General features: G+C 46.5%; 3 protein-coding genes and 2 long non-coding RNA genes across 10 annotated transcripts in view; 2 read left to right on the forward strand and 3 right to left on the reverse strand.

The window, feature by feature from the left end:
• FADS6 (fatty acid desaturase 6) overlaps positions 1-3,886 on the forward strand; it is a 125,670-nt gene extending 121,784 nt beyond the window's left edge. For all 5 annotated transcript variants that reach the window (XM_068113636.2, XM_068113622.2, XM_078773528.1 and 2 more), the window contains one exon: positions 2,556-3,886. In XM_068113636.2, the coding sequence (XP_067969737.1) occupies positions 2,556-2,705 (150 nt within the window). In that variant the 3' untranslated portion in view covers positions 2,706-3,886. The remainder of the gene's footprint in view (positions 1-2,555) is intronic.
• Positions 3,887-27,792: 23,906 nt separating this feature from the next.
• Positions 27,793-35,711, reverse strand: LOC144891200 (uncharacterized). Of its 2 annotated transcripts, XR_013622772.1 has the most exons (3): positions 35,697-35,711; positions 35,335-35,573; positions 27,793-28,245 (listed from the first exon to the last, which is right to left on the reverse strand). It is a non-coding gene; the product is annotated as an uncharacterized LOC144891200 (long non-coding RNA). The 2 variants fall into 2 exon arrangements; XR_013622771.1 differs by lacking the exon at positions 35,697-35,711 and having other exon boundaries at positions 35,335-35,632.
• Positions 35,712-44,455: 8,744 nt separating this feature from the next.
• Positions 44,456-52,548, reverse strand: LOC137425337 (uncharacterized). Its single transcript, XR_013622773.1, has 2 exons — positions 52,414-52,548; positions 44,456-44,908 (listed from the first exon to the last, which is right to left on the reverse strand). It is a non-coding gene; the product is annotated as an uncharacterized LOC137425337 (long non-coding RNA).
• On the forward strand, positions 52,482-90,197 carry CRYM (crystallin mu). The gene is made up of 8 exons (XM_068113647.2): positions 52,482-52,669; positions 61,688-61,847; positions 65,983-66,045; positions 66,210-66,311; positions 80,953-81,136; positions 85,976-86,097; positions 88,509-88,593; positions 88,719-90,197. Exons 1-8 carry the CDS (start codon positions 52,482-52,484, stop codon positions 88,778-88,780), a joined length of 966 nt encoding a protein of 321 aa, XP_067969748.2. The 3' UTR covers positions 88,781-90,197.
• A 13,371-nt stretch (positions 90,198-103,568) lies between these two features.
• The window catches only part of UQCRC2 (ubiquinol-cytochrome c reductase core protein 2), a 131,762-nt gene continuing 101,359 nt past the window's right edge, over positions 103,569-133,971 (reverse strand). The window contains exons 9-14 of the mRNA XM_068113783.2: positions 109,008-109,103; positions 108,598-108,797; positions 108,361-108,441; positions 108,005-108,081; positions 106,384-106,537; positions 103,569-103,797 (exon numbers count right to left, since the gene is read on the reverse strand). Of these exons, the coding sequence (XP_067969884.2) occupies positions 103,714-103,797; positions 106,384-106,537; positions 108,005-108,081; positions 108,361-108,441; positions 108,598-108,797; positions 109,008-109,103 (692 nt within the window). The 3' untranslated portion in view covers positions 103,569-103,713. The remainder of the gene's footprint in view (positions 103,798-106,383; positions 106,538-108,004; positions 108,082-108,360; positions 108,442-108,597; positions 108,798-109,007; positions 109,104-133,971) is intronic.

The raw sequence follows: 133,971 nt of genomic DNA on the forward strand, positions 1-133,971 counted from the left end.
TTAGAGATTGCAGACCCTTGCCAGAACTTAATTGTTTTGGGTGGTGTATTTTGTGTGGTGTTTGTGTGCTGTTGTGTTTGTGGTGTGCAGATGATGCATTGACGATGTAGGTTTATGTTCATACAGTGGACAAACAGACCTTTTCGGTTTTATGTCATATATTCACATTCCGGTCGTATGTATTTTATATATGCACGTGCTGTATTTTACTGACGTACAGGTATTTTTAGTGTACTGTACATATTTTATAGATGCACGTACATTCTTAATGCATGTCCTTTATAGATGTACTCCCATTATTAAAGTACATCCTTTATAGACATACAGTCACGTGAAAAAGTAAGTACACCCCATGTAAAGTTTTGACTTTTTCAACATATTTCAACATACAAGTTTGCCAATGAACACCTAGGCAAAGACCAGCACTTCTGGAACAATGTGCTCTGGACAGATGAGTCAAAGGTAGAGCTATTTGGCCACAGTACCAGAAGACATGTTTGGCGAAAACCAAAGACAGCATTTCACCACAAGAACCCGACACCAACTGTAAAGCATGGTGGTGGAAATATTATGGTTTGGGGCAGCTTTGCTGCATCAGAGCCTGGGAAGCTCACCATCATATAATCCACTATGAATTCTTCATTGTACCAGAGGGTGCTTGAGGATAATGTGAGGCCATCTGTCGGAAAGTTGAAGCTCAACCGAAGGTGGACCTTGCAACATGACAATGACCCTAAACATACCAGTAAATCCACCAAGGAATGGCTGAAAAGAAAGAAATGGAGGGTTCTGGAATGGCCAAGTCAAAGCCCGGATCTAAATCCCATCGAGATATTGTGGGGGGGTTTGAAACGAGCTGTGCATGCAAGAAACCCCTCAAACATCGCACAGCTGAAAGAATTCTGCATGGAGGAGTGGGCAAAAATTTCTCCCAGTCGATGTCAGAGACAGTTATAAGAAACGCCTACTTGAGGTTGTTTCTGCCAAAGGGGGCAACACCACCTATTAGAGCCAAGGGTGTACTTACTTTTTCCACATGCGAAATTTGCATTTATGTTTATTTAAATTATACAATGGACTACAAAATGTAAATGTTTCATGATATTTGTTATATTATATCACCTTTATCTGTCAATATTGTTGAAATGAAGATCAAATAGCTGTATGTTGAAATATGTTGAAAAGGTCAAAACTTTACATGGGGTGTACTTACTTTTTCATGTGACTGCAGGTACTTACATTCTAATGTTACGTGTTAGTGCTCACAATGTTACATTGTGTGCTCACATTGTAATAGTGCGTACTTTATAAACATACTCACATTATTAATCGTAAATCACTTATAGACGTACGTACCCACTTTCTAAGAGTACATACTTTATAGATGTACTTGCATTGCAATAGTATGTATTTTATAGATGTACTCATTCTCAGTGTACATACTTGAGAGCGGTATAGTGTTTGGTTGAAAAGAAGACCACGTGTAATGTTAGCTACCACCAGGTGGCGTTTGTGGCCGACACAAGCACATTGTGTACAGACAGACAGACAGACAAACAAACAAACAAATGAAAAATCACTCGTAGAGCGACACTTGGCAAAAAAGAACAAAGTAGAATGGCACCCAGGAGAGCATCCTTTTGACCTCACAAATAACTGGTGGTTGAGTTATGTGACCTGATATGCAAATCGCCTTCAAATTTTAAGTTAATCAGATGAAAATTGATAATTTTAGAAATTTCGCCTCTGTTGACCTTTTGGCCTATGTTTACATAAAAAATAGTTGGTGGTTGGTTTCATTAAGCCGGCATACAAATTCTATTCAGATTTCAAGTCAATCGGATGAAAATTGAGGATTTTAGAAATAAGAGGATAGTGGTTGACTTTAAGCCTATGTTGACCTTTTGGCCTATGTGGATCTCAAAAATAATTGGTGGTTGAATTCAGTTCGATGATATGTAAATCCTATTAAATTTTCAAGTCAATCGGATTAAAATTGAGGATTTTAGAAATTTGAAAAGGCTGTTGACCTTTTTGCATATGTTGACCTTTTGGCCTATGTTGATCTCCAAAATAGTTGGTGGTTGAATTCAGTTAGCTAATATGTAAATCCTATTCAATTTTCAAGTCAATCGGATGAAAATTGAGGATTTTAGACATTGGAAAAGTGGTTGACCTTTGGCCTATGTTGACCTGTTGACCTCACAATAGGATTTTTTCGGACCACAAACTCTACCATTTGGTGAAGTTTCGCGAAGATCGGTTTAAAATTTTGACCTGTAGGCAAGTATAAGTGAGCGGACAGACAAACAAACACACAAACACACAAACCGGAGTGATAAACATACTTGTCCAAATTTTTTTTGGGGCCAAGTAACAAGCGGAGCCAGATGCAATACCCTCTCCTCTGACGAGGGTAACGAACAAATCAAACGATCACCTGGAGCAAGCTTTATTCACACAAGTGGGCACTTGTTCTACATTCATGAGGATGTATCGAAAGCCATATAATCACTGTAATCGCATTCTCAATTTTTTCCCTTCCTCTCTTGTAGATCAAACCACTGGTTTCGAATTTTTTGAAGTCCAAAGGACTGCCTTACCAAGAAGCTTCGTATGGCTCGCGGCTGCGCCATTTCTATGACAACTACGATGAACTCATGATCCACGCACCTCCTATTACTGAACTGGTGGGGGTGCAATAGAATATGTGACACATTAAAATGCCTTCAAGTAGTTTCAGAAATGCTATAGGGTAACAAGGCCTCCATTAGTAAGGGTAGCCTTGGTAACAAGGCCTCCATTAGTAAGGGTAGCCTGAAGGCAATCCATCGTTTTTGATTCTATTAAAGCAGCTAACAGGGAAATATCATAATAATCGTGGGTAAAGTAAATGAAAAATTAAGATGCGACACAAATGCTTTTTTTCATTTTTTTTCATTTTCTTTGTTTACACCGAGTGGAGGACAACCGTGGAGGATCTTGTCCAGATATCACCTGCAGGACAAGGTTGTGATGAAATACCGGTGGACTCTTAATATCAACTAGATGGTATTCATGGAATGCTTACCATGCGCAGTCGACTTGGTGCGAGCCAACTCTTCTGTTTTTTTTTTTCTTCTTTGATCCAATATGGTTGCCAGACCACGTGACCGATGAAGTCATACATTTACATTGTCCAATATAATTGTTGCATAGATCACGCTGAATTTTTTTTAAACTGATCCGACTAAGCATTGTACTTGTCGAACTATGACGTCATAATGAAGGCAACAGTGACATCATTGTTAACAACACTTATTCTCCATGCGGAGTTCTTTACAATGAGCCACGTTTCAAGTTGTTTTTTTTCTATGGAGCGGTTTTGGGAATGTAGAAGTCCAAAGTTTTTGGTTTTTCCAAGATGGCATCTGTACCATGTGACCTATGACGTCATAATTATCACTGAAAAATTATACACGAGTAGACACATACTATTGTGAAAATTTCATGTCAATTGCATCAGCCGTTGCTGAGAAAATTACGAAACGAATATTTAAACAAGATGGCACCCATACCACGTGACCTATGACATCATAATTATCACTAAAATAAAACACGAGCAGTCGCATGCTATGGTGAACATTTCGTATCAGTTGCACCAACGGTTGCTGAAAAAATTAATAAACTAATTTAAAGGAAATGGCGATTATGAAACAAGATCTTCTTTTAGGTTTCATTAAAAATCGAGAAATGGGGAACAATGGACTGAAATAAAGGTTTAAATGCTAATAGGGCAGAGGTTAAAAAACAAATATTGGAATGGTCTAATCTGTAATTATATTGACTTGTTTGAGCTTTGTACTGATCACTGAGCTATGACCATTAAAGGTATATTTAAACATCATCAATTTTGCTTTTCCTGTTTATGCCTTCTTCCCTCTTGCCGCTATAAATTCATCTTTTAAAGGATTTGTTATTTACCTGTATCAACAAACCCTTGTTATATATTGTACAATCGGCTAGCAGGAGAGCGTATAGAGATGCACACTTCACTTGTGAGCTGTCTAGACTCCACCACCCCCATCCCCTCCTCCTCCTCCCTTCCCAGGCACCACCATTACAAATCCTGGATATTTTTTGAAAGATGATTTGAGGTTCATGGAAGAGATGAGGATAGAGGTGAATAGACTAACGTTTTCAGAGAGGAACATGTGCACAATAATGTACCAATGCACCACGTTAAACGAAGGGGAATAGTAGGCGGAAAAATGAAGCCGATGTCAATGAATGTTGTAGAAAATCTCAGGTGTGGACACCATGATGCGGTGATGGAGTTACAGGCTTGAAACAAGACATTACAGACTGTGAGAATTTTTAATAAATAGAGAACAGACGCATAAAATAATGGAGTTGGTCATTAATTAGAAGAATTTGGGAGGGTAACAGGTTTGGATTTAAAAGCGTATATGATCTGGAGGGGGCAGGTGATGACAAGGGAGAAAACAGGGCAAGAGGAACAATCCCATAAGGATTAGAGAGTTCATAGAACACCTTACCCTGCGTAGTCTTGAAAGAAAGGACACAGGAAGAGTCTTTTGAACTCTTAAGAAATAAGAAATAAAATATCTTTACTTGGTGATTGATCCACCATGGAGAAAATAGAAGGGAACGTTTCGGGCCATACCCTTCATCGGAGCAAAAGAGAAAGGAAATCGGGCAGGGGTTGGTGAAAAGAGACGGTTGGTCTTCTCTCCACGGCAGATGAATCACCATTAATTAAGGTATTGCATTTCATATTTATTATACTTTTAATATTTATTTATTTGACTTATTTTACCGCACACGCTGGTCGCGAATCTTGTGCTGACATTAGCGATTACATTCTTTATTTTCAAATCTTGCTTAGTGTTCCCGGCCACAAGCTATATTTCCTACGAGCTGCCATTTAGGCTGAATCTCGATATTCCCCAAAGCTGAAAGTGTGAGCGGCAAATTGTATTGGTCGAGATAGCGTAAAATGGCGTAATATTTAATCTAAGTACTTCTGCTAAACTGGAGGTTTTTGGAAGTGACAAGAAGGCAATTTGTGTTCTCCAGTGTTAAAGTATATATTGCAACTCAATTGAAATAAAACAAGCGTTACGTCGAGGTCCCCCGTCGGTGAAGTGATGTGAGTTGACAAAGTGGAAAATGCAAGGCGGCCATCTTGGATTTTGACGTGGCGACCCAATTTTCAATAGCGTTCTTCCTTATGCCTCGATACACCCACACACCGGATTAGACATTGGTACTTCACTTACTTTTCAAGATATTCCGCTCACAAGGTTCAGACATACATGGCGTCAGACATACATAGCGGCGGCCATCTTGGATTTTACTTCGCTTACTTTTCAAGATATTCTGCTCACAAGGTTCAGACATACATGGCGTCAGACATACATGGCGGCGGCCATCTTGGATTTTGACGTGGGTTGCACCCACACACCAAATTAGAATTCGGTTGTTCGCTTACGCACGCACGTACGTACGCACGCATGCACGCATGCACGCACGCAGACACGGACAGAGGGGAAAACCATAGTCCCCCTTTTGCTCCGCGGTGCGACGGGGGACAACAAAAGTTTTAAAGGCTGAAAAATATATGTACTTTTTTTCGGAAGTTTACCGCCGGTGATGTACCATCTTTTACACCGCCTTACTTACACATGTTAAATGACTTCATAACTGTTGTTTGTGTCCTTTATGACATCCTTAAAAACAGTAAGTTTCTTGTTTGGAATGAATTTTAATTTTGTTTTACTGCCAGGCAGACAGACTGAAGTAATTGCCTTACGCCTCTGTGTGCATTCGTGCTTGGGACGAGATTCCATGCAATTTTCCAAATTCAGAGCCAAAGTACTGCTAAACTGCAGGTTCTTGTTCCAATTAGTGTTCTACAGTGTTCAAATTCAATTGAAATCAAGTTGTTGCTCAATCATAGACTGACGTTTGTAGACAGAAGTGAACCACTCTGCTTCACCCCTGTCTTTGTGCTTTGCGTGTCGGGTAAAAATAAAATGTAAAGGATGGAAAGTCAGCCAACCTGCCTGTGATCAGTAAGAAGAAGACCCTGAGACACCACCTTCTGCTGAACGATGCCAATAGGTTTGAGGCATGAGATTCTATTGCTTCGAGAGTGGGCAAGAGAAGCAACCACACTAGGAGCTCCAGCCATTGCATTCTCACCCAGAAACCGACCACAGAAGTAGAATGGGAAGCTCACCAGCTGATTCTGTCACGTCCACAGTGAGAATGTGGGAATTTTTTGCATTCAGAAATATGGATCAGCGACTTATTTTAACCAGATGAACAGTCATTGAAGCCACCACAGTTTATGTTTAGGAGGTGTATGGTACCATCTGCACAAGGTTAAGTCATCTGCCTCTGTATGAAGTATCTTTCTTAGGTACTACAGTACTTTGATACTTTCTTCTGGTGTCCTGCTAACTACTAAGACTATTTATAATTGCAATTCACCTGTAATAACACATACCAAGTGAATGTTATCTTCTAAAAACTATCAGAGGGATTATATTGTTAAGCAGGGATGCATGGATTATATACATCCTGCACTCATGGAAGGAGGAATCGTAAAGAGAACCTCGCTTTATTCAAAGTCTCTTTGCAGAGAAATATGGACATCAAAATACACAGATGGACATGCACAAGAGAGAATGACGTTGGGAGCTCCTTTCTGTTGTTTAATTTCGAATTGAGATCAAACTGGATGGGTCTCTGGATCAGAATTAGTTCCAGAAGATTGAACATGTGCAAGGGAGGGGCAATGGTACACCAATCGAAAGGTGACAAGTTTCCCATGTCTGGTGCAGCTCATTAGACAGTGACAGACAGTGACTAGATAGTGACAGTGCATGTCTAGTGTCTCACAATCGCTTTTTGCGCAATATATATATATATATGGGAAATATATTTGTTTGTTTCTTCCTTATACGTTTCAAAACTCGTCAGTCAATTTCCTTTAAAAAAAATTGCTACACCACATTTTTTTCAAATGCAGAACGTCAACGTCGCAATCAGTGACGTTGTTAGGGGCTGTGGCGCCCGGGGCCAAACGTCAATACCAGCACCCCACAGGCACTGACAGGCAGGATTTTTTTATTGGAGAAGGGGGACATATAAAACAGCTCTTCGCTCCCCCATTGGGCTCAGCAGCAGAGCTAAGCTCCCTCTCCTACTCCTTCCGAAGAACATCGTGGGATCTTTAACGTCCACCAACTAATGCCGGCAGACGGGACACCAAGGTTAATGTCCATCCGAGGGATGGCACACATTGATGAATCACCCTGACTCTGGAGCAATGGGATGACAATTTGGATGCTGAGGCCTCTCACCACGTTTATCCTTCTGTCCAGAGTTCAGACCCCTTGAGTGCCAGGGCCTTCTTCGCTTTTTTCCCCTCACATGCCCACTCTCACTATACGTCATGTCATGAGTCATACGTCATGGCATATCTTGTGTGTACACGCGGGAAAGGATTAAGGAAACTACCGTGAAAGCGAAAAAAAAAAAAAAGATTACAATTATTCGCATGAAAAAAATAACATTTTAAAATTCACTACGAATTTACCCTTCAGTGTGTAGAATCAGAATTCAACAACAACAAAAAACCCTGAAAAAAACGTCAAAGTACTAAAACAATTGAATATTCAGCATATGTGTACATTGGGATTTACTTGGCTACCATGGCAACGGTTTGCAATGCTTCAAAACATTGGTATTTTGACACAATTTTGAGTAAAAAGTTCATGTTTCCCTCTCAATCTGAAGCTAATACCCCGACCTGCAATTGGAGAAATCCAACACTGACCTTTGCATTGTTTATCGCATGTACACAGGTCACAACAACAATGCATACACACCAGGATAGAGTACATGTGCTATGTGTATGAGGAAATTGTGTACAGTGCATAGCCAAATTGTGTACAGTGCGTCTCCAAATTGTGTACAGTGCGTCTCCAAATTGTGTACAGTGCGTCTCCAAATTGTGTACAGTGCATCTCCAAATTGTGTACAGTGCGTCACCAAATTGTGTACAGTGCATCCCCCAATTGTGTGCAGTGCATCACCAAATTGTGTACAGTGCATCGCCAAATTGTGTACAGTGCATCACCAAATTGTGTACAGCGTGTCACCAAATTGTGTACAGTGCATCGCCAAATTGTGTACAGTGCATCACCAAATTGTGTACAGTGCATCACCGACTTGTGTACAGCGCGTCACCAAATTGTGTACAGCGCGTCGCCAAATTGTGTACAGTGCATCGCCAAATTGTGTACAGTGCATCACCAAATTGTGTACAGCGTGTCACCAAATTGTGTACAGCGCGTCGCCAAATTGTGTACAGCGCGTCGCCAAATTGTGTACAGTGCGTCGCCAAATTGTGTACAGTGCATCACCAAATTGTGTACAGCGTGTCACCAAATTGTGTACAGTGCATCGCCAAATTGTGTACAGTGCGCCACCAAATTGTGTACAGTGCATCACCGACTTGTGTACAGCGCGTCACCAAATTGTGTACAGCACGTCACCAAATTGTGTACAGCGCGTCGCCAAATTGTGTACAGTGCGTCGCCAAATTGTGTACAGTGCATCACCAAATTGTGTACAGCGTGTCACCAAATTGTGTACAGCGCGTCGCCAAATTGTGTACAGCGCGTCGCCAAATTGTGTACAGCGCGTCGCCAAATTGTGTACAGCGCGTCGCCAAATTGTGTACAGTGCGCCACCAAATTGTGTACAGTGCATCACCGACTTGTGTACAGCGCGTCACCAAATTGTGTACAGCGCGTCACCAAATTGTGTACAGTGCGTCGCCAAATTGTGTACAGCACGTCACTAAATTGTGTACAGCACGTCACCAAATTGTTTGTGTACAGCGCGTCGCCAAATTGTGTACAGCGCATCACCAAATTGTGTACAGTACATCGCCAAATTGTGTACAGTGCGTCACCAAATTGTGTACATTGGGTCGCCAAATTGTGTACAGTGCATCGCCAAATTGTGTACAGTGCGTCGCCAAATTGTGTACAGTGCGTCACCAAATTGTGTACATTGGGTCGCCAAATTGTGTACAGTGCATCGCCAAATTGTGTACAGTGCATCGCCAAATTGTATACAGTGCATCACCAAATTGTGTACAGCGTGTCACAAAATTGTGTACAAGCAAAAGAATGAATAACATGGTACTTTTGGAAGCGCATATGATTCCGCACTCAGAAATTGTGAGCAAAACTTTAAACACGTTTATCTCAGAATCTATATTCTTGTGGATTTTTCATTATAAATTTTGAAGCAGAAGAGAAGTGTACTTCAAATTTGGCACAGTTCATTTTCATGTATCAAAGAGTATTAACAATTATTTTTTTATGATTGTGATTTTTTAAATTGACATACAATTTTAAAGATTTTTTCTGACGAGGTAATTTTTCTAAAATGTTGAATGTATTTTAAAATATGGAACCTTTATACATGTTGGTTAGTTCATTCATATAGCTCTAGTAAATGCATACATACTGCAAATCTGAACAAACTTGAATAATGCATTCAAAAGTTATGACGAAAACTCGGAAATTTAATGTATTTCTTTGAGTCGATGATTAATATGCAAATTCGATGAGCAACATCACAAAATTGAGTCATGTGATATGACAAAGTGTAATAAGATAGAAAAATAACGTTTTGAAAGGAAATAAGTAATTTTTCTTACATGAATGGAATTTTATTTTTCTCCTATATACTGTACTCGTATTTATGTAATTTGTCACTTGGAACCAGATCACCACTAATTACAACAATTATCCTCGGATGGCCTCACATGGTATAAAGAGGGCCTTCCGGTAATCGGACATCTGGATCTGATTGACACGTAATTAGTCATTACGACATATCTGTCCAACAATTTTGCGATGCACTCCTCCCTTACATCCCTTGGGCCTATGCAGAATGCGTATCCTCCTCTGTTCGAAGATTCACAAAATAATTTGATAAGAGATTTACACAGCCGGTAGCCCCATAATTACTAACACGGATTTATTTAATGTGCGGATCAGGTAATTAGTAATTACAAAAATGTTACACCGGATGGAAAGACTGTACATCAACACAACACATTGATACGTAGCACAGAGTTCAATATGTAAAAAGTGGTTCTGAAAGTTACATCTCGTGCTCTCATGACACACGTCCGTTGTATTGTAATTTTTGTACAATATAACCAGATGGAGCATGAAAACGTGTTTTTTCGGGTGTCATTTGGCACCTCATCCATGTTTGCACTCAGGGTGATCGCCCCATCCGCCCCATCCGCCCCCCACCCCCACCCTCCCCCCCCCCCGTTCCCCCATCACTATGCCTATGGTCGCAATACACATTTTCAATTCTTAATCAGATTGACATTAAAAAACAAGTTAAAAAATAAATATTGCAGACCCTCGCCAGGACGTGTTTTTAGTGGCTTTTAAGGCTTTTGTGTTGAAACAAATATGGCGGCCGAACCACGTGACCGATGACGTCATAATTTTTTTCTCCGCCAATTTATTAGATGACGCTCAAGAAATTTCATCTTGATCAGATTAAGTTCTGTACTTGTCGAATTATGACGTCATAATGGAGGCACCTATGACGTCATCATTAACATATTTTATTCCCCATGGAGAGTTCTTTACAATGAGCCATGTCTCAATTTTGTCTATGCAGTGCTTTCGGAGATATAGAGGTGCAAAGTTTTTCGGTTTTTCCAAGATGGCGCCCGTACCACGTGACCTATGATGTCACAATTATCAAAAATTCTACAGGAAGAGGTGCACCGATGTTGAAAATTTCCTGTCGATCAGACAAAGGGTTGCAGAGAAAATCATATTTATTCTGTGCGGACAAACAAACAGACAAACGGACTCAAATGCAATACCCTCTCCTCTGGCGTGGGTAATCTACTATATGAGAGCTGTTGGTCTGTCTGTCTGTCTGTCTGTGTATGTGTGTTGCCATTTTTCTCAGAGATGGCTGAGCAGATTTCGTCAAACTTTCAGAGGTTCATCAGTGAGTGCCTAAGATTGTTTTAGGCAAAAAAAAAAAAAAAAAAAAAAAAAAAAATCTGAAAAAGTTTGTTTTTTGTATTTAAAAAAAAAAAAAAAAAAAAAATCCCTCGATAGTGCCCAAGCCTTTTTAAAATTAATGACAGTTATATACAAGTACACATTCGCATAAATAAATACAAAACAATTGCCAGACATTTGAACATGAATAAATCAAACAATTCCGGAAGTGTACGAAGTTGGTTGTAAGGCTTCTTCTTCTTCCTGATCGGCATCACACTTAACTCAGAAACGTGATGAATGGCACATTCACCAGCATATATTCAACGGAAGGTGATGAACCCCCTTCCACTCCCCTACTCCCTTCCTCACCCCTCCCACTCCTGCCTCCTCCTTCCACCCCCCATCTACCCCCCCCCCCCCAACCCTCCTCCTCCCACCAACCCCCACCCGCAACGCCGGTTACTCCTGCTAGTAAGAAATAATTGGGAGGGAGATCGGTAAGAATGGATGAATATACACTCAGACCCTAGCTGATTGCTACCAGTGAGTGTATCAACCTTTTCCTGGCTGCCCAAAAGCGCGAAGTCCACGCTCACGATCTGACAAATTGCCCCATCCACCCCCATGGATGATTATTGTGTTTGGAACGTTTCTCGATGCTTCCTCTTTTCTTGATGTGCGGACGTGGACATTTTAACGATGGATCCTCGTCGCCTTTCTTGGCTGACAAATGATGACCATTTACCAAAGCGATTTTGGCAGCCACCTCTTGGGGAATATCCAGCAATTTCCTGAAAACCGTTGATGTAGCTTTGTATACGTTCTCATTGGGTAGGGAAGGAACTCCATACAGCAACATGTTTTGCTTCTGCAGACGTACTTTTTGTTGCTAGACCCTTGTCTGCGAGATTTACTCTAAGATCTGAAAAACCTTTAATCTTCTGCCATCCTCTTTCTCAACAACAGTGAGCCTTGTTGGGTACCGCAAAGTCCAATTCGGCGCCGATTCATTTCGTGGAAGCCAAATCAATCTTAATTTCAGCTATCTCAGAGATATAACATTGTCTAATTTACCATTGAGCTCCTTTAAAATACCGTTGCACATCTTCCACATTTCTTTCATTTAACGGTGTAAACATCTCATAGTTCACAGAGTGTAGATGCCCCACCAGATGCCCTGCCACGTGTGCTGGCAGCGGGAGCATCCTCAGCAATTTGCTTATCTATCTCCATATTAACTGATAATGTCCATTGATTATTAGGTTCATTGAAAGATACCTGTTTTCTACTGTTGTAGTCCCTTCTTCCTCTCTTCTGGTTAAGGCTCATAGTATGATTTAAGGGAGTATATTTTGCGCCTTGAATGTATTAAAAATGAAAAATAAACAGATCCCACCGTCCGCACTGTTCACAGTCCGCCATCTTACTATAATTCACCAAATGTCCGTCCGTCTGTCTGTCTGTCTGTCTGTCCGTCCGTCCGTTCCCAGGTACCGCAAAAACGGCTGCACCGATCACAAGGATACACCTCCATGCCAGTGGGATTCCCACGGGTGACACCACTAGTCTTAAAAAATGTATTGTTGCTTGTTGACAGTCTGATACAACAAGCAATCCTCCCGATCGGCGCAATTGCCAGAACAAAATACAGCGCAAAAATTCACAATTTGAACAAACTATGGGGCCCGTTAGTCCATTGTACCAAATTTTCATGGATCTTCTGTGCCTTGTATAGTGTGGCGGACACGAAAGCTCACTGGCGTGATGGCATCATTCCGCACACCAAGTGGGCGGCGGCCACACCCGAGGGGTAGGCGTGGCCACGGGATATACACTGGGCGCGCAGCCCGGAGCGCTCCAGTGCTACAGTGGAGCTCTTGTAATAAAGACTCTTTGAACTTACCGCGTGGTCCGCTTCCTCCTTGCTATACAAGTAGCGCGCATAGCACCGCGCTTCATTGGTGACCCTCCGACATTCTGGTCAGCCGTCGCTGACCACCCGAACCCGCCACAGCAATGGCAACCAACGCGGTCCAAATCAAACTCCCCGAGTTCTGGGAGGCTCAAGCCGAAGTTTGGTTCCTGCAGGCAGAAGCCCAGTTCCGACTTCGAGGCATCACGGTGGACGAGACCATGTACTGCCACGTGGTCGCCTCCCTCGGGCCCAGCACGGCCGCTCGCGTCATGTCGGTCCTGAGGAACCCAGCGGCCGATGGCAGGTACGAGGCGATCAAGCGTCTCCTCCTCGCCACGTTCGGCCTCACGGTGGACGCACGGGCCGACCGCCTCCTGGACCTCCCCGAGCTCGGTGACACGCGACCGTCGGTCCGCATGGACCATATGCTGTCGTTGATGGGCGACGAAACCCCGAACGCTCTATTCCGGGCGTTATTTCGACGCCAGCTGCCGGCACGAGTACGCCTCGCCTTGGCCGGTTCTGTGACGATGGAACCCCTAGCTCTCGCTGCCGAGGCCGACAGGTTCTTCGCGGCTTTGGACACGAAGGCGAGTTTTGGCGCAGCAGTCGCGAATCCCGAGGCTGATGCACACCTCGTGGCTGATGCTGATGCACACCTCGCGGCCGCCGCCACGCCCCACCCACCACCGCCGCCGCGGAGAAAACCGTGGCCTCCGCCGCCTCCGTCGCCAACCTGGTGTTTTTTCCACGCCCAGTTCGGCCACGAGGCTCGGCAATGTCGCCCGCCGTGCTCATTCGGCAGGTCGGGAAACGCCCGGGCCAGCCCTCGGTAGTGGCACTGAGTGCCGGCCGTTCAAACAGCCTACTGTTCATCACGGACACCTTATCCGGGCGCCGTTACCTGTGCGACACGGGAGCGCAGGTGAGTGTCGTTCCCGCTGGTACGTCCGACAAGCAGACCGTGGGCCGGGGCCCCGTGCTGCTTGCTGCCAACGGTACGTCCATTCGCACATACGGAAAACGCTGCCTTTCTCTGTGGTTCGGAGGGCAGGTTTTCCGGTGGCCGTTCGTCACTGCCGACGTGCCTATGGCACTGCTTGGCACGGACTTCCTCTGTGCCAATGGCCTGTTGGTGGACGTAAAGCACAGAAGGCTTGTCCAGGCTGAGACGTTCAGCTCGCTCGCTTGCGCGCTGCCCGCCTTGTTGAGCAGCTCCCGGAGCGGCTAATCGAGCGGCTCGCCGAGCGGCTTGCTGAGTGGTTCGGTTCCGGCCAGGTTCATCTGGACGCTTCCGGCAGCGAACGAATTCACCCGCCTCCTCGCCGGTTTCCCGGCCCTCACGCGGCCCAACTTCTCGGCGGGGGCCGTCAAGCACGGGGTGGAACACCACATCCCCACCGCCGGGCCACCGGTCTACGCCCAGGCACGCCGCCTCGAGCCGACGAAGCTCGCGGTAGCTAAAGCGGAGTTCGCTACGCTGGAGCGGCTCGGCATCGTGCGGCGCTCCGAGAGTGCTTGGGCGTCGCCGCTCCACATTGTGCCAAAGCCCGGCGAGGGATGGCAACCGTGCGGGGACTACCGGCGCCTCAACGACGCCACCACCCCCGACCGCTACCCCGTCCCCCACATTCAGGACTTCTCCGCCTGTTTGGCGGGCATGTCCTTCTTTTCAAAGGTGGACTTCATACGCGGCTACCATCAGGTCCCCGTCAGGCCGGAGGATGTCCCGAAGATGGCGGTCATCACGCCATTCGGGCTTTTCGAATTTCTTCGGATGCCCTTCGGATTGAAAAATGCGGCTCAGGCGTTCCAGCGACTAAGGGACGGCGTCTTGCGCGACTTGGATTTCGTCTACGTCTACCTGGACGACATCCTCGTCGCCAGCGCGTCCCGCGAGGAGCACCTACACCATCTCCGCACGCTCTTCGAACGTCTGGGCCAGCATGGCCTCATCGTGAACCCCGCCAAGTGCCGGTTCAGCGTCGCCGACATCGACTTTTTGGGGCACCGCGTCACCAGGCGCGGGGCCGTCCCCCTACCGGCCAAGGTGGAGGCGGTGAAGGGGTTTCCGCGCCCCCGCACGATCAAGGGGCTCCAGGAGTTCCTGGGCATGGGAAACTTTTACCATCGGTTCCTGCCCCACATCGCCCAGCTCCTGCGCCCCTTGCACGAGGCCCTCCGAGGGAAGCCGGGCAAAGGTGACGTTACCTGGGCCGAGCAGATGGACGCGGCGTTCGCGGGCGCGTAGCTTGCCTTGGCTAACGCCACCATGCTCGCGCACCCGGTGCCCGATGCACCGATCGCCCTCACCACCGACGCCTCGGACTACGCGGTGGGCACGGTGCACGAGCAATGGGTGCGTGGTGCCTGGCAACCGCTGGCGTTCTTCAGCCGGCAGCTTCGCCCGCCCGAACGCCGTTATAGTACTTTCGACCGCGAGTTGCTCAGGCTTCACCTGGCGGTCAGGCACTTCCGCCATCTGCTCGAGGGCCGTGCGTTCACGGCCTTCGTCGACCACAAGCCACTGGTCTTCGCGATGGGCAAAGTCGCCGAGCCATGGTCGGCACGGCAGCAGCGCCACCTCTCTGCCGTGTCCGAATATACAACGGACATCCGGCACGTCGTGGGGAAGGACAACCCGGTGGTGGATTGCCTTTCCCGGTCCGTCGCCCACGCAGTCCACCTTGGCATCGACTATGCCCGGATGGCGGCGGACCCAGGCCGCCGACCCCGGCGTCCAGGCCTTGCGGACCGCCATCACGGGCCTCCGCGTCACTGAGGTGCCGTTCGACAGCGCGGTCACGGCCCTCTTGTGCGATGTCTCCCTCGGGCCCGCGGGCTGGCAGCGCCAGGTTTTTGACGCCATCCACGGCCTGTCCCACCCGGGCACAAAGGCCTCCCAGAGGTTGGTCACCAACAAGTTTGTCTGGCATGGCCTCCGGAAGGCCGTCCGCGGCTGGACCAGGACGTGCCTCGCGTGCCAGCGCACGAAGGTGCACCGGCACACCCAGGCCCCATTGGCCCCGTTTACGGTGCCGGAACGTAGGTTCGACCACGTGCACGTGGACCTGGTGGGACCTCTGCCCCCCTCACGGGGTTTCACCCATGTCCTGACAATGGTGGACCGCACCACCCGGTGGGCGGAGGCCGTGCCTTTGGCGGCGATGACGGCGGCGGACATCGCGCAGGCGTTCATCGCCACCTGGGTCACCCGGTTCGGCGCCCCCTCAGACATCTCGTCCGACCGCGGCCCCCAGTTCACCTCGGAGCTCTGGGGGGCGGTCGCGCGGGGGCTCGGGGTCCAGCTGCACCGAACCACGGCCTACCACCCCCAGGCCAACGTCCTGTGCGAGCGGTTCCACCGCTCGTTGAAGGCCGCGCTCTGGGCCACCCTCCGCGACGGCGGCTGGGTCGACAGGCTCCCCTGGGTCCTGCTGGGTCTCCGGACGGCGCCCAAGGACGACCTGCGTGCATCCGCGGCGGAGTTGGTCTTCGGACAACCGCTGCGGGTGCCTGGCGAGTTCCTCCCCGACCCCACGGCACCATGGTCCGCGGCGCAGGAGCGGTCCGCGCTGCAGGAGACCGCCCGGAGGTTCGCCCCGGTGCCGACGGCGCACCACGGGCACCCGCCTACGCACGTTGCCCCGGAGCTTCGCACCGCGGACTACGTCTTCGTCCGGCACGACGCCCAGTGGACACCACTGCGGCCCCCGTACGACGGGCCTTTCCGCGTGCTGGAGACCGGGGTGAAACATTTCACCTTGGACATCGGCCGTACTCCCGACCGCGTCTCAGTGGATCGCCTCAAGCCGGCCCACCTCGACGTGGACCACCCACCGCCGGTGGCTCGGCCCCCGCGTCGGGGCCGCCCCCCTGCGGCCGGACCCCCGGCACCGCCCAGGCCCGCCGGCACGCCGCCCCCCGGTCCTGCACCCATCCCGGGTGCAGCCGGAGGCATCCCAGCTGGCATCCCTGCACCCCGGACGCCGCCAGTCGCCAGAGGGCGCTTCGGCCGGGTCATCCGTTTGCCCCACAAACTGGCCCTCCAGGTGCGCGGGAATTCTGGGGGGGCGCGTGTGGCGGACACGAAAGCTCACTGGCGTGATGGCATCATTCCGCGCACCAAGTGGGCGGCGGCCACGCCCGAGGGGTAGGCGTGGCCGCGGGATATACACCGGGCACGCAGCCCGGAGCGCTCCAGTGCTACAGTGGAGCTCTTGTAATAAAGACTCTTTGAACTTACCGCGTTGTCCGCTTCCTCCTTGCTATACAAGTAGCGCGCGTAGCACCGCGCTTCAATAGCATACCTGCATGCCGGATCCGGGGAGGGGGTCTTTTGGGTCCTCGGAGTCTTTTGGGTTGTCGGAGACTTTTTGGTCCTTTGGGTCTTTGGTGTGTTAAGGAGCTTAGGGGTCTTAAAGGGTCTTCAAAGGTCGAAGGGGTCTCAGCAGTCTAAAGAGTTAAAAGGTACATTTAAATCATACGTAAATAATTAATATACGTACGTAATTAATAGTCCCAAAGAGTATTCCTCACACACGCACACACAAAACTCATCCATTTATAGCAGATGTAATATATAGATTTGCGTGCTTGTACTCCAACATGGCGGATCGCAAATGTGTTGACGTCACACACACGCCCCTGTCGATTCCGATGCTTGCTAATTTCAGCAAAACAAGGACGAAAACCCGAAGTTTTAAGATATTCTTGCGCATGAAAGGTGAGATTGTGAGACAGGGACTTTTCGTGCGTCACACGGTCAGATCGTGAGTTTTGAAGGTTAATTTTACAAGCGACTGGGAAGCGTTTCGCCGTTTGACCCTCATAGAGCCCCTTATAAAGGGACTCTAGACCATCACGCCCCTCCCACGGTCCCACGCACCTCCCACGGTCCCACGCCCCTCCCACGGTCCCACGCTCCTCCCACGGCGCCAAGCCCCTTCCACGACCCCACGCCCCTCCCACGGTCCCACGCCCCTCCCACGGCCCCACGCCCCTCCCATGGTCCCACGGCCCCACGCCTCTCCCACGGCCCCACGCCCCTCCCACGGTCCCACGCCCCTCCCACGGCCACACGCCCCTCCCACGGCCTCACGCCCCTCCCACGGTCCCACGCCCCTCCCACGGCCCCACGCCCCTCCCACGGCCCCACGCCCCTCCCATGGCCACACGCCCCTCCCACGGTCCCACGCCCCTCCCACGGCCCCACGCCCCTCCCACGGCCCCACGCCCCTCCCACGGTCCCACGCCCCTCCCACGGCCCCACGCCCCTCCCACGGCGCCAAGCCCCTTCCACGACCCCACGGCCCTCCCACGGCCCCACGCCCCTCCCACGGTCCCACGCCCCTCCCACGGCCCCACGCCCCTCCCACGGCCCCACCCATGGTCCCACGCCTCTCCCACGGCCCCACGCCCCTCCCACGGCCCCACGCCCCTCCCACGGTCCCACGCCCCTCCCACGGCCACACGCCCCTCCCACGGCCACACGCCCCCCCCACGGTCCCACGCCCCTCCCACGGCCACACGCCCCTCCCACGGTCCCACGCCCCTCCGACGGCCCCACGCCCCTCCCACGGTCCCATGCCCCTCCCACGATCCCACGACCCCACGCCCCTCCCACGGCGCCAAGCCCCTTCCACGACCCCACGCCCCTCCCACGGCCCCACGCCCCTCCCACGGTCCCATGCCCCTCCCACGATCCCATGGCCCCACGCCCCTCCCACGGCCCCACGCCCCCACGCTCCTCCCACGGTCCCACGCCCCTCCCACGATCCCACGCCCCCACGCCCCTCCCACGGCCCCACGCCACTCCCACGATCCCACGCCCCTCCCACGGCCCCACGCCCCTCCGACACCCCCACGCTCCTCCCACGGTCCTACGCTCCTCCCACGGTCCCACGCTCTTCCCACGGCCCCACGCCCCTAAGCCCCTTCCACGACCCACACGCCCCTCCCACGGTCCCACGCTCCTCCCAGGGCCCCACGCCCCTCCCACGGTCCCACGCCCCTCCCACGGTCCCACACCCCTACGCCCCTCCCACGGCCCCACACCCCTTCCACGTCCCACGCCCCTCCCACGTCCCACCCACGGTCCCACGCCCCTCCCACGGCCCCACACCCCTACCACGGTCCAACACCCCTACGCGCCTCCCACGGCCCCACACCCCTTCCACCTCCCACGGTTCCACGCCCCTCCCACGATCCCACGGCCCCGCGCCCCTCCCACGGCCCCACACCCCGCCCACGGCCCCACGCTCCTCCCACGGTCCCACGGGAACCTTAGTTGTTGAAGTGTTCATTGCATAACCTTTCACTGCATCATCGTTTTTCCCTTTGTCAATCATCCACCCATTTTTATTCAAGCATGCGACACGCCCTGCCGAAGGGGATTCCCAAACCGACGCTTCTTCTTCACTAACTTTCCGTTCTCGCTTCAAATTTGCGAATTGGTCGCGAACGGCACCACTCGCTTCGACCTGCACCTCACCTTCGTCACCCGCAGCCGTAGCGGGTTGAACTCACTTCGCGTACGGGTTGCAGGTTCCGCGGCGCACCATGGACCCTCCGCCGGACCGCATGGCGCACTCCCCGCTCCGCGTCATCCTCGCCGACGAGGTGGCGCGCGCTGTCTCGTACGAAGCGCTCGTGCCGCGGCTCGAGGACGCGTTCAGGGCGTTCTCGGCTCGAGACGGCTCGGTGCAGCAACCGCTACGGAGTGTGCTGCACCTGGAGGAGCACGGAGGGTGAGAAAACGCACATCGCACCATTCACACCGCACACGTGTCTCCGCATCTTGGGGACACACACACGACTCGAGGCAGTAAACAAATGCTCCACGTTAAAGCTCACCTGGATTCCCCAAGAGATGAACTTTCAAAATGGCTCGTCCGTTAACTTTTGGATTTAATTTGTTGCCTAAAAACACTAAATTGATTCTGGCAGATGTCCAAATCGCTTTGCTTGTTCACGTCACACATATATTCTGTTTGCTCTTTTCAGGGAAGGACTCCAATCCTGTTAAGATAAAGAATTGATGCTTTTGTAGGATACAATGACCTGTAGTATCTACATGTAGGTCTACAGTCAACCTCATTCATACCTTGATTTTTATTAGTGCCCATTGGTAAGTCAAATGATTTAATACTTTCAAATGATAACTTGGATCGAACGTACTATGTAAATGATATTTTAATTCATCAATTTGTAAATAATATTTCATTTGGCGACGGATAGTATGTCCCAATTATCTCCGCTATTTCATCTTTTGCCTCATTAACAAAACGTTTTATCATTCATACACATTTAATAATGATTAATTAATGGAGACGGGATGTACTAGCCATTATATGTATAACCGGGATATATGTTTAATAGGGTATGCTAATTATGCATATTTTTGTCTCTAATTAGCTCATTTGCATATTGCAAAAAAACGAAAGGTCAAATGACGAAACAAATGTCATAACCAATGTTCCTTGTGAAATTTACCACATTTTGGTACCCAGGTTGATATACTTTGGATGAAGTATGCTCACTGTAACGACGTTTGAACATTGACCTTCAGTCAAGGTCACTAAAGGTCAACAGAAAAAAATGGCGACATCATTTTTCCGATTAGTAGGACCCAGTAGAATACATTTATAGTGGTTGCCCAAAATTAACATGAACTGCACACGAACTTGAAATTGAGTACATAGGCCCCCCCACTATAGCCATATTTGTGGCGACACATCATGTTGCAAGATACTTTCGAGGTATGCGCACTCGCCTTTGATCTGCCTGCTCTGGGTTCAAAAGTCCACCAATCTTGATCCAACGAAACTGCTTGAATCAATGTGATTGATGGTGCTTAGAACAAGTTCAAATCCCATAGTCTATGAATGAATGAATGATCGTTTTAAGGCCATTTTCCCGGCTGGAGCGGGGGTTAGCCTTGCGGGCCCCATGCCAATCATGGTTCCTGTTTGAGGCAATGTTTTTATGGCCGGATGCCCTTCCTGACGCCAACCCTTAGTCGCCTCTTACGATGCGCAAGGATACGGTGTACCTATTCTAAATCAGGGTACACACCGGGATCATTCATCCCAGCAAGCTGGTACTCAATTTGCCGACCTCGGAAGGATGACTAGCTGAGCCTGGTGTTAATTCAGCGATCGACCGGGATTCGAACTCTTGATTCCAGGATCCCAAGCCGGCACCCTAACCGCTAAGCCAACACCAGTACACCCTGGATTTATTTTTACTTTTGTATTCTAAATCAAAGCACGATGTGACAGAGGGCACAAAGACAATGCAGCGACATTGCACAAATGTTGACTAATTTCTTTGTCCTACTTGTGATATTTGTGAAGCTCTAATATGGCTATTGGGAGTCTTTTTATTGTGCGCCCAATCCCCCCTTGCGAATTTGGCTTGCGCCTCCATGAGGTAAATTCTCATGCGGCGTCCTCGTAGCAGTACGAATCCGTCATCCGTACGTGGCTGCATTTCTCCGAATTGGCACAGTCGACGTTTGATCCCTCCGGCCATGCCAAGATAAAAATCCCCCTTGTTAATTTTTTTTTTAAACCCCCACTCCTCTGGAAGGATATTTCTCAGGCTGTGTTCTCATAGGACAAATTGCATTCAGATCAATGTAAAAAAAAAAAATCCATTCATCTTACCATAATTCAACAAATGTCTGTCTGTCCGTCTGTTCCGAGGTACCGCAAAAACGGCTGAACCGATCGCAACGAAATTTTGGGTGGGTAATCCTGCACCCCCTGTAATAAAATAGGCTATATTGTTTTTCCAATTTCCAATTTTCCAATTTTTCCAAACACGATGGAATAATATTTACCAATATGAACAGTGATGTGGCTTTTATTGAAAGTCCACAAATACTGTTTATCTTACTATAATTCACCAAATGTCTGTCTGTCTGTCCGTCTGTTCCCAGGTACCGCAAAACGGCTGAACCGATCACAACAAAATTTTGGGTGGGTAATCCTGGGACCCGCTGGAGTAAAATAGGCTATATTGGTTTTTTTCAATTTTCCAATTTTTCCAGTTTTTCAAAATAGTCCATTGGCTGAGGGGGTCCCCGTGTGCATGAGATGTGCCCTAAGTTACTCTTCATAATATTGAAGTAGACCATGAGACATATCAAAAAAGTTTGGGTCGACCTTTGGTAACCCGGCAGTAACAGAGGAAATGACGTCATTAGCCACGCCCTTTGCCGCTCTATTGATACCAAAATTTAGGGGTAGGGGAAACATAAATCGCAATAACTTTGGAAGTATAAATAACAACTACAAAATACCCATTAAAATGTTTGTATTTAAGTACTCTATTCATTACAATAATCATTATGCAAATTAATATGTTAATGAGGTCACCAGAGGTCAAAAGGTCACAAAACCCGAGTACAAGTGAAAATTTCACACTGCTCCAAAAAAATACCCACAAGTTATGGATTTACTCACTTTTACATTTCTGATACATGAAACTTTTAGAATAGATGCTACTGATTACTTTGATATGCATTTGGGGCCTTTTAATGCCTAAGTTTATTACATAACATCAACTGAAAATTGCCGTAAATTTAAAAGGCAGATTTTTTTGCAGTCCATAAGTATAATAGAATGTTCTGCATACTAGTACCTTCTTTAGCAATTTGAGAATGTATTCTGAGTTATGTTTTGTGAAGAGTTCCCTTATGCTCTTCAGTCCATTGTATTAACCCTGTGTTTTGTCAAGTAGGCGGACACATCATAAGGTTAGATTTAATTGAAATCTTATTTGAAGCCAAGAAGCCTTTAAAAATACCCATGGCAATGATGACCATGGTTCCATAAAATGTTATCTATGCCTGATCTGCTAGTCAAATGAAAGAGACATATCTCAAGCAATGATAGACAAGTACATGTTTTAACACAATAGTTTATATTGTCCACAAGTTTAGTAATTTACCGTTACTTACTCGCATGTTTGTCAAAGGGATCCAGATGACCCAGCGATGCTTATACAGAGTAAATTACTGCTACATACCTAATACCATAAAGGAATTTCCTTTATGCTAATACTGAGTTGAACCAGAGGGGTTTTTGCATTGCACAATTTGTTCATCACCCTGGAGACTTTGACACTTGCAGAAACTAATGCAGGGAAGTCCATTTTTGCGACAGGTACATCTGTCATTGCTGCATTTTTTGCAATTGCACAAAACTGTGTATTCTTCAGGAATTGGTCTCATGCCTTTAGTTGGCATCAAAAGTTCATCTGCTTCCCTGAAGCCAAAGGCAGTTGGATCCAGTGATGTGGGCTTATGAGGGTGTAACAAAGTCACCATCTGATAGGTTGCATAAAACGCTCTATGGATGTGTCGCTGTATTGCATGGCTAGTTGGCGGAAGTTGCTCCAAGGATACACCTTTACTGTGATGGTACATGTGGTCTCTTAATTGATCCATTGTTGTGCACTTGGTGTTCTTTTTTATAACTTGTACCAGGTATGCCTCACAGGACGCCATGAAACTGTCGGTACAACTTGTTCCAGAATCAAAGTCTTTCAGACACTCAGATGGACGAGCATTATTCAAGGCTGCATGTTTTGTTCCCACCTTGCTTGTGTAGTCACACCCAGTCAGGGTATGAACAAGTGGTAGCACATAGCAAAGTTCTTCTCCACCCTTTGGTGCTAATGTGTGAACTGGAATGTATCTCGTTGAATCTCCAACACCAGCCCTTAGCCAAAGTTCGCTTAGGCCATTGTAATGAAGAATATTCCAGTAGTGCATAAGCAGTACAAACACATCTGTATCACCAGACAATACGATAATACGTTCAGTTCCACTTTTGACTGCATGCATCGCATGTGGAATGATACGAGCATCTGCCTCTTCTACATCGGGACTGAGGTCTGGCATTTCTGTTGAACAGCCATCTTTGACAGACTGGCATGTAAACTGCACCAGATACACCTGAAAAAGAACTTGCCACAACGTTGACTGTGGAAGGTCTTTCTTTTCCGCGCTTTATGGCTTGTGAGTGAAGAAGCATCTGGAGTTTAAATTTATTATTGCTTGATGCCCAAAATCTGTCCATTTCTACAGGTAATGGTGCGTCGTAATTGATAATGTTCATTTCAATTGCCGCTTTAACTGAACGGCGCCTTCTCTCGGAATCTTTTATGGACCCCTCGACATAGGAATCAAAGACCAAATCCAACCTCTCATCCCCCTGACCAACTGCAGCGACATAGTTCAGAAAATTATCACAGAAATCTCCAAATGTCTGCAGATCTTTTATTTTTATCTTTCTGATGTTGGCCATCACGTCAACTAAACATGTGGACTGTAATGCACTGTCCTTGACTGGAGTTCTCTCATCATCTTTGGTGAGTTTGGTCTCTAGTTCCTGGACAAGTGCACTTTTTAGTGGTTTGGTCATCTGTCCTTCCTTATCAAACAAATATGATGTAGGGGAGACATCATACTGCAATAACTCTTCCATTGTCCTTCCACGGGCACGGGTAACCTCAATTGATCGTTTCATTTGGGCTTCTTCCCTCTGTTTTCCAGCGGATTTTCCTTTGATATCTTTTTCTGGCTTATGTATGCTGAGAAATGTCTTCAAGTTTGTTCGATGAATAACTGAGGAGAACCTAACTGATTGTTCTACAAATCGCTCTGTTCTCAGTGTTTCATATGCTCTGGTCCCAATTTCCATTACTGAAAGTAACTGGCTTCTAATATCATGAGACATAACTTCCTGGGTGAGAATATTGTGAAGTTCTACTTGATCAGGAACCAGCTGAAATGGGTTTTCATTCCTTTCTATTGTCGCAAGGATTGCTTGGACTTTCTGTTCACCTGTAGCTATTTCAGCTTTGCTGATCATACCTTCCTCTGATAGACTGGTATTCACCCCACTTAATTCCCTGTGTAGGTTGGTTATGGCCAGCATTTCATGATAGATAAGCTCCCACATTGCCACAAATTTCTTCATTCTTGTGTTGCCGATGATACCAGAGGCACTCTTTTGTGATCTATTGATCGTCTGTTCCAATGCCATATCAGCGCCGACCGCATTGAATTTTCCAGGGGTTCGCTTCACCACAAATTTACCTGCCCGGAATGCCTCATAGACTTCTGGTGCCGTGTCAGGTAGCTTGTGCATGTCCTCCAAATACAATGAACACCATCTCAGGTAATTTGTGGTATCAAAAGCTGCAAAGACAGGGAGCAAGGCCTGGACTGCCTGGATATGCAACGCCCAATCCCCCTCACGGTCACTACGAATAAGGTTTTCCACTTTGAGCTGGCAACGGAATTCGATTAAAGTTGACCTTTGACCTTGGGCCTCCAACTTACAGAGCAATAAGGGTTAAAGCTAAAGAGCATAGGAGAATTCTTGATAACAAAAACTGTTCATATGCACCTTCATATTGCTAACAAATGGTCCCAGCATGACAGCATACTTTGTATGCCCAAGGACTTGAAAAAATTCCACCTTTTAAATTTATGACATTTTTCAATTGTTATTATGTAATAAACTTAGGCAATAAAAGGCCCCAAATGCATATCAAAATAATAGGTAGCATCTATTCTAAAAGTTTCATGCATCAGAAATGTAAAAGTGAGTAAATCCATAACTTGGTGGGTATTTTTTTGGAGCAGTGTGAAATTTTCACTTGTACCTGGGTTTTGTGACCTTTTGACCTCTGGTGACCTTATTAACATATTAATTTGCATAATGATTATTGTAATGAATAGAGTACTTAAATACAAACATTTTAATGGGTATTTTGTAGTTCTGTTATTTATACTTCCAAAGTTATTGCGATTTATGTTTCCCCTACCCCTAAATTTTGGTATCAATAGAGCGGCAAAGGCCGTGGCTAATGACGTCATTTCCTCGGTTACTGCCGGGTTACCAAAAGTCTACCCAAGCTTTTTTGATATGTCTCATGGTCTACTTCAATATTATGAAGAGTAACTTAGGGCACGTCTCATGCACATGGGGACCCCCTCAGCCAGTGGATTAAAACACGATGGAATAATATTTACCGATATGAACAGTGATGTGGCTTTTATTGAAATTCTACAAATACTGTTTAGATTTGGATGATTTGCGTTTGATATGATTTAACGGATGTTTATACAAATCGTTTAAAATAAAAAAGCCTTCAATTTCTGATATTTTACCTTTTCATTTGGGCCTCCCAATGTAAGCCCCGCCCGTAGGGCGAGTACCGTTGCTAGTAATTTAAATATGCTGGCGAGGGTGTTTCTTAGCTACAGACTTGGCATTTAATATGGAATATATATTTTTTCTTGACTTGAGTTTACTTTCTTAACTCAGTATATCAATCTGGTGAGGTTCTTTTACACTTTGGTGATTTATTTGTTAAAAGAACCATGTCACTGATTGTCTGTCGCAGCAAGAAGTCAACAACAGGATTATATCACAGGTGGCATGGCAAAATGTACGGACAGGTGCATTTGATGATTGGCTTCACAGTCGGGTATACAAGGGTTGTTGCGTTCTGTATTAGTGGAAAACAACTGCTGAACGTCTCCAAAAGTTATTGCCGCTTCCTCTGGAGATGGTCCGTCAACTCGACAATGCTGCTTGTCATGGAGTGGTGGCTTTACGAAATTACGGCATGAAACAGCGTGCTATTGCTCGGCAGTATGGCATCACTCAAGGTCAGGTGTCAAAGATCCTGAAACGAAATGCTCAGAGGGGTGTCCCTACTCCAATACCGAGGCCAGGACGTCCCCGCAGCACCACAAGGAGGGATGATCACCAGCTGCACCCGTTAGTCTGCAATGGCCATACCAATTCAGCTGAGTGGCAGAGTGGCAGCTGAGTGGCAGTGGCGGCTTAGGGCTGAGTGGCAGCAACTGACAAATGTGCCTGTATCCAGAAGGCTAGTCAACCAACGACTGGTTCAAGCAGGCTATCGTGCCAGGCGTCCCCTGAGAAAGCCACGCCTGACCAGACAACACCACCAGCGCCGATTGCAGTGGGCCAGAGAGCACCGTCAATGGTAGCCAGGACACTGGAATCACGTGATCTTCAGTGACGAGTCTAGATTTCTGGTCTATCGTCAAGATGGCCGCGTCCGAGTGCGCAGACAAGTGCATGAAGCCTACAACAAAGATTGTATAGTGCCAATAGTCCAAGCTGGAGGTGGTGGGGTGACCGTTTGGGCTACTTTTCATGCAGGGGGCAAAACTGACCTGGTTGTTCTGAATGGAAACCTGAACCAGTTCAAGTACAGGGCCATTCTGGAAGAAACATTGCTTCCATTTGCTCGTGCAGCCTTTCGAGGAAACTTTGTCTTCCAAGATGACAATGCACGGCCTCATTGTGCTCGCATGATCCAACACTTTCTTGCTGACCGTGGTGTCGAGCATATGGAGTGGCCTGCCATGTCCCCGGATATGAATCCGATAGAGAACTTGTGGGCAGAATTAACGCGTCAAATCGACCACTTGGACCAGCAGCCGACCTTTGTGCGTGAATTGCAGCAGGCTATTGTCACTGCATGGCAATCGATTCCTGTCCAAACCTTGGCAAATCTCGTGAACAGCATGCCTCAACGTGTACGTGGTCTCCTGAATGCTCGTGGGGGTTACACGAAGTACTGAACTGTAATTTTACTGTCCGTAATCCCAGTCGTAGTTTAACTTTTGTTTTTGTTAAAAAAATTTTGGCAAATGTGCAAAATAAAGAGATACTTCTGGAAAACGTACAGAAGTTTAACACAGTACTGTCCATGAATTGAGTTCGATATCAGTTTCCATCACTTTCAAGGATCAATTTATTTGTTTCAAAATGTCAAATGTGGTTTTTGTTTCTTTCAAAGTTCACATTAACAAAATCTAGAATAATTTCAACATAATTCCAATGAACTTTTGGTTCTAAGACATCTTGAAAAGTAAGTTCACCCCCACAAAAAAAATATTCCATATTAAATGCCAAGTCTGTAAATAAGGAAAAACATTTTTTTTATTGTATTACTCCTAACCTTTAATTTTTTTGCTATTGAGGTAAAACTTCTGCCTGTGAAATATTTTTTGAATACATCAAGATTTAGGGGTTGCACAGTGACTCATGGTTGCCAGCCACTCATTGTTGCCCGATAAGCGTTGATTTCCTGCAATCGGGAAACCTCTTGCGATGTTCTGTCACAACTTGAAGCAGATACTGGGTTTGCTGTTCATCCCTTGTCAGGAGACGATTGTACTCTTCAATTCTGTGTGGACAAACAAACAGACAAACGGACTCAAATGCAATACCCTCTCCTCTGGCGTGGGTAATCTACTATATGAGAGCTGTTGGTCTGTCTGTCTGTCTGTCTGTGTATGTGTGTTGCCATTTTTCTCAGAGATGGCTGAGCCCCCATGGATGATTATTGTGTCTGGAACGTTTCTCGATGCTTCCTCTTTTCTTGATGTGCGGACGTGGACATTTTAACGATGGATCCTCGTCGCCTTTCTTGGCTGACAAATGATGACCATTTACCAAAGCGATTTTGGCAGCCACCTCTTGGGGAATATCCAGCAATTTCCTGAAAACCGTTGATGTAGCTTTGTATACGTTCTCATTGGGTAGGGAAGGAACTCCATACAGCAACATGTTTTGCTTCTGCAGACGTACTTTTTGTTGCTGGACCCTTGTCTGCGAGATTTACTCTAAGATCTGAAAAACCTTTAATCTTCTGCCATTCCTCTTTCTCAACAACAGTGAGCCTTGTTGGGTACCGCAAAGTCCAATTCGGCGCCGATTCATTTCGTGGAAGCCAAATCAATCTTAATTTCAGCTATCTCAGAGATATAACATTGTCTAATTTACCATTGAGCTCCTTTAAAATACCGTTGCACATCTTCCACATTTCTTTCATTTAACGGTGTAAACATCTCATAGTTCACAGAGTGTAGATGCCCCACCAGATGCCCTGCCACGTGTGCTGGCAGCGGGAGCATCCTCAGCAATTTGCTTATCTATCTCCATATTAACTGATAATGTCCATTGATTATTAGGTTCATTGAAAGATACCTGTTTTCTACTGTTGTAGTCCCTTCTTCCTCTCTTCTGGTTAAGGCTCATAGTATGATTTAAGGCAGTATATTTTGCACCTTGAATGTATTAAAAATGAAAAATAAACAGATCCCACCGTCCGCACTGTTCACAGTCCGCCATCTTACTATAATTCACCAAATGTCCATCCGTCTGTCTGTCTGTCTGTCTGTCTGTCCGTCCGTCCGTTCCCAGGTACCGCAAAAACGGCTGCACCGATCACAAGGATACACCTCCATGCCAGTGGGATTCCCACGGGTGACACCACTAGTCTTAAAAAATGTATTGTTGCTTGTTGGCAGTCTGATACAACAAGCAATCCTCCCGATCGGCGCAATTGCCAGAACAAAATACAGCGCAAAAATTCACAATTTGAACAAACTATGGGGCCCGTTAGTCCATTGTACCAAATTTTCATGGATCTTCTGTGCCTTGTATAGTGTGGCGGACACGAAAGCTCACTGGCGTGATGGCATCATTCCGCACACCAAGTGGGCGGCGGCCACACCCGAGGGGTAGGCGTGGCCACGGGATATACACTGGGCGCGCAGCCCGGAGCGCTCCAGTGCTACAGTGGAGCTCTTGTAATAAAGACTCTTTGAACTTACCGCGTTGTCCACTTCCTCCTTGCTATACAAGTAGCGCGCGTAGCACCGCGCTTCATTGGTGACCCTCCGACATTCTGGTCAGCCGTCGCTGACCACCCGAACCCGCCACAGCAATGGCAACCAACGCGGTCCAAATCAAACTCCCCGAGTTCTGGGAGGCTCAAGCCGAAGTTTGGTTCCTGCAGGCAGAAGCCCAGTTCCGACTTCGAGGCATCACGGTGGACGAGACCATGTACTGCCACGTGGTCGCCTCCCTCGGGCCCAGCATGGCCGCTCGTGTCATGTCGGTCCTGAGGAACCCAGCGGCCGATGGCAGGTATGAGTCGATCAAGCGTCTCCTCCTCGCCACGTTCGGCCTCACGGTGGACGCATGGGCCGACCGCCTCCTGGACCTCCCCGAGCTCGGTGACACACGACCGTCGGTCCGCATGGACCATATGCTGTCGTTGATGGGCGACGAAACCCCGAACGCTCTATTCCGGGCGTTATTTCGACGCCAGCTGCCGGCACGAGTACGCCTCGCCTTGGCCGGTTCTGTGACGACGGAACCCCTAGCTCTCGCTGCCGAGGCCGACAGGTTCTTCGCGGCTTTGGACACGAAGGCGAGTTTTGGCGCAGCAGTCGCGAATCCCGAGGCTGATGCACACCTCGTGGCTGATGCTGATGCACACCTCGCGGCCGCCGCCACGCCCCACCCACCACCGCCGCCGCGGAGAAAACCGTGGCCTCCGCCGCCTCCGTCGCCAACCTGGTGTTTTTTCCACGCCCAGTTCGGCCACGAGGCTCGGCAATGTCGCCCGCCGTGCTCATTCGGCAGGTCGGGAAACGCCCGGGCCGGCCCTCGGTAGTGGCACTGAGCGCCGGCCGTTCAAACAGCCTACTGTTCATCACGGACACCTTATCCGGGCGCCGTTACCTGTGCGACACGGGAACGCAGGTGAGTGTCGTTCCCGCCGGTACATCCGACAAGCAGACCGTGGGCCGGGGCCCCGTGCTGCTTGCTGCCAATGGTACGTCCATTCGCACATACGGAAAACGCTGCCTTTCTCTGTGGTTCGGAGGGCAGGTTTTCCGGTGGCCGTTCGTCACTGCCGACGTGCCTATGGCACTGCTTGGCACGGACTTCCTCTGTGCCAATGGCCTGTTGGCGGACGTAAAGCACAGAAGGCTTGTCCAGGCTGAGACGTTCAGCTCGCTCGCTTGCGCGCTGCCCGCCTCGTTGAGCAGCTCCCGGAGCGGCTAATCGAGCGGCTCGCCGAGCGGCTTGCTGAGTGGTTCGGTTCCGGCCAGGTTCATCTGGACGCTTCCGGCAGCGAACGAATTCACCCGCCTCCTCGCCGGTTTCCCGGCCCTCACGCGGCCCACCTTCTCGGCGGGGGCCGTCAAGCACGGGGTGGAACACCACATCCCCACCGCCGGGCCACCGGTCTACGCCCGGGCACGCCGCCTCGAGCTGACGAAGCTCGCGGTAGCTAAAGCGGAGTTCGCTACGCTGGAGCGGCTCGGCATCATGCGGCGCTCCGAGAGTGCTTGGGCGTCGCCGCTCCACATTGTGCCAAAGCCCGGCGGGGGATGGCGACCGTGCGGGGACTACCGGCGCCTCAACGACGCCACCACCCCCGACCGCTACCCCGTCCCCCACATTCAGGACTTTTCCGTCTGGTTGGCGGGCATGTCCTTCTTTTCAAAGGTGGACCTCATACGCGGCTACCATCAGGTCCCCGTCAGGCCGGAGGACGTCCCGAAGACGGCGGTCATCACGCCATTCGGGCTTTTCGAATTTCTTCGGATGCCCTTCGGATTGAAAAATGCGGCTCAGGCGTTCCAGCGACTAAGGGACAGCGTCTTGCGTGACTTGGCTTTCGTCTACGTCTACCTGGACGACATCCTCGTCGCCAGCGCGTCCCGCGAGGAGCACCTACACCATCTCCGCACGCTCTTCGAACGTCTGGGCCAGCATGGCCTCATCGTGAACCCCGCCAAGTGCCGGTTCAGCGTCGCCGACATCGACTTTTTGGGGCACCGCGTCACCAGGCGCGGGGCCGTCCCCCTACCGGCCAAGGTGGAGGCGGTGAAGGGGTTTCCGCGCCCCCGCACGATCAAGGGGCTCCAGGAGTTCCTGGGCATGGGAAACTTTTACCATCGGTTCTTGCCCCACATCGCCCAGCTCCTGCGCCCCTTGCACGAGGCCCTCCGAGGGAAGCCGGGCAAAGGTGACGTTACCTGGACCGAGCAGATGGACGCGGCGTTCGCGGGCGCGTAGCTTGCCTTGGCTAATGCCACCATGCTCGCGCACCCGGTGCCCGATGCACCGATCGCCCTCACCACCGACGCCTCGGACTACGCGGTGGGCGCGGTGCACGAGCAATGGGTGCGTGGTGCCTGGCAACCGCTGGCGTTCTTCAGCCGGCAGCTTCGCCCGCCCGAACGCCGTTATAGTACTTTCGACCGCGAGTTGCTCAGGCTTCACCTGGCGGTCAGGCACTCCGCCATCTGCTCGAGGGCCGTGCGTTCATGGCCTTCGTCGACCACAAGCCACTGGTCTTCGCGATGGGCAAGGTCGCCGAGCCATGGTCGGCACGGCAGCAGCGCCACCTCTCTGCCATGTCCGAATATACAACGGACATCCGGCACGTCGTGGGGAAGGACAACCCGGTGGTGGATTGCCTTTCCCGGTCCGTCGCCCACGCAGTCCACCTTGGCATCGACTATGCCCGGATGGCGGCGGACCAGGCCGCCGACCCCGGCGTCCAGGCCTTGCGGACCGCCATCACGGGCCTCCGCGTCACTGAGGTGCCGTTCGACAGCGCGGGCACGGCCCTCTTGTGCGATGTCTCCCTCGGGCCCGCGGGCTGGCAGCGCCAGGTTTTTGACGCGATCCACGGCCTGTCCCACCCGGGCACAAAGGCCTCCCAGAGGTTGGTCACCGACAAGTTTGTCTGGCATGGCCTCCGGAAGGCCGTCCGTGGCTGGACCAGGACGTGCCTCGCGTGCCAGCGCACGAAGGTGCACCGGCACACCCAGGCCCCATTGGCCCCGTTTACGGTGCCGGAACGTAGGTTCGACCGCGTGCACGTGGACCTGGTGGGACCTCTGCCCCCCTCGCGGGGTTTCACCCATGTCCTGACAATGGTGGACCGCACCACCCGGTGGGCGGAGGCCGTGCCTTTGGCGGCGACGACGGCGGCGGACATCGCGCAGGCGTTCATCGCCACCTGGGTCACCCGGTTCGGCGCCCCCTCGGACATCTCGTCTGACCGCGGCCCCCAGTTCACCTCGGAGCTCTGGGGGGCGGTCGCGCGGGGGCTCGGGGTCCAGCTGCACCGAACCACGGCCTACCACCCCCAGGCCAATGTCCTGTGCGAGCGGTTCCACCGCTCGTTGAAGGCCGCGCTCCGGGCCACCCTCCGCGACGGCGGCTGGGTCGACAGGCTCCCCTGGGTCCTGCTGGGTCTCCGGACGGCGCCCAAGGACGACCTGCGTGCATCCGCGGCGGAGTTGGTCTTCGGACAACCGCTGTGGGTGCCTGGCGAGTTCCTCCCCGACCCCACGGCACCATGGTCCGTGGCGCAGGAGCGGTCCGCGCTGCAGGAGACCGCCCGGAGGTTCGCCCCGGTGCCGACGGCGCACCACGGGCACCCGCCTATGCACGTTGCCCCGGAGCTTCGCACCGCGGACTACGTCTTCGTCCGGCACGACGCCCAGTGGACACCACTGCGGCCCCCGTACGACGGGCCTTTCCGCGTGCTGGAGACCGGGGTGAAACATTTCACCTTGGACATCGGCCGTACTCCCGACCGCGTCTCAGTGGATCGCCTCAAGCCGGCCCACCTCGACGTGGATCACCCACCGCCGGTGGCTCAGCCCCCGCGTCGGGGCCGCCCCCCTGCGGGCGGACCCCCGGCACCGCCCAGGCCCGCCGGCACGCCGCCCCCCAGTCCTGCACCCATCTCGGGTGCAGCCGGAGGCATCCCAGCTGGCATCCCTGCACCCCGGACGCCGCCAGTCGCCAGAGGGCGCTTCGGCCAGGTCATCCGTTTGCCCCACAAACTGGCCCTCCAGGTGCGCGGGAATTCTGGGGGGGGCACGTGTGGCGGACACGAAAGCTCACTGGCGTGATGGCATCATTCCGCGCACCAAGTGGGCGGCGGCCACGCCCGAGGGGTAGGCGTGGCCGCGGGATATACACCGGGCACGCAGCCCGGAGCGCTCCAGTGCTACAGTGGAGCTCTTGTAATAAAGACTCTTTGAACTTACCGCGTTATCCGCTTCCTCCTTGCTATACAAGTAGCGCGCGTAGCACCGCGCTTCAATAGCATACCTGCATGCCGGATCCGGGGAGGGGGTCTTTTGGGTCCTCGGAGTCTTTTGGGTTGTCGGAGGCTTTTTGGTCCTTTGGGTCTTTGGTGTGTTAAGGAGCTTAGGGGTCTTAAAGGGTCTTCAAAGGTCGAAGGGGTCTCAGCAGTCTAAAGAGTTAAAAGGTACATTTAAATCATACGTAAATAATTAATATACGTACGTAATTAATAGTCCCAAAGAGTATTCCTCACACACGCACACACAAAACTCATCCATTTATAGCAGATGTAATATATAGATTTGCGTGCTTGTACTCCAACATGGCGGATCGCAAATGTGTTGACGTCACACACACGCCCCTGTCGATTCCGATGCTTGCTAATTTCAGCAAAACAAGGACGAAAACCCGAAGTTTTAAGATATTCTTGCGCATGAAAGGTGAGATTGTGAGACAGGGACTTTTCGTGCGTCACACGGTCAGATCGTGAGTTTTGAAGGTTAATTTTACAAGCGACTGGGAAGCGTTTCGCCGTTTGACCCTCATAGAGCCGCTTATAAAGGGACTCTAGACCATCACGCCCCTCCCACGGTCCCACGCACCTCCCACGGTCCCACGCCCCTCCCACGGTCCCACGCTCCTCCCACGGCGCCAAGCCCCTTCCACGACCCCACGCCCCTCCCACGGTCCCACGCCCCTCCCACGGCCCCACGCCCCTCCCATGGTCCCACGCCTCTCCCACGGCCCCACGCCCCTCCCACGGTCCCACGCCCCTCCCACGGCCACACGCCCCTCCCACGGCCCCACGCCCCTCCCACGGCCCCACGCCCCTCCCACGGTCCCACGCCCCTCCCAGGGCCCCACGCCCCTCCCACGGTCCCACACCCCTACGCCCCTCCCACCCCTTCCACGTTCCACACCCCTCCCACGTCCCACGCCCCTCCCACGGCCCCACGCCCCTACCACGGTCCCACACCCCTACGCGCCTCCCACGGCCCCACACCCCTTCCCACGTCCCACCCACGGTCCCACGCCCCTCCCACGGTCCCACGCCCCTCCCACGATCCCACGCCCCTCCCACGGCCCCACGCCCCTCCCACGGCCCCACACCCCGCCCACGGCCCCACGCTCCTCCCACGGTCCCACGGGAACCTTAGTTGTTGAAGTGTTCATTGCATACCTTTCACTGCATCATCGTTTTTCCCTTTGTCAATCATCCACCCATTTTTATTCAAGCATGCGACACGCCCTGCCGAAGGGGATTCCCAAACCGACGCTTCTTCTTCACTAACTTTCCGTTCTCGCTTCAAATTTGCGAATTGGTCGCGAACGGCACCACTCGCTTCGACCTGCACCTCACCTTCGTCACCCGCAGCCGTAGCGGGTTGAACTCACTTCGCGTACGGGTTGCAGGTTCCGCGGCGCACCATGGACCCTCCGCCGGACCGCATGGCGCACTCCCCGCTCCGCGTCATCCTCGCCGACGAGGTGGCGCGCGCTGTCTCGTACGAAGCGCTCGTGCCGCGGCTCGAGGACGCGTTCAGGGCGTTCTCGGCTCGAGACGGCTCGGTGCAGCAACCGCTACGGAGTGTGCTGCACCTGGAGGAGCACGGAGGGTGAGAAAACGCACATCGCACCATTCACACCGCACACGTGTCTCCGCATCTTGGGGACACACACACGACTCGAGGCAGTAAACAAATGCTCCACGTTAAAGCTCACCTGGATTCCCCAAGAGATGAACTTTCAAAATGGCTCGTCCGTTAACTTTTGGATTTAATTTGTTGCCTAAAAACACTAAATTGATTCTGGCAGATGTCCAAATCGCTTTGCTTGTTCACGTCACACATATATTCTGTTTGCTCTTTTCAGGGAAGGACTCCAATCCTGTTAAGATAAAGAATTGATGCTTTTGTAGGATACAATGACCTGTAGTATCTACATGTAGGTCTACAGTCAACCTCATTCATACCTTGATTTTTATTAGTGCCCATTGGTAAGTCAAATGATTTAATACTTTCAAATGATAACTTGGATCGGACGTACTATTTAAATGATATTTTAATTCATCGATTTGTAAATAATATTTCATTTGGCGACGGATAGTATGTCCCAATTAACTCCGCTATTTCATCTTTTGCCTCATTAACAAAACGTTTTATCATTCATACACATTTAATAATGATTAATTAATGGAGACGGGATGTACTAGCCATTATATGTATAACCGGGATATATGTTTAATAGGGTATGCTAATTACCTTCGCAAAAGCGGAAGGTTATGTTTTGATCGCTGTGTATTTATTTGTATGTCTGTGTGTGTGTATGTTAATCGCATAACTCAAAAAGTATTCAACCGAATTGCATGAAATTTGGTGGGATGATTGGTTATTATACGGGACACATTTGATTAGATTTTGGGAAACAGATTTGCTCAAATTCTGACTATTTTTAACTCGATCGTATTTCACTCAAAGTTATGAGCGACTGAAGAAGAAGATGTCCATCCAGGACGTCATCACTATAACGCGATCTCCCGCGATCATTTCAACCTCAAAAAAAATTATAATTGCAGATTTGACAATAGATGAGGCATATTAACAAACGAATGAAGCAGATTTGCTCAAATTCTGACTATTTTTAACTCGATCGTATTTCACTCAAAGTTATGCCCGACTGAAGAAGAAGATGTCCATCCAGGACGTCATCACTATAACGCAATCTCCCGCGATCATTTCAACCTCAAAAAAAATTATAATTGCAGATTTGTCAAGAGATGAGGCATATTAACAAACGAATGAAACAGATTTGCTCAAATTCTGACTATTTTTAACTCGATCGTATTTCACTCAAAGTTATGATTTGTATGTCTGTGTGTGTGTGTGTGTGTGTGTGTATGTTATTCGCATAACTCAAAAAGTATTCAACCGAATTGCATGAAATTTGGTGGGATGATTGGTTATTATACGGGACACATTTGATTAGATTTTGGGAGCAATCGGGTCAAAGGTCAAGGTCAAGTACAGAACAGTAGCTGCGGCGAAGGTATGCGCTCTACCGAGTGCCCGTTCTAGTTATGCATATTTTTGTCTCTAATTAGCTCATTTGCATATTGCAAAAAAACGAAAGGTCAAATGACGAAACAAATGTCATAACCAATGTTCCTTGTGAAATTTACCACATTTTGGTACGCAGGTTGATATACTTTGGATGAAGTATGGTCACTGTAACGACGTTTGAACATTGACCTTCAGTCAAGGTCACTAAAGGTCAACAGGAAAAAATGGCGACATCATTTTTCCGATTAGTAGGACCCAGTAGAATACATTTATAGTGGTTGCCCAAAATTAACATGAACTGCACACGAACTTGAAATCGAGTACATAGGCCCCCCCACTATAGCCATATTTGTGGCGACACATCATGTTGCAAGATACTTTCGAGGTATGCGCACTCGCCTTTGATCTGCCTGCTCTGGGTTCAAAAGTCCACCAATCTTGATCCAACGAAACTGCTTGAATCAATGATTGATGGTGCTTAGAACAAGTTCAAATCCCATAGTCTATGAATGAATGAATGATCGTTTTAAGGCCATTTTCCCGGCTGGAGCGGGGGTTAGCCTTGCGGGCCCCATGCCAATCATGGTTCCTGTTTGAGGCAATGTTTTTATGGCCGGATGCCCTTCCTGACGCCAACCCTTAGTCGCCTCTTACGATGCGCAAGGATACGGTGTACCTATTCTAAATCAGGGTACACACCGGGATCATTCATCCCAGCAAGCTGGTACTCAATTTGCCGACCTCGGAAGGATGACTAGCTGAGCCTGGTGTTAATTCAGCGATCGACCAGGATTCGAACTCTTGATTCCAGGATCCCAAGCCGGCACCCTAACCGCTAAGCCAACACCAGTACACCCTGGATTTATTTTTACTTTTGTATTCTAAATCAAAGCACGATGTGACAGAGGGCACAAAGACAATGCAGCGACATTGCACAAATGTTGACTAATTTCTTTGTCCTACTTGTGATATTTGTGAAGCTCTAATATGGCTATTGGGAGTCTTTTTATTGTGCGCCCAATCCCCCCTTGCGAATTTGGCTTGCGCCTCCATGAGGTAAATTCTCATGCGGCGTCCTCGTAGCAGTACGAATCCGTCATCCGTACGTGGCTGCATTTCTCCGAATTGGCACAGTCGACGTTTGATCCCTCCGGCCATGCCAAGATAAAAATCCCCCTTGTTAATTTTTTTTTTAAACCCCCACTCCTCTGGAAGGATATTTCTCAGGCTGTGTTCTCATAGGACAAATTGCATTCAGATCAATGTAAAAAAAAAAAATCCATTCATCTTACCATAATTCAACAAATGTCTGTCTGTCCGTCTGTTCCGAGGTACCGCAAAAACGGCTGAACCGATCGCAACGAAATTTTGGGTGGGTAATCCTGCGACCCCCTGTAATAAAATAGGCTATATTGTTTTTCCAATTTCCAATTTTCCAATTTTTCCAAACACGATGGAATAATATTTACCAATATGAACAGTGATGTGGCTTTTATTGAAAGTCCACAAATACTGTTTATCTTACTATAATTCACCAAATGTCTGTCTGTCTGTCCGTCTGTTCCCAGGTACCGCAAAACGGCTGAACCGATCACAACAAAATTTTGGGTGGGTAATCCTGGGACCCGCTGGAGTAAAATAGGCTATATTGGTTTTTTTCAATTTTCCAATTTTTCCGGTTTTTCAAAATAGTCCATTGGCTGAGGGGGTCCCCGTGTGCATGAGATGTGCCCTAAGTTACTCTTCATAATATTGAAGTAGACCATGAGACATATCAAAAAAGTTTGGGTCGACCTTTGGTAACCCGGCAGTAACAGAGGAAATGACGTCATTAGCCACGCCCTTTGCCGCTCTATTGATACCAAAATTTAGGGGTAGGGGAAACATAAATCGCAATAACTTTGGAAGTATAAATAACAACTACAAAATACCCATTAAAATGTTTGTATTTAAGTACTCTATTCATTACAATAATCATTATGCAAATTAATATGTTAATGAGGTCACCAGAGGTCAAAAGGTCACAAAACCCGAGTACAAGTGAAAATTTCACACTGCTCCAAAAAAATACCCACAAGTTATGGATTTACTCACTTTTACATTTCTGATACATGAAACTTTTAGAATAGATGCTACTGATTACTTTGATATGCATTTGGGGCCTTTTAATGCCTAAGTTTATTACATAACATCAACTGAAAATTGCCGTAAATTTAAAAGGCAGATTTTTTTGCAGTCCATAAGTATAATAGAATGTTCTGCATACTAGTACCTTCTTTAGCAATTTGAGAATGTATTCTGAGTTATGTTTTGTGAAGAGTTCCCTTATGCTCTTCAGTCCATTGTATTAACCCTGTGTTTTGTCAAGTAGGCGGACACATCATAAGGTTAGATTTAATTGAAATCTTATTTGAAGCCAAGAAGCCTTTAAAAATACCCATGGCAATGATGACCATGGTTCCATAAAATGTTATCTATGCCTGATCTGCTAGTCAAATGAAAGAGACATATCTCAAGCAATGATAGACAAGTACATGTTTTAACACAATAGTTTCTATTGTCCACAAGTTTAGTAATTTACCGTTACTTACTCGCATGTTTGTCAAAGGGATCCAGATGACCCAGCGATGCGTATACAGAGTAAATTACTGCTACATACCTAATACCATAAAGGAATTTCCTTTATGCTAATACTGAGTTGAACCAGAGGGGTTTTTGCATTGCACAATTTGTTCATCACCCTGGAGACTTTGACACTTGCAGAAACTAATGCAGGGAAGTCCATTTTTGCGACAGGTACATCTGTCATTGCTGCATTTTTTGCAATTGCACAATACTGTGTATTCTTCAGGAATTGGTCTCATGCCTTTAGTTGGCATCAAAAGTTCATCTGCTTCCCTGAAGCCAAAGGCAGTTGGATCCAGTGATGTGGGCTTATGAGGGTGTAACAAAGTCACCATCTGATAGGTTGCATAAAACGCTCTATGGATGTGTCGCTGTATTGCATGGCTAGTTGGCGGAAGTTGCTCCAAGGATACACCTTTACTGTGATGGTACATGTGGTCTCTTAATTGATCCATTATTGTGCACTTGGTGTTCTTTTTTATAACTTGTACCAGGTATGCCTCACAGGACGCCATGAAACTGTCGGTACAACTTGTTCCAGAATCAAAGTCTTTGAGATACTCAGATGGACGAGCATTATTCAAGGCTGCATGTTTTGTTCCCACCTTGCTTGTGTAGTCACACCCAGTCAGGGTATGAACAAGTGGTAGCACATAGCAAAGTTCTTCTCCACCCTTTGGTGCTAATGTGTGAACTGGAATGTATCTCGTTGAATCTCCAACACCAGCCCTTAGCCAAAGTTCGCTTAGGCCATTGTAATGAAGAATATTCCAGTAGTGCATAAGCAGTACAAACACATCTGTATCACCAGACAATACGATAATACGTTCAGTTCCACTTTTGACTGCATGCATCGCATGTGGAATGATACGAGCATCTGCCTCTTCTACATCGGGACTGAGGTCTGGCATTTCTGTTGAACAGCCATCTTTGACAGACTGGCATGTAAACTGCACCAGATACACCTGAAAAAGAACTTGCCACAACGTTGACTGTGGAAGGTCTTTCTTTTCCGCGCTTTATGGCTTGTGAGTGAAGAAGCATCTGGAGTTTAAATTTATTATTGCTTGATGCCCAAAATCTGTCCATTTCTACAGGTAATGGTGCGTCGTAATTGATAATGTTCATTTCAATTGCCGCTTTAACTGAACGGCGCCTTCTCTCGGAATCTTTTATGGACCCCTCGACATAGGAATCAAAGACCAAATCCAACCTCTCATCCCCCTGACCAACTGCAGCGACATAGTTCAGAAAATTATCACAGAAATCTCCAAATGTCTGCAGATCTTTTATTTTTATCTTTCTGATGTTGGCCATCACGTCAACTAAACATGTGGACTGTAATGCACTGTCCTTGACTGGAGTTCTCTCATCATCTTTGGTGAGTTTGGTCTCTAGTTCCTGGACAAGTGCACTTTTTAGTGGTTTGGTCATCTGTCCTTCCTTATCAAACAAATATGATGTAGGGGAGACATCATACTGCAATAACTCTTCCATTGTCCTTCCACGGGCACGGGTAACCTCAATTGATCGTTTCATTTGGGCTTCTTCCCTCTGTTTTCCAGCGGATTTTCCTTTGATATCTTTTTCTGGCTTATGTATGCTGAGAAATGTCTTCAAGTTTGTTCGATGAATAACTGAGGAGAACCTAACTGATTGTTCTACAAATCGCTCTGTTCTCAGTGTTTCATATGCTCTGGTCCCAATTTCCATTACTGAAAGTAACTGGCTTCTAATATCATGAGACATAACTTCCTGGGTGAGAATATTGTGAAGTTCTACTTGATCAGGAACCAGCTGAAATGGGTTTTCATTCCTTTCTATTGTCGCAAGGATTGCTTGGACTTTCTGTTCACCTGTAGCTATTTCAGCTTTGCTGATCATACCTTCCTCTGATAGACTGGTATTCACCCCACTTAATTCCCTGTGTAGGTTGGTTATGGCCAGCATTTCATGATAGATAAGCTCCCACATTGCCACAAATTTCTTCATTCTTGTGTTGCCGATGATACCAGAGGCACTCTTTTGTGATCTATTGATCGTCTGTTCCAATGCCATATCAGCGCCGACCGCATTGAATTTTCCAGGGGTTCGCTTCACCACAAATTTACCTGCCCGGAATGCCTCATAGACTTCTGGTGCCGTGTCAGGTAGCTTGTGCATGTCCTCCAAATACAATGAACACCATCTCAGGTAATTTGTGGAATCAAAAGCTGCAAAGACAGGGAGCAAGGCCTGGACTGCCTGGATATGCAACGCCCAATCCCCCTCACGGTCACTACGAATAAGGTTTTCCACTTTGAGCTGGCAACGGAATTCGATTAAAGTTGACCTTTGACCTTGGGCCTCCAACTTACAGAGCAATAAGGGTTAAAGCTAAAGAGCATAGGAGAATTCTTGATAACAAAAACTGTTCATATGCACCTTCATATTGCTAACAAATGGTCCCAGCATGACAGCATACTTTGTATGCCCAAGCACTTGAAAAAATTCCACCTTTTAAATTTATGACATTTTTCAATTGTTATTATGTAATAAACTTAGGCATTAAAAGGCCCCAAATGCATATCAAAATAATAGGTAGCATCTATTCTAAAAGTTTCATGCATCAGAAATGTAAAAGTGAGTAAATCCATAACTTGGTGGGTATTTTTTTGGAGCAGTGTGAAATTTTCACTTGTACCTGGGTTTGTGACCTTTTGACCTCTGGTGACCTCATCAACATATTAATTTGCATAATGATTATTGTAATGAATAGAGTACTTAAATACAAACATTTTAATGGGTATTTTGTAGTTCTGTGATTTATACTTCCAAAGTTATTGCGATTTATGTTTCCCCTACCCCTAAATTTTGGTATCAATAGAGCGGCAAAGGCCGTGGCTAATGACGTCATTTCCTCGGTTACTGCCGGGTTACCAAAAGTCTACCCAAGCTTTTTTGATATGTCTCATGGTCTACTTCAATATTATGAAGAGTAACTTAGGGCACGTCTCATGCACACGGGGACTCCCTCAGCCAGTGGATTAAAACACGATGGAATAATATTTACCGATATGAACAGTGATGTGGCTTTTATTGAAATTCTACAAATACTGTTTAGATTTGGATGATTTGCGTTTGATTTGATTTAACGGATGTTTATATTAATCGTTTAAAATAAAAAAGCCTTCAATTTCTGATATTTTGCCTTTTCATTTGGGCCTCCCAATTGAAGCCCCGCCCGGAGGGCGAGTACCGTTGCTAGTAACTTAAATATGCTGGCAAGGGTGTTTCTTAGCTACAGACTTGGCATTTAATATGGAATATTTTTTTTTTCTTGACTTGAGTTTACTTTCTTAACTCAGTATATCAATCTGGTGAGGTTCTTTTACACTTTGGTGATTTATTTGTTAAAAGAACCATGTCACTGATTGTCTGTCGCAGCAAGAAGTCAACAACAGGATTATATCACAGGTGGCATGGCAAAATGTACGGACAGGTGCATTTGATGATTAGCTTCACAGTCGGGTATACAAGGGTTGTTGCGTTCTGTATTAGTGGAAAACAACTGCTGAACGTCTCCAAAAGTTATTGCCGCTTCCTCTGGAGATGGTCCGTCAACTCGACAATGCTGCTTGTCATGGAGTGGTGGCTTTACGAAATTACGGCATGAAACAGCGTGCTATTGCTCGGCAGTATGGCATCACTCAAGGTCAGGTGTCAAAGATCCTGAAACGAAATGCTCAGAGGGGTGTCCCTACTCCAATACCGAGGCCAGGACGTCCCCGCAGCACCACAAGGAGGGATGATCACCAGCTGCACCCGTTAGTCTGCAATGGCCGTACCAATTCAGCTGAGTGGCAGAGTGGCAGCTGAGTGGCAGTGGCGGCTTAGGGCTGAGTGGCAGCAACTGACAAATGTGCCTGTATCCAGAAGGCTAGTCAACCAACGACTGGTTCAAGCAGGCTATCGTGCCAGGCGTCCCCTGAGAAAGCCACGCCTGACCAGACAACACCACCAGCGCCGATTGCAGTGGGCCAGAGAGCACCGTCAATGGTAGCCAGGACACTGGAATCACGTGATCTTCAGTGACGAGTCTAGATTTCTGGTCTATCGTCAAGATGGCCGCGTCCGAGTGCGCAGACAAGTGCATGAAGCCTACAACAAAGATTGTATAGTGCCAATAGTCCAAGCTGGAGGTGGTGGGGTGACCGTTTGGGCTACTTTTCATGCAGGGGGCAAAACTGACCTGGTTGTTCTGAATGGAAACCTGAACCAGTTCAAGTACAGGGCCATTCTGGAAGAAACATTGCTTCCATTTGCTCGTGCAGCCTTTCGAGGAAACTTTGTCTTCCAAGATGACAATGCACGGCCTCATTGTGCTCGCATGATCCAACACTTTCTTGCTGACCGTGGTGTCGAGCATATGGAGTGGCCTGCCATGTCCCCGGATATGAATCCGATAGAGAACTTGTGGGCAGAATTAACGCGTCAAATCGACCACTTGGACCAGCAGCCGACCTTTGTGCGTGAATTGCAGCAGGCTATTGTCACTGCATGGCAATCGATTCCTGTCCAAACCTTGGCAAATCTCGTGAACAGCATGCCTCAACGTGTACGTGGTCTCCTGAATGCTCGTGGGGGTTACACGAAGTACTGAACTGTAATTTTACTGTCCGTAATCCCAGTCGTAGTTTAACTTTTGTTTTTGTTAAAAAAATTTTGGCAAATGTGCAAAATAAAGAGATACTTCTGGAAAACGTACAGAAGTTTAACACAGTACTGTCCATGAATTGAGTTCGATATCAGTTTCCATCACTTTCAAGGATCAATTTATTTGTTTCAAAATGTCAAATGTGGTTTTTGTTTCTTTCAAAGTTCACATTAACAAAATCTAGAATAATTTCAACATAATTCCAATGAACTTTTGGTTCTAAGACATCTTGAAAAGTAAGTTCACCCCCACAAAAAAAATATTCCATATTAAATGCCAAGTCTGTAAATAAGGAAAAACATTTTTTTTATTGTATTACTCCTAACCTTTAATTTTTTTGCTATTGAGGTAAAACTTCTGCCTGTGAAATATTTTTTGAATACATCAAGATTTAGGGGTTGCACAGTGACTCATGGTTGCCAGCCACTCATTGTTGCCCGATAAGCGTTGATTTCCTGCAATCGGGAAACCTCTTGCGATGTTCTGTCACAACTTGAAGCAGATACTGGGTTTGCTGTTCATCCCTTGTCAGGAGACGATTGTACTCTTCAATTCTGTGTGGACAAACAAACAGACAAACGGACTCAAATGCAATACCCTCTCCTCTGGCGTGGGTAATCTACTATATGAGAGCTGTTGGTCTGTCTGTCTGTCTGTCTGTGTATGTGTGTTGCCATTTTTCTCAGAGATGGCTGAGCCCCCATGGATGATTATTGTGTCTGGAACGTTTCTCGATGCTTCCTCTTTTCTTGATGTGCGGACGTGGACATTTTAACGATGGATCCTCGTCGCCTTTCTTGGCTGACAAATGATGACCATTTACCAAAGCGATTTTGGCAGCCACCTCTTGGGGAATATCCAGCAATTTCCTGAAAACCGTTGATGTAGCTTTGTATACGTTCTCATTGGGTAGGGAAGGAACTCCATACAGCAACATGTTTTGCTTCTGCAGACGTACTTTTTGTTGCTGGACCCTTGTCTGCGAGATTTACTCTAAGATCTGAAAAACCTTTAATCTTCTGCCATTCCTCTTTCTCAACAACAGTGAGCCTTGTTGGGTACCGCAAAGTCCAATTCGGCGCCGATTCATTTCGTGGAAGCCAAATCAATCTTAATTTCAGCTATCTCAGAGATATAACATTGTCTAATTTACCATTGAGCTCCTTTAAAATACCGTTGCACATCTTCCACATTTCTTTCATTTAACGGTGTAAACATCTCATAGTTCACAGAGTGTAGATGCCCCACCAGATGCCCTGCCACGTGTGCTGGCAGCGGGAGCATCCTCAGCAATTTGCTTATCTATCTCCATATTAACTGATAATGTCCATTGATTATTAGGTTCATTGAAAGATACCTGTTTTCTACTGTTGTAGTCCCTTCTTCCTCTCTTCTGGTTAAGGCTCATAGTATGATTTAAGGCAGTATATTTTGCACCTTGAATGTATTAAAAATGAAAAATAAACAGATCCCACCGTCCGCACTGTTCACAGTCCGCCATCTTACTATAATTCACCAAATGTCCATCCGTCTGTCTGTCTGTCTGTCTGTCTGTCCGTCCGTCCGTTCCCAGGTACCGCAAAAACGGCTGCACCGATCACAAGGATACACCTCCATGCCAGTGGGATTCCCACGGGTGACACCACTAGTCTTAAAAAATGTATTGTTGCTTGTTGGCAGTCTGATACAACAAGCAATCCTCCCGATCGGCGCAATTGCCAGAACAAAATACAGCGCAAAAATTCACAATTTGAACAAACTATGGGGCCCGTTAGTCCATTGTACCAAATTTTCATGGATCTTCTGTGCCTTGTATAGTGTGGCGGACACGAAAGCTCACTGGCGTGATGGCATCATTCCGCACACCAAGTGGGCGGCGGCCACACCCGAGGGGTAGGCGTGGCCACGGGATATACACTGGGCGCGCAGCCCGGAGCGCTCCAGTGCTACAGTGGAGCTCTTGTAATAAAGACTCTTTGAACTTACCGCGTTGTCCACTTCCTCCTTGCTATACAAGTAGCGCGCGTAGCACCGCGCTTCATTGGTGACCCTCCGACATTCTGGTCAGCCGTCGCTGACCACCCGAACCCGCCACAGCAATGGCAACCAACGCGGTCCAAATCAAACTCCCCGAGTTCTGGGAGGCTCAAGCCGAAGTTTGGTTCCTGCAGGCAGAAGCCCAGTTCCGACTTCGAGGCATCACGGTGGACGAGACCATGTACTGCCACGTGGTCGCCTCCCTCGGGCCCAGCATGGCCGCTCGTGTCATGTCGGTCCTGAGGAACCCAGCGGCCGATGGCAGGTATGAGTCGATCAAGCGTCTCCTCCTCGCCACGTTCGGCCTCACGGTGGACGCATGGGCCGACCGCCTCCTGGACCTCCCCGAGCTCGGTGACACACGACCGTCGGTCCGCATGGACCATATGCTGTCGTTGATGGGCGACGAAACCCCGAACGCTCTATTCCGGGCGTTATTTCGACGCCAGCTGCCGGCACGAGTACGCCTCGCCTTGGCCGGTTCTGTGACGACGGAACCCCTAGCTCTCGCTGCCGAGGCCGACAGGTTCTTCGCGGCTTTGGACACGAAGGCGAGTTTTGGCGCAGCAGTCGCGAATCCCGAGGCTGATGCACACCTCGTGGCTGATGCTGATGCACACCTCGCGGCCGCCGCCACGCCCCACCCACCACCGCCGCCGCGGAGAAAACCGTGGCCTCCGCCGCCTCCGTCGCCAACCTGGTGTTTTTTCCACGCCCAGTTCGGCCACGAGGCTCGGCAATGTCGCCCGCCGTGCTCATTCGGCAGGTCGGGAAACGCCCGGGCCGGCCCTCGGTAGTGGCACTGAGCGCCGGCCGTTCAAACAGCCTACTGTTCATCACGGACACCTTATCCGGGCGCCGTTACCTGTGCGACACGGGAGCGCAGGTGAGTGTCGTTCCCGCCGGTACATCCGACAAGCAGACCGTGGGCCGGGGCCCCGTGCTGCTTGCTGCCAATGGTACGTCCATTCGCACATACGGAAAACGCTGCCTTTCTCTGTGGTTCGGAGGGCAGGTTTTCCGGTGGCCGTTCGTCACTGCCGACGTGCCTATGGCACTGCTTGGCACGGACTTCCTCTGTGCCAATGGCCTGTTGGCGGACGTAAAGCACAGAAGGCTTGTCCAGGCTGAGACGTTCAGCTCGCTCGCTTGCGCGCTGCCCGCCTCGTTGAGCAGCTCCCGGAGCGGCTAATCGAGCGGCTCGCCGAGCGGCTTGCTGAGTGGTTCGGTTCCGGCCAGGTTCATCTGGACGCTTCCGGCAGCGAACGAATTCACCCGCCTCCTCGCCGGTTTCCCGGCCCTCACGCGGCCCACCTTCTCGGCGGGGGCCGTCAAGCACGGGGTGGAACACCACATCCCCACCGCCGGGCCACCGGTCTACGCCCGGGCACGCCGCCTCGAGCTGACGAAGCTCGCGGTAGCTAAAGCGGAGTTCGCTACGCTGGAGCGGCTCGGCATCATGCGGCGCTCCGAGAGTGCTTGGGCGTCGCCGCTCCACATTGTGCCAAAGCCCGGCGGGGGATGGCGACCGTGCGGGGACTACCGGCGCCTCAACGACGCCACCACCCCCGACCGCTACCCCGTCCCCCACATTCAGGACTTTTCCGCCTGGTTGGCGGGCATGTCCTTCTTTTCAAAGGTGGACCTCATACGCGGCTACCATCAGGTCCCCGTCAGGCCGGAGGACGTCCCGAAGACGGCGGTCATCACGCCATTCGGGCTTTTCGAATTTCTTCGGATGCCCTTCGGATTGAAAAATGCGGCTCAGGCGTTCCAGCGACTAAGGGACAGCGTCTTGCGTGACTTGGCTTTCGTCTACGTCTACCTGGACGACATCCTCGTCGCCAGCGCGTCCCGCGAGGAGCACCTACACCATCTCCGCACGCTCTTCGAACGTCTGGGCCAGCATGGCCTCATCGTGAACCCCGCCAAGTGCCGGTTCAGCGTCGCCGACATCGACTTTTTGGGGCACCGCGTCACCAGGCGCGGGGCCGTCCCCCTACCGGCCAAGGTGGAGGCGGTGAAGGGGTTTCCGCGCCCCCGCACGATCAAGGGGCTCCAGGAGTTCCTGGGCATGGGAAACTTTTACCATCGGTTCTTGCCCCACATCGCCCAGCTCCTGCGCCCCTTGCACGAGGCCCTCCGAGGGAAGCCGGGCAAAGGTGACGTTACCTGGACCGAGCAGATGGACGCGGCGTTCGCGGGCGCGTAGCTTGCCTTGGCTAATGCCACCATGCTCGCGCACCCGGTGCCCGATGCACCGATCGCCCTCACCACCGACGCCTCGGACTACGCGGTGGGCGCGGTGCACGAGCAATGGGTGCGTGGTGCCTGGCAACCGCTGGCGTTCTTCAGCCGGCAGCTTCGCCCGCCCGAACGCCGTTATAGTACTTTCGACCGCGAGTTGCTCAGGCTTCACCTGGCGGTCAGGCACTCCGCCATCTGCTCGAGGGCCGTGCGTTCATGGCCTTCGTCGACCACAAGCCACTGGTCTTCGCGATGGGCAAGGTCGCCGAGCCATGGTCGGCACGGCAGCAGCGCCACCTCTCTGCCATGTCCGAATATACAACGGACATCCGGCACGTCGTGGGGAAGGACAACCCGGTGGTGGATTGCCTTTCCCGGTCCGTCGCCCACGCAGTCCACCTTGGCATCGACTATGCCCGGATGGCGGCGGACCAGGCCGCCGACCCCGGCGTCCAGGCCTTGCGGACCGCCATCACGGGCCTCCGCGTCACTGAGGTGCCGTTCGACAGCGCGGGCACGGCCCTCTTGTGCGATGTCTCCCTCGGGCCCGCGGGCTGGCAGCGCCAGGTTTTTGACGCGATCCACGGCCTGTCCCACCCGGGCACAAAGGCCTCCCAGAGGTTGGTCACCGACAAGTTTGTCTGGCATGGCCTCCGGAAGGCCGTCCGTGGCTGGACCAGGACGTGCCTCGCGTGCCAGCGCACGAAGGTGCACCGGCACACCCAGGCCCCATTGGCCCCGTTTACGGTGCCGGAACGTAGGTTCGACCGCGTGCACGTGGACCTGGTGGGACCTCTGCCCCCCTCGCGGGGTTTCACCCATGTCCTGACAATGGTGGACCGCACCACCCGGTGGGCGGAGGCCGTGCCTTTGGCGGCGACGACGGCGGCGGACATCGCGCAGGCGTTCATCGCCACCTGGGTCACCCGGTTCGGCGCCCCCTCGGACATCTCGTCTGACCGCGGCCCCCAGTTCACCTCGGAGCTCTGGGGGGCGGTCGCGCGGGGGCTCGGGGTCCAACTGCACCGAACCACGGCCTACCACCCCCAGGCCAACGTCCTGTGCGAGCGGTTCCACCGCTCGTTGAAGGCCGCGCTCCGGGCCACCCTCCGCGACGGCGGCTGGGTCGACAGGCTCCCCTGGGTCCTGCTGGGTCTCCGGACGGCGCCCAAGGACGACCTGCGTGCATCCGCGGCGGAGTTGGTCTTTGGACAACCGCTGCGGGTGCCTGGCGAGTTCCTCCCCGACCCCACGGCACCATGGTCCGTGGCGCAGGAGCGGTCCGCGCTGCAGGAGACCGCCCGGAGGTTCGCCCCGGTGCCGACGGCGCACCACGGGCACCCGCCTACGCACGTTGCCCCGGAGCTTCGCACCGCGGACTACGTCTTCGTCCGGCACGACGCCCAGTGGACACCACTGCGGCCCCCGTACGACGGGCCTTTCCGCGTGCTGGAGACCGGGGTGAAACATTTCACCTTGGACATCGGCCGTACTCCCGACCGCGTCTCAGTGGATCGCCTCAAGCCGGCCCACCTCGACGTGGACCACCCACCGCCGGTGGCTCGGCCCCCGCGTCGGGGCCGCCCCCCTGCGGGCGGACCCCCGGCACCGCCCAGGCCCGCCGGCACGCCGCCCCCCAGTCCTGCACCCATCTCGGGTGCAGCCGGAGGCATCCCAGCTGGCATCCCTGCACCCCGGACGCCGCCAGTCGCCAGAGGGCGCTTCGGCCAGGTCATCCGTTTGCCCCACAAACTGGCCCTCCAGGTGCGCGGGAATTCTGGGGGGGGCACGTGTGGCGGACACGAAAGCTCACTGGCGTGATGGCATCATTCCGCGCACCAAGTGGGCGGCGGCCACGCCCGAGGGGTAGGCGTGGCCGCGGGATATACACCGGGCACGCAGCCCGGAGCGCTCCAGTGCTACAGTGGAGCTCTTGTAATAAAGACTCTTTGAACTTACCGCGTTATCCGCTTCCTCCTTGCTATACAAGTAGCGCGCGTAGCACCGCGCTTCAATAGCATACCTGCATGCCGGATCCGGGGAGGGGGTCTTTTGGGTCCTCGGAGTCTTTTGGGTTGTCGGAGGCTTTTTGGTCCTTTGGGTCTTTGGTGTGTTAAGGAGCTTAGGGGTCTTAAAGGGTCTTCAAAGGTCGAAGGGGTCTCAGCAGTCTAAAGAGTTAAAAGGTACATTTAAATCATACGTAAATAATTAATATACGTACGTAATTAATAGTCCCAAAGAGTATTCCTCACACACGCACACACAAAACTCATCCATTTATAGCAGATGTAATATATAGATTTGCGTGCTTGTACTCCAACATGGCGGATCGCAAATGTGTTGACGTCACACACACGCCCCTGTCGATTCCGATGCTTGCTAATTTCAGCAAAACAAGGACGAAAACCCGAAGTTTTAAGATATTCTTGCGCATGAAAGGTGAGATTGTGAGACAGGGACTTTTCGTGCGTCACACGGTCAGATCGTGAGTTTTGAAGGTTAATTTTACAAGCGACTGGGAAGCGTTTCGCCGTTTGATCCTCATAGAGTCCCTTATGAAGGGACTCTAGACCATCACGCCCCTCCCACGGTCCCACGCACCTCCCACGGTCCCACGCCCCTCCCACGGCGCCAAGCCCCTTCCACGACCCCACGCCCCTCCCACGGTCCCACGCCCCTCCCACGGTCCCACGCCCCTCCCACGGCCCCACGCCCCTCCCACGGTCCCACGCCCCTCCCACGGTCCCACGCCCCTCCCACGGCCCCACGCCCCTCCCACGGTCCCACGCCCCTCCCACGGCCACACGCCCCTCCCACGGCCACACGCCCCTCCCACGGCCCCACGCCCCTCCCACAGCCCCACCCATGCCCACACGCCCCTCCCACGGTCCCACGCCCCTCCCACGATCCCACGGCCCCACGCCCCTCCCACGGCGCCAAGCCCCTTCCACGACCCCACGCCCCCACGGCCCTCCCACGCCCCTCCCACGGCCCCACGCCCCTCACACGGCCCTACGCCCCTCCCATGGTCCCACGGCCCCACGCCTCTCCCACGGCCCCACGCCCCTCCCACGGTCCCACGCCCCTCCCACGGCCACACGCCCCTCCCACGGCCACACGCCCCTCCCACGGCCACACGCCCCTCCCACGGTCCCACGCCCCTCCCACGGCCCCACGCCCCTCCCACGGTCCCACGCCCCTCCCACGGTCCCACGCCCCCACGCCCCTCCCACGGCCCCACGCCCCTCCCACGGTCCCACGCCCCTCCCAGGGCCCCACGCCCCTCCCACGGTCCCACACCCCTACGCCCCTCCCACCCCTTCCACGTTCCACGCCCCTCCCACGCCCCACGCCCCTCCCACGGCCCCACGCCCCTACCACGGTCCCACACCCCTACGCGCCTCCCACGGCCCCACACCCCTTCCCACGTCCCACCCACGGTCCCACGCCCCTCCCACGGTCCCACGCCCCTCCCACGATCCCACGCCCCTCCCACGGCCCCACGCCCCTCCCACGGCCCCACACCCCGCCCACGGCCCCACGCTCCTCCCACGGTCCCACGGGAACCTTAGTTGTTGAAGTGTTCATTGCATACCTTTCACTGCATCATCGTTTTTCCCTTTGTCAATCATCCACCCATTTTTATTCAAGCATGCGACACGCCCTGCCGAAGGGGATTCCCAAACCGACGCTTCTTCTTCACTAACTTTCCGTTCTCGCTTCAAATTTGCGAATTGGTCGCGAACGGCACCACTCGCTTCGACCTGCACCTCACCTTCGTCACCCGCAGCCGTAGCGGGTTGAACTCACTTCGCGTACGGGTTGCAGGTTCCGCGGCGCACCATGGACCCTCCGCCGGACCGCATGGCGCACTCCCCGCTCCGCGTCATCCTCGCCGACGAGGTGGCGCGCGCTCTCTCGTACGAAGCGCTCGTGCCACGGCTCGAGGACGCGTTCAGGGCGTTCTCGGCTCGAGACGGCTCGGTGCAGCAACCGCTACGGAGTGTGCTGCACCTGGAGGAGCACGGAGGGTGAGAAAACGCACATCGCACCATTCACACCGCACACGTGTCTCCGCATCTTGGGGACACACACACGACTCGAGGCAGTAAACAAATGCTCCACGTTAAAGCTCACCTGGATTCCCCAAGAGATGAACTTTCAAAATGGCTCGTCCGTTAACTTTTGGATTTAATTTGTTGCCTAAAAACACTAAATTGATTCTGGCAGATGTCCAAATCGCTTTGCTTGTTCACGTCACACATATATTCTGTTTGCTCTTTTCAGGGAAGGACTCCAATCCTGTTAAGATAAAGAATTGATGCTTTTGTAGGATACAATGACCTGTAGTATCTACATGTAGGTCTACAGTCAACCTCATTCATACCTTGATTTTTATTAGTGCCCATTGGTAAGTCAAATGATTTAATACTTTCAAATGATAACTTGGATCGGACGTACTATTTAAATGATATTTTAATTCATCGATTTGTAAATAATATTTCATTTGGCGACGGATAGTATGTCCCAATTAACTCCGCTATTTCATCTTTTGCCTCATTAACAAAACGTTTTATCATTCATACACATTTAATAATGATTAATTAATGGAGACGGGATGTACTAGCCATTATATGTATAACCGGGATATATGTTTAATAGGGTATGCTAATTATGCATATTTTTGTCTCTAATTAGCTCATTTGCATATTGCAAAAAAACGAAAGGTCAAATGACGAAACAAATGTCATAACCAATGTTCCTTGTGAAATTTACCACATTTTGGTACGCAGGTTGATATACTTTGGATGAAGTATGGTCACTGTAACGACGTTTGAACATTGACCTTCAGTCAAGGTCACTAAAGGTCAACAGAAAAAAATGGCGACATCATTTTTCCGATTAGTAGGACCCAGTAGAATACATTTATAGTGGTTGCCCAAAATTAACATGAACTGCACACGAACTTGAAATTGAGTACATAGGCCCCCCCACTATAGCCATATTTGTGGCGACACATCATGTTGCAAGATACTTTCGAGGTATGCGCACTCGCCTTTGATCTGCCTGCTCTGGGTTCAAAAGTCCACCAATCTTGATCCAACGAAACTGCTTGAATCAATGATTGATGGTGCTTAGAACAAGTTCAAATCCCATAGTCTATGAATGAATGAATGATCGTTTTAAGGCCATTTTCCCGGCTGGAGCGGGGGTTAGCCTTGCGGGCCCCATGCCAATCATGGTTCCTGTTTGAGGCAATGTTTTTATGGCCGGATGCCCTTCCTGACGCCAACCCTTAGTCGCCTCTTACGATGCGCAAGGATACGGTGTACCTATTCTAAATCAGGGTACACACCGGGATCATTCATCCCAGCAAGCTGGTACTCAATTTGCCGACCTCGGAAGGATGACTAGCTGAGCCTGGTGTTAATTCAGCGATCGACCAGGATTCGAACTCTTGATTCCAGGATCCCAAGCCGGCACCCTAACCGCTAAGCCAACACCAGTACACCCTGGATTTATTTTTACTTTTGTATTCTAAATCAAAGCACGATGTGACAGAGGGCACAAAGACAATGCAGCGACATTGCACAAATGTTGACTAATTTCTTTGTCCTACTTGTGATATTTGTGAAGCTCTAATATGGCTATTGGGAGTCTTTTTATTGTGCGCCCAATCCCCCCTTGCGAATTTGGCTTGCGCCTCCATGAGGTAAATTCTCATGCGGCGTCCTCGTAGCAGTACGAATCCGTCATCCGTACGTGGCTGCATTTCTCCGAATTGGCACAGTCGACGTTTGATCCCTCCGGCCATGCCAAGATAAAAATCCCCCTTGTTAATTTTTTTTTTAAACCCCCACTCCTCTGGAAGGATATTTCTCAGGCTGTGTTCTCATAGGACAAATTGCATTCAGATCAATGTAAAAAAAAAAAATCCATTCATCTTACCATAATTCAACAAATGTCTGTCTGTCCGTCTGTTCCGAGGTACCGCAAAAACGGCTGAACCGATCGCAACGAAATTTTGGGTGGGTAATCCTGCGACCCCCTGTAATAAAATAGGCTATATTGTTTTTCCAATTTCCAATTTTCCAATTTTTCCAAACACGATGGAATAATATTTACCAATATGAACAGTGATGTGGCTTTTATTGAAAGTCCACAAATACTGTTTATCTTACTATAATTCACCAAATGTCTGTCTGTCTGTCCGTCTGTTCCCAGGTACCGCAAAACGGCTGAACCGATCACAACAAAATTTTGGGTGGGTAATCCTGGGACCCGCTGGAGTAAAATAGGCTATATTGGTTTTTTTCAATTTTCCAATTTTTCCAGTTTTTCAAAATAGTCCATTGGCTGAGGGGGTCCCCGTGTGCATGAGATGTGCCCTAAGTTACTCTTCATAATATTGAAGTAGACCATGAGACATATCAAAAAAGTTTGGGTCGACCTTTGGTAACCCGGCAGTAACAGAGGAAATGACGTCATTAGCCACGCCCTTTGCCGCTCTATTGATACCAAAATTTAGGGGTAGGGGAAACATAAATCGCAATAACTTTGGAAGTATAAATAACAACTACAAAATACCCATTAAAATGTTTGTATTTAAGTACTCTATTCATTACAATAATCATTATGCAAATTAATATGTTAATGAGGTCACCAGAGGTCAAAAGGTCACAAAACCCGAGTACAAGTGAAAATTTCACACTGCTCCAAAAAAATACCCACAAGTTATGGATTTACTCACTTTTACATTTCTGATACATGAAACTTTTAGAATAGATGCTACTGATTACTTTGATATGCATTTGGGGCCTTTTAATGCCTAAGTTTATTACATAACATCAACTGAAAATTGCCGTAAATTTAAAAGGCAGATTTTTTTGCAGTCCATAAGTATAATAGAATGTTCTGCATACTAGTACCTTCTTTAGCAATTTGAGAATGTATTCTGAGTTATGTTTTGTGAAGAGTTCCCTTATGCTCTTCAGTCCATTGTATTAACCCTGTGTTTTGTCAAGTAGGCAGACACATCATAAGGTTAGATTTAATTGAAATCTTATTTGAAGCCAAGAAGCCTTTAAAAATACCCATGGCAATGATGACCATGGTTCCATAAAATGTTATCTTTGCCTGATCTGCTAGTCAAATGAAAGAGACATATCTCAAGCAATGATAGACAAGTACATGTTTTAACACAATAGTTTCTATTGTCCACAAGTTTAGTAATTTACCGTTACTTACTCGCATGTTTGTCAAAGGGATCCAGATGACCCAGCGATGCTTATACAGAGTAAATTACTGCTACATACCTAATACCATAAAGGAATTTCCTTTATGCTAATACCGAGTTGAACCAGAGGGGTTTTTGCATTGCACAATTTGTTCATCACCCTGGAGACTTTGACACTTGCAGAAACTAATGCAGGGAAGTCCATTTTTGCGACAGGTACATCTGTCATTGCTGCATTTTTTGCAATTGCACAATACTGTGTATTCTTCAGGAATTGGTCTCATGCCTTTAGTTGGCATCAAAAGTTCATCTGCTTCCCTGAAGCCAAAGGCAGTTGGATCCAGTGATGTGGGCTTATGAGGGTGTAACAAAGTCACCATCTGATAGGTTGCATAAAACGCTCTATGGATGTGTTGCTGTATTGCATGGCTAGTTGGCGGAAGTTGCTCCAAGGATACACCTTTACTGTGATGGTACATGTGGTCTCTTAATTGATCCATTGTTGTGCACTTGGTGTTCTTTTTTATAACTTGTACCAGGTATGCCTCACAGGACGCCATGAAACTGTCGGTACAACTTGTTCCAGAATCAAAGTCTTTCAGATACTCAGATGGACGAGCATTATTCAAGGCTGCATGTTTTGTTCCCACCTTGCTTGTGTAGTCACACCCAGTCAGGGTATGAACAAGTGGTAGCACATAGCAAAGTTCTTCTCCACCCTTTGGTGCTAATGTGTGAACTGGAATGTATCTCGTTGAATCTCCAACACCAGCCCTTAGCCAAAGTTCGCTTAGGCCATTGTAATGAAGAATATTCCAGTAGTGCATAAGCAGTACAAACACATCTGTATCACCAGACAATACGATAATACGTTCAGTTCCACTTTTGACTGCATGCATCGCATGTGGAATGATACGAGCATCTGCCTCTTCTACATCGGGACTGAGGTCTGGCATTTCTGTTGAACAGCCATCTTTGACAGACTGGCATGTAAACTGCACCAGATACACCTGAAAAAGAACTTGCCACAACGTTGACTGTGGAAGGTCTTTCTTTTCCGCGCTTTATGGCTTGTGAGTGAAGAAGCATCTGGAGTTTAAATTTATTATTGCTTGATGCCCAAAATCTGTCCATTTCTACAGGTAATGGTGCGTCGTAATTGATAATGTTCATTTCAATTGCCGCTTTAACTGAACGGCGCCTTCTCTCGGAATCTTTTATGGACCCCTCGACATAGGAATCAAAGACCAAATCCAACCTCTCATCCCCCTGACCAACTGCAGCGACATAGTTCAGAAAATTATCACAGAAATCTCCAAATGTCTGCAGATCTTTTATTTTTATCTTTCTGATGTTGGCCATCACGTCAACTAAACATGTGGACTGTAATGCACTGTCCTTGACTGGAGTTCTCTCATCATCTTTGGTGAGTTTGGTCTCTAGTTCCTGGACAAGTGCACTTTTTAGTGGTTTGGTCATCTGTCCTTCCTTATCAAACAAATATGATGTAGGGGAGACATCATACTGCAATAACTCTTCCATTGTCCTTCCACGGGCACGGGTAACCTCAATTGATCGTTTCATTTGGGCTTCTTCCCTCTGTTTTCCAGCGGATTTTCCTTTGATATCTTTTTCTGGCTTATGTATGCTGAGAAATGTCTTCAAGTTTGTTCGATGAATAACTGAGGAGAACCTAACTGATTGTTCTACAAATCGCTCTGTTCTCAGTGTTTCATATGCTCTGGTCCCAATTTCCATTACTGAAAGTAACTGGCTTCTAATATCATGAGACATAACTTCCTGGGTGAGAATATTGTGAAGTTCTACTTGATCAGGAACCAGCTGAAATGGGTTTTCATTCCTTTCTATTGTCGCAAGGATTGCTTGGACTTTCTGTTCACCTGTAGCTATTTCAGCTTTGCTGATCATACCTTCCTCTGATAGACTGGTATTCACCCCACTTAATTCCCTGTGTAGGTTGGTTATGGCCAGCATTTCATGATAGATAAGCTCCCACATTGCCACAAATTTCTTCTTTCTTGTGTTGCCGATGATACCAGAGGCACTCTTTTGTGATCTATTGATCGTCTGTTCCAATGCCATATCAGCGCCGACCGCATTGAATTTTCCAGGGGTTCGCTTCACCACAAATTTACCTGCCCGGAATGCCTCATAGACTTCTGGTGCCGTGTCAGGTAGCTTGTGCATGTCCTCCAAATACAATGAACACCATCTCAGGTAATTTGTGGAATCAAAAGCTGCAAAGACAGGGAGCAAGGCCTGGACTGCCTGGATATGCAACGCCCAATCCCCCTCACGGTCACTACGAATAAGGTTTTCCACTTTGAGCTGGCAACGGAATTCGATTAAAGTTGACCTTTGACCTTGGGCCTCCTACTTACAGAGCAATAAGGGTTAAAGCTAAAGAGCATAGGAGAATTCTTGATAACAAAAACTGTTCATATGCACCTTCATATTGCTAACAAATGGTCCCAGCATGACAGCATACTTTGTATGCCCAAGGACTTGAAAAAATTCCACCTTTTAAATTTATGACATTTTTCAATTGTTATTATGTAATAAACTTAGGCAATAAAAGGCCCCAAATGCATATCAAAATAATAGGTAGCATCTATTCTAAAAGTTTCATGCATCAGAAATGTAAAAGTGAGTAAATCCATAACTTGGTGGGTATTTTTTTGGAGCAGTGTGAAATTTTCACTTGTACCTGGGTTTGTGACCTTTTGACCTCTGGTGACCTCATCAACATATTAATTTGCATAATGATTATTGTAATGAATAGAGTACTTAAATACAAACATTTTAATGGGTATTTTGTAGTTCTGTTATTTATACTTCCAAAGTTATTGCGATTTATGTTTCCCCTACCCCTAAATTTTGGTATCAATAGAGCGGCAAAGGGCGTGGCTAATGACGTCATTTCCTCGGTTACTGCCGGGTTACCAAAAGTCTACCCAAACTTTTTTGATATGTCTCATGGTCTACTTCAATATTATGAAGAGTAACTTAGGGCACGTCTCATGCACACGGGGACCCCCTCAGCCAGTGGATTAAAACACGATGGAATAATATTTACCGATATGAACAGTGATGTGGCTTTTATTGAAATTCTACAAATACTGTTTAGATTTGGATGATTTGCGTTTGATATGATTTAACGGATGTTTATACAAATCGTTTAAAATAAAAAAGCCTTCAATTTCTGATATTTTGCCTTTTCATTTGGGCCTCCCAATGTAAGCCCCGCCCGTAGGGCGAGTACCGTTGCTAGTAACTTAAATATGCTGGCGAGGGTGTTTCTTAGCTACAGACTTGGCATTTAATATGGAATATATATTTTTTCTTGACTTGAGTTTACTTTCTTAACTCAGTATATCAATCTGGTGAGGTTCTTTTACACTTTGGTGATTTATTTGTTAAAAGAACCATGTCACTGATTGTCTGTCGCAGCAAGAAGTCAACAACAGGATTATATCACAGGTGGCGTGGCAAAATATACGGACAGGTGCATTTGATGATTGGCTTCACAGTCGGGTATACAAGGGTTGTTGCGTTCTGTATTAGTGGAAAACAACTGCTGAACGTCTCCAAAAGTTATTGCCGCTTCCTCTGGAGATGGTCCGTCAACTCGACAATGCTGTTTGTCATGGAGTGGTGGTTTTACGAAATTACGGCATGAAACAGCGTGCTATTGCTCGGCAGTATGGCATCACTCAAGGTCAGGTGTCAAAGATCCTGAAACGAAATGCTCAGAGGGGTGTCCCTACTCCAATACCGAGGCCAGGACGTCCCCGCAGCACCACAAGGAGGGATGATCACCAGCTGCACCGGTTAGTCTGCAATGGCCGTACCAAGTCAGCTGAGTGGCAGAGTGGCAGCTGAGTGGCAGTGGCAGCTTAGGGCTGAGTGGCAGCAACTGACAAATGTGCCTGTATCCAGAAGGCTAGTCAACCAACGACTGGTTCAAGCAGGCTATCGTGCCAGGCGTCCCTTGAGAAAGCCACGCCTGACCAGACAACACCACCAGCGCCGATTGCAGTGGGCCAGAGAGCACCGTCAATGGCAGCCAGGACACTGGAATCACGTGATCTTCAGTGACGAGTCTAGATTTCTGGTCTATCGTCAAGATGGCCGCGTCCGAGTGCGCAGACAAGTGCATGAAGCCTACAACAAAGATTGTATCGTGCCAAGAGTCCAAGCTGGAGGTGGTGGGGTGACCGTTTGGGCTGCTTTTCATGCAGGGGGAAAAACTGACCTGGTTGTTCTGAATGGAAACCTGAACCAGTTCAAGTACAGGGCCATTCTGGAAGAAACATTGCTTCCATTTGCTCGTGCAGCCTTTCGAGGAAACTTTGTCTTCCAAGATGACAATGCACGGCCTCATCGTGCTCGCATGATCCAACACTTTCTTGCTGACCGTGGTGTCGTGCATATGGAGTGGCCTGCCATGTCCCCGGATATGAATCCGATAGAGAACATGTGGGCAGAATTAACGCGTCAAATCGACCACTTGGACCAGCAGCCAACCTCTGTGCGTAAATTGCAGCAGGCTATTGTCACTGCATGGCAAGCGATTCCTGTCCAAACCTTGGCAAATCTCGTGAACAGCATGCCTCAACGTGTACGTGGTCTCCTGAATGCTCGTGGGGGTTACACGAAGTACTGAACTGTAATTTTATTGTCTGTAATCCCAGTCGTAGTTTAACTTTTGTTTTTGTTAAAAAATTTTTGGCAAATGTGCAAAATAAAGAGATACTTCTGGAAAACGTACAGAAGTTTAACACAGTGCTGTCCATGAATTGAGTTCGATATCAGTTTCCATCACTTTCAAGGATCAATTTATTTGTTTCGAAATGTCAAATGTGGTTTTTGTTTCTTTCAAAGGTCACATTAAGAAAATCTGGAATAATTTCAACATAATTCCAATGAACTTTTGGTTCTAAGACGTCTTGAAAGGTAAGTTCACCCCCACAAAAAAAATATTCCATATTAAATGCCAAGTCTGTAAATAAGGAATAACTTTTTTTTTATTGTATTACTCCTAACCTTTAATTTTTTTGCTATTGAGGTAAAACTTCTGCCTGTGAAATATTTTTTGAATACATCAAGATTTAGGGGTTGCACAGTGACTCATGGTTGCCAGCCACTCATTGTTGCCCGATAAGCGTTGATTTCCTGCAATCGGGAAACCTCTTGCGATGTTCTGTCACAACTTGAAGCAGATACTGGGTTTGCTGTTCATCCCTTGTCAGGAGACGATTGTACTCTTCAATGAGAACAACTGTATACACCAGAGTACAGCTGTACTGCATTCAATTAACTTAAAAACAACTTCAAAATGTGCAGTACATCGCAAGGTCATAGGTCAACTGTAATGGTCAAAATCAAAAGTATAGCAGTGGAGAATAAATAATCAACTGCAAACATTTATGCGAGCCAAATATGTGAAATTACAAACTCCGTGTGAAACCCCCAAATTTAGTCCAAATGGCTTAAAATTTCACCAGAAGGGTTTTTTCATGCATAGAAAAATTTTAAGTGTTAGGAGCATGACTTTTCTAACTTGTATTTTGAAGAACCATCCTAATGCTGGCGTTCATTCACTCTTCGATCTGTTTTTAATTTTGTTCCTAACTTAAGGCTTCCTTTTTGAAGTTTCTGCTTTTGAGGGAGTTAAAAACAGGCATCCGGTGACCGTTTTGCTCACAACATTAATAACAAAATATTTGTCAAATGAAGAAAATAAATTATGAGCTATTATGACTTTGTCCTTTTCTTATTCTTACCTCAGGTATTTATTAGAAATGCCCAGTTATTTGCGTGAGGAGGGCATTTTGGCCACCAAAATACTCACATTGTACCAACCCAAGCATGACGGACGGACCCCAAGCATGACGGACCACAACGCCATTGTGTTGCTGATGGAACCCACCACCGGATCTTTCAAGGCTGTATGACCTTAATTATTGTAAATCACTCACTATTTATGAAGGGGTTATCGACATGTTTTGTACAAAACGCAACATTTTAACAATCCTCCGCCCTCCCCCTATATACCTCTCCTTTGGCTCCTGATCCCCACCTCTCCTCCACTCATTTTACCCCTCTTCCATGTTCCTCTTCATTAAAAAAATTTGTTATATCCCTCCCACAAATCTCCCCACCTTTCCACTGCCAACGCATATGTAATATGTAGATAATCATGAAAACAAACGTTCAAAATATAAGTTTATAATATGATTGGTTTGTTTCTGCTCCTATATTACTGAGCTCTAAGTTCGAGTGATTATAGGCATTATTACAAGGTTTTCAACATTGTATGACAATAGGGATCTTGTCCAATATGATTATAATTTGATGTGGTCGTAGACACCTTGGACATAGACATCATGGACACCTTGATTATTTTTAGCCCCCGTTGGACTTAGTCTGAAACAGGGGCTAAAATGGATTGGGTCTCGTCCGTCCGTGTATGCACGTGTGCAGCCGCATCCATATCTGGGACATTTATAGACCGATTTTGTTCATACTTGACACAAAGACAATACATGATGGAATACATATGTACATCATTTTGTTTTGTGATGCGATCAAAGGTGGCCGACTGGAGGCCAGTTTAGTTGTAAAAAAAACCCCGATGTTTAACATGTCCTCAACCATTTCTCAGACTTGTATTTACCGATCTTGTTCAAACTTGGCAAACAGATAATGAATAATAGCTGACATATGCACGCCATTTTCTTTTGAGATCAGATCCAAGATGGCCGACTGGCGGCCATTTTGTTACTTAAATGTGTCCCCAACCATTTCTCAGACATGAAGAACTGCCTTCAGAGGCCATTTTTCCCCGCAGAGCAGGGCTTGGCCTTTTTCGGGCACTGTGGTCCCCTTTTTACCCTCGCCAGAGGAGAGGGTATTGCATTTGAGTCCGTTTGTTTCTTTGTCTGTCTGTTTGTTTGTTTGTCCGCACAGAATAAATATGATTTTCCTCTGCAACCGTTGGTCCGATTCACAGGAAATTTTGACCATAGGTGCAACTCACCTGCAGGATTTTAATGATAATTATGACGTCATAGGTCACGTTGTTTGGCCGCCATCTTGGAAAAATCGAAAAATGTTGCACCTCTATATCTCTGAAAGCGCTGAATAGAAAAAATTGAAACATGACTCATTGTAAAGAATTCTCCATGGGGAATAAAATATGTTAATGATGATGTCATAGGTGCCTCCATTATGACATCATAATTCGACAAGTACAAAACCTCATCCGATCAAGATGAAATTTCTTGAGCGTCATGTAGGCATAAATTGGTGGAGAAAAAAAAAATAATGATGACATCATTGGTCACGTGGTTCGGCCGCCATCTTGGAAACACCGAAAACATTTGCACCTCTATATCTCCGAAAGCGCTGCATAGAAAAAAATTGAGACATGGCTCATTGTAAAGAACTCTCCATGTGGAATAACATTTGTTAATGATGATGTCATAAGTGCCTCCATTATGACGTCATAATTCGACAAGTACAAAACCATCTGATCAAGATGAAATTTATTGAGCATAATCTATAGTCAGGTTCACTATGTCAATAAATTATATTTCGTTCAAAATCATGGTAGATTAGCAAACCTATACATTTTTGGAAAGGTTATAGCATAAGGAAACTAAAAATCAATGTTTACATTTGGAGAGATACCTGTATGGCGGCCATTTTGGATTTTCAAAATGGCCACTGTAAAATACATATTTTGTTCTATTTCTGCCTCTAATTACCCTAAAAACTTTTTAAAATATACTAAACCTATATTTTCAGGGACAAGGAATCCAATGAAAGTATCAAATTAGTGCTATGGGGAATGGTAAGACACGAATCAAAGGTTTTGAATTGCAAAATACTGTCTTTATATTCGCGATAAGTTGCATAATCAAATACATGTTATCATTTTGTGCAGGCAGTTAATAACATCAAAATGTGTCACAATAATTCATATCACCAAACATACACAGTCAGTCAGCAAAATCATATATACACATGCAGTCAGTATAACTTCACATCTACACAGGCAGTCAATGACAAAATATACACAGGCAGTCAATGGCATCAAACATACACGATTACAGAATATGCCATTTAGAGTTCGTCATCACTGTCCTGTGTGTCGTATCCGACAATATAGTCCGCATCGTTTTCACAGTCCGTTCCACACAAGCAAAGGTCGGTCAAATTGATTGGCAAATCGAATTGGTCGAATGGTCGATTGAATCGAATTCGATGAATCGAATCGAATCAAATCGATCGAATTGGTTGAATGGTTGATCGAAGCGATTGGTCGAATGGTCGAATTGGTCGAATGGAATTGGTCGATTGGTCGAATTGGTCGGAATTGACAAATGTAAACATTGATTTTCAGATTTTCCATGTAATAACGTTTCCAAAAATGTATAGGTTTGCTAATCTACCATGATTTTGAACGAAAAAACATAGTGAACCTGACTACTAGGGATAAATTGGTGGAGAAAAAACATAATGACGTCATCGGTCACGTGGTTCGGCCGCCATATTTGTTTTAACACAAAAGCCTTGAAAACCACTGAAAACACATCCTGGCGAGGGTCTGCAATCTCTGATTGCTCTTTCTTGTTTGAAGCAATGTTTTAGGGCCGGATGCCCTTCCTGCACGCCAACACTGTTGGTCACCCCTTGCGAATTACCAGTGAACTGGTACTCAATTTGCCGACCTCGGAAGGATGACAGGCTGAGTCAACCCGCCTGGCGTTAATTCAGCAATCAACCGGGATTCAAACCCAGGATCCTAGGATCCCAAGCCGGCACCCTAACCACAAAGCCAACACCAGGCTATTTCTCAGATATGACATTGTGACATACACGTGCACCCTACTTTATTTTTGTGATCTGATCAAAGATGGCTGACTGGTAGACAGGTGACCATTTTAGTTGTAAAAAAAACCAATATTGAGCACGTCCTCAACCATTTCTCAGACATGCATTTACCGATCTTGTTCATACTTGGCACACAGAAAACGAATGATGGCTTACATATGCACTTCATCGTGTTTTGAGATCAGATCCAAGATGGCCGACTGGCGGCCATTTTGTTATTTTAAAGTGTCCCCAACTATTTATCGACATGCATAGACCGATTTTGTTCAAACTTGGCACAAAGACAATACATGAAAGTATACATATGCAGAAGATTTTGTTTTGTAATCTGACCAAAGATGGCCGCCTGGCGGCCTTTAACTCCGTATAGCAAGATTACTAATAATCACAGGGGTATGACATTTTACGTCTTTTTCTCCTTGTTGTTAATGTAAATAATGCCAGGTTTGCATACATACCTTCTGCCTACCAGATTTATATTAATTATGTCCAACGGTTCAAGAGTGCATAAAAGTCAAATAAACACAGACACATTTCGGATTATATAGTACCAGACATTTTTACCCGCCACTTTGCTGACAGATTTAATCAAAATACGGCATGTTGTACTACTTGTTAATAAAATATTCTGCTCTATTCACTATCATTTGCTCGAGGTCATCTTCCATCTGCTTGGAAGTGAGCTATCATCACCTTCATCAACCGTTCTTGCTGCTTTTATATGGCATGAGAAAAAAAAATCACTTCCTCTTCGCTGCCAAGCTCAGTATTGGATGCTTTGGTTTGAACCTCTGCTTAAAATGCGTGAAAAGACACATTTTGAAATTTTCAAATTATTCTCACTCAGATTTCAGCATCACCCAATACATATTAACAGGTTGTTTAAACTTTCTTTATATAAAGAACATGATGTGCAATACAATATACATTTACATAAAGAGAATTGGGGTCTTCCCCCCAACTGTAAACCCCCTCTCCCAGATAGGCTACCCCCATAAAAACCATACTTGGGGTACCCTTAAGCAACATGCAAAATTTGGTTGGATTTGGTTCAGTATTAAAAAAAAAATTTTTTTGAAGCATCTTATATCAACAAATTCACTTTTATAATAGCGATGATTATGAAAATGATATATATGTAATACCAATGATGATTATAATGACAATGTCGTTAATTTTGTACAGGTTATGGATGGCTCTGTTATCACACACATGCGGACTGCTGCCGTGTCTGCCATAGCAACAAAGGTGAGTAGAAATTTGTATTTAAATAAAAAAAAAACAATTATTGTGGGACAGGACTTCGAGATTTTGTATGAAGTGATTAACAACGTGGAAAGGAGATGCAACATTTGTATTGCATTATAATTATCCTCAATGATGAAATTCTTGTTACTCACCACCCAATTCAGTACCTGGCGAAACCTGAATCTCATGTGCTGTGCATTCTGGGAGCTGGAAAACAGGCCGAGAGCCATTACCATGCTCTCATGAGCGTCCACAAGTTTAATGAAGTGAGTGGGATAAGGTTAGGGTGATGTTACATAACATGGATGGGTTTTTTAAATATCACATGGATGGATAGAAGTTTATTTAATAACCATAATTTAACAAGCATTCTGTGTATTGCGCTGCAATACATGTTACTGTATTGTAATTACTATATTATAATTTATTACTATATACTATAATTACTACCGGCAGTCTGTCGTCCGGAAAACTGTTGGGGAAATTACCAAAGTTCAAAGTGCCATAACTTTGTCAAAAATGATCGAAACGTCGTGAAGTTCGAACTTGATCTGTAACTTATCATGAGGAAACCATGTACCAAGTTTGAAATCATTAGCATTAAGAGTTTAGAAAAAAAGTCCGGAAAACTGTTCTTTGCGTGACGGACCGACAGACGGACAGACTGACGAAGTGCAAACCTATAGTCCCCCTCCGGTGTACACCGGTAGGGGACTAATAAGCAGCAATTTCATCACTTCTTTGGCTTCTTCTTTAGAGGCCACGATTATTCTCACATTCTTGTGGGGTTGGCCAGGGGTAGCCTGGCCCAAGTCTTTCAAGAACCGGCTGGCCAAGCCTGACATTCGTCTAAGGTTAGGGCAGCAATTAGTAATTTGTTCAAGGTGCCAGTGATAACTCGCCTTCTCTTCACGAAGGACACTATGGTATCTTTACGTCCACCGACTCATTCCAGCAGACAGGACACTCATTTAGCATCCATCCGAGGGACGGCACACCCATTGATGAATCACTCTGCCTGTGAAACACCAGGGTGATATATTTTATAGCTAGGCCAAGATTTGATCACAGGCTAGACAGTTTATAAGCAAGTGTGCGTTCCTCCAGGCCATCCTGTGAGAATCCAATTTTATCACTTCTATAAAATGAATTTCACCATTTCTGTTTTTTGGGGTTCATTGCCCGATTCATAAAAAAACGATTTTCTGCAATTTTATCACATACAGTAGTAAAGGCATGTGCTTGCCAAGTCTTGGCTGCGAGTGAACCCCATATTTATCACTGTTATAAGTTACGAGCAGGGGTACCCGGCCTTGCCCGGCGCTGTTATACAGTAAACCTGTTGGCATTTTGAAGAAATCAAATATATATATTTTTTTGTGGTGTCCTAAAACACTTCCCTCTACCCACTAAGGAATGGGGTGCCTCTACCCACTTCCCTCTACCACAATTAATATTACCTTTCACATAGCTACAAAGGATTATGTACTGGAGAGCAATTCGAAAACATCGGGGCAATACCCCTGGTGCTCACCTGGACGAATAAACAGTATACTGCACTGACTAAAGGTATATTAAACCAATTTCAGTAGTTGCTAGAAGACAAGGCAGCATGTAGAATCATACTAACATAATCATAAGACGTTAAACAAACAAAAAAATACCTAATACCCCTCCCCCTCCCCCCACCCCGTGTACCTCCTCAGACAACAATTTTTTGAATGCCTTGAACAAACATTGGTACATCACGGATGATGAAGGTTGTGGTAAAGTTTCATTGAAATATTGTGTGTAGTTTCAGAGGAAAAAGCAAATTCCTAATTTGGGGGGTAAAACCTGGACCCACTTTGACCCCCGGTAGACCCTCTTAGACCCCGATTTTTTTAATTCCGTGAACAAACTTTAGTCACAACACAACAAATAACATAACAAATATCATTTGTGCCAAATTTGGTCGCAATCCCATCAGCGGCTTCTGAGGAGAAGTTTCAAGTGTTGACGGACGGAAGGACGGAATGACGACGCACCACGCACGCACCACGCACCACCAGAGCATGAGCTCCCCTGAACTTCGTTCCAGGTGAACTAAATATCCAAGTTGTTTTTCAAAGTTTTGAAAATTCTGGCCTAAAACACTCCCTGACACTCACTGATGAACCGCTGAAAGTTTGATGAAGATCTGTTTGGCCGTCTCTGAGAAAAACACAGACAGAAAAACATATCTTGGTGTGTAGATTGTACAAGTTACATTTAGCCGAGCTTTAGGTGAAAGGTAAATTGTGAGATAATGCACACATAATATGATAATACATAATGCATTATGAGATAATGCACACTTGATGAGATAATGCACACTTGATGAGAAAATGCACTGTGAGATAATGCACACATAATGAGAAAATGCACTGTGAGATAATGCACACATAATGAGAAAATGCATTGTGAGATAATGCACACATAATGAGAAAATGCATTGTGAGATAATGCACACATAATGAGCAAATGCATTGTGAGATAATGCACACATAATGAGAAAATGCATTGTGAGATAATGCACACATAATGAGAAAATGCATTGTGAGATAATGCACACATAATGAGAAAATGCATTGTGAGATAATGCACACATAATGAGAAAATACACTGTGAGATAATGCACAAATAATACGATAATACATAATGCCTTATGTGATAATGCACACTTAATAAGATAGTGGATAGTGCATTGTGAGATAATGCACACATAATGAGAAAATGCATTGTGAGATAATACACACATAATGAGAAAATGCATTGTGAGATAATGCACACATAATGAGAAAATGCATTGTGAGATAATGCACACATAATGAGAAAATGCATTGTGAGATAATGCACACATAATGAGAAAATGCATTGTGAGATAATGCACACATAATGAGAAAATACACTGTGAGATAATGCACAAATAATACGATAATACATAATGCCTTATGTGATAATGCACACTTAATAAGATAGTGGATAGTGCATTGTGAGATAATGCACACATAATGAGAAAATGCATTGTGAGATAATACTCACATAATGAGACAATGCATTGTGAGATAATGCACACATAATGAGATAATGATTTCTTGGGAAAACCACATTTCCAAGCTGGCCTCCAAAGCCAGTCGCCGACTGGGCATCCTCCGTCGTGCGAAGTCCTTCCTTGGCACACCTGAGCTCCTCACCACATACAAGGCTTTCATCCGCAGCTCAATGGAATACTGTTCTCCCCTATGGGCCGGTGCTCCTGCCTCACACCTAGCTCGGCTTCACGCTGTTGAAACCAAAGCTTTCAGAATTATTGGAATCTCCCGCGATGAAGCTATCTCTGAGGGCCTTTCACTCACTCACCGCAGGCAGGTAGGTGGTCTTTCTGTCTTCTACCGACTCCTCTCCGGCCTTGCACCCCCAGCTCTCTCTGTGCTCTGTCCCCCAAATATTCCTACAGGTCGCACAAGATCTGCCAGCAACCCTCTGATGGTTAAACTGCCGAAATCTCGGCTCTCTGCTCACCTTCACTCTTTCATTCCTCTTTTCTCCCGCCTCTGGAACAAACTCCCTCACTCCGTTCAATCCCACTCCTCCCTCCAGGTCTTTAAAACAGCTGTTCACCACCATCTCTTATCTTCCCCCATCCAAAACCTTGATCTTTTCTACCCCCGCTAATTCACCCCAGATCCACCTTGTTTGAAATTCCAACTTCTTTCCTGGAAGTCCTGGCAGTGTCCATATGTTTTATACCTCTCCCACCACCCCCTTCCCATGCCCCCCCCCCCAAAGCCCTCACCCTCTCTCAGATCTCTCGATGTCTCCATGTCTATCGGTCCCTGGTCTCAAATGTTGTGTTTGTGTCCTTCCCCCTCTCTCCCCATCTTGTCTACCGCTCCCGATGTTATATGTTTTATGTGTCGGTTTGTCTTTCTGTGTGATTAATGTTCGCTCTTTCACGAGCCTCGATCTTGTATACAAAAAAAAAAAAAAAAAAAAAAAAAAAAAATGCATTTTTGAGATAATACTCACATAATGAGACAATGCATTGTGAGATAATGCACACATCACGAGATAATGCTTTGTGAGATAATGCACAAATAATACGATAATACATAATGCCTTATGTGATAATGCACACTTAATAAGATAGTGGATAGTGCATTGTGAGATAATGCACACATAATGAGATAGTGGATAATGCATTGTGAGATAATGTGCACACAATGAGATAGTGGATAATGCATTGTGAGATAATGCACACTTAATAAGATAGTGGATAATGCATTGTGAGATAATGCACACATAATGACATAGTGGATAATGCATTGTGAGATAATGCACACTTAATAAGATAGTGGATAATGCATTGTGAGATAATGCACAATCAGGCTTGTGAATTGTGAGATAATGCACATTCTAGTGAGATCATGCACATTCTAATGAGATAATGCACACATAATGATACAATACACACACTAAGTGCAAATGCCAATGGCTTTAAAGTCCTGAGGTCTAAGTCAGCCCAGTGACTTGAAGCCATTGGCTCAGTGCTCAGGGTGCATTATGTAGTTCTCATAATGACGTAATGCATTGTGAGATAGGGCTCAGGGTGCATGATGTAGTTCTCGATCTCCGATTGATACATTGACGACCCATGTCCTGTGATGGGCCATGCCCTGGCATTCAAACCCATCCAACCGGGACGTGGTCTGGAGCTCAGTGACGTCAGTGCTTATGTCACCCATGACGTAATTGTGTCACCCAAGGAGGCGAATAAAAACACAATTAAATAATGATAGACATATATCAAGGAAACATTGATGAGAGGAATGACCAAGAACTACTAGACACCCGGTCTCTGCCACACTCGTGGGAAGTTGATACGACAGCTATTCTGACCATATCATAGAGAACAACTACTACTACTACTACTACTACTACTACTACTACTAATACTACTACTCCTCCTCACGGCCAGCTAAGAAGCATAGCGACTCCCTTTAGATAATAATAATAATAACAACTTTATATTCATAGAATACTTACCCTGCACAGACACTTGGTGCAAGCTAACTCTTGTTTTTGAAGGGTTTTTCTTTTTTGATCCAATATGGCTGCCAGACCACGTGAGCGATGACATCATACATTTATATTTTCTAATACAATTGGTGTGTAGATCACGCTCAATAAATTTCAAACTGATCAGACGAAGCCTTGTCCCTGTCGAGTTATATCATAATTAAGGGACCAATGATGTCATCGTTAACGACACTTATTCCCCATGCGGAGTTCTTTACAACTAGGGCATGCCCGTACTATATCTATATCTAAAATTATATCCCCCCCCCTCTATTTACATGAAATGGTTTGGTCCAAAGCGAACGGCTTGCGAGTGGTGACAATCCCCCCCCTCTATTTACATGCAATGGTTTGGTCCAAAGCGAACGGCTTCCGGAGTTTGGTAAAGAAATCGCCATCGCGTGCACAAACGCGCAGGAAAGCGAATGAATCGCAAATTCGGTTTTATTAGTTTTAAAACATAGTTTAACGCCAACATAGTTTGCAAACGTGAAATAAATGAATACGCTCTCAAATGTGCCATCCGAGGCAGAGTGTGCCCGCCACGTTCGGCACACGCGATTGTTCGCTGCTCTCTGATTGGTTGAATCGTTTTTTGGACATAGCTCGGTAAGTAATTGTCCGATTAATATGAAACCTTGAAAAGGCACATCCTCGGGTCCCCAGCAATATACCTGGCAAGTTAAAAGTATATCGGACCCGTGGTTGTCGAGAAACAGCGGTCACAGACAAACGTACAGACAGAGATTACTGGAATTATAGATAGACTAGGGCATGCCCGTACTATATCTATATCTAAAATTATATCCCCCCCCTCTATTTACATGAAATGGTTTGGTCCAAAGCGAACGGCTTGCGAGTGGTGACAATCCCCCCCCTCTATTTACATGCAATGGTTTGGTCCAAAGCGAACGGCTTCCGGAGTTTGGTAAAGAAATCGCCATCGCGTGCACAAACGCGCAGGAAAGCGAATGAATCGCAAATTCGTTTTTATTAGTTGTAAAACATAGATTAACGCCAACATAGTTTGCAAACGTGAAATAAATGAATACGCTCTCAAATGTGCCATCCGAGGCAGAGTGTGCCCGCCACGTTCGGCACACGCGATCGTTCGCTGCTCTCTGATTGGTTGAATCGTTTTTTGGACATAGCTCGGTAAGTAATTGTCCGATTAATATGAAACCTTGAAAAGGCACATCCTCGGGTCCCCAGCAATATACCTGGCAAGTTAAAAGTATATCGGACCCGTGGTTGTCGAGAAACAGCGGTCACAGACAAACAAACGTACAGACGTACAGACGTACAGACAGAGATTACTGGAATTATAGATAGATGAGCCACGTTTCAATTTTTTTCCATGGAGCGGTTTTGGAGATATTGAGTTTTTTTTTTTTTTTTCTTTTTTTTTTTTGTATACAAGATCGAGGCTCGTGAAAGAGCGAACATTAATCACACAGAAAGACAAACCGACACATAAAACATATAACATCGGGAGCGGTAGACAAGATGGGGAGAGAGGGGGAAGGACACAAACACAACATTTGAGAGCAGGGACCGAGAGACATGGAGACATCGAGAGATCTGAGAGAGGGCGAGGGCTTGGGGGGGGGGGGGGGCATGGGAAGGGGGCGGTGGGAGAGGTATAAAACATATGGACACTGCCAGGACTTCCAGGAAAGAAGTTGGAATTTCAAACAAGGTGGATCTGGGGTGAATTAGCGGGGGTAGAAAAGATCAAGGTTTTGGATGGGGGAAGATAAGAGATGGTGGTGAACAGCTGTTTTAAAGACCTGGAGGGAGGAGTGGGATTGAAGGGAGTGAGGGAGTTTGTTCCAGAGGCGGGAGAAAAGAGGAATGAAAGAGTGAAGGTGAGCAGAGAGCCGAGATTTCGGCAGTTTAACCATCAGAGGGTTGCTGGCAGATCTTGTGCGACCTGTAGGAATATTTGGGGGACAGAGCACAGAGAGAGCTGGGGGTGCAAGGCCGGAGAGGAGTCGGTAGAAGACAGAAAGACCACCTACCTGCCTGCGGTGAGTGAGTGAAAGGCCCTCAGAGATAGCTTCATCGCGGGAGATTCCAATAATTCTGAAAGCTTTGGTTTCAACAGCGTGAAGCCGAGCTAGGTGTGAGGCAGGAGCACCGGCCCATAGGGGAGAACAGTATTCCATTGAGCTGCGGATGAAAGCCTTGTATGTGGTGAGGAGCTCAGGTGTGCCGAGGAAGGACTTCGCACGACGGAGGATGCCCAGTCGGCGACTGGCTTTGGAGGCCAGCTTGGAAATGTGGTTTTCCCAAGAAAGATCATGGCAGATAGTGAGACCCAAAATCTTGAGCGACAGAACTTCTTGGAGAGGATTGTTGAGAAAGTAGATGGGAGGGTTGTCCAGTCGATCTTTTCGGAGAGACATAGTAAGAGTGTGAGATTTGTCAGGATTGAAAGACATGTTCCACTTGTTTGACCAGTCTGTGATTTTGTCCAGGTCTTCAGAGAGTGAGGAGGCAGCAGACTGCCGATCTGAGGGAAGAGGAATGGAGCGGCAGAGAGTGGAGTCATCAGCAAAGAGATAGAGAGGATTTTTGAGAGAGTCAGAGAGATCATTGATGAAGACCAGAAAAAGCACGGGGCCCAGAACACTGCCTTGGGGAACTCCAGCCTGAACAGGAAGAGGAGATGAGAGAAACCCATTCAGGGCCACACGTTGACGACGACTAGAGAGGAAGTCCGCCAGCCATGCGTGGAGATTTCCATGGATACCAAAGGAGGAGAGTTTGGTGAGCAGAGCGGGGTGCCAGACCGTGTCGAAGGCACGTGATATGTCGAGGGAGACAGCTCTAATTTCCTGTTTGGCATTGAGGACCTCCATCCATTGTTGAGACAGCAGAAGCAGCATGTCCAGAGTAGAGTGACTTGGTCTGAAACCAAATTGATGATCAGAGATCAAGCCATTGGAGAAGAGGAAAGATTTCATATCCGAAGCAATGATGGATTCCATGACTTTGCTGATAATTGGGAGAAGGCTGATTGGTCTGTAGTTGCTAGGATCTGTTTTTGCACCTTTTTTGTGCAAAGCGGTGATGTTGGCTGATTTCCAAGCAGATGGCAGTTGACCTTGAGCAAAAGAGAGGGTGAAGAGAACAGAGAGAGGGTGAGATAGAGCGGCAGAGCAGGATTTTAGGACCCGTGGGCTGATGCCGTCGGGTCCAGTTGCAGAATCAGAGTCGAGGGTTGACAGAAACTTTTCCACCTTGTCAGGAGGAAAGGACACGGAGTCCAGGAGCAGCAGGGTACGACTGGGTATGGTGGGTACAGAGAGGGATGGGTTTGGGACACAAGATTTAGAGGCAAACACAGAGTTGAGGCATTCAGCTTTTTCACGTGCGGAGTCAGCTGTGTAGCCGTTTGAGGTAAGGGAGGGGATGGAGGGGGAACAAACACCAGAAACGGATTTGACCAGACGCCACCAGGATTTGGAAGAGGGAGACAGATAAGAGAGTTCGGTCTTGAGAACGGAGAGATATTGTTTCCTGGCTCTCCTGAGGGTGGACACACACTTGTTTCGGGCTTTGTGAAAGGAAATGAGATTTCCTTCCGTTGGATTTGCTTTCCAGGAGACGAAGGCAAGTTGTTTCTGGGCAACAGCCTCACCACAAGATTCCGTGTACCATGGACGGGAGGAAGGGTATGACAACTGAAGACGAGATGGGATAAATCTGTGCATGAGAGAGAGCAATTTACTTTGGAAGAATTCCCAGGATGAGTTGATGTCAGAGGTGGTAGAGATGGGAGACCAGTCCAGATGATTGATGGCTGCTTGAAGACCGTGCCAGTTGGCCTGAGTGAAATGCCAGACTCGTCGACGCTGAGCAGGCTCCCTGAGGATGGTCAGAGAGATGTCCACTTTAACAAGGACATGATCAGATGATCCGATCGGAGCAGAAGAAGAGCAGCAGACATTTTCAGGGAAGTTAGTCATAACCAAGTCCAGAAGAGAAGATGTTCCGTTGACTGAGATCCGGGTCGGGAAATTGACAGATTGTGTCAGTCCCAGTGAGTCGCAGAAGTCCTTTGCTGAAGAGCCATGGCTGGTGAGAGAGGTACCCACACCCAGCCAACTGGCATGGTGACAATTGAAATCACCACATATGAGGAAGAGAGAGTTGGGATGAGTAGATAGAAGTTGGTCCATATCATCAGACAGCGAGATGTAGATGGAGTCATCACTGTTTGGTGGACGGTACAACACACATATGAACAAGAGGTGGGAGCGAAGGGGAAGCCGTAGCCAGAGGTATTCCTGGGGGTGAGGTGGAGAGAGTGCAGTGCAGGGCGAGTGAGGAAGAGAGTTTTTGATAAAGATAGCAACCCCGCCTCCAGGACGAGGCTCAGGTCTATCATACCGGAGGAGGGAGTAGCCCGGGAGAGATACTATGGAATCAGAGACATCATAAAGGAGGAAAGTTTCTGTTAAGCAGATCACGTCTGGTTTGACAGAAGCAACCTGTATGGAGAGATCAGTTAAGTTTGAACGAAGGCCCCGGATGTTTGAGGTCCATACCGTTAATGAAGAGGAAGGGGGAGCATCAGATACAGAACAGGGGGGAGGAGGGGTAGGGTAAGATGTGGAAGAGGTGGAAGAGATAGGGAGAGCTGTTGAAGGTGTGTCAGAGATTTCAGAATAGCTCGGAGAAAGGGAAGGATGGGGCGGACAAAAGGTTTGATGGTGATTGAGTGAGCCACAATGAGGTGTTATTTGAGGAGGGGGAAGAGCGAGGCAGAAGGTTGGGGGAGATGGAGGTGAGAGTTTGAAGGGGGAAGAAGCGGGGAGGACGCTTTGAGGAGGGGGAGTGAGAGGGGGGAAATTGAGAAGCAATGAGGGTGGGGGAGATTTGAAGGGGAGGGGTGAGGGGGGAGTTTGGGAGGGAAGGGACAAGGGGAGGGATTTGAAAGGGATGGGATATGGGGGAGATTTTGAGGGGAGGGGTGAGGCAGGAGTCTAGGAGGGGAGGGGCGAGGGGGCGTCTTGGCGGGGAGGGGTGAGGGGGTAGTTTAGGAGGGAGGGGGCAAGGGGGGAGATTTGAAAGGGATGGGTGATGGGGAAGATTTGGAGGGGAGGGGTGATGGGGAAGATTTGGAGGGGAGGGCTAATGGGGAAGATTTGGAGGGGAGGGGTGAGATTGGATTTTTGAAAGTGTACGATTTATGGGAAACGAACATTTATTGCAAAATGAGTTTCTTGTGACCTTCGAGTTAAAAATACGTTTAAGGACGCTGGATGGAGGATGGAGTGCAGGAGAGTTTAGGGAATGTAGAAAAAAGGCACTATAGGAGATGGATATTTTTTTTGGGATGAATTGATTTGGTGAGCAAGTCGAAAGCAGCCTTTTAAAGAAGAAGAAGAAAAAGGTGTTATAAAATATGACGGAATACATAACTTGAGGGGAAAGTGTAAACATTGAAGGTTAATGAGTGAAAACTATCTGGGGAAATGGGGGAGAAACACGTGGTCGAAGAACGAACGAACGAATAAGAATGAATAAACGAATGAGAACAGAGAAGGAAATGTTTTTTTTGTTTTGTTTTTTTTTTTTGAGTTGAGATTTACACAAGGAAGCTATGGGTGAAAAGCCTGGGAATACAGAGAACGAAAGTTATTGGATCACAAACGACGGACCGCTGAGAGAAAAACAAAGCCTCAAGGTTGTACAGTGCACACTGTACAAGGCCTCAAGACACGACACGGCAAACAGACGATCAATTTATGAAAGATAAACACCGAGAAACAACCAAAGTTGCACACAATAACTTCACACACCGAAAGATAAATACAGTTTCGACAAAATACAATTGTGAACAGACTTAACTTCGAAAAACGTGGAGACCGTGTGGAGCTTCGAAAATACCTCCCACCGTCTCCGAGATCTCGCGAGATGAGGTGCAACATTTTGCAACATTTTTGAGGTGCAACATTTTTTGATTTTTCAAGTATGGCACCTGTACCACATGACTTATGACATCATAATTATCATTAAATTATTCTACCAGAGGTGCTCCTCTGGTCAAAATTTCATGTCCATCGGCCTAACATTTGCCGAGAATTTTTTTTTTCATACTGATCAGATCAAGTGTTGTACTTGTCGAAATGTGACGTCATAATGAAAGCACCGATGACATCATCATTAACATATTGTTATGTCGGTGGGGTAGTGGCACATATAGATCCAGGTAGATCTGCATAGGTTGGTGCTCCGGCTGTCGTGATAGGGAACCCCATATGTAATAAGTTTGTTTCGGCGGTTTGTCGGATTAAGTGTATCTTCGTCCCCATTACGAGGAATGGGGCATGTTAAGTAGTTGCAGGGTTTATGCTAATTCCCCGGTGTGTGAAACCTCTGATCACATTGTCCCGTATGGCAACGCACATAGACACGTAGATTAGGAATCCCACCATTAAAAGCACCACACATAGCAAATAATAATAATAATAAAAACTGACCGGAAGAACAGACCGGAAGCGCCCACGCATTACCCTGACTTGAAGACAGACATTGCTCAGGCAGGCTGAGGCCACGCCCACCTTGCGAAGGATTGGTCAAAGAGTTGATGGGGAGATCAAGGCAGGCCGAGTAAGAAGCAGGCCGCCGATTGGCAGAGTAGGAAGAGACGAGCTGATTGGCCACGGACCGATGGCATGAGGGAAGGAGCACGAAGCGCTCGGCCAATGGGAAGGGACGGACGCAATAAGAATATTCGAGAGATCGAGAAGCGAGGCAGGGATTGGAGAGAAAGAGGGCTGACACCACGAGACGGCCAGTAAAACGACTCGCTCACCGGCATTTTGCTCTCTCCCTTTGCCCTCTTGCTTTTGGACTGTTTCTTGCGCTGGACCTCCTCTTGCCTTCGGACTTTGGTGGAGAAACGAGGAGTTTAAAGACGGTGGAGAGACAGAGCGCTGACGATTCTCTTTCCCTGCGTTCACGTGCGAACGACGAGCGTACGAGCGAGGCTTGCCGCTGGAGCGTGACGAGCCAGGCGTGAGCTCGGAGCTTGGTGAGGCCTAACGGCACGCAAACAGGGGTGCATCGAGGCCTGCTTCCCACCAACATCGGAGCCGTGTCAGACGGTGTGCTCGAGCCAGATGATCCCTGATACACTGCAGCCAGACAGAGATAAGCTGCACCACACAGGACACGATTCCTTCAATTTAATTCTTCCTTTGTCCGTAGTTGAAGTGAGGTGTGTGGTATCCCAACATATGTTATAGCTCTTGTTCTCGGGGTCCGGCAATAAAGCAGTTTATTTTTGTACATAAATTCCGTTTCGTGTGATTTATTAATTTGCAGGTTTGAAGACTGCTCGGGACAACAGGTAAGCTGCCGCTTCTTCTTCTTCCTCTCCCTTACTCCCGCGCATATCTCGTGAGTCTGTGTTTGACTAACGCCTCAATTAACGCTCGATTTGCTATCCGTGATTCCCCGGTATTCACCGAGGGGAATTACACGACAATATCTTATTCCCGATGGGGAGTACTTGATAATGAGACTTGTTTCAATTTTTTCCATTGAGCGGTTTCGGAGATATAGAGGTGTAAACTTTTTCCAAGATGGCGTCCGTATCACATGACCTATGACGTCATAATTTTGAATAAAAACAATTCTGCAGGTGGATGCGCTCCTATGGTAATTTTTTGTGTCAATCGGACCAATGGTTGCCAAGAAAATGAATTTTTAAAATGCAGACGACCGTAAGTACGTACGTACGTCACACATACACAACTGAATGCCGAACCCTTCTTTTCGCTTTGTGAGCTCAGGGTATTAACTGGCTGCAATAACTAGTCAATCCACCCTTGGGACATATTCTTTACAAGTATTTTACTTTGTTTATATCTGGGTTAGTTTGGTAACGTACTCTTATTTACACAGGAAACAAGCATACAGTACAGCATAGAATAACTGGGAATGCGCTAAGTTATTTGGATGTTGTTGCTCAGGGCATACAGTCACATGAAAAAGTAAGTACACCCCATGTAAAGTTTTGACCTTTTCAACATATTTCAACATACAGCTATTTGATCTTCATTTCAACCATATTGATAGATAAAGGTGATATAATATAACAAATATCATGAAACATTTACATTTTGTAGTCCATTGTATAATTTAAATAAACATAAATGCAAATTTCGCACGTGGAAAATGTAAGTACACCCCATGAAGTTTAAAAAAATCTTTTTAACATATGTGGACATATCAATATTTGATCTTCATTTAAACAGTATCTATAGATAAAGGTGATCTAATTGAACAAAAAACAATGGAAAATTGACTTTGCAATAATTTATTCAACAAAAAATTGTTGCACAGCATGCACAATTGCATGCACAGCTCGTTTCAAATCCCCCCACAACATCTCGATGGGATTTAGACCCGGCTTTGACTTGGCCATTCCAGAACCCTCCATTTCTTTCATTTCAACCATTCCTTGGTGGATTTACTGGTATGTTGCAAGGTCATGTTGCAAGGTCCACCTTCGGTTGAGCTTCAACTTTCTGACAGATGGCCTCACATTATCCTCAAGCACCCTCTAGTACAATGAAGAATTCATAGTGGATTCTATGATGGTGAGCTTCCCAGGCACTGATGCAGCAAAGCTGCCCCAAACCATAATATTTCCACCACCATGCTTTACAGTTGGTATCAGGTTCTTGTGGTCAAATGCTGTCTTTGGTTTTTGCCAAACATGTCTTCTGGTACTGTGGCCAAATAGCTCTACCTTTGACTCATCTGTCCAGAGCACATTGTTCCAGAAGTGCTGGTCTTTGCCTGGGTGTTTATTGGCAAACTTTAGTCTTGCCCTGATCTTTCTGGACAGCAAAGGTTTCCTCCTGGTATACCTCCCATGTAGATCAAATTTGTGCAGCCACTTTCTAATAGTAGACTCATGCACTTTGACATCAACAGTGGCAAGAGCTACCTGTAGGTCCCGTGATGACATTCTGGGGTTCTTAGAGAATTCTTTCAGCATCTTGCGGTCTGCTCTCGGGCTGAACTTGCTGGGGCGGCCTGGCCTGAACAAGTTCGCAGTTGTTTGGAATCTTCTCCACTTGTAGATGATCTTCCGGACAGTCGAATGATTGATTTCAAATTGTTTGGAGATCTTTTTAAATCCCTTCCCAGACTCGTAGGCATCTATAACCTTCTTTCTGAAGGCCTCAGAGAGCTCTTTTGATCTAGGCATGGTGATGCCACAAACTTCAACAACAATGAACAAACCAAATTAAATGTCTGAGGTTTAAATAAGACAGGTTCCTCCAAGATCCTCTCTAACGACGTTCTAATCATTTGCACCTGAGCTGGTGCACCTGATTCTAATTTTAGGTATTTGAAGTAGTGATAAATGTAGGGGTGTACTTACTTTTTCCACATGCGAAATTTGCATTTATGTTTATTTAAATTATACAATGGACTACAAAATGTAAATGTTTCACGATATTTGTTATATTATATCATCTTTATCTATCAATATTGTTGAAATGAAGATCAAATAGCAGTATGTTGAAATATGTTGAAAAAGTCAAAACTTTACATGGTGTGTACTTACTTTTTCACGTGACTGTAAACTTTTTAATCAGAAGAGAGAGGTTTCCAGAAAGTGAACTCATTTTATAGCTGGGTTGGGTTTTGATGACACATTCTCTTCAGGCCTAAGCTAGCCTGCTCACCCTGTTTGGTATATAAGGTGTAAACAAAGGCTGCCAGGTAAAATGACAGGTGCCAACAAACATTGACCAGACACTTGGCCCTCAGGTTCGTCTGTGGAGCAGGACCCAGGAAAGCTGTGAGAGCTTGGTCTCATGTCTACCACCAGGTATCCAAATCTACCCTGACGTTGAATCGGCCGTCAGCGGTGCTGACGTGATTGTCACTGTCACCAGGGCAATGGAGCCTATCTTAAAAGGTCGCTGGATTAAGCCTGGTGCTCACATTAATGGTGAATATATTTTATACCTTATATTGTGGTTGATAATGCGATTTAAATTTGCAATTATTTCATGCATGATTTTATAACTAATGAGGAAGCAGGATAGTTCAGCTAAAGCTCAATGACAATTTTCCATTATTTTTATCATTTCCGAAATGGCTGTTTAATCATGATTGTAGATTGAAGTTTTTTTTTGGATGTTGTTTTTTTTTTGGATGTCTCCACAGTTTTTTTTGTTTTTAAAATATTTTTTTTGGGTAATGAACGTAGAGCAGCAATTAAGGCTGGAAAGGGTGCAAATGCGAATGGTTCGGTGGATGTGTGGAGTTTCGTTGAGAGAGAGAAAGACAAATGATGAATTGCGAAAGATGATGGGAATGGAGCCTGTGATTGATGCTGTGAAGAGGAACAGGTTGAGATGGTTTGGTCATGTGTTGAGGAAGTATGAAAGTGACTGGTTGAGAAGTGATGGAAATGAATGTAGAAGGAAGTAGAGGACGGGGAAGACCGAGAAAGACTTGGCAAGGGGGTTAACAAGGAGAGATGCAGAAAATAGGGCAAAATGGAGAAGATTGTCATGGGGACCGCAAGGCTAACCCCCGCTCTAGCAGGGAAAATGGCCTTTAAAATGCATGTTGTTGTTTGTTGTATTGAAGTTTTTTTTTGAAATCCTTTTTATTTTACCCCCTCATCTTTTTGGGTTGTTGTGTTCATGGCTTTTGTATCTACCAACTTTCATTCCTATTACAATTTATTTTGTGAAAATTACATCCAGGAAGCGACAGTGTGATCTGTCAATTAGGCCACTTCCTCCAATCTCAGTAGTAGTAGCCTGTTGTAGGCTTAGTGGTTAGGGTGCCGGCTTAGGATTCCTAGGATCCTGGGTTCGAATCCCGGTCGATCGCTGAATTAACGCCAGGGGGGTTGACTCAGCCTGTCATCCTTCCGAGGTCGGCTAATTGAGTACCAGTTCACTGGTAATTCCCTGTTTGTCGTTAAAGGCGGCAAAAAGGGTTGGCGTCAGGAAGGGCATCCGGCCGTAAAACATTGCTTCAAAAAAGGGGACCGAAAAACAACAACAACCACGGTCCCCGAAAAAGGCCAACCCCCGCTTGCGGGGAAAAATGGCCTCTAAAGGTGTTTTTTTTTTTTTGGCACTGCTTGGCAAGCGATTCCTGTCCAAACCTTGGCAAATCTCGTGAACAGCATGCCTCAATGTGTACGTGCTCTCCTGAATGCTCGTGGGGGTTACACGAAGTACTGAACTGTAATTTTACTGTCCGTAATCCCAGTCGTAATTTAACTTTTGTTTTTGTTAAAAAAAAATTTGGCTAATGTGCAAAATAAAGAGATACTTCTGGAAAACGTACAGAAGTTTAACACAGTACTGTCTGTGAATTGAGTTCGATATCAGTTTACATCACTTTCAAGGATCAATTTATTTGCTTCAAAATGTCAAATGTGGTTTTCGTTTCTTTTAAAGGTCACATTAAGAAAATCTAGAATAATTTCAACATAATTCCAATGAACTTTTGGTTCTAAGTCATCTTAAAAAGTAAGTTCACCCCCACAAAAAAAATATTCCATATTAAATGCCAAGTCTGTTTATATTTATATACGTACAGATACATACATATATATACAGTTGTGGCCAAAAATATTGGCACCCTTGTACGTTTTTCAAATAACTCACAATTTTCTCCAAAAATAAGTTGAAATTGACAAAAGTATTTGGTCTCCACAATTCTTTATTTCACTGTTAAATATTACAGAACCTTTATTTTTGATTCAGAACTTAATATATACTTTTAAATCAGAAAATGAAAATAAATGGCATTGACAAAATTATTGACACCCGAGACTTAATATTTGGAAGCACAGCCTTTGGAGAAAATAACTGCAGTCAAGCGCTTCCTTTTGCCATGAATGAGCTTCCTAAACCTCTCTATGGTCAGTTTGTCCCACTCTTCTTGTGCAAACTGCTCCAGTTCTCCCATATTTGAAGAGTGCCTTCTCCCAACTGCTGTTTTCAGATGTCCGCACTGGAGTTCAATGGGATTTAGATCTGGACTCATTGCTGGCCACTTCAGAACAGTCCAGCGTTTTGTCTTGAACCATTCCTGGGTGCTTTTTGAAGTGTGTTTGGGGACATTGTCCTGCTGCAAGACCCATGACCTTCGACAGAGACCCAGCTTTCTGACACTGGGTTCAACATGTGCTCCAAAATGCCTTGGTAATCTTCTGATTTCATGATGCCATGCACACATTCAAGGCACCCAGTGCCAGAAGCAGCACAGCAACCCAAAAATATCACAGAAAAAGCACAGTGGTTCCATGTTTGACTGTAGAGAAGGTGTTCTTTTCTTTGGAGCCTTAATTTTGTTTTCTGTAAACATAGAGATGATGTGCTTTACCAAAAAGCACTAATTTTGTCTCATGTCCACAGGACATTCTCCCAGAAGGATTTTGGCTTATCCAGGTGTGTTTTGGCAAACTCCAGTGGGGCTTTCTTATGCCCCTCTCTTAGCAGTGGGGTCCTCCTGGGTTGCCTACCATAGAACCCTCTTTTATTGAGTTGGCGACGGATGGTGCGAGTTGAAACTGTCGTACCTCATGTCTGAAGGTCAGTTTGAATCTGTGTGGCAGTTGATCGAGGTGCTTTTTCCACCATTTGAACAATCCTTCGCTGCAATCTTCGATTAAGTTTCTCTTGCGGCCACGTCCAGGGAGATTGGCTACAGTGCCATGGTCCTTAAACTTCCTGATAACATTGCGTACGGTGGATACAGGAACATCAAGGTCTCTGGAGATGGACTTGTAGCCTTGAGATTGTCCATGCTTGGCTACAATCTTGTGTTTGACCTCCTCAGACAATTCCCTGGTTTTTTCTTTTCTCCATGCTCATTGCAGTACACACAGTGACACAAAAGAGCAGAATGACTCCTTTTCTCTGTTGAAACTGGCTGAATGAGTGATTTTTATATTGCAAGTACCTGCAACTCACCACAGGTGAGTTTAATTCCAAACTCAAGGAGAATCACCTGCTTGAAATCTAATTATTTCTCACAACTTCTAAAAGGTGCCAATAATATTGTCCGGACCCTTTTAGGATTTCTTTGTGGAATAAGCTAAGATTTTGTAATTTTTTCAGCTTTTTTTGTTTTGTTCCACTGCAAACCAAAGAAATACAAATGTGGATACGAAAAGATTTTTTTACTTCAACAATTTTCTGGAAGAAATGGTGCAATATTTGAAAAAAGTGCAAGGGTGCCAATATTTTTGGCCACGACTGTATGAATGGCTTGCCTCTCAAGCAAATACATATGGATATGATAGCAGCACTAGGGGGTTTATGCTCCTTCATATTCCATGGTAAAGAATTGGGTAGCTGAGTTCTCAAGCATGGCAGAACAAGCACTGAAGATGAACATGGATCAGGTTGTCCTGTTGAGGTAGCAACGCCAGAAGTGGTGGACCAGGTGCATGAAGTAGTGATGAAAGAAAGACGATTGACCATCAAGCACCTAGCTGTGACATTGGGGTGTCCGTTTTCGTGCAGTTCAATCAATCCTCACAGCCAAATTGGACATGGCAAAGTTGTCAGAATGGTGGGTTCCGCAAATGCTGACAGTGGACCCGAAAATATCTCGTCTGGGCATTTCCTGTGAGCTGTTGGACCGTTTTCATGCTGATCAGGACTTCTTCCTCCAGCAGATTGTAAAACAGATTGAGACATAGTTTTCCACTTTGATCCTGAGACCAAGCAACAAGCCATGCAATGAAAACATACAGGAAAACATACTTTATAGAAAAGGGAAGTGGTATTATTCTGATGAACTGCACCAGTTCGGTGATGCAATTAAATTAAAGAGGTGAGGGAAACTGACCTGAGGTGTGCTGCTTCTCCAGGGCAACACCTTTTCACACACATCCCAACTTTTGGTGGCTACTGCTGCTAACTGTGGGTATGAACTTCTGTCACGCCCACCACACTCACCAGATCTAGCCCTGTCCGACTTCTATAAATATGAGACAAAAAACTTTCAATTCCTAATTTAATTGTTGTAAAAACAAGAAATAATGGGCATCACAGTTCATGTCGGGCATCAAAGTTCAATGGCAAGTGTTACCTCTTGGCCATGCTGAAAGATGATAAAGCATAAATCAAGTTATAGTTACTAGCAACGGTACCCGCCCTATGGGCGGGGCTTCAATTGGGAGGTCCAAATGAAAAGGCAAAATATCAGAAATTGAAGGCTTTTTTTATTTTAAACGATTCTTTTCAACATCCGTTAAATCATATCACATGCAAATCATCCAAATCTAAACAGTATTTGTAGAATTTCAATAAAAGCCACATCATTGTTCATATCGGTAAATAGTATTCCATCGTGTTTGGAAAAACTGGAAAATTGAAAAATTGGAAATTGAAAAAAATTGGAAAAACAATATAGTCTATTTTACTCCAGGGAGTCCCAGGATTACCCACCCAAAATTTCGTTGCGATCGGTTCAGCCGTTTTTGCTGTACCTGGGAACACGGACAGACGGACAGACATTTGGTGAATTATAGCAAGATAACTTGCAATATACTAATAGAGACAGAGATGGGGGAAGTCAAAACTTGTGATTGAGTTTGGTCTTTCTGAGTGAGTGGGAGGGGCAAGAGGAAGTCCAGAAAACAGTGGGAAGGGGGTAGACTGCCTTATGAACTCATCAGTGTGTAGTCTCTAGCAAATAACAGTTAATTACAGCCCAGAATCACATGCCAACTAGCTATAGTTAGCGTAATGGAGGGAAGTGGCATACAGGGGAAGACATCACTCTTTGCAATGACTCTTTCTGCCAGTGGTTGGTGCTTGCCGACTAAATTGGAGGGAAGTGGACGACGATGCCATGCGAGGTTGCACGTTATATGTCGACGACACCGAGGCAGCATGTAATGAGTCTGGGGATGTGATCCTCAGTGGGGTGAGTCTATGCACTGCACTAGCCTGACCTTACAAAGCCAAACAACATATATTACAGACGGGCAAAGTTGAACTCCATTTCACCTTGACACTTATGCAACATGATGATTACCTGAACCAATCACCTGATTAAAAAGACCAATCATGGCCTAATGGGTAGAATCTGAAGCTGCAGGTTTAATTGTTGGTATCTGTTGTAGAAGTACAGCCAAAGCATATATGTTAATGACAGGCTGATGATGTGTTGGTTTGGCACATGAATTATAACATAGTTCCATCATGGCTGTCCCTGTACCAGCATATTTCTTGACCATTAGCTGTTGTGAGGCTTCAGTGACGCCCATCGCTTCAGTGACGGATTTAATAAATAAAAAACAGCATGTTGCACTTCACAAAAATATTGCATGTCTGTCTGTGAGTCTCTGAGAATGTAAAATGAATGAAACAAGTGAAAAGACATTTTTATCACACGTAGTTGTTGCTACTGTCGTTGTGGCTGTTGTTTGTGTGCTCCTTCATGTGTTGTTAAATGTTTTTATATTGCTTCTAGAAGTATTACTATATATAATTGTGTGATCCCTCCATGTTTTATTCAAAAGGGTCCAAAACCGTCGGAATCGGAGAATTAAAGCTTTAGGTCATGCTTCTTCTTCTTGTTCCATTCTGGAAAGATGGGTTTTTAAAACGGCGATCTTTATGATTAAATGGACAAATTGTTGTTCCAAGTAAATCGATTATTAGCTTTACAACAACAACAACAACAACAACAACAACAGGCATTTTAAGACCATTTTTCCTGCTAGAGCGGGGGTTAGCCTTGCGGTCCCCATGACAATCTTCTCCATTTTGCCCTATTTTCTGCATCTCCCCTTGTTAACCCCCTTGCCCGCATTTCTTCTTCCACCACCTTCAGCCAAGTCTTTCTCGGTCTTCCCCGTCCTCTACTTCCTTCTACATTCATTACCATCACTCTTCTCAACCAGTCACTTTCATCCTTCCTCAACACATGACCAAACGATCTCAACCCGTTCTTCACAGCAGCAATCACAGGCTCTATTCCCATCATTTTTCGCAATTCATCATTTGTCTTCCTCTCTCTCAACGATACTCCGCACATTCACCGAACCACATTTCCAACCTTCGTTGCTGCTCTACGTTCATTACCCATGTCTCGCTCCCATAAATCATAACACTTCTCACACATGCAGCATACACCTTTCCCTTCAGCTTCAACGACACTCTCCTCCTCATCAGCACGCCACTCAGTTCCCGAAACTTCTTCCATGCACATCTCACTCGAGCAACCGTTGCCGAGTCTGATCCACCTTCTCCATTCAGCATGTCTCCTAGGTAACAAAATGTTTTCACACCTTCCAGCTTCACGCCGTCTCCAAGATCCAACTCAACATTTCCTCCATCTGCAGCTCCCTCTGTGCACACCTTACACTTGAATGTAGCTGCCACATTCAATGTATTAGCTTTCCAACGGCATCATTTATATTATTTTACGACAGCAGGAACCTTTTAGAATAAAGCGTGACGAACACACCGATGGACGTTTCTCCTTTTAGTAATAAAATATTTTTCAACGTTCAGCTGTCGTTACAGTATCAAAAGGATTGAATAATAACTGTACGAAATTTTGCAGTGACTGCTCCACCGACCAATCCTTTGTTGATTGTGATTGGCTATTATTCCCTGCAATTATTTCTGTTTAAAAAAAAGAAGGAAATGCTTGTTGTAGCCACCTAATTTTACAATCTTAATATAATGGAACTAATGTATATATGAAATTGTCAAAATTGATCACTTGGCGTTAGGGTAGGATATATCAGCATGAAACCGGCATCAACACCCATGTTTTTGTGGTCAAGGAATACAATTATGACATCTTGGAAAAGGTGAAATTAAATCGATCTCACCTCGCATCTCAAAATATGCTAATTAAAATTATGCTAATGAGGTCTACCATTAACAGAATACCTTTGTTCTGCAATATATTCGTTGCTATTACTCACACTGCAGTGTTCTAAGATTCAGAATCCATAAAAAACATTGTATGGATCCTAAAACAAGGTTGACCCTACTGACTACTGGACGATATAGGACATAGCCTCGAGAGGCCCCTCCAGGATAGGTCACTGCAGTTTCTACACACGAGAAGGTTGCGTTCTCAATTTTATGTTTCAGATCGTCCTGGAAGCATCGTCCATAAAAACGTAGTTCAGGTTAGTTAAATCATCAGCACAGAGTATGACCCTTCTTATACGAAAACCATCAATCATGGTTTGCTTCCACAACATTTGTTTATGATTCTGTGGTATACTGTACTATTGTTACAAAAACAATATGAATAGATTTAAAATATCAGATCGACATTGAGATATTAAAATCCAACTCTTCCATGGACAGGCAAAAATATTTGCAGAGCTTGGTGAAGTCATCAGTGGTACCAAGCCATCTTTGAAGGATCACACAACCATCTTCAAATCTTCAGGTATGTGTACCGGTTTCAACATAGCAGTTTTGCTTTGGGGAGTGTATAATTAAATAGACAACGAACGGCCAACGACAGTAAAACTAATATGAGCTATGTCTGGAACTTTTGTGTGGTCTGTGCAGGCCTAGCATTTCAAGATGCTGTTGCAGCCAAAATGGTGTACGACAACCTAAAAGACGACTGACAGGAAAACATCTCTACCATTTCAAAAATTGCTCTTTGGTCTTGCTTTCTGATTGCTTTGAATGTTACATTCCCCTCCACTATTGATCTCAGGCTCATGAAGAATCTTGGAGGAATTGTATCACATATGTAGAGCAAGCACAATGGGAGGGCATCTGCATGTTTAAGTGAATTATTAAGACCATTAGTAGACAAAAGACAAATCAACACACTATATGTTATTTGAATCTTAGCCTGGTGTTGGCTTAGCGGTTAGGGTGCTGGCATGGGATCCTGAGTTTGAATCCTGGTCGATCGTTGAATTACCGCCAGGGGGGTTGACTCAGCCTGTCATCCTTCCAAGGTCAGCAAATTGAGTACCATCTTGCTGGGATGAATGTGCCGGTGTGTGCCCCGGTTTAGAATAGGTACACTGTATCCCTGCGTGTTGTAACAGGCGACTAAAGGGGTCGTCATGGGCCCCGCAATGATGATTGTCATGGGGCCCGCAAGGCCAACCCCCGCTCTAGCAGGGAAAATGGCCTTAAAAAGGGAATTATATATATACTAGCCGAATGCACCCGGCATTGCCCGGGTTGTTTTTGAATGAATTTACTACTATAATTCAGCTTTTACCCCGCGGCCGTAGAGGATTGAGTACTGTAATTCAGCTCAGCTTTTCAATGCGAATGGGCCCAGCCCGGCCGATGCGGCCTCACCACCTAGCCTATAACCTTCCTGGGGCCCGTCCCAACATTTTTAGTTCTTTTTGAATGCATTTACTACTATAATTCAGCTTTTACTCGTGGCCGAAGATTGACTACTTTCATTCAGCTCAGCTTTTAATTGTGAAATGGGCCCAGCCTGGCCGAGGCGGCCTCGCGAACTAGCCTATAACCTTCCCGGGGCCCGTCCCGACATTTTTTGTTTCAGAGGTTTTCTCCTATCTTTCACCGTTCAGGAGATTAGCGAGTGCAGACAAACAATCAAACAAAAACTTTCTTTTATGTATATAGAATAGAAGATAGATATGGAATTTGAACCTGAAATCTCAGCACCCATGCATGACCTTTGTGCTCAGAAGGGAACTGCAAAACAGACAAACACACAAGGTTCCATTCTTTCAGGCTTCCTCCTATTGTTGAGTAGCACTTTACAGCCTTTTGCTGTGGCATTCCTTGTAAAAACACTCAACTAAACTTGAGATATTAATTTTTTTTTACATTCCAGAAATAATGACAAACTGCCTTTATTGACTTGTCATGTGATACCGCTTCCTCTGCCACCCCTCCCTCCAACATAACTTTAATGGATAAACTTTCAGGTTATATTGTGTAATATGAAAACAAAAGTGAAAGCATCACTGAGCAAGATATTTGAGCAACATCAGAGAATGCAAGTCTTGATTTGGTAAGAGTATTAAAATGCACAATTATTATTACTCATTGACCAGTGTTATTCTGTTAATAAATTACGAATGTGATTGAGTAATGAAAAACAAAATGATGTCATGCTATTATAATTGCATATCATTCTAAACATTTCACATCTGTATCAAATCAGCTCATTCAGTGAGTTAAATTTTATAAGCAAATGCACTTAAAACTGTTTGTATCGTTCACGACGTGATTGAATTGCAAGAAGAGGTTCAACTGCAAGAGGAAATTGATGTGCAGAGACGGAACTGCAAAAATAGCTTTAACTGGAAGACCACGTTTAATCAGAAGACCACATTAAACTGCGACTCGATTTAACTAGATGATTCGTTTTAACTAGAAGACGAGACTGTATGGACCCGAAAACAAGGTTGACCCTGCTGGCTGCTGGACTATATAAGCCATAGCCTCGAGAGGCCCCTACAGGATATGTCACTGCAGTTTCTACAGACGAGAAGGTTGCGTTCTCAATTTTATGGTTCAGATCGTCCTGGAAGCATCGTCCATAAAAACGTAGTTCAGGCTCGATTTGACAGATTTAATTTAACTTTCAGACAACATGCAACTTTCAGACGAGATTTAACTCGATGACTCGCTTTAATTAGACAAATAGCTTTAACCAGAAGACAAGATTTAACGAGATGAATAGCTTTAACTAGATGAATATATTTAACTAGAACACTTGATTTAACTGCAAGACTAGATTTAACTACATGACTAGCTTTAACTAGATGAATAGCTTTAACCAGAACACTTGATTTAACTGCAAGACTAGATTTAACTACATGACTAGCTTTAACTAGATGAATATATTTAACTAGAACACTAGATTTAACTGTGACTAGATTTAATGACATGACTCACTTTAACTAGATGAATAGCTTTAACCAGAACACTTCATTGAACTGCAAGACTAGATTTAACTACATGACTAGCTTTAACGAGATAAATAGCTTTAACCAGAACACTTGATTTAACTGTAAGACTAGATTTAACTACATGACTAGCTTTAACTAGATAAATCCTGGGAAAACCACATTTCAAATCTGGCCTCCAAAGCCAGTCGCCGACTGGGCATCCTCCGTCGTGCGAAGTCCTTCCTTGGCACACCTGAGCTCCTCAACACATACAAGGCTTTCATCCGCAGCTCAATGGAATACTGCTCTCCCCTCTGGGCTGGTGCTCCTGCCTCACACCTAGCTCGTCTTCACGCTGTTGAAACCAAAGCATTCAGAATCATTGGAATCTCCCGCGATGAAGCCAACTCCAAGGGCCTCTCACTCACTCACCGCAGGCAGGTTGGTGGTCTTTCCGTCTTCTACCGACTCCTCTCTGGCCTTGCTCCCCCAGCTCTCTCTGGGCTCTGTCCCACAAATATTCCTACAGGTCGCACAAGATCTGCCTGCAACCCTCTCATGGTTAAACTGCCAAAATCAAGACTCTCTGCTCACCTTCACTCCATTCCTCTTTTCTCCTGCCTCTGAACAAACTCCCTCACTCTCTTCAATCCCACTCCACCCTCCAGGTCTATAAAACAGCTGTTCACCACCATCTCTTATCTTCCCCCATCCAAAACCTTGATCTTTTCTACCCTCGCTAATTTCACCCCAATTCCACTTTTTTGAAATACCAACTTCTGTCCTGGAAGTCCTTGGTGTCCTTGTGTTTTATACTTCTCCCTCCCCCCCCCCCCTCCCTTCCCCCCAAGCCCTCTCCCTCCCACACATCAGCCTGCTCTCAAATGTTGTGTTTGTGTGCTTCCCCTTCTCTCCCCATCTTGTTTTCCACTCCCTCTTTTTATATATTTTGTTTGTCTGGTTGATTTGTTTGTGAAGGAAATGTCAGCTCTTTCACGAGCCTCGATTCAGTATACAAAAAAAGAAGAAAAAAAAAAGAAGAAGCTTTAACCAGAACACTTGATTTAACTGTAAGACTAGATTTAACTACATGACTAGCTTTAACTAGATGAATAGCTTTAACCAGAACGCTTGATTTAAATGCAAGACTAGATTTAATGACATGACTCACTTTAAGTAGATAACTAGCTTTAACCAGAAGACTTGATTTAACTGCAAGGCGAGATTTAACTAGATGACTAGATTTAACCTTTGCACCCAAATTCTAATCAGTTAATCTTTACATCATTATACATACCTGCACCAAGGTTGAAGTAGATCACTTCAGCCATTCTCAAGTTATAGACCTATTACAGACTTCAACCTTTGACTTTTGCCCACAAAATATAAGCAGGTAATCTCTACATCATTATACATACCTGTACCAAGTTATAATTTGATTACATCAGCCGTTCTCAAGTTATAGACCGATTACAGATCTAACCTGTGACCCCAAAATCTAAGCAGTTAATCTTTCAGTCAGGTTCACTATGTTAACAAATATAATTTCTTTCAAAATTTTGGGATTAGCAAACCTGTACATTTTTGGAATCACCAGAGGATGGAGAATCCGAAAATCAATGTTGGCATTTGCACAGACATGGCCGCCATTTTGGATTTTGAAAATGGCCACCATAAAATACATATTTTGCGCGATCTCGGCTTCTAGTCAACCTAGAGACTTAATTAAATATGCTAATCCTATGTTTTCTGGGTCAAGGAATCCAATAAAGGCCTCAAAATAGTGCTCAGGATTATAGAAAAGCAACAAACAAAGGTAATTGAAAACCATTGTATTTATATTTGTGATATAACTGTATTACATAATACATGATATTGGAAGTCCTTTGAAGTTATAGGTTGTTATAGGAAGTTATAGGTAGTATCAGATTGAACTATAAGTCCTATACACAGGATCTACGAGGTCTATACCGTTCAGGAATATGCTTTTACAGATCTTCATCACTGTCCTGAGTGTCATTTTCGCAAAGGTGTCCACGCAAATGTAAACATTAATTTTTGGATTCCTCATGCTCTGAATATTCCAAAAATGTATAGTTTTGCTAATCTACCAAAATTTTGAACGAAAAAACATAGTGAACCTGACTATTTACATCATTATACATATCTGTACCAAGTTTATATTAGATCACTTCAGCCGTTCTCAAATTATAGACCTATTTGCCTTTTCCCCCAAAATCTAATCAGTTAACCTTTACATCATTATACATACCTGCACCAAGTTTGACTAAGATCTCTTCAGCCGTTCTCAAGTTATCGGGTTAACGAAAATCTATGACGTACGGACAGCCAGACGGACAAGCTGAAAACATAATGCCTCCGGCGACTTCATCAACGGAGGCATAAAAATACACTAAACGAAGCAATGTCGTAGGACTATTGTGCTTCACTGATCTTATACAACCTTCTAGTATTGCTTTGTCATCTGGTTAATTGCATGAGTTGCATCTGCCTCTATTGCTTAATAAACCATCCCTGTTTCACGAGTATTTGGTGAAATGACCTGTTTTCTCCAACCACTTAGAATCTTGGCCGCAATTCGCACCGACTTGGGATGTGGTTGCCACCTTCTTTGATTATGGTTGCCCGAGTGCACCCTTTTGATGGTCTTGCCACCCAAGCATTCAATACATATACAGGGTGGTCCAGAAACCCTGGGCACATTTTGAAGAACGATACCTGCAACAAACAACTAAGTTTATTATTGTTCTTAGGTGCAAAACAAAACATGATTACTCGTAAATGAATGTGACCGCTTCAACACGTACAGGCATCATGTGATATGCAACAGGGTGAGCTTCGTTCACTGTGCTGCACGTGTTTGTCTTAGCATTAGTTCAGTTCATTGGGAATTAGACACCCTAATATGACGTAGGATATCGTGAGACAGAAAATTTGCGCTGTACGCTTGTATTCTGTATCTGGAAATTTAGCTGAAGTTCACAGACAACTTGTCAAAGAATGTGCTGCAGCCACAATTGACAGAAGAACTATTGGCAGAATAAACAAGCAGTTTGATGAAACCGGCAGCATTCTTACAAAACAGTCACCAGGTCGGCCTCATTCTGTTCGAACTGAGGAAAGCAGAGCGGTCATTCAACAACTCAACAGTAACACACCATTATCAACTCGTTGTTTATCAAACATCACCAACATAAGCCGATCATCGATTCAAAGAATACTAAAAGACCTTAATGCGAAACCATGCATACCCAGATTAATTCACCAACTATCTGAAGATGATTTTGACAGGTGCATTGAGGCATGTGAGACATTGCTTGGGTTAATGGATATGGACAATGATTTTCAGAACAGGATCTTGTGGTCAGATGAATCCAAGTTTACTTTATTTGGTTCTGTGAATTGTCATAACAGCGTGATACGGGCAGTGGACAATCCACGATTTACTGTTGAGCATAACGTCCAGTATCAAGCTAGTGGGTCCGTCTGGGCAGGCATTTCTTTGGAGGCATTGTTGGACCAATATTTTTCGAAGAAAATGTGAATGCTGAAAATTACCTTCTAATGTTGGAGCAGCATGTATTTCCACTCAAAGATGGCCAAATGTGGTTCATGCATGATGGTGCGCCTGCTCATTTTGCTGCCAGTGTACGCCAGGCCTCTGATTTGAACTTAACTGACAAATGGATTGGCCGTCATGGTCCGGTTGAATGGCCACCACGGTCTTGTGATGGCCACCGCGGTATGTATAATGATGTAAAAATGTCCGTCATGGTCCAGTTGAATGGCCACCGCGGTATGTATAATGATGTAAAAATGGCCGTCATGGTCCGGTTGAATGGCCACTGTGGTCTTGTGATTTAACACCCTGTGATTTCTTCCTTTGGGGTTTCCTCAAACACAAACTGTATGCGAGGAGACTTGAAACTATTCATCCGTAATGAGACTGCTGCCTTAACAACTGCAACATGCAGAACTGCGTGTCAGTGTTTCGTCACGGCTACAGTTGTGCAGAGACAATGAAGGAAAGCAGTTTGAACAGACATGATTCATGTATATTGGACTGATTAGACTGTTTAACAAGTAATAATGTTTTGTTTTGCACCAAAGAACAATAATAAACTTAGTTGTTTGTTGCAGGTATCGTTCTTCAAAATGTGCTCAGGGTTTCTGGACCACCCTATATACAATATCTCAGCTGAGCATCACATGAGAGAAAAAGTAATATATTTAAATTTAATAGCACTTTTTAGTCTGCTCCTCTCATCTTAAGGATAGAATAAAATGGTGCTCGGCGTATTATTTTTGTTGTTCACACTAAATAAATCACCCACTTTCTAAACGCATCATCCAAAGAGCCAGCAAACGAGAGCATGAGGGACCATTCTTTCAGGAGATTGCATCCTTTCTCCCATGTTGTTTGGTTCACTAATTATATGTTTTAAGGTTGTACAGCACTAACAAAATCAATTTCATTATTAACTACACAGTGGTGTTCTGGTCTGGACCTCTGTGGGGTAGGAGACCCATGCACATAGTCTTCTGGGAGGGACATGGGGAAAGCCAATTCTACTGCTGCACTTGTCTTGGTGTGAGGACAAAACCACCTTGTTTGTTTGTAAGCTCAACACCCATAGCATATGAAGGTCTCAGTGTCAGCAAAGATGTACTCATGATCGACCACTTTAAAATTGAGGGCCACCTCAAGCTGGGTCACGCCAAGTTTTAACACGAGATAAACACCAAAATTATTCTACACATTTAAGCTCGGCATTTCTGGTTCGTAGAGGGACTGTAATGATCCTAGATATGACAGCCAGAGTGGAAATCGTTACAAAATAGTCAGCTCCATAAAATAGCCCATTTTCCACAATAATATTGTTGCGGTTTTGGGAAAACACTAAAGAGTATTGGTAACCACCATACAGGTCCCTGAGAATAGTTATTTCATAGCAGACCATTTTCTTAGTCCCTTCCCCTTATTTTGGGTTAGTATGTCTTTATGCGTTGGGGAAAGGAAAGCGAGGTCCTCCACTCATAAGGGATAATGCACCAGGCTCCAAGGCACACCAGGTTCATAAACCCACCAATCAGGGTGAAAGTTACTGTGGGGGACCTTGTGGGGCAGAATAACGGGCTCCACCAATCGGGAGCCAGGAGACCTCCAAGATTCCCCCCTCCCCCTTGGAGGGTGAACAAAGGGATTTTGAAGAGATTGATTCTCTCTCTTGGTTTGTGGCTGGCATCACAAGCGGTCAAGGTTCATTTTGCTCTCTTGGTTCTTGGACATTGTGGACCGAACACGTGCCTGTGTTGATTCTCGCTATGGCCGCTCTCTCTCGCCCCACTGAGCACGTGGACATTTGTGCTCTTGGCTGATCTCCCTCTCACAGGCCTATACACCTGCATTATTCCACTCTGGGCCTGTCTCTTGTACACCCACCATGTGTCTGCAAGATTGCTACACACACTCTGGGCTTGTCACTCTCTGCCGGGTTCACCCAGCCTCTACACGTGATTGGTCTCTTGGGCGGACTCTCCCTGCTCCCTCTCGCTGCAAGTGGACACGACAAAGAGGTCTTGAACTTGCTCTTTTTGCACGTGTTCATTGTTCTCAGGTAGCTGCCGGACTGTCTCTTGGTGCACGTGCGCACGACCTTACCTGTCCAAGTCTGTGCTGATAATAGACTTCACTCTGCCGTGCTGGGAGGTATCCGGAGCATCGTAGCCTTTGTGCTATCAGGTTCCCTACGTTCGTTTGGTTGTTCCTCTCCCCTCCCCGAAACGTCGTGAAGTTCGAACTTGATCTGTAACTTATCATGAGGAAACCATGTACCAAGTTTGAAATCATTAGCATGAAGAGTTTAGAAAAAAAGTCCGGAAAACTGTTCTTTGTGTGACGGACGGACGGACAGACTGACAGACGGAGGGACAGAGTGCAAACCTATAGTCCCCGCCAGTGTACACCGGTAGGGGACTAATAATTACATTGCAAATATCTGCAATAAATCAAATCGTTAAAACGTTTTCCTTTTCTCTCTGTCCGTGAATGTCCTTTCCTTCATTGATCTGCCATTGTTCGTATCCAGGTTAACATCGACCATAACGGCATTAGCATCCCTCTTATCTGGCGGTTACCAACGGTTTTCGCTCGGCTGTCTAAATTTGGTACGCCTGAGGGTACATACCGTATGTTCCCCGATTGAAACCGTTACGTGGTACAGGTAAGCTATCGTGCGATGGTCCGAGTGGTGTTCATAGTTGCTGATTCGCAACCTGCTAAGCATGAAGTTATTCATGCGCGGCAGCCGCAGGTCTGGTAAGTTCGGGAGGGAACGGAGGTTAACCCCCTCGTAGTAAACCCGAACCCCGGACCGTAGCACATCGGTGCCTGGAGCGGGATTCCTGTCCGAGCACCGTAACAATATCTTCAAAACATACTGACAACATGAACACCACAACTATGTGACTCATCCGAGACAGCACAAATATAATAAACCCCAATCACCAGGAGAATTTCAACAATTAGGGTGGGATGCAGCACCACGTGCCTATGTATTAAAGTCTTACCGTCCATTAGCGATCTTACAAAACAAAAAAAAACATTTAAAGGTTCAACAAAGATGAAAGAAGGATGAATATATATGAAAAAAAGTAGAGATACATTCAAAGTACACTGTCCCCATGCTAAATAAATAAATAACATCCTCTCGCGCGGGATTGCCGGGGTGCCAAAATACCGCCATGCAGTGCATCGAGACTGTGTTGGGAGGCAGAGGTGTACAATAAATGCTTAATTGCATAATTAAAATCAATAAATTATAATCATAAAATATTTTCTTAATCAATTGGCTAATAGCATACCAAAACCACCAGCACTTCATCCGAAGCTGTAACTTTTTGAAAATTAATTAAATAAGCCATTAGTCGAAAAATTTAATAATTAATTAATTAACCAATAAATAATTAATCGATTAATTGATTAATCAATAAATCAAAAATATCCTTAATACCACATCACTTGGTCACTGTCGTGTCCAAATATCAGCTTCCTCGCTCAAAAGGTGCCTGAGATATTGCCCAGATGAGAAAGAAAAGAAAGAAATAAGTGATAATGAAAATAAATAAATAAAAATCATAAAATCATAAAATAATTAATCAATTGGCTAATAGAATATCTAAACCACTACAGTTTCATCCGAGTCTGTAACTTAAAAAAAATTAATGAATTAAGTGATTAATCAATAAATCAAAAATAGCCTTTACAGCCACATCACTTGGTCATTGTCATGTCCAAATATCAGCTTCCTAACTCAAAAGGTGCCCGAGATATTGTCCAGATGAGAAAGGAAATAAATCAGTACATAATCGATAATAATTAAGAAACTCATCAAGTAATTGATTAATGAAAAAACAAAAATTATCCTTTTTACCAAAGCTTTTACCAAAGGATGACTCTTGCGCATGCGTAAGATTGGAGGTCTCATCTCTTCAAAGCTGTCCATGCGGCACGCTTTCGAAGTTAAGTAACTTTTCACAATTGTGTTTTTGTCGAAACTGTATCTTTCTCTCGGTGTATGTAACTATAGGTGTGTCTTTAATAGTATTCTTGGTGTTGGTTTTTCATACCTGTGTACAGAATCGTCGGTCTTTCGTATCGCGTATTCTGAGGCCTAGTGTAGTAGGCTACCGTGTCCGACCTTGGCTTGAGGCTTTGTTCTTGTCTCAGCGGTTCTTCGATCGCGCTGCAATTACTTTCTGGTCTCTGGTTTTCCCGGTCTTTTCACCCCATACTTCCTTGTTTTAAAATCTCCTCAAACAAAAAAAAACCAAAAAAATATTTCCTTCTCTGTTCTTATTCGTTTATTCGTTGTTCTTATTTGTTCGTTCGTTCTTCGACCACGTTGTTTGTGATCACGTTGTTAAAAAATGTCTAATCTGTCTCCTGAAGAACTGTATTGTGTCATATTCTATAACACCTTTTTCTTCTTCTTCTATAAAAAGATGCTTTCGACTTGCTCACCAAATCTATTCATTCCAAAAAAAAATTCCATCTCTTATAGTGCATCTTTCATTCATTCCCTAAACTCTCCAGCACTCCACCCATCCTTCAGCGTCCTCAAACGTATTTTTGACTCGAATGTCTCAAGAAACTCATTTTGCAATAAATGTTCGTTTCCCATTAATCGTACACTTTTCAAAATCCAATCTCACCCTCCCCTCCAAATCTTCCCTATCACCCCTCCCCTCCAAATCTTCCCCATCACCCCTTCCCTCCAAATCTTCCCCATCACCCCTTCCCTCCAAATCTTCCCCATCACCCCTCCCCTTCAAAACTTACCCCTCCCCTCCAAATCTACCCCTTTGCCCCTCCCCTCCAAATCTTCCCCATCACCCATCTCTTTCAAATTTTCCCCCTTGCCCCTCCCCTCCAAATCTTCCCCATCACCCATCCCTTTCAAATCTTCCCTCGCTCCTCCCCTCCTCTACTCCCCTCTCACCCCTCCTCCTCAAAGCGTCCTCCCCGCTTCTTCCCCCTTCCAACTTTCACCTTCATCTCCCTCAACCTTCTGCCTCACTCTTCCCCCCTCATCAAATAACACCTCACTGCGCCTCACCCAATCACCATCAAACCTTTTGTCCGCCCCATTATTCCCTTTCTCCAAGCTATTCTGTAATCTCTGACACACCTTCAACAGCTCTCCCTACCTCTTCCTCCTCTTCCACATCTTACCCTACAGCTCCCCCCCCCCCCCCTGTTCTGTATCCGATGCTCCCCCGTCCTCTTCCTTAACAGTATGGACCTCAAACATCCGGGGCCTTCGCTCAAACTTGTCTGATCTCTCCATACAGGTTGCTTCTGACAAACCAGACGTGATCTGCTTAACAGAAACTTTCCTCCTTCATGATGTCTCTGATTCCTTGTTATCTCTCCCAGGTTACTCCCTCCTCCGGTATGATAGACCTGAGCCTCGTCCTGGAGGTGGGGTTGCTATCTTTATAAAAAACTCTCTTCCTCACTCGCCCTGCACTGCCCTCTCTCCACCTCACCCCCAGGAATACCTTTGGCTACGGCTTCCCCTTCGCTCCCACCTTTTGTTCATATGTGTGTTGTACCGTCCACCAAACAGTGATGACTCCATCTACATCTCGCTGTCTGAGAATATGGACCAACTTCTATCTACCCATCCCAACTCTCTCTTCCTCATATGTGGTGATTTCAACTGTCAGCATGCCAGTTGGCTGGGTGTGGGTACCTCCCTCACCAGCCATGGCTCTTCAGCAAAGGACTTCTGTGACTCACTGGGACTGACACAATCTGTCAATTTCCCGACCCGGATTTCAGTCAACGGAGCATCTTCTCTTCTGGACTTGGTTATGACTAACTTCCCTGAAAATGTCTGCTGCTCTTCTTCTGCTCCAATCGGCTCTTCTGATCATGTGCTTGTTAAAGTGGACATCTCTCTGACCATTCTCAGAGAGCCTCCTCAGCGTCAACGAGTCTGGCATTTCACTCAGGCCAACTGGCACGGTCTTCAAGCAGCCATCAATCATCTGGACTGGTCTCCCATCTCTACCGCCTCTGACATCAACTCATCCTGGGAATTCTTCCAAAGTAAATTGCTCTCTCTCATGCACAGATTTATCCCATCTCGTCTTCAGTTGTCATACCCTTCCTCCCGTCCATGGTACACGGAATCTTGTGGTGAGTCTATTGCCCAGAAACAACTTGCTTTCGTCTCCTGGAAAGCAAATCCAACGGAAGGAAATCTCATTTCATTTCACAAAGCCCAAAACAAGTGTGTGTCCACCCTCAGGAGAGCCAGGAAACAATATCTCTCCGTTCTCAGGACCGAACTCTCTTATCTGTCTCCCTCTTCCAAATCCTGGTGGCGTCTGGTCAAATCTGTTTCTGGTGTTTGTTCCCCTTCCATCCCCTCCCTCACCTCAAATGGCCACACGGCTGACTCCGCACGTGAAAAAGCTGAATGCCTCAACTCTGTGTTTGCCTCTAAATCTTGTGTCCCAAACCCATCCCTCTCTGTACCCACCGTATCCAGTCGTACCCAGCTGCTCCTGGACTCTGTGTCCTTTCCTCCTGACAAGGTGGAAAAGTTTCTGTCAACCCTCGACTCGGATTCTGCAACTGGACCTGACGGCATCAGCCCACGGGTCCTAAAATCCTGTTCTTCCGCTCTTTCAGTCCCTCTCTCTGTTCTCTTCACCATCTCTTTTGCTCAAGGTCATCTTCCATCTGCTTGGAAATCTGCCAACATCACCGCTTTGCACAAAAAGGTGCAAAAACAGATCCCAGCAACTACAGACCAATCAGCCTTCTCCCAATTATCAGCAAAGTCATGGAATCCATCATTGCTTCAGATATGAAATCTTTCCTCTTCTCCAATGGCTTGATCTCTGATCATCAATTTGGTTTCAGACCTGGACACTCTACTCTGGACATGCTGCTTCTGCTTTCACAACAATGGATGGAGGTCCTCAATGCCAAACAGGAAATTCGAGCAGTCTCCCTTGACATATCACGTGCCTTCGATACGGTCTGGCACCCCGCTCTGCTCACCAAACTCTCCTCTTTTGGTATCCATGGAAATCTCCACGCATGGCTGGCGGACTTCCTCTCTAGTCGTAGTCAACGTGTGGCCCTGAATGGGTTTCTCTCATCTCCTCTTCCTGTTCAGGCTGGAGTTCCCCAAGGCAGTGTTCTGGGCCCTGTGCTTTTTCTGGTCTTCATCAATGATCTCTCTGACTCTCGTGAAAATCCTCTCTATCTCTTTGCTGATGACTCTACTCTCTGTCGCTCCATTCTTCATCCCTCAGATCGGCAGTCTGCAGCCTCCTCACTCTCTGCAGACCAGGACAAAATCACAGACTGGGCAAACAAGTGGACCATGTCTTTCAATCCTGACAAATCTCACACTCTTACAATGTCTCTCCGAAAAGACCGACTGGACAACCCTCCCATCCACTTTCTGAATAATCCTCTCCAAGAAGTTCTGTCACTCAAGCTTTTGGGTCTCACTATCTGCCATGATCTTTCCTGGGAAAACCACATTTCAAATCTGGCCTCCAAAGCCAGTCGCCAACTGGGCATCCTCCGTCATGCGAAGTCCTTCCTTGGCACACCTGAGCTCCTCACCACATACAAGGCTTTCATCCGCAGCTCAATGGAATACTGCTCTCCCCTCTGGGCTGGTGCTCCTGCCTCACACCGAGCTCGTCTTCATGCTGTTGAACCCAAAGCATTCAGAATCATTGGAATCTCCCGCGATGAAGCTAACTCCAAGGGCCTCTCACTCACTCACCACAGGCAGGTTGGTGGTCTTTCCGTCTTGTACAGACTCCTCTCTGGCCTTGCCCCCCCAGCTCTCTCTGGGCTCTGTCCCGCAAATATTCCTACAGGTCGCACAAGATCTGCCTGCATCCCTCTTATGGTTAAACTGCCAAAATCAAGACTCTCTGCTCACCTTCACTCCTTCATTCCTCTTTTCTCCCGCCTCTGGAACAAACTCCCTCACTCTCTTCAATCCCACTCCACCCTCCAGGTCTTTAAAACAGCTGTTCACCACCATCTCTTATCTTCCCCCATCCAAAACCTTGATCTTTTCTACCCCCGCTAATTTCACCCCAATTCCACTTTTTTGAAATTTCAACTTCTGTCCTGGAAGTCCTTGGTGTCCTTGTGTTTTATACTTCTCCCTCCCCCCACCCCCATTCCCACGCCTCCTCCCCCCAAGCCCTCTCCCTTCCACACATCTCCCTGCTCTCAAATGTTGTGTTTGTGTGCTTCCCCTTCTCTCCCCATCTTGTCTTCCGCTCCCTCTTTTTATATATTTTGTTTGTTTGGTTGATTTGTTTGTGAAGTAAATGTTAGCTCTTTCACGAGCCTCGATTCAGTGTACAAAAAAAAAAGCAAAAAAAAAAGCACGTGCTCACTATTGTGCCGAAATTTCAGCTTCCTAGCTCAAAGGATGGCTGAGATATTGGCCGGACAAACAAGAAAACAAACAAACAACCGGAGTTTAAACTGAGTAATCCCTTTCAGCGCACGTCATTGCCGGGCACAGAAGGGGGCCCGGCAATGACGTCATGCAGTGCTTGGAGATGGCATAGGAAAGGAGCGGTGTACAATAATGATAATCAAGCGAAATGGGATAATGCTACGGTGCTGTCACTCTCTCACTCAGTAAATAGGACAAGTTAACAGGTAATACGCCAAAGTCTAAAAGACAAAAAGAAAGAAGTGAAAACATGGTAAAAAGGGAAGGAAAGCAACATTGGATAAGACAAGTACCGCCAGAAAGGTTGAGCAACAATACTCCGAGGTTGCACGTGCACGGCAATTACGAGCAACAGGTCTGGAAAGTGGAAAAAAGATGGCGAGATATGGCAAGATGGTGAGATGAGGAGATTCTTATCAGGAATAAGGTTGACAGGATATTCTTCCAAAATAATAATTCATTCACTAATCACACACAGGTGGGTTTATTTGTTTTATTTGCATCATTCCAAAGGGCAAGTTCGAGCCACATATATTTAACACAAATCTGCTGAAATTGGAAAAGGAGACAACACAACCAGTTGAGAGGGCGTTACCCTCGTAAGATGGTGCTCTGCATGATGGTTCACAACTCGTCCAAGAATGGCGTGTGGGATAAGTCTCCATGTGAAACCATGGTCTTTTTTCCGGCAAAAACTTTCTTGGCAGCCTGTTGTGAAAATCAATTCATTGCAATTAACAAACTCCTTTTGAACAAACTTGCCAAGAAAAAAGTAACTCTAGATAGATTGTACCGACCCACCTGAAGCACCAGTGACTATGCCACGTGGGCTCGGTGGATGACCTATTCTTTTACCGACTCAAGGCCGATCTTTCCATGGGAGTTTACTACTTTGATGAGAACCATGAAGATTAGAACTTTAGTAAATTTGTTCAACGATTTTTTTTAAATCATGTAAATCGTTTCAACTATTCAGAGGATAGCAACATCAGCTCCAAGACAAATGTTTGGTTATTTTTTTTTGTGCCCTAGCTTGTAATGGATTAGACGTGTGCTTTTGTTGGAAGGACAAGTAACTCCGATACATAAAGGGGTGTTGGCGTGATAAATAAAATTAATGTTTAACTTGAATACCGTCATGCGACTCCCGGTTAACACCAGAAGGTCGCGGATAGGCCGAAACGGTTTATTCGGAGGCAACAACCAAACACGGATTTTGCTATCTAACGCGGGAGAAAGAAGGAAAATGGAAGGCTGCGGCAAAAGCTTACCTTCAGCGCACCGAAGTAGCTCCGGTCCTGTAAGGGGATTAATGAACTTGACAAACACAAATCAGAATGTACAAAAATATAGATTTATTCACGGACCCCGAAACAATGAAACGCGACGGCAATGAAATAAAATTAACTAATTTGGGATCCCACACACCGACTTCGAATACAGACGAGGGAATATGAATACGAAAGAAAATGTCTCGTCGTGTAAAGTGTAAACGCGGAGCATGGGCTTATCTGGCTCTTGTCGTCTTGTCTCCGCTGCCCACACGCAGCTTCGTTCGGCCCCGATGCACCCACGAGGCCTCACTCCAAGCGCCACAAGGCCTCGCTCCAAGTTCCAAAGCACCCATGAGGTCCCTCGCTCCAGCACCACAGCACCGAGCACCGCTCCAAGCACTACAAGGCCTCGCTCCAAGCCCCTCGCCACTCACGAGGTCCGTGCACCAAGCACCACGCGTCCAACGCAGGCTAGCGGCTCCAAGCGAGGTCGATCTTCACACACGATCGGCCTGCCACGTCCCAGTCAGCTCTCCCGAAGCAAACGGGCAAGAACAAGCGAACTCCACTCGGGCTATATCTCAACTCAACTCGGGCTGCGCAAGACCAAGCGCCGGATGTCAAAAAGGGCCAGCTGCGCAAACAGGAGCACGAACCGCAAGAGACTCTCCAGACCATATATATATATCTCTCTATCTATCTCTATGTCTCTGTCTCTGTCTCTGTCTCTCTCAAAATGGCGTTCGGCGCTCTCTTAAATAACCTTGCTGGCGACGTCACGTCAGCCTTGGCGCGCTACCCAATCAGTGCCCTCCACTGACTCGCCGGCTGGAGGTTCACGCCTACCGCACCACCCCAACTCTCGTCCCCTGTTCCGTAGTCATAGCGCGTGGCACTCGAGGTGGATAGGCCTGTCGGAGGTGTAATTGGCGGCGGCCATGCGGCGGTGTCCTGGCCTGGTTTCCTTCCGAAGTCATGTCAGGGGAAGGGAATCATTTAGTGTTGCGCTAGGGACCTATCTATGGTGTCTACAGGTGTGCATTGCCATAAGGGACAAAGGTTTGGCTGACCAGGTGAGACACACAGGGGCGCTACTCTTTAATCCCTAACTCTACTTAACACACGAACCTCCTGGTAGGTTCACAAGTATACTCCTTACCGACAAACCACCTAGACATGGAACTTATTGCAGGGTAGATTCCTTACAGCGACAGACGAAGCACGTTACCTACACAGATCTATCTGGCTCTACATATCACTACCCCCCACCGACATAACAATACTTTACACTGCAAATCTGTTTGATTTTATGACAAACCCAGTGGTATGGGGGACAATAAGTAAAATTTTACAGTTGCACTAAATAATAATGGATAAAGAAATAAAATTTAAGATTAAAAAATATAGCAGGTGAAAACAGGTAAATGGTGATCAATTTTTTATTGGGTGGTAACAGGTATTGTACTGGCATTAGATGAGGTGATTTTCTTAATTTAAATATTTAAATTTGGAGGAAAGATTTTTTAAAAAGTGAAACACGATTAGAACAGACATGCCAGAAGTCTGTCAAAGGATCCAACACAGGAATAGGTCCAATCGTTAAATGCAAATCACAAGATGTGAATGTATTGGTGACTAGCCAAATGTTTTACATTGAATTAGACAACAGCAATCAAATTTAAATTTAAATTTTGAGATTCCCAAGGAATGAAAGGAAGTCCACCGTTCCATGGGTATTTGTTGTTTTAGTCAGCAAATATTTGTTTTAATCTCTCAACAGTTTGGAAGTGGCCATATTTAACTTGTGTGTTAACTCCACCATCAATAGCTCCTCCCACGGGACCTGTCTATTCGTACGTATGCTGGGGAATGTTGGTCTGGGATCTTATTATAAAAGAGCTTCATCAAAAGGTTACATGAGAACAGAGGATTCACAAAAAATCCATCCAACATAATATGAACATCATTTTGTCTAAGGCCTAAATATCCTGCATTCTGGATGTGTTGGATTGCAACTCACATCCACAACGTTAGCAGCGACGATGGAGTTCAGGCTCTCTGCAGCTTCAGTCGGTGCCACAAATTTCCCTGTGAATAGGGCCTGGGATCCCAGCTCATGCAGCACGCTTTTCTGCTCTTCAGCAGACATCAGCAGCCGTGCGCGCACCTGCATGCTGTCAAAGTTTGTGTTTATAGCAGCAAAAAGAAGGCAGTACGTTGGGCTCTGGTGTAGGATAGTTAGCAACTATAATTGACGAGAGGGAGGTGCGTACATCGTTGTCTTCTACAAATCATGGTTGTTTTGTGATTTGATGTCCAAAAACAGGCCTGACACAGGAGTGTGAAATTAACGTCCATGTATGTTTTTATCCACGTGTACCTGATAATGAATTGGCATATTTCTCGTATGATGATCTCTGGCAATTAACATTACTACAGGACTTTTTTTTTTAAGACAAGGTACCAAGAAAGTTAAACAAATATTAATATACACCCCAACTTAGGCATCACCTCCCCCATCAAAGCAGGCAGGGGGTGGTGCAGGGGTATCACAAATGCAAAATTTTAGCAAAATTAACCAAGCAACCATGACTTGAGACAAGAAACATAACAGCATGAATCAGCACATACATCTGATATTCTTCCTGTCTCTACTTGGAGCACGAGTAATGCGATCAACACGTCCGCAGAAAAAAATAAAAATATGAGCAGCTATAATTGCCAAATTTGACACAAATTTTCATATTGTATACACGATTATCCAATACTCACGTGCCGGCCTATGGGTACAGTAATGAGTATAGTCGTTCACTAAATTTTTATTTATATTTTTCATTGTGAGCCCAAAGTGGAACTCATCGAAACATTTACAAAATGAAGTTCTGTGCCAAATTGGCAATTATAGCTGCCATCACCGTCCAGTTATTTTGCCGAAAAACCAGTAAACAATGGTCATAGAATGGTACTTGCGAAATCTTTTGCTGCGACTTTGCCCTTTGGACCTCAACCAGAGGCTTGAAGCTTTTGAATGGAGAACCAATTTAGGAAAGCAATATACAACTTCTGTCAAATTTCAAGTCACTCAGATGAAATTGAAGATTTTTTGACCTTTATCTTTGACCTCAAAGACCATAAGCTTCCGGATTTTGATTGGTGAACCAATTCAGTGACCCAATATGCAAATTATGTTGAAATGTTAAGTCAATTGATGATTTTATGTGACGTTGACCTTTTGACCTATTGATCTAAAAAAACAAGGCTTCTTGTGATTACCTCTTCCAAGAAGTTGTGTTTTGTGAAGATTTGTGTAGAATTGCGACCTATAGGAGATTGACATACAGACAAATAGACCAACCAATATACTTGCTTATCTTTGATTCCGCAAGCAACAAACACACAAAGAGAATCATTGCCGCACTCACATGCTCGGACTATGGCTGTAGCGTGAGTAATTCAACTCTATGAAAATTATTTGGCAGAATAGGTAATTAGATAAATGTTTTTGTTTTATGCTGATTGTGGTAAATGCAGGATAATTTATCTGAACCAGCACAACACAGTTTGTTTTTACACCAGAGATTGTCTGCAGATCACGATTCTTATCAGCTTAGAATAAAGCACAAGTTCCTGCATTTACACACCGAGCTCGGTTGACCTCATCTTCGGTCAATTTTCCATCGGCGATTGCTTTGATCTCTGCGAGGCCTGCACCAATCACCTGCACGCATTAACCAAGGGAAATGGGAAGGACAAAAATGACATACGTTTTTATTACATCTTATAATTCAAACCAGGGGCTGGCAGCGAAAAAAACGAGATGGAATTTTAAAATGCTGCGAGTAATAAACAGATTTGGAAAGTGGCCACATGCGAAAGTTCAAAGAATTATGACAGTGCACGGTGATTGTACCGATGAGAATCACCGCGATATTAATCCGAACAAGTCGTCATAATGATAAAAGGTGAAAATCAATTGGCCTGAACATGATGGGCTTACGTCTGAGACGGCCTCTGAGGGGCAGATGCTGTATATTCCAAATAGACCAGAATCACTGTAGGACGCATTGAACGCCATCGCCTGCAAAAAGTTTCATCACCACATAACTCGTCAGCAAAACCTGTAACTGCAATGTATTCTTACCAAGAACCGACATCTATACATCCCAAGTTATTTTACCCTTCACACAGTCATCTTTCAAATCAAATTGAATCCCCCTCTCAACTCACTACACACCACAGAGGGGAACCGAGAAGCCTTATTAAGTGCCGGGCTCAGTTTGCTCCCACTGTTGAGGCCTCTCTTTGTGTAGGGTCCGGCCCCTAACACATGCTGCAGCACAGCAAACGCTCCAGCTTGTGGTCCTACCACCGACGATGACTCCGCAACCAGCAACGTGTGCACCAGTTTGCTGTCAGTGTGCACGCGATGTTCCCCTGAACATCACAAGGAAAACCTCACAAACATAAGTGGCCAACATTGCAGACAGAACTTAAGATGTTGCTATTTAAGAAGTTTCCAAATAACAAGTACAGTACTTTATATTCATGATTGTTGAATAACACTGAAACAAAGACAAAAATAAAACGACAATCATTAACAAATAAAACGACAAAAATAAAACGACAAAATCAAGAGAGCCGCACCTCCAATATACTTGACCTTGTCAATTGGTCGGCCAGAGCCCTCGGTGATTTTAAAATGCCGCTCAGCAGCAGCCTGAACGGCATCGTGACTCATTCCTGTACAAACAAAAAACTCAGAATATGATTTTCAGCACTAGACACAACAAACCTCAAAAACATTACAGGCAAGAACATCATCTTGCTCTTCTAAAGAGCAACATCTTAAGTCTTTTCTTGTTTTGCTTTGTTTTGCTCTCCTAAAGACCATTTCTTGAGGATCTTCTGGAGATCTAGGCTTATTGAAAAAAATCTAGGCTTATCTAGGCTTATTGAAAAAAAAGGAAGGAATCGTTGCAATTTAAGTTGCATGATGTTTTCCTAAAATTCTAACTGTATATTATACCAGCAAGCTACGGATGGGAGGCCAAATGCAAACAGAGTGGCAATGCGGCAACTGTGAATGCTAAACCATGAACCAATAAATTCCATATTCCTGTGACACTTTCTGTTGAACATCAGGCATGGACAGCCAATTCGTGAAGGACTTGGTGTGGGAAGGCAGGGGGGGGGGGGGGGGGGGGGAAGGGGCAGAGCTGTAGATAGAGGGTTTGGCCAACTAAACAAGAGGCGCCATGTTGTTACCCAAGGTCAAGTGCACGCGCGCGTGCGTTCAAGCGTGCATGCAACTTACTGCTATTAGGGACGGGTTTATTTTTATGTTCCTGAGTTTCATACATTGTTTAGTCAGTTGCGAATGAGTGGAAGTTGGGATGGATGAATGGAAGGAGGGATGGATGAGTGGAAGGAGGGATGGATGAGTGGAAGGAGGGATGGATGAGTGGAAGGAAGGATGGATGAGTGGAAGGAAGGATGGATGAGTGGAAGAAGGGATGGATGAGTGGAAGGAGGGATGGATGAGTGGAAGGAGGGATGGATGAGTGGAAGAAGGGATGGATGAGTGGAAGGAGGGATGGATGAGTGGAAGGAAGGATGGATGAGTGGAAGGAAGGATGGATGAGTGGAAGGAAGGATGGATGAGTGGAAGGAGGGATGGATGAGTGGAAGGAGGGATGGATGAGTGGAAGGAGGGATGGATGAGTGGAAGGAGGGATGGATGAGTGGAAGGAAGGATGGATGAGTGGAAGGATAGATGAGTGGAAGGATGGATGAATGGAAGGATGGATGGATGAGTGGAAGGAAGGAGGGATGGATGGTGAGTGGAAGGAAGGTTGGATGAGTGGAAGGAGGGATGGATGAGTGGAAGGAGGGATGGATGAGTGGAAGGAGGGATGGATGAGTGGAAGGAGGGATGGATGAGTGGAAGGAGGGATGGATGAGTGGAAGGAAGGATGGATGAGTGGAAGGAAGGATGGATGAGTGGAAGGAGGGATGGATGAGTAGAAGGAGGGATGGATGAGTGGAAGGAGGGATGGATGAGTGGAAGGAGGGATGGATGAGTGGAAGGAGGGATGGATGAGTGGAAGGAAGGATGGATGAGTGGAAGGATAGATGAGTGGAAGGATGGATGAATGGAAGGATGGATGGATGAGTGGAAGGAAGGAGGGATGGATGGTGAGTGGAAGGAAGGTTGGATGAGTGGAAGGAAGGATGGATGAGTGGAAGGAGGGATGGATGAGTGGAAGGAAGGATGGATGAGTGGAAGGAAGGATGGATGAGTGGAAGGAGGGATGGATGAGTGGAAGGAGGGATGGATGAGTGGAAGGAGGGATGGATGAGTGGAAGGAGGGATGGATGAGTGGAAGGAAGGATGGATGAGTGGAAGGAAGGATGGATGAGTGGAAGGATGGATGAGTGGAAGGATGGATGAGTGGAAGGATGGATGAGTGGAAGGATGGATGAGTGGAAGGATGGATGAGTGGAAGGATGGATGAGTGGAAGGATGGATGAGTGGAAGTTGGGATGGACGAGTGGAAGGAGGGATGGATGAGTTGAAGGAAAGATGGATGAGTGGAAGGAGGGATGGATGAGTGGAAGGAGGGATTGATGAGTGGAAGGAAGGATGGATGAGTGGAAGGAAGGATGGATGAGTGGAAGGAAGGATGGATGAGTGGAAGGAGGGATGGATGAGTGGAAGAAGGGATGGATGAGTGGAAGGAGGGATGGATGAGTGGAAGGAGGGATGGATGAGTGGAAGGAGGGATGGATGAGTGGAAGGAGGGATGGATGAGTGGAAGGAGGGATGGATGAGTGGAAGGAGGGATGGATGAGTGGAAGGAAGGATGGATGAGTGAAAGGATGGATGAGTGGAAGGATGGATGAGTGGAAGGATGGATGGATGAGTGGAAGGAAGGAGGGATGGATGATGAGTGGAAGGAAGGATGGATGAGTGGAAGGAAGGATGGATGAGTGGAAGTTGGGATGGATGAGTGGAACTTTGGATGGATGAGTGAAAGTAAGGATGGATAAATGGAAGATCATCACTCATCCATCCTTCCTTCCACTCATCCATCCTTCTTTCCACTCATCATCCACCACTCCTTCCTTCGACTCATCCATCCTTCCACTCATCCATCCTTCCGCTCATCCATCCTTCTGCTCATCCATCCCTCCTTCCACTCATCCATCCTTCCTTCCACTCATCCATCCCTCCTTCCACTCCTCCATCCCAACTCACACTAATCATCCATCCTTCCTTCCACTCAACCATCCCAACTTCCACTCATCCATCCTTACTTCCACTCATCCATCCTTCCTTCCACTCAACCATCCCAACTTCCACTCATCATCCATCCTTCCTTCCACTCATCCATCCCAACTTCCACTCATCACCCATCCTTCCTTCCACTCATTCTCCATTCTTCCTTCCACTCATCCATCCCTCCTTCCACTCAACCATCCCCACTTCCACTAAGCGAATGCATGCAATGCGATGCGCGTTCTGCTAGTTACGGAGGTTGGGTAACAACATGGCGCCTGTGAATCACATGACAGCGCTGAATCAATCATAGGGCAGACCAGTTGAAACCGGGTTGACTGAACTCTCTCTATCTACGGCTCTGGGAAGGGGGAGAGAGGGGGTTGAGGAGTGGGGGGGGGGGGGGGGGGTGGAGGGGAACAGAGAATAACAAAAATTACTGCAGCTGAATCCTTCTATACCCAGCCAATGGCAAAACTGCAAATGGCAAATCTGAAAATTTCACTGTTGGAAATGCTCAAATCATTTCCTTTAAGGTCAATCTCTATTTTCATTCCAAACATCATAATTCCAATCACAATTGAATGCGATATCATGAGTATAACAAAATGCAATGTTACGAACACTCGTGAGGTGAACAAATATAGACGGCGTTCTCACGTGACAACCAATAGACGAACCTGCCTGTGAGCATGGGCTGATATGAAACACTTTGTACGGATCGAAAATCGAAATCATAATTTTCTTGAGGATTTTATGAAACCTACCACAAGCCTCAGGACGGATAAAAGCGGTGTCGTTCGGGTGAAAACTCAAAATCACAATTGTAGAGATATCAAACCAGTGAATGCTTTTGCCAAAGCTGTGAACGTGTTTTCTTCTGGATCGGGAGCAGTTTCACACAGACCGAAACTAAAAATCAGAATTGTATTAAGGATTTATGAAACCTCCCACCCACCTTAGACACCTGCTGGAACCCCAAAACATTCCACAGAAGGTTTGGCACGGTTAGCCCCAAACCTGAGGGAGTCATTTTGGGACAGACAGACAGACAGCCAGTCCTTTTTTAAAATAATATGGATAAGACGAAAATCTCACCAAAATTGATCACTTGGCGTTTTACATCACAAAAACAATAGTGTTGCCTTGCAAGGCCAACGATGATTACAGTATGTCCCAAAAAGAATTTTCAGGTGGACACTGTGTCCCAGAACCAACCCTCATTTATATAATATAATAAATAAATTCACACACACACACACACACACACACACACACACACACACACACACACACACACACACACACACACACACACACACACACACACACACACACACACACACACACACACACACACACACACACACACACACACACACACACACACACACACACACACACACCCCGCTATTCGTGGGGGATACGTTCCTGGAAAATCCCGCTAATTGCGAAACGGCAAAAAGGTGGGCATTGTTTCAATGGAAAAAGGGGGGATACGTTCCCGAGTCGCGAGAATCTGCGAATAGAGAGGAACAAACCGCGAATGGCGAGGCAAAATCTGCGAACGGTGAAGCAAATCCCAAGAATGTCGACGATAATCCGCGAAGGTCGTTGAAAGTCCCGGAAATGGTAAGACAAAGCTCGCAAATGTCGACGAAAATCCGTGAAGGTCGATGAAAATCCCGTGAATGTATGCCGTGGCATTGTTTCAATGGGGAAAAGGGGGATAGGTTATAGGTTATAGGGGATAGGTTATAGGTTCCCAGCAGTTCGTGATTCATAGAGGAACATTTTAAAGTTTAAAACTTTTTTTTGTATACAAGATCGAGGCTCGTGGAAGCGACCTCAAACAAACATGATCACAGTTTCACAAAGAATGCGTACAAAAAAACAAACAAAAAAACAACACCAAGTACCATTTCCAATTTATTGAAGGAATGTGCTTACAGTTTATTAAAAGTGCTTAACCATACTGTACCATGAAAGTAAAAAAACACAACACTATCATGTACCGTTTAAAATTTATATTTTACAAACACGCAACTTTCAAATGATGATGATGATGGTGATTAATTAAAATCCCATCAATTCCTCGAACTTTGAGGGCGACCCAAATGATGGTGCAGCAAAATCGTGCACTAAGGGAGAGCCAGGTGAGCTAGGAGGTGAGAACGCTGTTGAGAATGCTGGTGAGAACGCTGGTGAGAACGTTGAGAGGGTGGCAGGAGAGGGTGTTGATGGTCTTGAGGTGGAGGAAGGCAGGGCTGAAGAAATGGGTAATGGGGAGCTGCCTGACAGATTGCCCAACATTTTGATGTAGCTCTTTGTATGGGAGCAGCACATCATCGAAGCCCCTCTTGAATTTGTGGTACCTCTTCACGACTGGGTCAGCATCTTGCACCCTGTGGGCAATTTCCCGCATGTCCTGCAGCACCTCGCCCAGGAACTGGACTGTGAGGTTGGACCTCGACACCTCTTCCTCATCAATGCCCGCCTCCTCCTCGGAAACCTTTGGAATGGCCTCCAACTCGTCCTCGGTAAGCGGGTTTAGGAAACGGTTCAGCATCATGGTTTTCAGCATGAAGTCCCTCGTCTGTGTGTTGTCCTCGATACATATTCTGAGTCTTCTCCATCCTTTCCATGTGAACATTCTGGACATGGGTGACCATATTCGTACTCAATGCAGCGCTCGCTGAAACTCTCTCACGAATCTCCTTCTTCTTCTTCCGTATGTAGCGAACGGTGGATTCGTTGACGCCATCATGTCTGCCCACAGAGGCCGCACTCTCTCCTCTCAAAAGCGGGTCGAGCAGCTCCACTTTCTGGGTCAGGCTCATCACTTTATTCTGCCTCTTGGTAGTCGATGCATCTGCAGCACTGGTCTTGCGCTTGGGAGCCATGATCGAACAATGAGCAGAGCGAGAGTCAAAAACGCAAGTCAAAGCAACGGGACGATAAGGATGATCGAGACCCAAGACAGTCTGTTTATGTAGGAATGTGAGCATTGTGGGTAGCTGCGGGAGGGGTGAATACCCTGGATATTTTTTGTGGGGGATGTTATCTGATGATGCCGTATTGAGCCCATCTGCTAATTTCAGTAATAGATTTAATGAAGCGTTTTTGCATTCTATAATTCACGGGGTTGACATGTTTACGCAGCTGATGTAACATCTCCCGAAACGTTTTCATTGTGTAAGATCTCTGATGATGCTTTACCATAAACTGCAGATAGTAATCTTACTATAATTCACCAAATGTCCGTCCGTCTGTTCGAAGGTACCGTAAAAACTGCTGAACCAATCTCAACGATATTTTGGGTGGATAATCCTGGGATCTCCAGGAGTAAAATAGGCTATTTAGTTTTCCCAATTTCAGCTTTAGTCTCCAGCATTCTCAGGTTTGGACTCACGAATAACATGCGCGTTCGCATAACGTTCATTGTTCTCATTGTGACGATGTTGCTTTCCCGGGTGCCGCACAAACGGCTGCACCGATCGCTGCACCGATCGAACTCTGTGACCTCGGACAAAGACCTTTTTTATAAGGACACTGGTTGAATCCCTGCTTGAGAGAATTCTAACCCATTTCAACTGAAGGAAACACGTATCGGGAGTACATACGACATAGCGATTGTGAACACGATTAGTTTAATCTCCACATGAGAGAATTCCACATAGCTATTTGGGCGATGAATACGCTAACAGATCGCTGTCTCCATCGATCTTGCCAAGGCCGTAACAGCTATCGGCTCAAAATCCTTTTAACTGTTGATTTGGAAGTTTTTACAATGAAGGAAACACGTATCGGGAGTACATACGACATTGGGAGGACTAACTGCACGCGTCTTCAGTATCAAGCTTAAATCTGTCATGGCGGATCTGAAGAGCGGAATGCTTGGAGAAGTGGTGGGCTACTTCGGCATGAAGGAGGATCAGAAACGTGGACTCCCACACTGCCACATCCTGCTGATACTTGCTCCCGCATGACGTTATTTTCCCGGGTGCCACACAAACGGCTGCACCGATCAAGATTTAACGGATGTTTATATAAATCGTTTAAAAGAAAAAAAAGCCTTCAATTTCTGATATTTAGCCTTTTCATTTGGGCCTCCCAATTGAAGCCCCGCCCATAGGGCGGGTACCGTTGCTAGTACATTTAATGAAGCATTTGCATTCTATAACTCACAGGGTTGACTTGTTTTCATAGCTGGTGGAACATCCCGCAAACCTCTCGATTATAGTCCAGCTAAAATTCACGGCCGCAAAAGCCATGAAAACGCAAATCACACAGCAGTGAATGTATAAGCAGGTCATGCTCGCAGTTTGTGGAGGTTTTTTGCGTACGTATGTTCAGCTGCTTTATGCATGGCTGGTGAAAGATGGGTTTTATAGTCGTAAATGTGTCAAGCTAACGGCTTGTGAAAAATTATTTTTTTGCACCCCTGAAAAACCGCGAATTCGTGGAACACGTCTGCGAATAGGGGGTAAAAAAAAAAAAAACCGCGATTTTGTGGAACACAGCCGCGAATAGGAAAAACGAATAACGGGTCCGACTGTGTGTGTGTGTGTGTGTGTGTGTGTGTGGGTGTGTGTGTGTGCGTGTGTGTGTTTGTGTGTGTGTGTATATACAGACTTGGCATTTAATATGGAATTTTTTTTTTTGTGGGGGTGAACTTACTTTTCAAGATGACTTAGAACCAAAAGTTCATTGGAATTATGTTGAAATTATTCTAGATTTTGTTAATGTGACCGTTAAAAGAAACAAAAACCACATTTGACATTTCGAAGCAAATAAATTGATCCTTGAAAGTGATGCAAACTGATATCGAACTCAATTCACGGACAGTACTGTGTTAAACTTCTGTACGTTTTCCAGAAGTATCTCTTTATTTTGCACATTAGCCACATTTTTTTTCAACAAAAACAAAAGCTAAATTATGACTGGGATTACGGACAGTAAAATTACAGTTCAGTACTTCGTGTAACCCCCACGAGCATTCAGGAGAGCACGTACACGTTGAGGCATGCTGTTCACGAGATTTGCCAAGGTTTGGACAGGAATCGCTTGCCATGCAGTGACAATAGCCTGCTGCAATTCACGCACAGAGGTCGGCTGCTGGTCCAAGTGGTCGATTTGACGCGTTAATTCTGCCCACAAGTTCTCTATCGGATTCATATCCGGGGACATGGCAGGCCACTCCATATGCACTACACCTCGGTCAGCAAGAAAGTGTTGGATCATGCGAGCACGATGAGACCGTGCATTGTCATCTTGGAAGACAAAGTTTCCTCGAAAGGCTGCACGAGCAAATGGAAGCAATGTTTCTTCCAGAATGACCCTGTACTTGAACTGGTTCAGGTTTCCATTCAGAACAACCAGGTCAGTTTTGCCCCCTGCATGAAAAGCAGCCCAAACGGTCACCCCACCACCTCCAGCTTGGACTCTTGGCACTATACAATCTTCGTTGTGGGCTTCATGCACTTGTCTGCGCACTCGGACGCGGCCATCTTGACGATAGACCAGAAATCTAGACTTGTCACTGAGGTCACGTGATTCCAGTGTCCTGGCTGCCATTGACGGTGCTCTGTGGCCCATTGCAATCGGCGCTGGCTGTGTTGTCTGGTCAGGCGTGGCTTTCTCAGGGGACGCCTGGCACGATAGCCTGCTTGAACCAGTCGTTGGTTGACTAGCCTTCTGGATACAGGCACATTTTTCAGTTGCTGCCACTCAGCCCTAAGCCGATTAGCTGATTTGCTACGGCCATTGCGGACTAACCGGTGCAGCTGGCGATCATCTCTCCTTGTGGTTCTGCGTGGACGTCCTGGCCTCGGTATTGGAGTAGGGACACCCCTCTGAGCATTTCGTTTCAGGATCGTTGACACCTGACCTTGAGTGATGCCATACTGCGGAGCAATAGCACGCTGTTTCATGCCAGAATTTTGTAAAGCCACCACTCCATGACAAATAGCATTGTCAAGTTGACGGACCATCTCCAGAGGAAGCGGCAATAACTTTTGTAGACGTGCAGCAGTTGTTTTCCACTAATACAGAACGCAACAACCCTTATATACCCGATTGTGAAGCCAATTGTCAAATGTACCTGTCCTTACATTTTGTCACGCCACCTGTGATATAATCCTGTTATTGACTTCTTGCTGCGAAAGACAATCAGTGACAAGGTTCTTTCAACAAAGACATCACCGAAGGGTAAAAGAAACTCACCAGATTGATATACTGAGTTCAGAAAGTAAACCCAAGTCAAGAAAAAAAAAAATCCATATTAAATGCCAAGTCTGTATATATATATATATATATATATATATATATATATATATATATATATATATATATATATATATATATATATATATATATATATATATATATATTGTTGCGGTTTCTCAAAGCCCGTTCCCTTACAAAGGGGGGATTAAGCCCCTTTTTCCCTCTGGGTCTTCAAAACCGCGAGACCGAGTCGCCATTTCCGGGCAGACGTGGGAAAGGGTTTCGGGTTTCGTGGGAAAGGGAAAAAGGACAAGTTCACGCGTACCTTGAGTACCCACGCCGCAGCGGAGCGGGGATCGAGTCTCGCACGAACCACGCGTAATTGTGTACGCCCGAGCGGATGGCGTACCACATGACTGTTGCTGTTATCTTCCTATAGAACCCGATCAGAGCGATCTAATCCGTACCATGCGATACCAATGATGGAAGGGACAAAACGGTCGAATCAGAAGGAATAACAGGTTTATTTACACTAGTTACAAGGATTTGAAGGAAAGGAAAGGGACACAGGGCAGACTTAATCAATCTTAACTTATTTCCCAGACATGGGCCCGATCACTCACACGGGGAAATGGAAGAAGAATGTTCGCGCCGAACGCGCCTGCTTCGGTCGCTCCAGGAACAGCTCACCTGGTCGTGGCCCTCTGGCGGTCATGGCGGGAAAATCCTCGCGGCGCGTATCAGGCAAAGGCAGGCAGGAGGATATATCGCGCGTCTGTGGCCCGGCCCGGGTCGTCTTTACAGCGCGATTAATACTGCGCAGAGCGCGGGGAGCAGGGCAAGTTCATGTACAACGGGGTTATGCGCGTCTCCTTCTCAACTCAACTGAACTGCCGTATTCTCACAACTCCGATCTCTTAATTGAGCGCTCCGAACTGACTCAGCGCATCTCCTCTGGGGTCTCATCTGAGCGCTCCGAACTCATAACTGACTGACCTGGGGGGCTCTGGGCATAGGGTTATATTGCCCCACCCAAGCCCGACTCGAATGTTCCAAACCCCGCCTTTTGCCGCAGTGGTAAGTCACTCCCCTCGAGCCCTGATTGGCGGCTCGCGCTTACCGACGGCTCCTTCGCCGCATTCCTTCGGCCTCGGTCGACTTGTTCAGGCCTGCCGCGTGGTATTTCGACGCCAATGCCAACCCAAAGCGCCATAAGGACACCTAATTTTCATTTTCCTACTCAACGCAAAACTAACACAGGAAAGGTCTACGCTTACATTTACGAAGAAATAACTGAGCTTAAACGAGGCTACATGTTGTAGTGCAACTAACTAGGAGGGGAAATTAACCTTTATTATAAAACCACAAAACCGCAACATTTGCATTCTATAACTCACGGCGTTGACTTGTTTTCATAGCTGGTGGAACATCCCGCAAACCTCTCGATTATAGTCCAGCTAAAATTCACGGCCGCAAAAGCCATGAAAACGCAAATCACACAGCAGTGAATGTATAAGCAGGTCATGCTCGCAGCTTGTCGAGGTTTTTTGCGTACATGTTCATCTGCTTTATGCATGGCTGGTGAAAGATGGGTTTTACAGTCGCAAATGTGTCAAGCTAACGGCTTGTGAAAAAATATTTTTTGCACCCATGAAAAACCACGAATAGGGGGTCAAAAAAAAAAAACGCAATTTTGTGGAGCACAGCCCTGAATAGGAATGAAACGAATAGCGGGTCCGACTGTTATAAATATATATATATATATATAGTTGCGGTTCTGAGAATGTACATATGTGATCATTAAAGGTTAAAGGTTTGCCCCCATAGTTAGTCCACATGCAACACGTAGGCCACCTTAGAACATTAGTTATGTTATAATATATGTGAGAATAAGGCCATTTCCAATAGTGATACCTGCGTTGTGTAAAATAAATAAGAGTAGGTCCCGTTCATTTTGCGGCCCACCCTCCAAATCGACCTCGTTGGGCAGCATCCATCCCGCGCCCTGATTCGGCTAATCCACCTCCTTTGCCAGCAGCTTTCGCTGCTGGCAAGGGTTTTTGCTCGAAACCAGCCAAATGCCACGACGTAGGCCTGGAAAGGGGGAGGAGCGCGAGGTCGGGGTGTGGCCACGTCAAGCAGCACGTCAAGGGCGGAGCCGGTAAGAGCCAACAACCAACCAGGGCTCGGGTGAAAGGGCGTGAGGGGCGTGGTAAGAGCGTGGCTGGCAAATTCGAGCGGGTTCCAAGAGCGTGGTAATAAAACCCTTGGCACGAGGCCCCCACGAGAGACGAGAAGGGAGAGGCACTCGTGGCAGTTGAGCTGGAGAGGACGGGAGCCAAGCGCGAACCAAGCGAGAAGCCATTGTGAAGACTGACACGGAGCACTCGCGTGGTAACGGCATTAGAGGACCGGCGTGCGCATGACAGTCTCGAGGCATTGATGAGAAGCGCATTAAGAAGCGCGTTCGAGCTGTCCGATTATAACGTACGCGGCTGAGCCGCGAGTGTAACCGCCAGCCAGCCTACCTTTCGCCGCATTCCGCCCTGTAATTGTCCGCTCCGCGTAAACGACACAAGGAGAGTTCCTGGCCGCTGCCGCCTGACCATCTGCTTCACGGTACGAATCGGGGACCGGAGTGAGCTGCCTGGACGCCATCATCTCCGGACCATCTACCCAACCTTCTACATCCCCGTGTGTGTCTGTGTGTGAGGGGCCCGTTTGTCCAGGGGATAAGTATAAGACTGTAGAAGCTTCACTGTGTGTACTTCTCCTCCTTTCTGTACAAATTGTTAATAAACCAATTGTTCTTCCTGTTTCTTCCTAATTCGACCGTATCATTCCTTTCCTCCGTGGGTAAGCATGGCACGATTCAGAACCGCTCAAATCAGGTTTAGTTCTGTTAACAGCTCGGATCACGGCTCGCTATCGCTCGGCGTTTCCACTACAACCGTGATTCGGGCGGGGTTATTTCCGTGCTTCCTGGGAGGCGTTGGTAATTAGGTAATAGGAATAATTCGGCCTACCACCCTATTCAGCGCTGACCGGAAGGAACGTCATAGCCCCAGCGACACAAGGAGAGTTCCAGATCACGTCGGCTAGTAAAAGACAAGGGGACTAATCCCCCCTTGGTAAGGGGAAAGGCCGACGTTGAGATCCGCAACATTTGGTAGTCAGGAGTGGGGATTTGGAACCTGGGACAAAATTTGTTAGACCAAATTGTGGACACCAATTGTGCTATTGGCCGCAACATTTGGTGTCAGGGAAGTGGGATTTGACCCGAAGTGCGCCTAACGCACTCAAAATTACGAGCAGCCGAAATTTTATAAAAAACCAAATTATATTCGTGCCATGGATAGCCAAGACGGTCGGATGCCAGTGGGGGTAAATGAGGAGGTAGAGGAGGTAGAAATAACCCAGGACCCCGGGAAGAATGGGAAGAAGAGGAGAACATTGAAAAGGGTACAGCAGTAGAGGCAACTGGTAAAAACAATGGCGACGCCTCACACGTGGCAGCGGCAGCCAAGCCCGCTGTGCAGGCGGGCTTTGACATGTAATCATTCATGACGCAATTCTTAGCGATCATGGGAGTGTCAAGACAGGAAATGAACAAAATGGGAGAGCAATTGGGAAATCAAATTACGGGATTGGAAAACAAAATGGGGGGCCAAATGAAGGAAATGGGGGGCCAATTGAAGGACGTGGGTGGCCAAATGGGAGAAATGAACGAGGGGTTAGTGGGGTTGGAAAACATGATGGCCACCCAAGAGAATCAAATGGCAGGAATGAAGGACGGGTTAAAAGGGTGTGGTAACAGAATAGGAGGCCAAATAAAAGAGATGGGGAAAGAAATAAAGCGCAGGTCAAGTGGGAAGGGCACATTGGTACGCGACGAGGCAACGCGGTGTGAGAAACGCAGGGAAAGCGAGGTTGAGCCAAGCACAGCCGAGTGGACCGGGGTAGAAATCGCGACTCGGGGTATAGAAAAGCCGACGGCCGCCGAGTTGGAAAATGAAATTTTATTGGCACCGGTGGTCGTTGAGGAAATAATTAAAGAAAAATAAATAATCATAGTGGAAATTTGGGTTGAGGAGACGGCAGACTTAGAAAATCAATCGTGGGAGGAAAAAATGGAATACACACAAAGTCCGTGTTCGCATCGTGATGTCGTGCTGTCCAACCCCAATGAGAATTTGCAGGCGCTGCTGCGGAAAAGGGTCCCGAAGGTAAGTAAGGCTATGTATGGCGTGAAAAGGTTTGGTGCAAAAAGATTTTTCGAGCGCTTGGGATCGCGACGTCACCCGGGTGCTCGTGGAAGGTCCGTGGTGCACTGTGCGAAGGTGAATGGCACGCGTGTGCGAACGGCGCCGGAGCGCGAGTGTGAAACCGAGAGTGAGGGTGAATGCACAACGGAGTGTATGTGTGAAGAGTGCGGCACAGAGTGTGAGATGGATGAAGAGAGTGTGCGAGGATGCACACCAGAGCGTGTTGGAGAGAGTGTGCGGGAGTGCACACCAGAGCACGTGATTGGGTGTGCAGTGGGAGATTGCACACCCGTGGGTAGGTGTGCGCTGAGTGGGTGTGTGCAGGAGTGCACACCCGTGGGTGTTACAGAGGATGTAACGGAGTGCGCGAGTGGTATGAGTGTGCCAGGGTGTGCGCGAGTGTGTAATAACGGAGTGTGCGAGTGGCGTGAGTGTGCCTGAGTGGTGTGCACCTGAGTGTGGAACGGAAGTGTGCACGAGAGCATGCGGTGGCAGAATTAACGGAATGCATGGGATGTACGGGAGGCGCTGGAGCGCCTCGATGTGCGAGTATGGGAAGGGTCGCGTGTGGATGTGAGAATACGACTCGAGCATCGACGCAGACCGGGGCAGCGTTTAGGCCGACGTAAGCTCTCGGGGCGTGGTGTGCTTTGTGTGCTGCGGGAGCCGGTGGGGATCGTTGCCGCGGCGGTCTCGCAAGGAGCGCCGTGCACGATCCGTGCCGGGCCCCGCCCTGTATGGTCGGTGCCGCGCCTTGGCGAAAGAGGCAAACGGCACGGTTTGAGGGGAGGACGGAGAGGTCAGAGCTTCGCCCCCTGGTGGGCGCGGTGCTCCGACCGGGGGAGGTTGGGCCATCGTGCCGGAGACCGAAAGGCTCCGCGCCGAGATGGCGCCTGGAACCTTGGACCAAGTATGCCTCCTCCCCATAATCGAAAATGCCGGACGGACCCAACCAACAGGAGACCAACCACCCGCATGCATTGCTCGGTTTTTCGAAGCCGAGCTGTGAAAATGTATTCCCGCACGGAGAGGCTCAAGTATAGTGGACAAATGGCGATAGTGATGGCGAATGGTAGCTTTACCATTCGTTATTTTGGGGCACATGAGCTTTAGATTATGGGGGTGGCAGTGAAAACTAGCCGAGGGCGGGTTAGGATAATTGTTAGGGATTTAGAAAAATGACAATAGGAGACACAAGATTTAAGTAGTGACTTTTGTACCGGTAGAGGGGACGTAGTCAGATTAGCTGGATGATAATGACGAGGGAGTGCTTAGTGTAAGGGAAGACGGGAAAGCACGAGTATTAGAGGGAAATAGTTAGTTAGATGATGCTGTGTGTATGAGCTTGAGATTGAGAATCGTTGTGATGAGCTTGAGCAAATGAGGAATTGAATGAGAATCTTTGTGGTGAGCGTGAGCAAATGAGGAATTGGTCGGGGATGACCAGAGAAAGTGAATAAGTGGGGTATTGAGGATATATGGAATTGTGTTGGAGTGTATGGAAAGAGGAATGAGAGCACAAGAGGTGTGCAGGAGGATTTGGTGTGGAATGCTTGGTGGGAGTAAATGGTGTGGAATGAGTGGTGTGGAGTGCATGGTGCGAAGGAGTGGATGGGGGAAGATGGACCCGTTCACGAATACCCGGGGAGGGTAGTGTAAAGTTAGGTAGAGGGAGTAGGTAAATTGTTGGATATTGACACCTGTGTTGCAGGGAGTAGCAAGGTATTGCTTGGATGGGTGCGTGAGTCTGTGGAAATGGCTGGGCGTGTGGGCTTAATTGGTGAGTATAGTTATTGGGGCACTCCGCCACTGGTAGTCTGTCGGCCAGGTGAGGCCGCAGGTAGGGTCTGGGAGCCAGTTAGAGTCAGAGTAGTGTTCAGTGGGGCCCGAGGATCCGAAAGAAGGACCCGGGTAGCCCAATGCCAGAGAGGGCATCAGAGGGGTGAGAGAGCCAGGAGGGGCCTTCCCCGATTTAGGGTAGTTGTAAGGAGCATGGTAAGCTCGGGTGGCGACTTCAGTGGCGGAGTTGCGCAGGTAGTTGGACCTGCTAGTGGAGCCACACGACCCAGCCCCGAAATTGTGCGAAGGCACAGTAGTGAAAAATTGGGGGAGTGAGACCCCAAATTTGGAAGGCACCACAGGGTGGGTCAATGGGAATTGGTTTTTAGAACCGCATAGTGTAACGATGGCCAATTGATTGGCAGGGCAAGACCCCGGGTAGTGTAACTGAGTTAATGTCAATTAGAGTATAGTTAGGATGAGAAATCACTTCGCACCATCCACATCCACTCACCAAGGTGACAGAACTCCACACCAAGTTTTGCAAATGATTTGGATGGTGAGACGCATCTCGACGGGATGAGACAATGTGTGTATTCCAACTCTTCCTTCTTGGGAGGGATTGGCTGACGAATTTGGAGTAGAGCAGGGATAGAAAAGACAAAACGTAGAGACGAAATTGTAAAGTGTAAATACAGGGAAGGGCAGTGTAGGCTGACATGGGGGATTACGTACGGTTAGGGACGAGCTTTCTCTGCTCGCTCACCCGCGCGCGCCCCTCATGTTGCATTGCCTTGTGTTGACGTGTACCCTTGCGCCCTTTCCTCCGCTGACTCTCTGCTTTGTCTTTCCTCCCCACCCATGGACCCATTTTTTTTGTTGAGGGAAGTGTGCAGGAACACTGAGCTGTGCGGCTGCACTTTTGCACTGCACTCTGCTACCTGTTGCTGCACCAGTACACCTAATGGACCACACGTTCTGTGGCCTGGCACCTTTTGCTGGGGCAGACAATTGCTGCAAGCATTATCTTGCCCTGCGGACCACTGATTCTAAGTGGCGTAAATGTCACGCAGATGGACCATGAGATGGCCCTGCAAATAAAATAAAACGGACACGGTTTGTGCATTTTTTTTTATTCCGGTGTGTCAGGAAGGAGGATCTCAAGTTTTATTATGGCACACCGAAGATGAAGCAGGAAGACGCAAGAAGCAGCAGCCCAGCAGCAGCCAAGCAGCAAAAGCCAGCATTTATTGTGAAATGTGCATTTTTGATGATTTTGCATTTTTGTGTATTTTTGGTGCATTTATTATGGTGTATTGGTGCAGTAGATTTGTGTTTCTCTCTCTCCAAAATTCTTTCCCAAAAAGAACAGGTCTTGGGTTGTAGAACTGTAAATAATAATTAGTTAGTCTTGTAAATAACATGCTCCCCACCGGCTTTATGTATAGTTTGAGAATTCTTTCCGTAATTCGGTTAGCCATGGGTGTGAATCTGTTAGTTGGTGCACGGTGCAGTAGGTGGGACATATTTAGTGTTGTAAAACTGTCACACACAGGGCGTTAGGTTAAATGTAGAGGGGAACCACACCTAAGTGTCACACGGAATTTAAAAAGTAGTCCTGACCCTTGCTCAAAACCGGTCGTTCTCACTTGTGTGGGTTCGGCTCGGGGACGAGCCTGGCGAAGGAGGGGGGCAGTGTTGCGGTTTTGAGAGTGTACATATGACATCATTAAAGGTTAAAGGTTTGCCCCCCATAGTTAGTCCACAAGCAACACGTAGGCCCATTAGAATTAGTTATGTCATAGTATGTGTAAGAGTAGGCTTATTCCCTCGTAATATCTGCGTTGTGTAAAGAATTGAGCTTAGGTCCTTTCATTTTGCGACTACCCTTCATTTTCATCATGGGCAAACTCGATCCCACGCCCCATTTGGCATCCCTCAAGTTTGTTACGCTTTGGCCGCCAGCAGCGTTTGCTGCCCTTGGTTTCGCTCGAAACTAGTCGGGTAACCACGAGGTAGGCCTAAGAAGAGGGAGGAGCGTGAGGGTCGAGGTGTGGCCGCGTCAAGCAGCATGTCCGAGGCGGTGATGGTAAGAGCAACAGCCAACCAGGGCTGAGAGGGCATGGTGTGATAGGGCGTGGCAAGACATGTCTAGTAAGTTCCGGAGGGTTCGCTGGGCAAGGCTATATAAGCCAGCGCACAAAGCCCTTGAACAGGACTGGCTGGAAGAGGACTCGTGCGACAGGACTTGCCAGAAGGACTGTATGAGGACCGAGCGAACTGGCTGATACGAGAGAACTGATCCGGAGCACTCGTGTGAGAACAGCACTGAGAGGACCGGCGTGCACATGACAGTTTCGAGGCATTGATTGAGAAGCGCGTATTGAACTGTCCGTTTATTGCGTACGCATCCCCGCGAGTGTAACCGCCAAAGCCAGCCCTACCGTTCACCCTGTAATAATCCCGTGCGCGCCAAACGACACGTGGAGAGCTCCTGCCGTCTGTTCATCTACTTCGCGGTGCGGGTTTGGGACCGGAGAGCGAGCTGCTTGGACGCCATCCCTGGACCATCAACCTGTTCGTCTGCAACCCCGTGTGAGTGTGTCTGAGAGTGAACGGGCCCATTTGTCTTGGGATAAGTTAAGACTGTTTAAGGCTGCACTGTGTATTTTTCTTCTTCTTATTGAACAAAGTGTAAATAAACCTTGTTATTCCTTTTCTTCCAAATTTGACCGTTTCCGTGATTTCCTCCATTGGGTAAGCGTGGCACGATTACGGACCGCTTGGATCGGGTTTAGTCCTTGATAACGGCTCGGGTCACGGGTTCGCTACCGCTCGGCGTATCCATCAACACCGTGATTCTGGCGGGGCATATTTCCTCGTTTCTCGGCGGCGCGAGTACTTAGGTATTAGTGATTAGTCCTACGACCCTACTTCGCGCTGTCCAGGAGTGACGTCATAGGTCCCGGGTCCCGTCGGCTAGTCAAAGACAAGGGGACTAATCCCCCCTTTGTAAAGGGGAAAGGCCGGCGCTGAGATCCGCAACAATATATATATATATATATATATATATATATATACTGAAACGCAAAAGAAACTTACCACCTTTGAAACCTTTAAATATCAACAATAACACTGCGTGTAGTAAATGTGTGAACTTATTTGTGAACAATAGTGTCCTCGCTGTCAGACAAAACGGTCACGGATGGTCACTTGAACCTTCAATGGTCACTTCATAGCACAGCTGTTGAACAGCCGTTTTGACTGTCAGTGATTAGCCAAGGGGTACGGGATGATTTTAATGAGCTGCACGTGATGTCTTGATATTGGCTTTAAAAAGGCCAGTGCAAAATGGGCATTTTGACCGAAACATTTGACCATTTTGACCAACTTCAAAAAGACCGAAAACACAAAAGAAACTTACCACCTTTGAAACCTTTAAATATCAACAATAACACTGCGTATAGTAAATGTGTGAACTTATTTGTGGACAATAGTGTCCTCACTGTCAGACAAAACGGTCACGGATAGTCACTTGAACCTTCAATGGTCACTTCATAGCACAGCTGTTGAACAGCCGTTTTGACTGTCAGTGATTAGCCAAGGGGTACGGGATGATTTTAATGAGCTGCACGTGATGTCTTGATATTGGCTTTAAAAAGGCCAGTGCAAAATGGGCATTTTGACCGAAAAATTTGACCATTTTGACCATTTTGACCAACTTCAAAAAGACCGAAAACGCAAAAGAAATTTACCACTTGTTTGAAATGTAATAAAATTGTAACAGTTCAAAATAAAACAAACCAACAATTGCTAATTGAAACATTGGCATTTTATTGATGACATGTCAAGTTTTTGACCAAGATACACCATCTCATCAGTTTGTTCTACAGTACAGAACAGCACAGGGTGCAATGTCAGTCCCCTTTCAATAGCGTGTATGGCCACCATTGTTTTGGATACAGGCAGTGCATCGTCGGCGTATACTGCCTACCAGTCTTTGGATGGATTGCTGCTGGATTCTGTCCCACTCAGTCCTCAATGTCTGAAGCAGCTCTGCCGGTGTCCTGGCCCTGCCAACTACGCGTCTCCCAAGCTCATCCCACAGGTGCTCGATGGGATTCAGGTCAGGGGAGAGCGCAGGCCACTGCATGGTGTTGATGTTCTCGCCTTGGAAAAATGCAGTGGTAAAGCGAGCAGCATGGGGACGAGCGTTGTCATACTGAAAGGTTCTCAGTTCTGGGTGGTCTAGCAGGAATGGCAGCAGATGAGGTCGCAGGTTGTTATCCACATACCGCTGGGCGTTAAGATTCCCATCCACAACCACCAGTGGTGTCCTGTACCGGCCTGATATGGCTGCCCACACCATCACACTTGGGCCACCCCACCTGTTGGCTTGACGCACGCAACAATCGGCATATCGCTCGCCAGTTCTTCTCCAGACACACTCACGCCCATCAGGACTGTCCACACAGAACCTTGACTCATCGCTGAAAGCGACCTCGTTCCACTGCGCCAAGGTCCACCGCTGATGCTGCTGGCACCATCTCTGACGGTTGCGGCGATGAGCAACCGTCATCACGGGGCCTCTGTATGGTCTTCTGGCAGTCAGACCATAGTCATGCAGTCGTCTTCGTGCAGTATCATTGGAGATCCGTGGGTTTGCACGCCCCGGAGTTTCTGCCGCAGTGCGGGATGCTGGACGGAATCGATCCCGCAGGTGACTTCGGACCATCTGCCTGTCCTGCCTTGCAGTGGTGACTCTTGGCCTCCCTGATCGAGGTCTGTCATCTGCAGAGTTGTGGAGGGTGTCTCTGTCCACCAGGGCCGATATCGTCTGGTGTGAACAGCCAAGGCGACGTGCCACCTCACGGTAGCTCAGTCCACCTTGCAGCATGCCCAGGGCATGCTGCCGTTGATCCCTTGACAATCGTGGCATGTTGATTGAAATGCCCATTTTGCACTGGCCTTTTTAAAGCCAATATCAAGACATCACGTGCAGCTCATTAAAATCATCCCGTACCCCTTGGCTAATCACCGACAGTCAAAATGGCTGTTCAACAGCTGTGCTATGAAGTGACCATTGAAGGTTCAAGTGACCATCCGTGACCGTTTTGTCTGACAGTGAGGACACTATTGTCCAAAAATAAGTTCACACATTTACTATACGCAGTGTTATTGTTGATATTTAAAGGTTTCAAAGATGGTAAGTTTCTTTTGTGTTTTCGGTCTTTTTGAAGTTGGTCAAAATGGTCAAATTTTTCGGTCAAAATGCCCATTTTGCACTGGCCTTTTTAAAGCCAATATCAAGACATCACGTGCAGCTCATTAAAATCATCCCGTACCTCTTGGCTAATCACTGACAGTCAAAACGGCTGTTCAACAGCTGTGCTATGAAGTGACCATTGAAGGTTCAAGTGACCATCCGTGACCGTTTTGTCTGACAGTGAGGACACTATTGTCCACAAATAAGTTCACACATTTAGTACATGCAGTGTTATTGTTGATATTTAAAGGTTTCAAAGGTGGTAAGTTTCTTTTGCGTTTCAGTATATATATACAGTGGAACCTTGACTTACGAGTTTAATTCGTTCCGTGACCGAGCTCGTAACTCAAATTGCTCGTATCTCAAATCGAATTTCCCCATTGAAATGCATTGAAATGCTATTAATCCGTTCCAGCCCGCCAAAAACCACACCAATTTTTTTTTAAATATACAGTATATATAAAAATATCTCGCGCTTTATATTTCACCTGTATGCAGCATACAAGTTGGCAGGATGGCCTGGACTGGAGGTACGCACACTTGACTCTAAAGTCTAAACTGTCCAGCCTGGGTTTGAATCCCGACCCAGCTATAACCTGTCATGGGTGAATCACAGGCAGGGTGATTCATCAATGTGTGTACCGCTAAACTGGGCGCCCCGTTTGCGTCCCATTAGTTGTTGGATGTTAAGGATCTCACCGTGTTTTCCACAAAGAGAAGGCGAGCTATCGCCGGCATTCTGAACAAGTTGTGGCCTGGCATGCTCTTCTCCTCTGCCGTTATATACGTCCTCCTCGACACCTCGCTCATGTTTTTCGACGATTGCGTGTTTTATATCCAAGCACATCATCCTCTTCTTCTTCTCAGCACTGCACTTGCCACTCACTTTCTTAGGCCCCATGGTTAAAACTAAGAAATTTTCCGAAATAACCAAAATGCGAAAAAAAAAATGCAGCGCTGTACGACAGAGATACGTACTGTACTTGCAAGGCAAGATAACCACGTGACCAGAACCCACCTGGCGGCGTGAACTCGAAATAACCAAAATGCGAAAAAAAAAATGCAGCGCTATACGACAGAGATACGTACTGTACGTGCACGGCAAGATAACCACGTGACCAGAACCCACCTGGCGGCGTGAACTCGAAATAACGAAAATGCGAAAAAAAAAATGCAGCGCTATACGACAGAGATACGTACTGTACGTGCACGGCAAGATAACCACGTGACCAGAACCCACCTGGCGGCGTGAACTCGAAATAACCAAAATGCGAAAAAAAAAATGCAGCGCTATACGACAGAGATACGTACTGTACGTGCACGGCAAGATAACCACGTGACCGGAACCCACCTGGCGGCGTAAACTCAAAATAACCGAAATGCGAAAACTAAAATGCAGCGCTATACGACAGAGATACTGTACTTGAACGGCAAGATAACCATGTGACCGGGTGGCGAAAGCTCGTAACTCGGCTCTCGGCTCGCATCTCAAAGCAATAAACCGCCGGAGCAACGGCTCGTTATCTCGAAAAACTCGTAAGTTGGGGCACTCGTAAGTCAAGGTTCCACTGTGTATATATATATATATATATATATATATATATATATATATATATATATATATATATATATATATATATATATATATATATATACATACATACATACAGTGAAACCTTGACTTACGAGTTTAATTCGTTCTGTGACCGAGCTCGTAACTCAATTTGCTCGTTTCTCAAATTAAATTTCCCCATTAAAATGCATTGAAATGCTATTAATCCGTTCCAGCCCGCCAAAAACCACACCAATTTTTTTTTAAATATACAGTATATATAAAAATATCTCACGCTTTATATTTCACCTGTATGCAGCATACAAGTTGGCAGGATGGCCTGGACTGGAGGTACGCACACTTGACTCTAAACTGTCCAGCCTGGGTTTGAATCCCGACCCAGCTATAACCTGTCATGGGTGAATCACAGGCAGGGTGATTCATCAATGTGTGTACCGCTAAACTGGGCGCCCCGTTTGCGTCCCATTAGTTGTTGGATGTTAAGGATCTCACGGTGTTTTCCACAAAGAGAAGGCGAGCTATCGCCGGCACTCTGAACAAGTTGTGGCCTGGCATGCTCTTCTCCTCTGCCGTTATATACGTCCTCCTCGGCATCTTTTTCCAGAAGAGCCCTGTCTCGTCACAGTTGAAGATTTGCTGGGGGATGTATCGTTCGGCTTCTATCAGTTCGGCAAAAGTTATAATAAAATCTTCAGCTGCCTTCACATCCGCCTCACCAAGTCGACAACACGCACACCTCGCTCATGTTTTTCGACGATTGCGTGTTTTATATCCAAGCACATCATCCTCTTCTTCTTCTCAGTACTGCCCTTGGCACTCAATTTCTTAGGACCCATGGTTAAAACTAAGAAATTTTCCAAAATAACCAAAATGCGAAAACAAAGCAGCAGCTATATACGGCAGAGATGCTTGCACGGCAAGATAACCACGTGACCGGAACCCACCTGGTGGCGGGTGGCGTAAGCTCGTAACTCAGATCTCGGCTCGCATCTCAAAGCAATAAACCGCCCGAGCGACGGCTCGTATCTCGGAAAACTCGTAAGTTGGTGCACTCGTAAGTCAAGGTTTCACTGTATATATATGTATATATATATATATATATATATATATATATATATATATATATATATATATATATATATATATATATATATATATATATATAAATATATATATATATATTGTTGCAGATATGAGGATTGTATTTTTTTTATTGTGTTGTATTGTAGTAAATTGTTGTGAATTATTGCTTAAGTCTGGACCCTCCTGCCTCCAGTGTTGTATAAAGGTCAAAGGGCGTTCCCGTAGTTAATTCCATAAAGCATACACGTTAGCCAATCATAGATTTCCCCCTGGTTGATAGTTAGATCTTTATTATGTGTATTAGGGTAAGGCCTTGTCTTCCATTAAGATGACACTCCATTGCACCAAGTGAAATAGAGTAGATTCCTTTCATTCCCCATTCCCACTCCCAAAACTTTCATTGCCAAGCCTCGATTGCCAATTACATCCCCTCCAAAACCACCATTGAACATGTGCTCGGGTCGGGGAAGAAAGGCATGCCCGCCCGTCGTCATCAAGGGGGGAGCCAGAGGGTCGCGCGACCAACCAGGGCCGAGGTGAGCACACCGATGGGCGTGTCCTGAAGGCCGGCGGCTTGATCGCCGGAGGCGCTATAAAAGCGCGCACGCAAGGACGTTGTAGAGGGGAGTAGTTGCTGAGTTGTGTAAAAAGATCATCCAGAGAGAACCAACTGTAAGAGAACCAACAGAGAGAGTACATTGAGATCACCCAAGGAAGCTTTGTACACAGCAACGGCTGATCAAGTGGACCGATGTTTGTTCCTGAGCTGGTGCTTTTCCGAACAGAGTCCGAGGCTGGCATGTGAGCAAAAGAACATAGAGAACATTAAGGAGATCATCATCCAGGGAAGCACAAAGCCTGTTGTAGTCCTGGCAAAGCACGCGACGTCCACAGCAGCAACAACACTCAACAGCCGCTTGGGGCCTGGACGGCGGTTTTGAGCAGGGCCGCGAAGGAACGGCGGCTGCTAAACGCGCCGATCGTGCTGCAGGACCCCTTGGACTTTCCTCTCCCTCCAGCCATCCACCACCTGCCTTTCCATCCTTTTGGGGTGTATGTGAGTTTGTTCTGTTTGTTTTGTCCCTGGGTAGTTAATTAAGCTCGTATAAGCTAGCGTTGCACTGTGTCTCTAAAATCTTCTGTATATTATTTTATTATCTTTCCTTCTCCTTGGTTATTTTTGGGTGTAAATAGAAATAAATTATATTCGTATTTCCAATCTTTTTGTCTTCTTCTTCTTCACATCCGTGTCGCCTTAGTCTTTTCCCTATTGAATATCTGTGGCGCGATCCGGCGAACGTTTGGGGATCGGGTTAATCGGGGTAACTGTTAGGCCGCGGTGCCATCCGCTCGGCAAACCAACATCCTTATCCGCGGGCCGTAACAATATATATATATATATATATATATATATATATATATATATATATATATATATATATATATATATATATATATATATATATACATATATATATATATATATATATATATATATACATATATATACACATATATATACAGTGGTACCTCGGCTTACGAGTTTAATCCGTTCCGTGACGGAGCTCGTAAGCCAAATCGCTCGTAAGTCAAAGCAAATTTTCCCATTCAAATGCATTGAAATGCTATTAATCCGTTCCAGCCTCAAAAAAAAAACACCAATTTTTTTTGTTAGGTGCTTTTAAATAACAAAAATGTACTTTATAAATAACAAATAATGTATAAACAAGCACGACCTCGTATATACTGTACATAATACAAGAGAATGTAAAGAAATAAACTGGTTTTATTAAGCAGAGGAGAAGAGCATGCCAGGTGAGGTGTGCGTGTTGTCGACTTGGCGAGGCAGTACGATCGTACTCCTTCTACGATATGTACGATTTTGAAGCAGAAGGAGTCCATAAAGGCTATAACGCCAGCCAAGGGCGTTACGATTATTTCAAAGCTCCGGACCTCTATCCATGAAGATATGGAGAAGTTGTTGTTTGTGTGGTTGAAGGAGAAGCAGCTCGCAGGAGATACCGTGACCGAGAGCATCATGTGTTTGAAAAGATTGAAACTCGGATATCGAGCACGGACCACGAGGTGTTTTTTCTTTTTTCTTAATCTCGGTTTCAGTGAACTTTTGCTCTGTG

This window comes from Myxine glutinosa, chromosome 1 (genome assembly GCF_964187855.1).
Source record: "Myxine glutinosa chromosome 1, kmMyxGlut1.1, whole genome shotgun sequence".
NCBI classification, from domain to species: domain Eukaryota; kingdom Metazoa; phylum Chordata; class Myxini; order Myxiniformes; family Myxinidae; genus Myxine; species Myxine glutinosa.

Excerpts from the sequence above, each read along its gene's own strand:
- CRYM (XM_068113647.2), top strand. The coding sequence starts at position 52,482 with ATGGACCCTCCGCCGGACCGCATGGCGCACTCCCCGCTCCGCGTCATC. Across the intron at positions 66,046-66,209 it reads TGTCTGCCATAGCAACAAAG|TACCTGGCGAAACCTGAATC; the intron begins GTGAGTAGAAAT and ends CACCCAATTCAG. Across the intron at positions 88,594-88,718 it reads AACCATCTTCAAATCTTCAG|GCCTAGCATTTCAAGATGCT; the intron begins GTATGTGTACCG and ends TGGTCTGTGCAG.